The sequence below is a fragment of the Cottoperca gobio genome, chromosome 1 (genome assembly GCF_900634415.1).
Source record: "Cottoperca gobio chromosome 1, fCotGob3.1, whole genome shotgun sequence".
Taxonomy (NCBI): Eukaryota; Metazoa; Chordata; class Actinopteri; order Perciformes; family Bovichtidae; genus Cottoperca; species Cottoperca gobio.
The window spans coordinates 15,953,120-16,097,298 of NC_041355.1; the positions used below are offsets into that span (position 1 = coordinate 15,953,120).

At 40.0% G+C, this 144,179-nt stretch overlaps 6 protein-coding genes across 9 annotated transcripts in view; all 6 read right to left on the bottom strand.

Annotated features, from left to right (window-relative positions):
• Positions 1-9,814: 9,814 nt before the first annotated feature.
• On the bottom strand, positions 9,815-13,336 carry adra2a (adrenoceptor alpha 2A). The gene is made up of 2 exons (XM_029428597.1): positions 13,068-13,336; positions 9,815-12,905 (listed from the first exon to the last, which is right to left on the bottom strand). The coding sequence occupies exon 2, from the start codon at positions 12,698-12,700 to the stop codon at positions 11,405-11,407; it is 1,296 nt and encodes a 431-aa protein (XP_029284457.1). The 5' UTR covers positions 12,701-12,905; positions 13,068-13,336; the 3' UTR covers positions 9,815-11,404.
• A 4,962-nt stretch (positions 13,337-18,298) lies between these two features.
• shoc2 (SHOC2 leucine rich repeat scaffold protein) lies at positions 18,299-34,075 on the bottom strand. 3 transcript variants are annotated; one of them, XR_003832305.1, is made up of 10 exons: positions 33,984-34,075; positions 28,691-29,747; positions 27,975-28,112; positions 27,752-27,882; positions 27,277-27,465; positions 26,070-26,192; positions 24,936-25,073; positions 24,270-24,387; positions 20,416-23,121; positions 18,299-20,098 (listed from the first exon to the last, which is right to left on the bottom strand). XR_003832305.1 is itself a non-coding variant. In XM_029432207.1 (9 exons), the coding sequence occupies exons 2-9, from the start codon at positions 29,388-29,390 to the stop codon at positions 22,913-22,915; spliced, it is 1,746 nt and encodes a 581-aa protein (XP_029288067.1). In that variant the 5' UTR covers positions 29,391-29,747; positions 33,851-33,969; the 3' UTR covers positions 20,849-22,912. The 3 variants fall into 3 exon arrangements, 2 of the variants coding, with proteins under 2 accessions (XP_029288067.1, XP_029288074.1); XM_029432207.1 differs by lacking the exons at positions 18,299-20,098; positions 33,984-34,075 and adding an exon at positions 33,851-33,969 and having other exon boundaries at positions 20,849-23,121; XM_029432214.1 differs by lacking the exons at positions 18,299-20,098; positions 33,984-34,075 and adding an exon at positions 33,508-33,677 and having other exon boundaries at positions 20,849-23,121.
• A 3,420-nt stretch (positions 34,076-37,495) lies between these two features.
• pdcd4b (programmed cell death 4b) lies at positions 37,496-46,469 on the bottom strand. Its single transcript, XM_029437571.1, has 12 exons — positions 46,379-46,469; positions 45,803-45,908; positions 45,115-45,429; positions 42,782-42,876; positions 42,326-42,439; positions 41,962-42,183; positions 40,334-40,431; positions 39,710-39,824; positions 39,057-39,164; positions 38,622-38,732; positions 38,360-38,499; positions 37,496-38,251 (listed from the first exon to the last, which is right to left on the bottom strand). Exons 2-12 carry the CDS (start codon positions 45,843-45,845, stop codon positions 38,191-38,193), a joined length of 1,422 nt encoding a protein of 473 aa, XP_029293431.1. The 5' UTR covers positions 45,846-45,908; positions 46,379-46,469; the 3' UTR covers positions 37,496-38,190.
• Positions 46,470-47,899: 1,430 nt separating this feature from the next.
• rbm20 (RNA binding motif protein 20) lies at positions 47,900-95,406 on the bottom strand. 2 transcript variants are annotated; one of them, XM_029432825.1, is made up of 14 exons: positions 95,285-95,406; positions 63,057-64,095; positions 62,437-62,501; positions 61,927-62,036; positions 60,762-60,865; positions 54,831-54,959; positions 53,636-53,767; positions 53,476-53,555; positions 52,596-53,298; positions 52,415-52,501; positions 51,750-52,320; positions 51,180-51,245; positions 50,086-50,207; positions 47,900-48,962 (listed from the first exon to the last, which is right to left on the bottom strand). In XM_029432825.1, the coding sequence occupies exons 1-14, from the start codon at positions 95,404-95,406 to the stop codon at positions 48,894-48,896; spliced, it is 3,399 nt and encodes a 1,132-aa protein (XP_029288685.1). In that variant the 3' UTR covers positions 47,900-48,893. The 2 variants fall into 2 exon arrangements, with proteins under 2 accessions (XP_029288685.1, XP_029288727.1); XM_029432867.1 differs by lacking the exon at positions 95,285-95,406 and adding an exon at positions 92,379-92,471.
• A 17,125-nt stretch (positions 95,407-112,531) lies between these two features.
• Positions 112,532-137,727, bottom strand: smc3 (structural maintenance of chromosomes 3). Its single transcript, XM_029433035.1, has 29 exons — positions 137,713-137,727; positions 136,962-137,037; positions 136,712-136,750; positions 136,541-136,608; positions 136,178-136,249; positions 135,265-135,344; positions 135,095-135,173; positions 134,693-134,810; positions 134,166-134,341; positions 133,770-133,850; positions 133,099-133,263; positions 130,973-131,094; positions 130,321-130,534; positions 129,068-129,171; positions 127,794-127,893; positions 126,724-126,884; positions 126,390-126,531; positions 125,942-126,092; positions 125,093-125,245; positions 123,120-123,271; positions 122,804-122,962; positions 121,409-121,516; positions 121,029-121,137; positions 120,026-120,273; positions 117,157-117,369; positions 116,149-116,340; positions 115,463-115,640; positions 114,271-114,377; positions 112,532-113,786 (listed from the first exon to the last, which is right to left on the bottom strand). Exons 1-29 carry the CDS (start codon positions 137,725-137,727, stop codon positions 113,715-113,717), a joined length of 3,654 nt encoding a protein of 1,217 aa, XP_029288895.1. The 3' UTR covers positions 112,532-113,714.
• A 2,082-nt stretch (positions 137,728-139,809) lies between these two features.
• dusp5 (dual specificity phosphatase 5) overlaps positions 139,810-144,179 on the bottom strand; it is a 5,259-nt gene continuing 889 nt past the window's right edge. The window contains exons 2-4 of the mRNA XM_029441708.1: positions 143,568-143,707; positions 142,648-142,867; positions 139,810-140,582 (exon numbers count right to left, since the gene is read on the bottom strand). Coding sequence (XP_029297568.1) covers positions 140,176-140,582; positions 142,648-142,867; positions 143,568-143,707 — 767 coding nt within the window. The 3' untranslated portion in view covers positions 139,810-140,175. The remainder of the gene's footprint in view (positions 140,583-142,647; positions 142,868-143,567; positions 143,708-144,179) is intronic.

Consider the following 144,179-nt stretch of genomic DNA (forward strand, 5'->3'; position numbering starts at 1 on the left):
AAAGGGATGCTATGAATTCATTGGCATAGTTTAAAAGCATTTCTGCTGAACACGACCTGAGCAGAGGCTTCATAGAGGAACAACTCTCAGATATGTGAACGGTTTTGCGTGAGCTTTGTTGTGTAATAATCGGCCCACGCTTTTTAAACCAGCACTACATGTGGATATTACGAGTGCCTTATGTTCTCTTTCACAAATATTAGCCTATTATTTACACAGCATAATGCAGTCTAATGTGCTGCAAAAAGCCTGCGTTATCGCTTTTTTTGAAGGAACAATGCCGACATGGTAGCAAAGTCCAGCCGTAGCCGCCACTTTTCCCTTGATCCAACAAAGGAACATTTGGCTCCCACCTGATTTATCTTGAACAATTATTTTTCAGCTCTAATATTTACAAACGAACACTCTCAGGGGAGCATTACACTCAATTTGTGGGTAAGCGCTCTCTGGGATGAAAATAGTTTTTGTGTAAAAATTTTACAAAACACAACATGGGGGGCACTCTGAATTTGTGTTGAGGGGAAATTAAGTCAGTCAAAGTGAGAATGCGCAGATTTGCTTGCGCTCTGTTTTGACACAATACGATATGCAGCTGTGTTTGTAATTACTTTTTCAATTGTGCCCAATGTTCCAGGGTTTTCAAACCCATATTCGGCCAGCCGTGCCACTGTTTAATGTACACATGATGATTTGCTGGTAGCGTTCTAGAGAGAATACCGGTGTTCTTTCTTCCATTTGTGTTTGTCAGCCACATAACCCAATTCACCCATAAATATGGGCTATCATGTCCATTTTCCATGCCTGGGCCTCAGACTAATTTACCAGTGGCATTGATATGAAAGATGAGCCTTTTGTCTCAGGGAAATAGGATTATTCTCATTGACGGGAAGAGGCAGAATCACATCAGCTTTGACAAAAAGGGGACTGCTGCATGAGAAGATGACAGGCAGAAAGCAGGTTTAGAAGGGTGCGATATATACAGGAATTAGCAGAGCTGAGCTTGTAAAGGTTTCAACATCTTGTCATGCAAATAGATCGGAGGGCTTTAGCATATAGATGAGATGGACTTTGTGTTCCCGCCAAAGTGGCTTGTGTTCTCACTTCACTCTCTCTGAATTTCTCTCTCTGTCTCTTTCAGCCACTCTTCTTCAGACACACAAGACACACCTGCTGCTTGTGAATGTTGGCTCTAGTCTCAATTAGCTGTTTGTTTTCACAATATCAAATCTACTTGGAAGTTTTTATGCTTGTCTCTCTCTCCCTGCTTCTGTCTTTCTTCCTCCTTTTCCATTGTCTCATTATTAAATTTCCACTCACATTTTCATCCATCCGTCTCCAATTAAACAAATGGATTCTCTGTCATGATACCACCCACATCATATTCTACACCATTTGGATTCACGCTCACTGACACCCTTAAAATGTTCCATGATACTGATAATTACCTATAATGCATTTCTTTTCTGTTATTTGCAGACACCCAGTCCCACTTTTACAGTAGTTCCTCTGAAAGGTTTAAACTGCACATAAAATAGCATCCTTATGAATTATTCATATGTACCAGGCACTGACGGGCACATACTATTATGTAAAATGAGAGACATGTTAAACTGTTACACCAGACGGGTGTAATGTGCATAATTGCATTCTTATATTTAGCCGTCTTACAGGGAGATGAGTGTCACTCACATGAATATTACAGCTCAGATCTAGCTGCAGACGAGAAAGCAGAGTTACCTGAGTTTAGAGAGACTTGATGATAACACTTTTTTTAATAATCTTTTGCACTGAGCCAGAAGAGGCAACTTTAATTATCTAATGTTGTAATTCTGCTTCTTTACATTCTAATTCTACTACTGCTTTTGATGAGTTTTAAGGGTCTAAGGGTAAAAGGTGTCATATTTTGTAAGAACTATGAAACGCAAATTTGCGATTTGACCTGACCACAATATCCTATTGCTGAGAGCCCACAGTAAAAATGCTAGGTAGAAATTGGGCCTTGAATTCTCTAAATTTACAACCTGAGTTCAGACAATGAACAGGAGACCCACAATGACCAGGAGACCACAATGTACAGGAGACCCACAATGACCAGGAGGCCATAATGTACAGGAGACCCACAATGACCAGGAGGCCACAATGACCAGGAGGCCACAATGAACAGGAGACCCACAATGACCAGGAGACAACAATGAACAAGAGAGTCACAATGAACAGGATACCACAATGGCCAGGAGACTCACAAAGAAAAGGAGACTCACAATCAACAAGAGACCACAATGAACAGGAGACTACAATGACCAGGAGACTCACAATGAACAGGAGACCACAATGAACAGGAGACCACAATGAACAGGAGACCACAATGAACAGGAGACCACAATGAACAGGAGACCACAATGAACAGGAGACTACAATGACCAGGAGACTCACAATGAACAGGAGACCACGGTGAACATGAGACCCACAATGAACAGGAAACCACAATGAACAGGGGACCCACAATGATCAGGAGACCACAATGAACAGGAGACCCACAATGACCAGGAGACCACAATGACCAGGAGACTCACAATGACCATGAGACCCACAATGAACAGGAGACCACAATGAACAGGATACCACAATGACCAGGAGACTCACAATGACCAGGAGACCACAATGAACAGGACACCACAATGAACAGGAGACCACAATGAACAGGAGACCCCAATGAACAGGAGACTCACAATGACCATGAGACCCACAATGAACAGGAGACCACGGTGAACATGAGACCCACAATGAACAGGAAACCACAATGAACAGGAGACCCACAATGAACAGGGGACCCACAATGACCAGGAGACCACAATGACCAGGAGACTCACAATGACCATGAGACCCACAATGAACAGGAGACCACAATGACCAGGAGAGTGACAATGAACAGGATACCACAATGACCAGGAGACTCACAATGACCAGGAGACCACAATGAACAGGACACCACAATGAACAGGAGACCACAATGAACAGGAGACCCCAATGAACAGGAGACCACAATGAACAGGAGACCACAATGAACAGGAGACTACAATGAACAAGAGACCATAATGACCAGGAGACTACAATGAACAAGAGACCATAATGACCAGGAGACTCACAATGAACAGGAGACCACAATGACCATGAGACCCACAATGAACAGGAGACCACGGTGAACATGAGACCCACAATGAACAGGAAACCACAATGAACAGGAGACCCACAATGAACAGGGGACCCACAATGACCAGGAGACCACAATGACCAGGAGACTCACAATGACCATGAGACCCACAATGAACAGGAGACCACAATGACCAGGAGAGTGACAATGAACAGGATACCACAATGACCAGGAGACTCACAATGACCAGGAGACCACAATGAACAGGACACCACAATGAACAGGAGACCACAATGAACAGGAGACCCCAATGAACAGGAGACCACAATGAACAGGAGACTACAATGAACAGGAGACTACAATGAACAAGAGACCATAATGACCAGGAGACTACAATGAACAGGAGACTACAATGAACAAGAGACCATAATGACCAGGAGACTACAATGAACAAGAGACCATAATGACCAGGAGAGTCACAATGTACAGGAGACTCACAATGAACAGGAGACCACAATGAACAGGAGACTACAATGAACAGGAGACCACAATGAACAGGAGACTACAATGAACAGGAGCAATGACCAGGAGAGTCACAATGAACAGGAGACTCACAATGAACAGGAGACCACAATGAACAGGAGACCACAATGAACAGGAGACCACAATGACCAGGAGAGTCACAATGTACAGGAGACTCACAATGAACAGGAGACCACAATGAACAGGAGACCACAATGAACAGGAGACCACAATGACCAGGAGAGTCACAATGAACAGGAGACCACAATGAACAGGAGACTACAATGAACAGGAGACCACAATGACCAGGAGACCACAATGAACAGGAGACCACAATGGCCAGGAGAGTCACAATGAACAGGAGACTACAATGACCAAGAGAGTCACAATGAACAGGAGACTACAATGACCAAGAGAGTCACAATGAACAGGAGACTACAATGACCAGGAGACTCACAATGAACAGGATACCACAATGACCAGGAGACTCACAATTAACAGGAGACCACAATGACCAGGAGACTCACAATGTACAGGAGACCCACAATGACCAGGAGACTCACAATGAACAAGAGACTCACAATGAACAGGAGACCACAATGAAGAGGGAAAGTAATTCAACAAAACTCATTCTATATTTGCTATGGCAACTTTTTTTGCTCAACTAGTTCTGTTTTTATACTTCCTTACAGCTGGTATGTTATGTCTTTAAATCTTTAATCTTAAAGGCCCTGAAAACTTCTTCTCAATGACTTTCTTACTATAAATTATTCTACATAAACACACAATTTCCTGCCAACGTTAGAGCAGTGATGGTTATTTTACATGAGACCTTTCTGTGGTTGTGGTCTTTCTCAGTGGAAAGACTGTGATGTCATGACTACATGCCCCAATCAGAGTTCAGCAGCATTTGAATCAGTATTTGATGACCGCTGTGTTTCCAGGCCACTGTTGACAAAATGAACCACACACACACATCTCAAAAGAAGCAGATGAGCTTTTTAAATACATTTTTAAATAAATAATACTTCTCTCTATGTTCAACTTTAATTTCTTATTAATCATGAATATTTAACAAACATTACTCCAACCCATACAACAACACAGGTCATTTGTTCCTTCCCTCTAATACGACCTACAGGAGTGTTTCCATAAATAGAGTCCCTACAGGAGATCAACTCGTCCTCATATTTAAATGTCACGGTTGCAGTTTGGCTTCGATTTATTGTTATTGTTGTGAAATGGTTGCAGTTTCTTTAGGTTTGGGCAACCAAACTACTTCCAAGGAATTCATGGTTTGAGTTAAAACAAGTAGGCTATGTTTGTTAGGTAACTTAAGTTAACTTAAGGAAGTTAACTTCTATGTTATAGAAAAGACTGACTAAACAGACGTTTTTATCTAGAACACGTCCCCTTCAGATAGGCCTATTCAAAGATGATGTGACCCGTAGCTCACAATTACTGTATGTACTATTACTGTGGGGTGTATGGAGGACAGAATTATTGGACTCTCTCTGGAAAAAGGGAACATAACTTCGGCAGCAATAAACACTAGCCTATAAAATGTGACCAGGATTGATAGACAGTGACTGTACATCTAATTTACTGACTCAAAAAAGTGGGTTTTTGCACTAAGTTACCCTTTCAGTTTTGAAACCAAGCTTTACTGAGCTTTAAAAGTTTGGCTGTAACAAAACAGAACAATCCATCAGGACTATCTGAAGCCCATACATTTGCACATACACCACAGTCCACTCAGGTTTTATAGTGTGTGCAGTTCAACACCTCACAGGATTTCAGGGGAACTGACGTTCACATTTTTTGGTTGCCTGCCCTTTAGATCCATTGTTGTATGACGTCGCCTTGCTTTAAAGGTCTATTTAAAGACTGTTTAAGTAAACGATTAACTTAGAAAATGACCAGCATTTTAGTTGCAAAGAGGAATACAAATCTTTAGAATTGCATATTCTTATCTATTGTGGTCTGATGTAGTATTGCTGGACAGGAAATTATTCATTTTTGTTAATGAATGTGCACAGTTGATAAAGGACAATGTTACCATTCCACATGAGATTCTGTATTCAAAGTAACCTGCCAGCACCAGAGAGCATGAAACACGCTTTAAACGTGAACAAACTGCAGTTGTGTCCAGGGTGCTACTAGAACTATTGTTCTCACATAATGCTTTGAATCCCAGTTCTGCGCTCACAAGGTGATTTATTTATTATAGTTTTTCACTGAGCCCACACCAGGAGATGCTGCTATCTACTTAGAAACGTTGATGTTAAGTGCACTAAAACTATATTTATTCTTCATTCATAAGTTGTTGTTTGTTTTTTTTACAAAGTTTAGTTTTGTGATTACCTGTGGACATTTATTTAGTTGACACATTTCTTTATTTAAAATAAGTGCAATAACAGTGTTAAAAAAAATTTCATTTAAATTCGGCAATTATGTGTCTCATTTGTTATTATCATTGAATTGTTGTATATATCAGATGCAAAAACATTCAAACAAAAAAACAATATATCAGTCTTATACATAAGCCATCGGACGCCCTGCTCTCTAAATACCGGCATCGCCCATTGAAAAGTCCATGTCGGTCGACCACTAATTATGAACGCTTGTTGCAGTCATGCAGCAAACACCAATACACAAGCATTTTGTACAGTTGTAAACATATTTTACGTTGAGGCTACACAAACTGAAACAGTCCAATTGGCACTGGAGAAGCAAACTACAGAGCTGCAGTATGAAATGTTCAAAGATAAACATCAAAACTAATTCATGACAAACACAACAAGCTACTATTCACCAAGCAGCCAAATCCCTATCATTAAGAGCTGCGGCGCAGTGCTCAGGTATAATCTCCTTCAAACGCCCACCGGCCAGTCCATCAGCACACACTAGACAGTCATTACAGACACTACAGCAGCCCACTTCCACTGCCCTCTCTGCCTCACACTCTCTCTGTTGCTCCTGTGTCACCGAACAGATATTCTTCTCTGCTGTCCGTCACTTGTGGAGAGACAAGAGAGTTCCAGCACAAAGAGCCTGAATAATATAGAGCTCAACTCTTTGTGGCTTTTATCTGCGATAATTACAGCACTGCACAGTGTGCCGGGAGATGGAAATGTTGTTTATTTAATCTTTCACCTCTGTTAAACACTCTCTTGTAATAATCTTTTAACCATAGTTGTGCCAAAACACCACTCGGACGTATCAGCAGGTTGACTCGTGATTGACGTTTGACAGCCTTGTGCGTTGTGTGTCCATCATGGTGATTGGCTTTTTAACAGGAAGTTCTCCTGGGACACACATTGAGATAGTGCTGAGTAATAATAAGTCAATAGACAGAGAGTGACTGTTTTGACAATGTAGCTGTTTATTCTGTTGATTGGCTGTTAAGATATGTATAAGATAGAAGTTAGATATGTTGTACTGTGTGTGTGTGTGTGTGTGTGTGTGTGTGTGTGTGTGTGTGTGTGTGTGTGTGTGTGTGTGCGTGTGTGTGTGTGTGTGTGTGTATATGCAGAGCGTATATGCATAACTATATTTAAATGCATTGTCTAGCCTACACCTCTACATTTATACATAATTTATTGCGATAACTTGATAAATTCAATAACTCAATAATCGTTTATCGAGCATAAATGCTAGACTGTTATTATGTGACTGAAATTTCTCACTTCTCTGACTTAATTCAGGTATTGAGCTACTGCTGCTTCATGCATGTTTTTATTTGTTTATGTAACGTCAACGTCTCCTCTCTTCAGCCACAGCAAATTACCTCGCAGGTCTGATAATCATGTCGCAGAATGCTGTGCGGTCTCTGGGAACGATGGGAGCTGATTGCTCTCGGTCATTATGAGCTCATGGAAAACAGATTTCTCTCGACAAATTATTTCCCAGGGAAATATCCACTGCCCAGCGTTGTTTTGTGTCTCCAATCAGACCCAGAGGCCTGACAGCTAATCAGCCCGACTTTAATGAGACTGAGTTACTTTTAAGAATAAGGAGCTGACAGCCAACTATGAGCCGATTGTTAGAAAATATGATCCCACTTGAATAATATGTTCTTGAATGGTGTAAAGTGTCATTTAGATGACAAATACAGACGTCCTGTGGAATTGCCGCATTGAAGACAAGCAAATAAAAGTAGGGGAAAACAACAGTGAGTCATCAGTAACACTGTGAATAATCATGTACGCTGCAGCCACCTCGAATAGGCGAATGTCACGGTAAAAAAAAAAGAAATATGTACAGGTGGGAGCATGTGGGTGCCTCGGTCAACACTCGTCGTCATCATGAGCTCTTCAACCCGGACACCTACAGTACACGTGCACAAGGCAGGCTATCCTCCCACACACACACACACACACACACACACACACACATACACACACACACACACACACACACACACACACACACACACACACACACAGAAACACACAGAAACAAACGCAGACTGTCATCCCTACACAACACCCACATCCTCCAACTGGAAATAATTGTTTGTCATGTATGATTTTTGCACGACTGCTGACATTTTGTCTCTTTGGAGCACTTACCTCATGATATGTGCCCCAATTCCCAGAGGCTAAGAGAGTGTGTGTGATGACAGTCTGCGTTTGTTTCTGCGTTTGTTTGTGTGTGTGTGTGTGTGTGTGTGTGTGTGTGTGTGTGTGTGTGTGTGTGTGTGTGTGTGTGTGTGTGTGTGTGTGTGTATGTATGTGTGTGTGTGTGTGTGTGTGTGTGTGTGTGTGTGTGGAGAGGGGTCTGCTGACTTGAACAGTTGGCTACTTCCAATAAGCTGTCAGCAAGCACATCTGCCTAATGGTATCACTGTTGCTTGTTGACGTGGGTTGTACTGAGAGGCAAATAGAGAGGAAAAGGAGGGCAAGACAAGACAAACACACATATTTATCACTACAAATCTACTGACAAACCCCCTGTGTTGCAAACCTATCTTAAATCAATACTCAAGTACCCAAATGTACATGGAAAGAGTTGTTAGTCGGTGTAAATGCTGCTCCTACAAAATCCACAGTCCTTGTTCTGTGCAAAGACTGCATTTATAAGTCATTCAAAATGAGGCTTTAACAGTCTGAGTCAGTCAAATTGGGTGACAAGCTTCCAAAGATAGTCGTTAAATTCAACAAGTAAACATTGTCTGTGGAATATAGATAACCATATAATCTGAATAACTCACACAGCAAGAAGCCTGAAATGAGCATTATCTATTAAAGCACGCCTATTGTGAGTTTGATGGACAAGGGTCACTGTGGCCACAAGTGTTCATGACTTTATCTTGGTAAATGCAAAGTAACCAGTAGCACAAGTATTCATAAGTCATAAAATCAGCCAACTGAACCACAGTATTCAGTTTGCTAACATTAGCTACAATGTTACCAAGTCAGGCTGTATTAAATTGAGTAAGGGTGCATTTTATTTCTTATGTATAAACATTTTGTTTTGTAAGAGGAAGAATGTGGTTTTTTCAAAAGTTATATAGTCTTACTTCTCTTACGTTGGCGTTGCACTCAGAAGAGATTTGTACAAAGGAAACATGATTATACAATAACTCTGCAAATGCACTGTTAATAAGGGCATGTGAGTCTTGTATTATGACATAGTACAACAAATGTTAACCTATCCTTAAATGTCAGCTTTGTCTGTGAATGAATTTGCTTTTTATTGAACAATCTTTCTCTCATTTCCAGCTTGTTCCTTATGTTTGGAATAAGTAATCTAGGACTTTCTTTTGCCAACATCCCACAAAAGCTGAACATGGAACATGTCTGTCCAGTGGGAGCTCACCCCGTGTGTTTATATGCTCTGCAGACACACACGCACATTCTCACACAGGCTCCGTCTTTCTCACAGACTCAAACACTTTTGTAATCGTGCTGGGAAACACTCCACCAGCTGAATGCGAGCACACTCCAGGCTCTGTTGGACGAGGTGCTGGATATACTGTCAGAGAAACTCTCAGGAGGACTATTTAGCTTTCTGAGGATGGCGCTGTTCACCTGCCTTCATGACGCATTTACTCAAACGATGTGAGAGAAGTTCTTCTAAAATATTGAGAGTTTGCTAGCTCTCTTAAGAATTACAGACTCGTGTGATGAATCAAATCTCTTTACTTCATGCAGCATGGAGAGAAGACCCAAATGGTTGTTCTCTGAAGGACTTTCAGAGTGTCTTGCCTTATATGCCATCAGTTAAACAATGCTGACCTCATGACAAGGGTGGGCATTTACCTTAGCCCTTCCTCAGAACAATGGCTTTTTAATGTTTCCTCTCAGTTGACTCTCATCTGACCTCTTTACAATTTAAACACAGTGATACACATAAGCATCAACAACATTAATACATTGATTATTACATCTAAAATGTTCATTTCCCACAACACCCTCCACTTCTCTGTATTCACTGCATGGATGATAGTCACACTGTTTATTACACACATTCTCCCAGAGAGAGAGAGAGAGAGAGAGAGAGAGAGAGAGAGAGAGAGAGAGAGAGAGAGAGAGAGAGAGAGAAGAGAGAGAGAGAGAGAGAGAAGCAGTCAATCAGGTTGTGGTTTAACAGGCTCCATGTCTTCACTTAATGACGCATACCGTGGTAACACAAAGCAGCAAACAAACCATTATTTCTCCACTTTCCCTGTCTCGCATTGCAACTGTATTCACCAATCATCCACAATAGATTCATAAACTACCTCTGAACGCCTGAGCAAATACACACTGGGAAGGTAAAAAATATATTTTTTAGAAGATTATTTATTTTTGGGAATCTGACATAAAGAGCTACACGATAAATCTGAGGACCAGAGAACATTTGGACATTGAGCTCCTTGTTAATCTCTTGCAAAGGTCAGACTCAACAGACTGCATTTGCACTTTTCTGTCAGAGAGGAACTGGAGGTCCTGCAATCCTACAATTTACTGAACAAGAAGACGTGTGGGTTTGCCCTCCTGGTATCAAGGCTTTCACACCTTCACATGTGTGCGTGTGTGTGTGTGTGTGTGTGTGCGTGTGTGTGTGTGTGTGTGTGTGTGTGTGTGTGTGTGTGTGTGTGTGTGTGTGTGTGTGTGTGCGCGTGCGTGTGTGTGTGTGTGTGTGTGTGTGTGTGTGTGCGTGTGTGTGCGTGTGTAAGTGTGTGTCAACACAGTGTAACAGACTGGGATAACGTCACCAAGCTGATGCTTTAATTGGCTGTGGAGCCTTGAGACCAGTTCAGGAAATGGGTTTTATTCTTTAAAGAGCCCGCATTTATCCTACCCTTTGTCATCATCATCATCATCATCATCATCATCATCATCATCATCATCTGAACCATTGTCGCTGTCGTTATCATCATATCATACAAAATGGCACAATACTGTATCCATAACAAGGAAAATAAAGACAAATATCCAGACAGGTCGTAAAGTACAACACATATCATGACTTCACTATGTTGGTTTCATTTATAAAAATAAAAATAACATTTACGATAAAAACATGGTTTCACTGTAGTGATCTGTTCTGTCTTGACCTCTCTGTGTGATCAGTGTTGAAGCTGTGGGCGGTGGATGTTTTGAAAAGATGCTGGAAAGACTTTCCAAGCAGTTACACCTAGAGCGTACAAGCCTGTGACCCATGCACAATGGTCTATGCATTTTATGAGTTATGTACAATATAGTAATACAAAAAAAAGTATGTACATAAAGATGGAGTCCATCATACATATCTTCTAGTGTCCCTTCTGCACAGTATCTTTTTGAACGACCTCCTAAAGTCGTTGTTGAAGATCGTATAAATGATGGGGTTCAGCGCACTGTTGCAATAGCCAAACCAGAAGAAGAACTTGAACAGCGTGTGGGGCACCGTGCAGGAGTCGCACAGCGTCTTCAGCATGTATGTAAAGAAAAAGGGAAACCAGCAGATGACAAACCCTCCGATGACCACGGCCAGGACGAAGGTGAAGCGTTTCTCCCGGTTCTGTCGGCCCTTCCAGCGGCTGCCCTTGGTGCTCGCCGCCCGCTTTTGGACGCCATCGTCCCCCGGTTTGATTTGGCTCAGTTTGGTTTTCCCCTTGGATGCTTTCTTCTTGATCGAGCAGGGATTTTTCATTTTGTGGTCAGACGAGGACGACTCCTCAAGGTCCACCCCGTTGACCTCGCCCTTCTCCTCATCTGCTCCTCCTTCTCCTCCTTCTCCTCCTTCTCCTCCTTCTCCTCCCACTCCCTCCTTCAGCTCGATTTCCCGCTCGCCGTTCAGCTTCTCGTGGCAGAGGCGCTCCTCGGTGTCACCTGCCCCAACACCGTTCGCCTTCTGGTTGGCGGCAGCGACGGTGGCCGTCTTTGAGATCTCCTTCATTTTCCGGTCTCCTGGTGGCGCCCGCGTCCTCTTTTTGGCGATCTGGTAGATCCGCACGTAGACCAGGACCATGATGACGCAGGGGAGGAAGAAGGAGCCGATGCAGGAGGAGATGACGTACCACTTATCGTCATTGATCTTACACACAGGGTACTCCTCACTGTTTTCTTTCTCCATGGTGATGAGAGGAGGGAAGGAGATAACCGCCGCGATGACCCACACGATGAAGATGATGCACTTGATGCGTCGCGGCGTCCTCTTCAAGTTATACTCGATGGCCTGTGTGATGGACCAGTAGCGGTCTAAGCTGATGGCACAGAGGTGGGCGATGGAGGCGGTGCAGAAAAGCACATCAAGCGCCAGATATATCTCACACCACACCTCGCCAAAGTACCAGTATCCCATGAGCTCATTGGCCAAGGAGAAAGGCATCACGAGGGTAGCCACCAAAATGTCCGCCGACGCCAGAGACACCAAGAATAAGTTCTGTGGCGCCCTCAGGGCCCGGCTTGTAAACACAGCTATGACCACCAGCACGTTGCCAAACACTGTAAGCAGGATCATGATCCCCACCAACACCGTGAGTGGCAGCGAGATCCGCAGGCTGTACGGGGCGACGGCTGGGAGAGTCTGGTTGGTGTCGTTGTCAAACCCCATCGGAGCAGATTGGCCCACTTCCTGTGTGAGTTCACCTGAGGTTAGCAAATATCATCACCAGGAAGGACGGAGCTAGTAGCTCGCAGCAGGGCTGAGAAAGGAAGGAACTGAATCACTCCTCTGAGGCTTTCCTGGATGTGTCTCTTTCATCATGTACACGCTCCTCAAGGAGAAGCGCTTAGTATTCATGAGGCTGTCAGTTCATCTGAAGATATGAGGCAACAAGAGGGAAAATCAGACACACTTTTCAATCAATTATGACATGTCTTTTACATTATTACTATAATAATTAGCTCAAGCATTATGTCAGATCCTTCCGTGAATAACATAGAGGGGGAAAAGCCATATAAAGCGTTAATAATCTTACCTGAGGCAGAAAGCAGTGACACAAGCTCTCCAGTGCCAGAGACGCACGGGCATTAAAAAAGCTGACAGCGGGTAACTTCTTTAAGCAGATCAATAGTAAGCAAAGGAGATCCATGAGTGTTGGTGAAGTCTTCTTCCCTCCGTGTCTCCTCTCTCTCTCCCCACACAATGATCCCTGTGCTGCATCTAGTGGTGCTCAGCGGCGGACCTAATAGAGAGCTAATCATGTTATCCCGGCCGGGCGCTGCCGTGCTGCTGTCTGTGTGTGGAGTCTCTCTCCTCAGTGTTACCAGAGCGCCACTCCCTCTCTTTATAGCCCGCACGCTGCAAAAAGTGTCCCGCGCTCACTGTGGGGGTCACCGTGCGTTACAGAGTGACAACAGACATGTGGGTCTGACAACTCAAATGATAACACCAGGAACCTTATAGTGGTGAAGGATTTACAGGAGGAAGATGCCATAAGAAAAGGAATTATCGCAAGCAAGAAAAAAATACATTTATTATTTGCTTACATGTAGACATACATACTATGTACATAAAATAAATGTATCTTAATTAGTTTTTAACTATACTTAACATATACACATATTACATTAACACGTATAACACTGACATGCCACATAATCATGACTATAAAAACAGTTTGTTGAATAAATTCTTCATAATAATAATAATGATTTATACCTCTGTTGACTCCGCCAGTGTTCAGGAAAGTGCACATTTATGAGGTAATGTTTGTTATAATGGTTTGCATTACAGTGTTTCTGTTTTTGTCGCTGTTCTTCTGCCATTATGGCTATAGACTAAGTGAATAAATAATAAAAGGAGAGCTATAGAGATATCAAGGAACATTTCCAAAAAGAACAGGCGCAAATCAAAGTGATTTGTCTACTTAATTGGTTTTGTAAGACTAGTTCTGAAACTGAACTGTAAGCCATAAACACACATCCACAGACATATAAAATAGAGAGGATTTAAAGCACCTGTAGGGACATTTTTTGCAGTGCAGCTGCTAGACTCGTTGCTAAGCAGCAGCCAGAGCCACACCACGTGGATGTCCACAGCGTTTTATTACTTTGTCCAAACTTAATTTATTTAGCCACCTTATACACTTCCTGTACAACAGAGGGAGTCCCCAAACGGTGTCAGGAGCAGACCTATATTTAATGAGGGATTTGCCCAAAGGAAACATCTGACCAGGTGTTTACAGATGTGACTTAAGATTACTTTTTACCTTTATTTGACGAAGATAGACAGGTAAGGGGGAGAGAGAGGGGTCCGCGGGTCGGACTCGAAACCCGGGCCGCTGCGGGTAGGACTCAGACTGAGTTCATCTTGTGTTCATTTAGCTTTTAAACCACATGATATTTGGCTGTCCATGAAAAACAAACTCCATGTTATTTACTTTCCACACATGCATAAGGTCTGGTGGGTGTTGGCAGACATGCACCAGTTCAAACTAAAACAAGTTTGTACAGTAACAGTCTTTTTCAATGGTTGGTTTCATTGGATCACACCTATATTAAATAAATATGAAATAGACCAGCAGCACGTGAGACATTGTGTTTTTATTAAACAGAGAACGTAAAACGTACACTAATTGTGTAACTCTTTTGTGGATGGAGTACATTAACGGTTATTGCTGCGTCATTTCAACAAATCAACAAAAAGGAAACCACATGGCTTCAGATTTCATCCATCAGAGGATTCATTATTTTCTAAATTCCCAGAGTCTTTCTGGAACTGGAGACCTTTCTTACCACAAAAGCTCATGTTCCACTTTTCTGGTACATTTAGAATCACTCTGGGAGGACAACTTGGACGTGGACACCGCTCGTCATCAGAATGTGCTGGACGTGGTGTCCACGACTCAGTGTTGTGTTCCCTGCTTCAAAGTGCACTGTAGTTTTGTAATGACATTGAATCAATTTGTTGCAGTCTGTATCCTGCTACTCCAACACACTTTTTGGTCCTATTATGGTCGAACACAATGTGTTTCCAATATTTCAAAAGGGGATTTGAATGTCTTTACTGCAGGTGTGACTGCTGCTCGCTCCATTTGTGGATCAAGAATTTTTAGCAATTCTCAATCTGCGGTCCAGTCCAGTCTGTTCTAGAGGGATGCACTTACCTTTCTTTTGTTCTCTTTAAAGATTTTTAAAAGCCTGTTGTGCACTTTGAATAGTTACATTGTATAATCTGTACATTTATATAATCTGTACATAACCACGTTTATTTGTGTATATCTGTATGTGTCTTTGATGTTACATTTACTCAGATGCTTTTATTAATTCTCTGTTCAGTGTTCAATGTTGTGTCATGCTGTGTCATGCTATAAGTATAAAGTTGCTTTTAAATTGATTGAATTGAAGAAAAGAGTATTTTGAAAATCACCTTTTCAAGTGTTGTTGAGTGCAATTTCTACTTCCAATTCACTGACGTGTTTTTAACAGGTCCTTACGTTCTAAACAATGTCAAAGATGTTTCCTGGTAAGAACTACCGGTATGTAATATGGCACTAATTATAAGAACAATAAGGATGTGTTCAATTCATACTTTTCCAATTATAAAAAAAAGACTAGTCTTCTTGGTCAGTTAAACATGAGAACAGTGTAAGATAGTACAGTATAAACATGAAATATAACAAGCTATGCTGAAAATATAAACAAGTATTGGAATTTTCCAATATGAGTGTTTTTTATTGTTAATATTACGTACAGAAAAGTTTAAAAGCAATATGATTTTAATATACAGCTTCATCTCTACATCAGTTATATTCTGTATAAACTGTGTACTGGTGATAAAGACCAGAGGTAAGGAGGAATGTTTCAAACAACACTAATGCATTTAAGGGTTAAATGGAGCTTTTCTTTCAAAGAAATGCATACTTGTCCTATAATTTGTATTTCCAGGAAACTTCCTGGCACATTATTAGGAAATGAAAACCAGAAAAATAAAGCATTACATAAACCTACAATGTGTTTTCCTGTCAGTGTGAGTGTGGCTTTCCATGTGAGCATGACATGCTTTTTATCTTTCTATATATATTTTTATTCTATTCTTCTATTTAAAAAAACATTCAAATACACAAACATTGCAAACATGTACTCAACATAATGGTACAGAGAAACAAGAGTACACATTTAAATAAAAAAATAGAATTGTGGTAAATAAACTTCAATATTATACAATTAGAATAAGAAAAAACACATGTTATTCAGTTTTATTACCTTTTCTTAGTGTTTATAAGTTAATAAGTCTTAATATATTCTTTAAATTTACATAAAAATCTAGTTATATTGAAATTTACCATATATAATCAATACTTTTACAATGAATTCAATGTCATATTATATTTTTACTGTATTTTGATACTCTTATTTTTGCACACTATATCTAATCTTTCATTTGAGTCCAACAGAATGTAGAAAATGGTAAATAAATAATAATAAAAGCGTTAAAGATGCTGGTTCATTATTGCAAAAACAATTAGCAGAATATAGATTTGTTGGATATATATTGTGTATATGTGTTGATGTGTGTGTGAGCGTGACTGGGCTGAGTGAAACGTGAAGTGTGTCAACTGATCCCGGTCTCCCATGCAGATATATGAAGAAAATAATAGCCTAAAAGATCATTTGATGACAACATATGTGAGAAATGTGTGAGAGGCTTTCAACTGCGAGTGAGTGAATATGCAAAGCGCCCAGCTGTGACACAGTTCTCATAATCAGCCTGACAATCCCGTCTTTCCAGGCTGGTGGAAGAACAGCAGCCGTGCAGACTCTGCAATCACTGTTGTTGGGTAAACAGCAGTTTGTCGAGGCGCTTGATGGTGCATGAGGGTGCAGACGAAGCGCAAGGATACAGTGACACCTGTCGTCTCCTGCAAGAGCCTCCCGGTATCAGGAGGGGAACAAAGGATGTTTAGATATGTATGACAATTTAGAGGACGAGGAATTTGGAGTTAGTATGCTCAGGGCTTTCTATTTTAACTTACCCACTTTTGTTTACAGCTGATTTCGCTAAGAGCTCTTTTGGCGATAAGTGCGAGGACAAACATTCTGGGAGATTAATCTGCAGCTGCACACAGTTCAGTGAAACCAGAGAAGGTGACGGACTTCATTTGAAGTGTTTTTCAGGTGGTAGTGTTATAATAGTCTTCATTCAGACTCCTGTGGCGGGCAAAGCTCTCAGTGTTAGAGAACTGCACGCTGCTCCAATAATGCTAAGACTTTAATTCACCAGCAGGGGGCGCTGTTGCACAGGAACAGAGACACAGCTCAGTCAGGCCACTGAAATGAAACCACCGGACCGTGGCCCATTGCTCTTAATACCATCCATCGAACAAAATGTTGTGGGAGACCATGCACCACAATGCACATTCCTACACCTTCGTAGTTTTAGTTTTATTACATTAGAATTATCCATCTAAATAATGAAAAAGGTTTTATATGTGAACATTTAATATTTGCTTGTGAATTCTCTAAATTATATTATTAATAATAATAATAATAATAATAATAATAATAATAATAATAATAAATCACAACAATATTTCCAAAGAAGAAGTTGTACAGGAGAGCAGGTTCAGCTCTGAAGCGGGTCAGTGTGGTAACACCTAACACAGATGCTGTAAATATGCTATATATGTAACTATTTTCAGTTACATTAAACTCACATTTTTTGGTGGTTTTAAACAAAAAAAACATATTTTTGAGTTATTTAAATGATAATAAAAGGTTCTTTCATTTATTTTATTTTTTTTGGGGGGGGGGGGGGGGGGGGGGGGGGGGTGCCAGACAGTGTAAACAGTGACCTGATCAACACAGATACCTTTACATTTCAGCATTACAGGGGACTCCTTTGACATTTTGGCAATAATGGTGATTTGATACAAATTTTAAGTAAAATCATTTTCCTCACTACTTAAATACCTAGAAGTATTTTCTTTACTGATGGAAATGCGAGTAAAGCAAGCGAAGAACTTCACTGTGACGTTGAATCTGTCCTGGAAGAATTCTGATCATTTTTTCATCCTGTCAGCAAATGTCAAAATGCTTTCTCAAAAGGAAAAATACAAATATAAAATCATTAAACACTTTATGTAACTGTGTGTTGGTTTAAATAACAACATATATCTTTCTTTTTAAATTAAGAAAACATGCATTAACTGTTTTTTTCAATCTCATCTGGTGCTGTTTAGTGCAACTGAAATACAGACACGTCATAAACTTGTAAATATTTATCGGTTTATTACAGTTAAAAAGATGTATGTACATACAGAACATCACCAAACATGGTCATTTTCACTCATTTGCAAAGTAGCACTTTGCAACTAGTTGGTTTCAGGATAACTGTCTTACAATGGGGCGGCATTGATTAAATTTGTCATTTACAACCAAGCACACAAATTTGTCCTCTTCATTTGCCAAATAATACTTAGTAAAGGCATAAAACCAAAAATAAACAGAAGGATGCTTAGTAAAACAAATTGTGGTTGAATTGCTCGTCCAAATCCAAAGTTCCTGCTGGCAACACGCGGCCTTGTATGTACACAGGTAGAAACACCTCAGACTGGATCTTGGTCACTGTGGTTAGCAATGAAGACTCGCATAGAGGTAGTCATGTCTGCATCTGCTCGTCCAGTCAAGACTGACCCAAAAACTTTCAACATCTGTTCAATCCGTGGACCCAGATCCCTTTACTGACATTAAAGAAAGAAAAGCATAAGAGTGATTATCTGTCTTTGTTGATTAAATCAAAACGGTCATAAAGGTTTTGCTTGGTGCGCATAAGGCAGACAAGTAAATGTGTGGAGATACTATAGCGGGGGTGGGGGGGGGGGGGTTAAGAGAAAGAGCTGGCGGCTTTACATTAAAAGGGACTTTCCACCAAAAGTGACTGTTTAATTACAAAAGCGTTGATTTATGTAGTTATGTGCTCTCAAGATGAAGAACGTGTTCGCACCACATCGACCTGAACCATTTCAAATGTTTTTTAAATCAAGATGTGGTTAAAAAAAGAAAAAGTATATCTATTAAAGTTTTATTAACAATCTCAGACTATGATGTCTTATCTTATTACTCAAACCTGATATGACTTGTGAGAAAAACATTAAAAAAAAAAACACATCTTTGTAATTTCTGTTGAAAAAGATCTTTTGCTGAATAACAATGCAACTCAGTTTTGGTGGAATTCCCCTTTAATGCCAAAGACAAGTGAGACGTAAGCTAATGCACATCCACTCGGTAGCATAATGGCATTATCTTCGATTGCACTGTCTTTTTGTAAAACTCTCATCACATTACAGATTTTGTAATACTGAGTCTACTGTAACGTCAGATTACTGTACAGCGTAAAAAGGAAAAATTAGACAGAAAGAAACTAGACCCAAATTTACATTGTAACGACCAGTTGCTTGTCATCAAGTACAGTCAGTGGCCATAGACACAAGGAATAGCCAAACAAACACATAAAAAAAGACCATTAAGGCTGCTTGTCAATGTAGATTAAGTAGGATAAGCATTGCCACACAATGCTTCGATACCCTTTGCACTATACAAAAAGGGAGCATTTGCAGATACACCAAATAGCCACTAAATCCAAGTCCTCTATGCAAAGAAACGCCCAATTCTGACCCAGACAAATCATGTCAAATGTGTGTTCAACATGCTTGTTTCCTGTACAAAATAACCAGGCAAGAAAGACATGTATGATCCAGAATAAAAAGCAAAAGGAGCAAAATGACTTTGATTCTGCGACGCTCTCCACGGCCTTAAATCACAGACGATAGAAAAATAAACACCAATTATACTCCAATTATTTTGGATGCACCATACGTTGTCATCTTTTTGATCCAACAAGTCACACCTTCAACTGAGCGTGCCAGTCGGTGAGCTCGGTTTCCTCCCCAGCACATCAAAACTACATTCCAGGATCAGATAAATGCTCTCCGGTCGATTAGCCAAGTTCAGTTTGTGCCCCCACCTCCCAACATCCTCTGCGTCTTCATACACTGGCATCCTCAACCTTGCAAAATGGCACATGAAAAAAAAAAAAGTAAAAACAAGAGAGACTGAATGTAAAAATGGGTCACAGCACTCTCGCTGCATACCTAATGCACGTCTCACTTTTGAGTACTCGTTGAAGGCATTTTTCACACAATTGTTTACAGCTAAAAGTAAATACACAAAAAAAGAAAACTTCCAAAGCTTTTATAGAAAACTCAGGAATGCAATGCCTCCGGTGTGTTGTTGAGCGTGAACACAGAAAGCCCTTTTTACAATTTATTTTTTGTCTTTTTCCGACAGTCTTGTACTGTAACTGCGTTAAGCTCAAATATGCACCTTGTTGTGTCGTCTCATCGTTGTGTCCAAACGATTTGATCTGTGAGAAAAACCACCGGGCCTGACGGCAAATCGAAAAGGTCAGTGGATTTGTCCCTGGTCAGGTTTACGAGTGAAGTCTGTATCAGTGTTGGGAGTGGACCGCTTCCCGCCCCCCCGCCCTCCCCGTCTTGTACAGCATATGTTTCAGTCCACGAAAAGCAGCAACAGGTTCTGCTGGTAAATCAGAAGCAGCGGTACATCGTTCCCCACCCCGAGGTGAGCTGTGGCGCTCTCATCACTCCCCTGGAGGAGACCGAACCACAGCCCACTAAAACACACCAAGCTGCTGCAAGAAAAGTAGACCCACACGTTTCAATACAAAACAGAATCATGATTGAATATAGAGCTGGGAAGCAACGGTTTCAAAATGGAAAAAATATTTTTGGTTTGATTACCTTTTGTTGGGATTTTTAATGTACAGTCACTTGAAATAATACTAAATGAATACACATTTCATCATTTAAAAAAAACATTCAATGCAAATTGATTTCAAATAAACGATCTGAACTGCAATAAGCCATTTCACTTGCCATGGAGAAAGCAGGATATGGGAATCTTAAAACATGTCATAGCCACACAGACCTTTGACAAGAGAGCAAGATCATTTTAAGATTGACAGGATAAAACTTCCCCAAAGAAAGTTACTAGTATATTCTGAGCCCGCTAAACTCAACATTTATATTTAAAATCGATACAAATTTACATGATAAACCGTTTGGTAAACAGATAAAATACTTTATGAAACAAAATGCCCCCATTCAAAATAACCAATGAGAGGCTACTGTGTGTTTAATATAGAGGATGCCAACGTCTTTTTAAAAAAGTGCATAAGAGCAGCAGCATTGCTGGGACAGTGTGGGACAAAAGAAGATATTAAAAAAAATTAAATAAAATTGCAAATCTAAATCAAGGTAACATTTTCCATCATGTAATTAAGATTCTTATGACACCCCGTCAAAAAAAAACCTGAAAAATTAACAATATTAAACAAAACAAAAAGGGAAGTGGTTACCTGTCAATGTTTTATTATCAAACCTTTTTGAAGCTCTGATACACTCACCACTCGCTCAGGAGACCCAGATAACGTCTTTTTAAAATGCTTGATATGTTGGTCAATGATCAATTGAATGACAACTATGCAGCCCAACACTGAAGATAATATCAAACCAGTAAACATAACTAAAAATTGCACTCAAGGCAACAACCAGGATTTGTATACATATATAAAAACATCTCCTCATCATTTATCCCATCACACCCAGGTTTGACTTTTTTCCAATATCTTTTGTCACACAAAAGCAATATTGACAGGGGTCACAGGACCACCCGTTTGAGACAAGTCCATCTTGCTTTTTTTCTTCAAGCATTTATGATTGGCATTTCTCATATGTATACATAACTAGCTTAATGTTTAACAACTACTGCTGCTATTTGTTAAAAAGATCTCCAATCGCCCTATTTTACAACTGATATCGCTTGCTTTAACAGATTAATTTCAACAGCAAAAGTAAAACTAAAGAAAAGGAAAAAATTAAAGTAAAAACAGCAGTAATAAAAAATGAATTATTGAAATAATTTATATCTTTGTATTCTCATGGACAATTGTGTTTAGAAATGAACCACTGGATCATTCTAAACATAGGCACAGTTTTTGAAAATAAACAGAAGAGGTAAAAGAAAAAATTAAAAGGAAAAAAAAAGAAAAAATACAAAAAATAAATGATAAACACGCCATCATTAGACCTTTGTTCTCTCTGGTCAAGAAGCAGTTAACATAAGTTATCTTGAGCGAAGGTGATGTAAAAGGAAAAAAGTGAATATCAAAAGAAAATATAACAAGATGACAAAGTTAAAATTACGGCAGCAGCAGTAAATGTGAAGTTCCAAAGACTTTTTTTGTTTGTTTTTGCATACAATTGTATCCTTGCTCACATAATAGATGCTTGTAATTACTGTAAATACATTGGCAATGGGAGCACGGTTTATATGGTTAAAAGACTTGCCACTTAGCTCACAGTTACTCAATATATATAACTTTATATATCTTCAGTTTTGGCAAAGAGATGGAAATATTTTCCTCTTGTATGATTCGGAATGAAACATGAGCGGGGGTGGCTGGGGTCCTAAAATGACCGTGATAAACTCTGGAGTAACACAGAAGTCAAGTCTCCGACGATTCGCCTCGTTTCTGCCCAAGGATGGTGAAAGAAACATTTTCTTCTTCTTCCTCTTCCTCTTCCTCCTCCTCCTCCTCCTCCTCCTCTTCTTCTTCTTCCTCCTCTTCCTCCTCTTCCTCTTCCTCTTCCTCCTCCTCGTATTTGCCCCCGACACTGATTGTGGCGAGTCTGTTTTCTTTACAGTGTATGATACACGTAATGGGGGCGGGCAGGCGAGAGGGTGCAGAGCAAGTGGAGGGTTTGGAGTTAAGTAGGACTGCGATTGAGCTGCTCTTGGCTCAGACCATGGCACGGTACGGTCCCTGCATCTTGAGGAACTGGATGATGAAGGAGGGGCCTCCCGCGACAATCTGGGGAGGCAGGTGGCTGAGGGGACAGTTCTCGATGCTCATGATGGACAGCTTGCTGCAGAGGGCCAGCTCGAACGGGAGGCTGCGCAGGTTGGGGTTGTCGTTGAGGTACAGTTCCTCCAAGTTCTCCAGTGTACCTGAGGACAGACGTTACCGTTAGTCCAGGCATGTACGGAAACTGATGCAGTCATCAAGGGAACAGCGTCGGACATCATAACAGCCTCCCAACAATACAAGTGAATAAAATATGATTTTCCTGAATAAAAAAAGTGCCCAACGCCACTCGGGATGCAATAGGTCCTTTGTTTTACTAAATTGTGCTTAAGTGAACGTAAACATAAGCTTAGTACATAGTGACAGTACAGATGAAATAGTAATACAACTATTCAAGTATGTATTTTATGAGCATTATGTCCTAACTGGAATATTTGTTCACAGCCCTAATGCATCACAACAGAAATGACTGATTCGTGATACTCAGGGCGGCAAGTAACAATTTAAAATAACAAAAAAGGAGAAACCCCTTCATCACAACTTCTAAGACCGAAGGTGATTTCTCCAAATTCCTTGTTTTATCCGACTAATAACCAAAAGCAATCAATTTACCACCATATGACAAGGATATCATTTTCCGTCCATCAGCTCTGAGTATTCTGAATTTTATACTGTCATACTAAAAATGTAATCAGATGAAGTTGTTTCTAATGGCAACCTAAATACCTCCAAGTCTTAATTCTGGGTCCAGTCTGAAAACTCTAAAAATACACCCACCTTCAGCTACTTCCTCCACCTATTTGAATCTCTGGCTAAACTCTTAACCTCAGCAGTCACCAGCCTAGCCATGCTGGGGGAATCACTCAGAAGGAGGGTCAGAGGTGGGACATACTGTTAAGCTCTTAAATCTGTTTGGTTAAGTTTAGCTTTGATCAAGGAAACAATGTTACACATTAAAAAAAAAAAAAGAAGAAGCTACAACTAATTTATAAAAACAACATTTTCAAAACAATGGCAACAAAAACATGAAATTATTATTACACATTATTATGTGTACATGAACAAACTACGTGCAAGTCATACTTCAGTTTTACATTGTCAGAAGACAGAGTGGTTTGTTTTTATTATCGTTTTAGTTTAATTTAACATATTTTGAATAATCAGTTTTGACAGACTGTCCCAACTCAAAATTGTGGTTTTAGTCAATCCGCCAAGTAGTAAGATCCACTCTGATCTCCACCGTCACTGTGTCACTGATCTAAGTAGTGAAGGATTTGAGGGAAGTACTTACCGATCTCCTCTGGGAGATGTTGCAGCAGGTTCTCCCCCAAACCAAGATGAGTCAGGTTGGTGAGGTGACCGATGCCTCTGGGCAACGTGGACAGCTGATTATTTGTCAACACCAATTTCTATCAAGAGAGTAAGAGCAGTTTATAATGTGCTCTAAAAAGGTTTGTTGAAATGAGAATTGCATTTACCAATCGCACAGTGAAACTACAATCCAATCATTTATCACCCAGTTATATTGTCCTCACAGACACCTGTGGATGGTCATGGGCCGACAGCATGTCCCGTAACCCGTTCCTTAAAACGGCAATGATTTATATATAGCCAGGGATTAGGCTCGCAATCTTTTAGTTTGCTGTAATGACGTTACATCAGTTTAAGTATCTTTCAACCCACTAACCTAGGGTTTGGTATCGTTTAAAATGTGTTGATATCAATTGTGATTTGTGCTTACTTAAGGTTCTCATTAGTTCCTGGTTCTACAGCAGCATTATAGGCACGGCCATCTGCTGCTGTGTACGACACTACCACAGGCCTCCTCGGCCAGGAGCTGAAAATGAGCCTTACCAACTGTTTCCCATAGCAACAGATACAGATGCTACAACATTCTGTAAAAAACATTAAAAAGCATCAAGTATAATAAAGAGAAATGCATTTCTAGAAAGCTTACCTGTAAATCTTTAAGATAAGCAATTTCATTAGGTAAACATTCCAACTTGTTTTCCTCCAAGTCGAGCTCCCGTAGCTTTCTCAAATTCCCAATACCGTGTGGTAACTTCTTGAGAAGATTATTGGACAATATTAACACCTGTGAAAACAATGACACAGTTTTACACAAGAACAGTAGTGATTTATGTATTGCTGCATGATGCAGACTGTCACGTTAGACCTGACACAGAATGATCAAATGATGTCAAATATTCCATGAAGAATAGGAACATTTTGAAACAAGAACATTTATTTAAAAAACACTACTAAACTAACATTACTGAACTAGTAATATGCATGTTAGGGATGCACATTTTAAGCAACTTCTTTAACCGATAGTAGCCTTAACATTTGATTATCGGTTAATCATTAATAATTCATGAAATACGTTCCATTAGAAAACCTTTTAAACCACAGACATGACATAAAATCAGAGTAAGCTACATGAGAAGTTAAAAAACAGATCAAGTAAATACCAAGTTCCTTAAATGAGAAACGAAATAACACAAAGGGGCGGTCCCTAAACACCTGTACCTCAATCTCATTAAAAAAGTGGCACAACAACAACATACAGAAAATCTACACAACATTTTATGACACACTCCCCTTGTCTTATGCATTATTGGTTCACGTATTTTTTTTAAATATTTTTATTTATTTTTTTATAAATCAGCTCAATTATTAAACACTTAACCGCTGATCCATTAATCATCGAAATCCCTAATTCATGTTCAACAATAATTGAAGCAGCTTGAGAAACATGAGAAGTGTTTTATACTTTCTCAGCTATATTTGCGAAGCCCTATTTTAAACCAGAACTAATGTCATTACAGTTTTGAGGAAATATGTCTGTGCAATAGTTTCTAACCAAACCCAAAAAGTAATACCCGAGTAAGAGTTGCCATCTATGTTTGTTAAATAAGCCATTGGCCTCAACGATTCACTCCCAGGAGGATGGTAATGTCTGGACATAATGGCACCAACATTTATATTCCCAATAACTGGTTGCACAAAACATACTTTTTACTTCTTGGATGAAGTCACTGTTACTGCACTGGCAAGCTAAATTCCTACTATGTGTGAATGCAAGACTCACCTCCAGAGAGACTAAACCACAGACGTCCTCTGGGATCTTTGTCAGCTGATTGGTGGCCAGGTTAAGCTCGACCATGCTCGTCCATGTGCCAAAGTCCAATGGCAGAGATGTTAACTGGTTGTCCTGGAAAACACAATGGTATAACTTTATTAGCAAAAAAAAATAAAAAATTCAGGGTGTCAACACATGGACAGTGCTGTTCAAGAGGCCGAGTAGACCAGTGCACTATGCCAGCTGTGTTACCTGGCGCCAGGAAAAATATTTCCAGTGGAGATCCAAAATACATTCAGTGTGGACATACACCAAGTAACACCTTAAAGGTTTTTGATGCCAGCGCATGCCTGGATTAAGGCCAATACAAACTTCGACAGAGGTGTTGTTCAGACAGCCTTAGTTCTGAACAACACTTGAGATAAATATGAGTAAATAGGCATATCTTTCACACAGTTCCACTCTAGGGTGTTAAATTAAAATGGCAAAACTGGGATTTAACACACACCATGAGATGCAACTACCTTTGTTCTACATGTAAATGCTGTATTTTCCTCAGGATTTCCTGCACTACTTCTTCTCACTATGACAGTTTCTCAGCCCACTTTCTAGAATAGACGCTGTAAAAGAAAGTATGCAAAATTTTACTTCTTTAAAATAATGAAAGATGCTTCCTTGGACCTTGTTCAGTTATAAGTGTACAATTATATCCACCTTTACAGTCAGCTAAATTGTATTATAAATTCAAGAGTACACAATACTGAAGACCTTAAGATTCAAAAATGTTACATTACTCATGTGAGTGCATCATTTTTGTTCCTGACAGTGTAGTTTAGGTATGACAAGAAGGTCCAATTTAATCTCACACATTCCCACAGGACTTTATTTTACTGAAAATATTCTGACAATTCACAGCAAGAAATTCACAGGTGTAAATAAAAAAACATAACAGCTCAATTTCGCTGCTTCAGCTTCAGGGTCCTGGCATTGTGCATGCTAGCACTGTATTGTCTTGATGGGATACTTAAATAGAACATAGCCATCTTTAATGTTATTAGGATCATGTGTGTTTTATATTCCATTAACTCCCTCTTGGGATGCCGTGATCACTCCTGACTTTGGCAAAAAAACGTTTCTACATTGTTTAAAAATAAAAGATTACATTTTTTTCAAAACAGCCGATTTAAGAATTTCACAGACAAACATGCATATATACCTTCATGTTAAGCTTGCTTAACACTTTGGCCCTGGAGAAGATGCCAAAGGGGATCTTGTTGATGCGGTTGTGCTCCATGTTGAGGGAGTAGATGGTGGAGAACTGGGATGGTCCACCCACAGGGTATGACTGGAAGCAGTTCCTCGCCAGTGTTAGACTGGTCAGGTTGACCAAACTTGACAGTAGGCCCTGTTCACCGACATGACAGATACCATAAGGACAGGATTCTATCACTATAGGCTGTAACTGTATAGGCTTTAATCTGGATGCAATGGTTGACTTAGGTCATACACAAGAATTGAGGTGGATAATCTCTATGCAATGCATACATTTTAGATCACATGTGGGCTCTTTTTTGCAGAAAATTGTTGATGTTAGTATAATGGAAATTAAGCTTGCACGTGGTGATTATCATCATGTGTTATTATTTAACATTTATATTTAAAAATTACATTCTATATTTGGTGCCACTTACCTCCGGCAACACCGAAATGTTGTTGTTTTCAAGGTTTAGCTCCTCCAGTTCTCGACATTGGGCTAATGATCTGGGGATGGCTGACAATCTATTGTATCGCAGACCTAAGCGATTTATGCTTGCCAGGTTGCCTACAACGACAAAAGAAACATTACAACATTTAACAAATCTAGTTGGAACCACAGATAACGTTGCTTTTGATTCCTAAATATACTTAAATTACCTATAGTCTCTGGGAGGTCCAAGAGCTCATTGTGCTGCAAGTCGAGGTTGGTTATCTGTGTGCAATTCCCGATCTCCTTCGGTAGGTGCTCCAACTGGTTATGGGCAACATCCAGAGTTATGAGGTTGCATAGCTCCCCTGCGGAAAGATGCACAGAAAATTCAGATATTTAGCCAATTCAAGATGAAAGCATTTCCAGTAACCCAACCTCTGCTGCACTGAATGTTAGCTAAATCCGAATTCATTCATCTCATTTCCTCTTTACAAAGTCAGAATGGCATTGGTGCATAGCTAACGAGAACTTAACTAAGTTTTATAGCCAGAACTCCTAACAGTACAATTAGACAGTGCAAAAGATACAAAGGGCAGCGGGATTCATCGCTTCAACATTTGGTCATTTGTATGCAATTTTGAACAGTAAGATATGGATTACTGCTGGAGCTGAAGAACACTGTGTACTCAATTACAATTAGTGCCCAACATAGTATAAGAGTGTTGTACTGAACAAAATAAGACGTGCAAAATACATTATGAGCACAAGATGACCTACAATCTGGGTGGAAATTAACACAAGCTAAATGCTATAAAAAACAATTGTAGCTGACTACCTCCTGCAATTATTCGATTTCTAATGGCCTCTAGGCAAACATGTTGGCTTCTTGCCTTGTCTAAATTTGAGGAATTTTTCCAGTCTTTACATATAGGTTTTTTCTCACCTATCTCTGCAGGCAGCTGTTTAATCTTGTTCTCACGAATGCTGAGCATAGTGAGCTTGGATAGGTTTCGAATGTCCTTCTCCACGGTTGTGATGCGGTTGAAGCGCAGGTACAGCGTGGTCAGAGATGTCAGCCGGTAGACAACAGCTGGGATCTCTCTCAGCTTGTTGTGCCGGAGGTCGAGCATTCGAAGCTTCTTAAGGGAGTCCAGGGAGTCAGGCAAACTGGTCAGGGAGTTCTCACTCAGAGCCAAAGTGACCAGGCCTGATAGGCAACCCACCTCAGCCGGCAGGCTCTGCAGCTTGTTGCTGTATAAGTAGAGTTCAGCCAGCTGCGTCAATTCCTTGATGGAGGTGGGCAGCATGTGAATGGACCGTTTAGATAGGTCCAGTCTCATCGAGTTCTCCTCCCGGCACTTGTTGAGCTCTTTGATCACCTCGGCATTGCTGGACTTCTTGCGCGTACCTGGTGCCGGGTTTGGCCGCTTTATCGTGTTGTCAACAGAGAAGGCAACACCTGGTGTTGAGCTGCTGGTGTCCTTCTTTCCTTCTTTGGCATTCCCTTTGGTCTTCGTTTCTTTGCCACCATCTTTGACTAAGCCAGCTAGAGCCTTGGCCTCCTTTTCCCTTTCTTTCCCCGCTGGACCACCTTTGGGGTCCTTTTCTTTCGAATCTTTTTCTTTGCCTAAAGTACTACTCATGTCGACGTTATCGGGCCTCCTGCAGAGTTGCTCATGGGAGTCTCTTGTTAGGTTACTTATTCGGGGAAAAAGGGACACATACAGCCAAGTAGGCTTTTAAAGAAAACATCCCCGTACAGGTCCACACATTTATGATTATCCTTGAAATAAATGCCTTGTGATCCAAAGGTTTTTTTGGATACTTTGTTCCTTTGTTAAAATGGCATGGGAGAAAAAATCCTTTGAAGTAGCAGGACTGTGGCACCCATGGGCCACATGCTTTAGTGTTTGAACTGCATACTATCCCAGGACCTTCGGATATAAGTTATTTCGGGCTGCAAAGGTCATCAAGGTTTTTTTTAATCCTTCGAAGATTTGCTGTGGGAAAAAAAAGAAATTAGACCTAATTTATGATTTAATTTTCACAAAGCAGAATATGCAAAGAAAATGTGAATAAACCATCTTCAAAAACTTTTTGAAAGCACCAACTTTAATAGTGTGATTTTATTTAAAAGTGATTATGAACTTTTTTGGACTATGACAGTTTTAAGCCTGATGCACAGATTTGCTGATATGCAAATGTTTCATTGCTTTGCTAGATGTAATGCATATTGTCTCAAATATATACACATGTTTATCTGTTAATAAAGCTGCATCTATACATAGATTTGACACTGCTGAAAATGTTTGGTGAATAAAGTCAATTTTTGCATATGCCATTAAGCGTGAACCTCCACCGTCATATTAAACACATTTTGATGAAATAGTATTGGCTACTTTAAGCCCATACACAGTATAAAACATGGACGTAGTCTCCGTGACGTCACCCATAGGTTACAGAGGAGCCGTTGTAGAGCTCAAATTGGCCGGAGTCGACCAATTTGAGCTCCACAACTGCATAACTTTAAGCTTAATATAATTTAAATGGGTGAACTATATAAAGATTCAGTTGTCATGATCTGGGAAAAAACAGGGATATTTATTTTTCTCAATGTGTTGCTTGCAGCAATCGTAAATTCCCACTTCGCTCTATTTAAAAAATTGGTACTGCACAGCAATGCCAATGAATGCGTGAAATCATACAACAATAAGCAGTTTAAAACACTAAAGACTGACAAAGCAAGTGATGCGTGCAGGGACACACCAATGGCAATATCCTCGTTTGAGCCTAGTTCTGCAAAATGTTGCAGATGAACCACACCTCCAAAAGAAATGCTGTTAGTTGAAAATGTTTTCATGCTGGGAAGAAAGTCTGAAAGAGAGCATGTCCACACCTTCCTGCCATAAAAAATCCCCACTGACACTCCTCTCTCAACAAATATTATGCAAAATAGGATACTAAACAAAATATTACAACTTGAATAAACTATAATTTTAACTAAATTAAGTCTGTTTGTCTGGTCTATTATTAATTAGGTCTGTTATAAACCAAGGGTGCAATGCAAGCTGCATTATGTAGAAAGAAACCAACTAATACAATAAAAAAGGAGCCCTGATACTCCCTACAATATACTTCCTTATTCATGAGAAAAAAACATTTCGACAGGTTTGGTTTGTTGTCAGTACCATGATGTGCCAGTCCAAGCAAATATGTTGAATGTACTGAGCATAACCTCACACCAACTTACTCCTACTAAACAAACATGGCCGAGCGAGTGTTGACATTAGTGTAAGCCTACAGCCCCACCTAAACATGCATTCAGCTTTTTAGCCATCCCATATAAAGCCTGAAACGTAACAATTACATTGTGTGCATGTCTTTGAGACATAAATATTCAAAGTTCACAACTCTTTGGATCCTTGCATGACAAACTGAGCCAGAATGTCTCTGGCGGCATGTCTCTGTTTAGTCTCTGTTGCCGTTGTTTCTGTGTGACTGTGTAAAGCTTTCCTGCACTAGTAAAAGCTAAGCCGTGGCAAAAAAGAAAGGCAGGTTTGGCTCGACATCAGAGCTAAGTGAAAAGGTTAGGACTGCCAGAGTAATCTTTAGAAGTGGCCTTCAAAGCATGAAGTCCCCACTACAACAGGTCATATGACCTTTTGGGTAAAGAAATATTGGGTCAATAGCAGCACCCCTAACATGACAGAATGCATGACAGAATGCTTGACAGTATGTGGGGGGGTCACATACTAACCTGTGTACAAAATAAGTATGACCATAAAATGAGAATAACCAGGACAGCCGAACTGCTAGGGATATCTAAGCCAAACTGTGCAAGCAACTTCCTTTTAAGGTTGTACTCCGTGTGTCTCTGCCATGGTACATCATACAGTTTATAGCAAGCCACATTCAAACATTATCTGTGATTTTGTATATATGCATCTCTGTATTTAAAGAGTTGATGTTTTCTGCTAGAACCTAAAAAAAAAGACAAAACGAGACCAGAAGAAACATTAAACATTCAATTGAGCAAATTCATTTCCTAGTTAATTCTTTAGAAAATACATCTAGCTTAGTATCCCATGCAGGAAATCTTGAGAACAAAATATTTACCAAACAAATGCAGGAATATGCTTAGTTGCATCTTTCAAATGCATGCAGAGATTTCTGCTAAACAGCCCAGTGGTTCAATATTAATAGCTGTGTTAGAAAAACACAAACACAGGGGTGATGTTTAGTTACATTTCCATCACTGACAAGTTTATGGCAATGTCCACTTGTTGTTCATGAATGTAATGACTGGAGAACCTAAAGAGATTGAGCATAGATTAATGCAATAGATATGCAGCGATGTAAAAAACCTATAAACTGTGGACGGAAATGCGGAATTACTTGTAGCAAATACAATTAAATGTTTTGATTTTTTTTAAAACTGCACCATTAATTTGAATTGATTTACAGCCTTTATAATCGGCCATCACAACTCTTTAGCATCCAGATATATGGGGATGATTTAAATTTGTCCTTGTGGCGTACTTTGGCTAAAACCCTTGGATAAAACCCTTGGATAATGTCAATTCAACAAGGCAAGTGCTCTAGGACAAAACCTGTAAGTCCCATTTAGTTAATACATAGACATAATATAAATATGAGGTTCAACTCAAGAAATGCTAATGCATGTCCATCAGCACTAACAACACCACCATAAAGTGCCACAACACACTTGCAAACCACATAGACTAATGAAGTTTCCATTAGGGATATCTTGGGCCCATCTGACAATGCTAGTGCATTCAGGCCTAAGCAGAACTGTCCAAATTAATGCCTTTTTTATTTAAAAAAAATAAATGCACCAATATTAGCCAATCAGAGAATACAATAAAAACACATTTTACAAACTGCTACGATATGACAAAATACACTATAGATTCAGGAAATAACCAAATCCCCGCTCCTGTGTTATTGCTACTACCGAAGCACAAGAACCATGAATACCCTGGTATGTCAATGAATATTGTTATCTGTGCAATATTAGGGGAAAATAGCAAACTAGAGGTGAGGTGGCAGCTATAGGCTACTGCTACTACACAGGACTCCACAGGACGCAGCTAGCTTGATGGCTAATTTACGTGTGCCAATGACAAATCCTTGGAAACAGATTACCGACAAAACGGTACCAGGTCGGGAAGTCAAATCGCCATTCAAGATTAATTCGTTTACATAATATGGACAAAACTCACTATGGTTGGTGTCACCGTTTGATCATTGGTCTGACAATACAAGCTGGACGTAAACAGTAATCATGCTAAACGTTACGTTGTGCATGTTAACCCAACATTAACTAACGTTCGCTAACTAACGTTTATTGTGTTAGCCAATTCGCGTAGGATGAAAATGTTTAATGTTAGCTAAATGACAGGGAGAAAATATCTACAATACGTATATCTAGCAAACAATATTGAAAAACAAGAAAACATACCAGCTAAGCCTACTAAAATGACTGACAACAGGGCAGGAAATAAACGCAGCTAAGCTAAACGTCAACAGCAAAGGCAAACGTCAGTTATGCCCAACTGCTAACTTGCTAACGTCAGCTAGCGAGCAAGTTAGCCCATCAGCTAGCAGTATTTTAGCGAGCGATATTCTGAGTCAAACAAGGAAGGGTAACAGCCAATGTGAAATAATATAAGAAACGCCTATTGCTACGCGTATTAGACGGTACACAGGGTGCCGAGGCTTCCCTTGATATTTACTCACATCTAGCGGTTAGTTTAATCCAAGCAGTGCTAACTGTGTGTAGGCCCGAGCAGAGCGGCTGTCGGACACAGACCGACCCGTCCGCCGTGAGTTCGACCGAGAGGGGAAATCTCTGCTGCGGCCAGCTGAGCGCAAACGGGCAGCAGACACCCAAAGAGAACAGCCGGTGGAGGCAGTTGATATCCCATCAGAGCGGCCACTTAAGGCACACAAGGTGCTAATTAACTGTAACACTGTATATTAAACCCGTTCCCGTATTGAATATTAACCGAGGAAAAAAAGAAAACACTCTGAAAAACAGCGGCCATTCCGAAGCTGAACAAAAGAGTGCGTTCGTACTCACCACCGCAAAATGACACTTTAACGTTACACACGCCGTAGCAAGAGACAGATGAGTGTATTATTCCTGGGGTGATGCAAAACCGTGCTGTGGGGGGAAAACGACCACTGTTAATGTGATAATATAACTGTTTTACCTTCAGAGGTGTGACTCCGCCATCCTTGCTGCTTCCTCCTCTTTTCCTACACTGCTGCTCGGCTCCCCTCCCTCCCCTGCCACCAAACTGCGTCATTCGCACGCCTAACCAATGTTATCACGAGACTTTGAAATACAATCAAATATTCCTGGATAAACATTGGCTTCATTTACATAAATATGCTACACAAGTAAAGGACTGGTTTTGTTTCAGTTTTTTATGATATAATAAGAATAAGAATAATCCTTCATTACAATTAAACATATTATTTAAAGACCCCCAAGAGGCAGTGGTGGAAAGTAACTAAGTACAGTAGTATTTCTACTACTTTCTACTTCTATTCCACTACATCTCAGAGGCAAATATTTTAATTTATACTCCACTACAAAGATTTATAAATTAATTAATTGCGATATTATTATATCAATAAAGCTTTATTGGTCCCAATGGCAAAATTAATAAACTATGCAGCAGTATGTAAAGTAATACATACCATATATATAAATAAATTAAAACGTTCTCTACATTTACAAGCTAGAACATTAAAACAATGAAACATCAATAATTAAAATCCAATAATATAAATATATTATTCTGAAATGGATTATTATGCTAAATGAGTACTTTTACTTTTGGCACTTTATTTTGATGCTAATACTCTTGTACTTAAGTAACAATTTTTAATTTAGTAAAAGATCTGAGTCCACCATTGCATATGACAGACAAGAGGTATAAAGAATTATCTACTTGGAATAATATTTTGTGTTTGTCATGATTTTCCCCCAAGAAATTTCAAATATTCTCTTGATTAAAATTCTTACATCTACCCGTCCCTCATTCAACAACTAAGAATATATGAACATGCAAAAAAATTCATTTGAAAAGTGTAACTGCTGGACACAAAATGTCTCCTACATATATCACTGAAAAGTCCATCCTGAGTGTATGTGTTCTGAGGGTTTCAAGTTTCCTCATCACTTGGGTAAATTGAATATTAAGCTGACAGAGAAGTGTCGAAAGCATGCAAAAATCCTAACATAAATGCAAAAGCCATACCGCAAATGCAAAAGTCTCAACGCAAATGCAAAAGCCACAACACAAATTGAAAAGACGGACATAAGCAACAACAACTATATAAAAAGTTGGCCAGTCAACATTTGTTGATGCTCACATCTGTTTTTGCATTTGTTCAACACTTCAAGACTACTGTAAACTTGCAAATGGAGCTGGATATAGATGGATATAGGAATAAACATTTTCCTCTGAAATGCAGTGAAATATAATAATAAAAAAGCATGTAAAAGGACATACATTGTATACATCTAAATACATTGATGTCATAGAAAATATTACTACAAAAATTATGCAAAACTTTAAATAAAACAAATGAACAGTTGGAAAACCAAACATCATGGCTGTGAGTTGTGTAGTGCTGCCTGTAGGTGTCAGTGAAGCACTGAGAAACATAGCAAAGAAGAAGGTCACTTGATTCTTGCGGAAGCGTTGGCTTGACAACCGCTGTAATCTCTTCCTGTTGCTAAAGGTGGGATTATCAACAATTCAATTTGTTTTATATTTAACGTGTTCACACACGACAACGAAAACATAAATAATGTCGGCAGTTATATTTGACCAGTAGTTTGCTAAAAAAAAGCTACTGTTACTTTAGCTGGTCCTATGTTGTGTTGTTACGTGCTAGTGATAGCTAGCTAGCTAACGTTAGCTGTTATGCTATAAAATAAGGGATCCGATTTTACTCCTATTCTTTGCTTTAAAGTCAATAGTAATATACTCGGACATTAACTGACTAAGTTAAATCAAAATCATTTTGTGAAAATTGCGGTCGAATAGAAAGGCGCACATTCAACTTGTCGCAATAGCTAAATTGAGCAAAGAGGCTACATCACAGAACAGCACTGATGCTTAATAATTTCTTTCTTTAGGATGGTCTAGTGTTATCTCTGTCTAAGTCCTACTGGTGTTACTGGTATTTATATGTACTAACTGATGTCACCTGTCTGCAAACATTAATTCAGTATTACTGAACCTCTAATATTATGACTAGCTGTACATATAAATATGATAACCTTCTAGATAAACTTGTACCCCAATCTTGCCTAAATGCAATCTCTCAATTTGCTAGCTTCTTGTAACGTAGTCATAAATCAGATCCCCATTCATCATCAACTAAAAGATAGCAATATTAGCAGCTATCTTGATGATCCCCAGGGTCACATTTTTTAATTGTTGGCTTCTCTTCAGCAGAGTTGCTTGCATTCACATATGTTAAGTACACTGCCCGTAATACCTTGGTTTCATGAATCTGTCAGTTAAAACATGTTAAATGTAAGTAACTAATATGTTTACCTTTCAGCAAGCACTCAGAAGACACAATGCCAGAAGTCAAGTCAATATTCAGAGAAGTTCTGCCTAAACAAGGTTTGTACCACAGCAGTTAGCTATTTGGACAGCAGTAGTTCCAAACAAAAGGCTGTTTGTGGAGCTCAATACAACATGTGAACTGTTTAGAAATGTGCAAAAGCTTGCAAAATGAGTCTGTGGGTGCTCTGTGCCCGCTCTTTAGTCTCTTACAGCTCAACACCATTGACATTGTTGCTGAACAAACAGTTATATAATTTGGGTCAGTACCATAGCTAGATATAAATGTAGTTCTGGTGTTAAAAGTGCAATGATTTCTAATCTAATCTCACCGCTAATGTGTGAGGCTTCTGTGGAAAAATAGCAACAATCCAGCCAAGTCTCATTATCTTTGCATTTAAGCCAAAATTTGTTGATGAGAATTGAGAGAATAGATTTGAATGTTTTTTTTCTATTTTGGCAACATCCACAGGGCAACTTTCCATGGAAGATGTCCCTACCATGGTTTTGTGTAAACCAAAGCTGCTCCCACTCAAATCAGTTACCCTAGAGAAACTGGAGAAGATGCAGATGGAGGCGCAAAAGGCAGTCAAGCAGCAGGAACTGGCACTGAAGGAACAGTTGCAGTAGATGCCTAATGGAGGATTCAAATGGTCAAATATGCAGGAAGTTCCTTCAAATGGATGGCACAAACAGAGTTTTCACGCACTGGTAGAATAAGTAGTTGCTTTATGTATAAGTATTTACTTATAAGGACAGTCAAAGTGCAATGTCAGGAAGTTGCTGATGTTTTGCTTCATAGAGCAGATATGTTTAGGAGGGAATAGTCACCTGAGTTTAACCACTCCTTTACTCTTTTGGAAGTCTAAATGTTCACTAGTCGTTGTCCAAGGATATACTGCATGTCATTAGTGAGGATTACATCCATCACTTGCAAGTGTGGTTGGCTACTAAGACCTGTGTGCTTCTTCAGATTTTCCATTCATATTACTGCATCTGTAATTTGGCATTTATGCATACAAGAAAATGTTAGTTAACGGCTTCCTTGTTGAGTGAATGTAGGGCAGAGCAATTCATGTGTCAGATCAAAAAGTAAAGTTGTGATTAGTATTGTGTCAATCACAAAAACAGTCTTGGATTATTTAATAGTGATTTAATGAACAAACAAGAAGCAACACGTGGTACATTTCACACACATACACACACACACACACACACACACACACACACACACATACGTATTCCTCAGATATAAAAATAAACACTCTAAACACCATTTTGAGAAGTTATCCAACTGGTATTTGTTTTTGCACTGTACTCGTCTTGCTACCCTCAATAAAAGACATCTTTGTGTAATCAAAAGGGTAAGAAGAAAAATAAAAGCCAACACAGCATAGAAACAGCAGCTAGTTAGGGAGCCAGTATTGCATTCAACCAACATGCTCCCCGATCTTTATTTTTTTTTTTCAATACCCCTTTTATAAAGCTTTTGACACAAACCAGTCATCTTCGTACAAACCCTGCTTTCTACAAAACACAAAAGGAGTGGCAGTGAAATCGAGAAAAATACTATACAAAACAACATGGAATGCACTTTAAGGGTTAGCTTATGTAAATGTTTGTATTGAAACGCCTTGAAGAAAGGGATCTACTTCAGGTTCAATCAAAAGTGCAGTTGTTTTTTTTAATACCCCTCCTCAGTTTCAGAAATGTACATTCTTTTGACCGTGTGAAGGGGAAAAAAATCGCACCCAACTATTTTGAAAAATTTGCACGTAAAAAAAAGTAGCTTTATCCTCTGGACATCTGGCACATAAAAAAAGTCTCCTCAGTAACTTTCAAGTTTGACAACACCACCGTCTCCCTCGCTGACAAATCTCTTCCGGCCTCTGACGAGAGACAGAATTTATTAACATACAGTAATAATTCAAAATAAAAAAACATGAAAAAAAGGTGGAAAAGGTATGTGGCTGAGAAAACCAACAGGGTGCACTTACCGACAGGGACAAAGATCTCTTAACTTCACATCAATGATTCCCATACTGAAGCTCTTATCAACAAATTGCTCCAGGATGTAGTATGCACGAGGGACATCAATGTTGATTTCAGCAATGTCCATATAAACTCTTTCATAGCCCTATGAAAGAAAGAAAAAAGACACTTTATATAAAACAGCATCTTCTAAAGATCGCAAATGAGCTGGTGCTTGGTGAAATAATGAATTGCAGTGCATCATTTAAACACCAGGTGGCGCCTCACCCTTCTCATTTGGTCCACAGTGATGACGGAAGACGCAGAGAGCGACTTGAGAAGCTGCAGAAGCATTTTCAATGTTTTCTCTCCCTTGGACTCCAACACCAACACTATTGCCTGAGGGGAATAGAAATATTCACAGCCTTGTAATAGTGTTAAAGCCTTTACTAGCATCTACTACAAGCACCAACTGCAGTACAAAACATTGAGTTATTTGATCTATTTTAGTTGAGAACCAGATAAAAAAACAAAAAAACATCAAAGCAAGATAAAATGTGTCAAATGAGGACGTAGTGTTCGGCTGATACACATACAATACTGTCCATGTAAAGAATAAACATGGTCCGTCTCAGTTTAAGCGTCTTACACACCCGATATGTGATGCTTTAAGGAAAGATCGAGTTTGGGTTGTTCTGCTTTAAACTAATACAAAGTGTTTACCTCATAGACAAACTCATGGTGGAAATGGGGAACTTCCAGATCTCTCAGGCACCTCTCAGCCTCCTTACTGTCTCCAGACAGGATGTACTCCTTCAGCAGCAGGTTCACCTGACAGGAAAGAGACGAGAAAATGACAATTATTAACTTAATCAGCTACAAAAAGTTGTAAAACAGAGCCCAGATTGAATTCTTGGACTTGAACATGTGTTAAGGCTCTCTAAAGAGAATAGATGTTTATGAATCATGGTATCACACCCAATACGCCAGACAGGTACATCGATACCATTAAAGCATTTTAATGTACTACTGTGTTCCTGATAAATGTTTCCCTCTCTGCATTGATAGAAGTTAGGGCAGTGTTTGCACAGAAAGAAATCAGTTAAGAGTTTCTTTGAAATAAATGTTGCAGTCGTTTTCACCTGCACCCTACTGTTTATTTTCCCAGCCATCAACACTACATTCTTATCCATGTTGCCTTCTTCATGGTGGTACTGAACCAGATAACGTTTTATAAAACACACAATGTTAACATTTCACACTCAAAAATACATTAAACATTAAATAATAAAAAGCTTAAAGCAATAAACAGAAGATACAAGACTGTTGCTCCTAAAGAACAGGTCTACCACATGTGTCCTCTGCTTTATAATGACCTCTTTGATGAGCTGCATGACAGGTCTCTGGCCCCCGCCTGCCCCCCACTGGTTGTCTATGCGTAGGCCACCCTTACTCATCTTCAGCAGCACCGTCGCCCGGTCTAGTGACGCTCTGGAAGAAATAAAACAGGCAAAGTTTGTGGGTGAAAAGTTGTCACACTGCAGCACTGTCTTTCTTTCATTCTTTACTGTCCCACGTCTCCCACCAGCTAGTGACCACACTGCTCCTCCTGTAATGTACAGAAAGGCCAGTGTTTTGCACGTTTGTTAAACCCATTATGTGGGTACTGTGGCTTTTATACAGATCCTCTTGTACTTACTGAAAAACACTTTGGGTTAGGACTTGATTTCTATATGTGCTCTATAACTCACAAGATTTAACACATTTCTACATTTGTGCATTAACACACATCTGAGGTTCAGATTGTCCTGCACTTTCTTACTGAGAAGAACACTCTTTATTCTATATTTAATGATAAAACCATTATATGTACACACACTATCTATATCACATTATCGACTGAATACCCTCTTATCTTTAGTGATTTACTATAATCTCTCTTACAAACCCTGACATCATTTGCAGAAGGCACCAGCAGAGCACGTCCAACAATCACTTACCTTGTGTATTGACAGTCAACTCTGCCTTTGTAGCCCTCGACGTATGTCTTGGACAATATTTGGTCGCTCACAGCGCGTGCAATGAATTGGCCCACCAACTGGAAAAATCACCAGAACAGAGGGAAGAAATGTAAACAAACCGAATGAGATTGTATAGCATTATGTTGAAAATAGCAGTTTAATAGAAACACGATTCTTCGACCTGTCTACTCCTCGTAAGGCAGGTCCCCTTGTTTAATGCAAGTAAGTTAAAAAAAGGTGACAGATGTAGACTGTAGCCAAAAGTCAAAGACCTCATGTTCCCGACAGTAGTGTCATTAACACTCTTTACACCTCGCTTTTTTGTGCAGGGACATTTCAAGAAGGCAGCGAGGAATTAACATTTTGTTCAGAAAGAAATGTGGCTCACTATTTATTTAAAAGATAATTGAAGTTGTATTTAAAACATTACTTTGAGGAACAATGTCGTCTTTCCGCTGTTAATAGAATACAGTTTTATTTCACGAGAACACATAACATTTTATTCAATGAATCCTTTTCAAGTGAAACCAACACTACTGTTATACATTGTTAGTTCACTATCAGTATGAAGAACTGGAGGCCCCACAAAAACACTGACATGCCAATTGACTGGCAGTGGCCTCAGATGCACGCCTATATGTATGTTTGTTTACAGTAGTATGAGCACATGATATAGGGAAACGAAAGAGCTGGCTTTGCTCTTCTGGCCTCCACAAAGCCAGCGCTCATCACTGATCATTGTTCCCGTTCAGACAAGAGGCAGCTCCGTTTCCTTTGACCCGTGGCTGTGGCTAGACTGGCAGGCACATGAGGAGAAAGAGGAGTGTGCAGTGTGTGAGAGACACTGAGAAAGAAAGACTGAAAGGCGTAAAGACAAGGAGGTGTGTGGGGGGGGGGGCAGGACAGAGTCATAACGCCCCTTAAAACCCACAGAGAACTGTGAGAGTGGGACAGAAATGACAAGTGAGCCCCAATGAGCCAGTGACAGGAGGGGGGAGAGGGGAGGACCACCAATAACCCTTTGAGCGTCCTATGCTGAGCTTGCATTTGGAGCGCAGGCAGACAATGGACAGAGATCTCATGTCTATGCAGGCTGAAAAGGAAAGAGCTCAAATACGCACACACACCACACACTAGCTCTCTCATACACACAAAAACACATCAACCCACTGTGTTGTTCCCCTCTGTTCTACCACAGACTGTAAATACTCCAACATGCCACCTCAAACAGAAGACGAGTCTTGTGCGTTTACTGTAAAGGGACCGACGTATCTGAGCCACTTCTGCACAGCAGCTTGTTCAAATATTCTGGAAACATGGTACCAAAAAGTTAAAATATCCTAAAACACAAATGAGGAAAAAATATGTGATGTGGATTTACTGTAGCTCCATGCGTTTGATTTATAGTTTGTATTAAATATGGAAATGTGTCAACCAGAGCAACAAATCCTGTATCCTCTAACAGTTCCGTCAGTATTAGTTTGGAGTTACTAAGTTAATACCCATCCTGAATTCACAACACTTTAAGGCAAACGCACACACACACACACACACACACTGAGCTACAGGTGTACACGCACTTGTCTCCAGACCCTCAGCAGACTCACCTGCGGGGCTCCGGGTGTATCCAGGACCAGATCGGGCAGCTCTAGGAGCAGTTTGTCAAAGGAGTTTTCCATGTCGCTGCGGGACAGCACCGGCCCACACAGGTCAGCCAGCAGCATGGAGGTGAGCTCCCGGTGGCTGGCTTTGGCCTCCAGGGCCAGCGACACAGCCAGCGAGGGCACCTCGCTCTGCATGGGCCCCAGGTTCAGTCCTGCAAGCAGCTCCTGGATGTGGAGACAGACGTTAACTTGGCATGGGCTTTAAGGTTAAGTTCATGTCTTTCAATTCTTGTTCTGCTTTTGTTACTTTCTGCTTCAGTCACGCCTAAGCACGTGTTAACTGACAAGCTGTTTCCTGCACACTTACCGCTACTTCATTTGTGTCTCCATGTTGAAAGTACTCTTGCACTATGGGGGTGACTGTCTTCTCAAAGTCCCTCTCCTCCAGCGGGGGAACCACAGTCTCATACACACAGTTTTCCTGTCAAAACACAATCACATTACAAGTCTAGCGTTTAAATTCTAATGGATTAAATAAGGATGCGCTGCGACAGATTAATACGATATTTGTTATTTTATCCACCATACTGACAAATAGGAAAAGCATACAATATGATGCAAGTTAGCGCAACAACAACACAAACCACTTCTTCAAAAACTACCTGCTAACAACAATAAAGTCTCAACAAAAAAGTACACATTATAGGCTCCACACATTGTGCCGGGCTGTGCATTGGGTTGCATTAGATGTTAAAAGTGAGAATGCTATTCCAAACTCTACATGTACAGTGAAGATGTACAATATCAACACTGCAGTCGGTACCTGAGCTTCGTCATAGTTGGGGTCTTTTTGATCAACCGTCTGCAGTTCATAAACTTCACCAGATCGGCCCCACACACCTTTTCCTCCAGCCCCACCTGCGAACAAAGGTCAATGTTAGATACGATATCTGACAGCATCACGATCGCTCATTTTAAGAGAATATGGTAAAAACAAAAGCAAGGCTGTGTGCATTAACACTTTCAAAACATTTAGTGGCACACATATCTGGGTTACCTGAAACATGAAAAAACAGCTTTTACTTTTATAGAATAGTTCCCAACTCATGGTTATTATTGAAAGAAGGTTAAGTTGCAGTATGTGGGAGCATCAGGGTCAATAAACCTGATGTCCCTGAAATATACATTTTGAAAAACTCCTTCAGAGCCTTTACAAAGCAGACACAGACACAAAGAAGGTGGGGTTGTGAGGGTGGCACAGCATGATGTCATGTCAGGAGTGACACGTGGTGATGCTGATCTATATCAGAGACACATCTTTTTTTTTATTTTACCAATTGGAGGGTCAAGCACCCACAGTATGGTGCTACTTCCAGACAAATCAGAATCCGCTCAGTAAAGGATTACTTTGCCAACTGGCTTTGTATCATTGTAAAGTAACCCTTTAAGAGCCTGACCAGCCCCATGCTGTGAGAGGGTTGATACCCCCACTGGTCATTTTGTTGTCTTTACCTCCAAACCATCATCGGAGACATCCAGATTGTTTTTAAAAAAGGTGTGTGATAGTTTCATTATAGGCCTTTAGACAAGCGGATTACCAGTGGGCCTTGAACTTCACACGTGTGAATACAGTTGCTCAGTGTTTAAGTCAGAACCACGCAATACATTTTACCTAATGATTCTCAATTTATTGTACAATATCTGTACCTTCTTGCTACAATACATTTTAATATATGTTATATTTAATATATTTCCTATTGTGTGTGTGCTCATGTGTGATAATACTGTTATATGGATCATTATCTGTATGTATAATCTGTATTAATACCCATGAGACATTTTTAACCGAAGGACCAACCAAGCTGTGATAAACTGTAATCCGTCTATCTGGGGAGGTGACACTTTTATGGGTTACACAAACAAACATCAGCTGGGTCTGAGGTCAGCACTAACAGATTGAAGACAGTTTAAGAAGCCCAATGACAAGCAGCTTGTGTGATCATGCTTTAAAACCTCCATTAGTTCAGTATGTAGCATATGACATGCCACTATATTTAGCGCAGCCCACATTGGTTATGCAAAACCGTTCCACTTCAGCATTAAAACATGAGTAGTTTGGTCTCACCAGAGATTCTGCACATGGACTGCATTTGCCTTTCAAAAGTGTAATAAATGAACTTTTAATGCAGGAGAGCTCAGAGCTCAATTAACAGGGCTCCATTGGCGTGACAGTTCTGTTATGCAACCAGAAAAACAGACAGACATCATGCCAAGAGAAACTACACTTTCTCAAGTTCCACTGCCCATGGAAAGAGCAAAGTGACTGAACTGTACTGCAGTTACTTTGACATGCAAGTGGGCATCACAGAATGAGGATCCGCAGTGAGTGACAGCTGGACTATCACAAGATGTTGGCACTTGCTAAATTCTGATCTACTTACACACTTGTAATGTGTCATGCTACTTTTAAATACAGTCAGGGACCGAGGAAAAAGAGGAACTTTCTTTGGTTGGATGATTGGCGAGTCATTATGCAACATCAGGTTGCATGCTATTATCAGCAAGGTCACCCACAATAAGAACATAGATCTATAGCTATCACTGTGCCCTTCAGTGTCAAAACAACAGATAACAAATCTCAAACACAGGGCAAACAAATGCTCCATAAACTTTATCAAAGTAACTTTATAATTAAGTCTTCAAATAACAGCCAACTGTCTCGGTAGGCAATCGTGGCAGTCCAAAAGGTTTAATATTCACGTCCCATCCGATGCATTGATATATTATCACTAACAAAAGCAACTTCTGGTACACTACACAAAAGATTATTATTTAACCTCTAATGGAAATATACAGCTTGGCTGAGCAGATGGTAAGAAAAGGGTGCTTTAAATATGTGAGACCTGCTCAATATCACCGAGCCATTTGTGTACATGCTAATTGGTTTATGGCTTGTAAATGGACCAGGTGACGAAGGCCTTCCCTTTATAGCCCTGAAACACCAGAGGCTCTTTGATTATCTTTTAAATGTAACTTTTAAACATTTGCTCTCCTTAGTATCACCATGTTACAACATAGCTTAACAGTATCATACTGTCATATTAAAAAAAGATGTGGTCTAACGTCTTCATTTATTAAAATGTTAAATCTTCTTACCTTTCTTTGGCAGACCTCTGCCCTTGCCCAGTCGGGACTTCCTGTCCAACAGCTTGCTCTTGGGGCTGGTGGGTGCCACCGAGGTTCCCCTGACCACATCCCCGTTGTCGCTGAGAGAGTCCCCCCTGCCCGAGTCCCTGGAGGAGTTCTTTCTCAGCCTCCGCTTGGCCTTCGCCTTAAGACGTGCTTCGTGGATGCTGTTGCTAGATGAGGACAGCCAGTTGCCATTGATCTCATTTTTTATGTTTTTGTTGACAACCGATCCTGCATTGTCTTCCTCTCCTGATACAAAGGAGTCACTCAGGTCCTCTGCCTCTGTTGGATTTCAAGGAACAAATGGGGGAGAGTTTTTGTTGAAACACTATGAGTAAGTAGCTTTTATGCGCAGAGAAGATCAGGGAGACTAGAGCTGATACATACACTTGTCTTCGTTGTACTTATTTTAGCAGGAGTCATGTACAAATAGAATAAACTCAGAAAAATATACTTTAAGTCAGACTTAATTATACTGTAGTCAACCATATGCAGTCACCCACAAAATGTAGGAAGAGCAGCAGAAGGCACGCAATGCTAAAAACCTGCATGCAGTGCAAGAAAAATAAGCATTAAAACCACTTCCGCATGAAAAAGTCCCAGTGCCCCACATCACACACAGCGGATGAGGCATTTAAATCGTCGTCACACTCACCAACGGGGTTCGCGTTCAGCCAGGCCTCGCAGTCAGTTGCCATATTTTACAATAGAAAAGAGATTTTGCAGCAGAATAACGTGCAAAAAAAAGAGTCAAATAATACCTACAACGTAGAAGAAGAAACAGAAATTAGAATTGCAGACAAGAGTTAATAACATGCCCAGACATGCTGCAACGCAACAACTTCCCCTCCCCCGATTCATTCAAAGTCGCACTGTTGACAAACAATGGCTAGCGTTGCGTTAGCTTGAATGTTCACTGTCAAAATAAAGAGCTGCGTCAAAAAAAAAAAATCCAGAGTATCTAACTGCACAAACAAAACGATTACTACTCATACACAATATCTTAATCTGCAGTTTATTAACCGTTCTTAAATATCGCTGACTCGCCATGTATCTGTTGTGAAGCGTCAATAACAGATCATATCGAACTACCGTTAACAGTCTGCTAGCTCAGTGTACATATTTTAGCTTCAGCGATAAATACATATAAACTCTATATCCTGAACGACACTGACATATACAAATGCATTTATATTTCCCTTGCTTTATCTAAATAAATAAATTCACTGACCGTTTGTTGCGTCCAAGCTTCAAACTCTGACACGAATCCTTCCTGTTGTTTTTGTTTTATCTACCCAGCAACGCAGGCACGTAGATCTGTGTTTCCCTCCTCTGATTGGCTGGGCGTGTGTGGGTTTTTAAACAAAGAACCAATGAGAATGCAACACGGGATTTTCTTCTCGCATGTTCCGTGTGGTTTATAAAGCGCTGCCCCCAATCTGTGAAGAACCTCTTTCTATTTCGGGATGTTATATCACTTTAACTGTAACATTCAGGTTAATTAATAATTCAACTATTATTATAGTAAAACTATTAAACTATTTAACACAAAAAAGTGATACAACTGTCCATTTGTATGATGAAATCTTTGAGAACAACAATATATACTTTTTTTCTCTTATAATCAGGGCACTGAAAATGTGAGGAAACCTATTGTTATTGTAGAGATTATTATTTTTGCTGCTTTTTCAAAGCGTTTTTGAGGGGTTTAGGATGCTCGAAAATTCAGGAAACTTGGCATAGACATCAGGACTGGCGAAAATTGCAGCTCTTTTACAACGCTCAAGATTTGATGTCCTAAAATCCTCCCTGGATTGCGGTCCACAGCGCACGGTCAGACGTGTTTTAATTATCGTTACTATCTATATTGATTTATTTAAATGAATTATGTTAAAAAAAAAAAAGGGAAGCATATAGTTTTGCAAACTACCAATAACTTCACACTGGAAGAAGTTGAAAGTTACTCCAGGGAGAAATGTAGCTTGGTTAACTAAAGCTGCTTATAAATAATAGTAGAAAAAACAAGTCCTGCATTAAAATGTTTACTTAAGTAAAAGTACTAGCATCAATATATACTTGAAGTACCAAAAGTAAAATGATTCATAAATGCAGAATGGCCCATTTGAAAATAATGTATTATATAACTGGAATATAATTATTAATGCATTAATGTGTTTATTACATTATTACTAGTTGCAGCTGGTAACGGAGGAGCTCATTTGAATCCTTTATATACAGCTGTGTCACGTAATCTATAAACATATATGATACTTTATTAGGTAATTTAAAATGAATTAATCTAATCGTTAAAGTGAGTAATAAATCCGTAATATAAATGTAGTGGAGTAAAAAGTAAACTAGTTACTCTGAGATTTAGTAAAGTAGAATTATAAAGTAGCATAAAAGGGAAATACTTGAGGAAAGTATAAGTACTGCAAAATTGTACAGTGCTTAAGTGTATGTACCTAGTTACTTTCCACCACTGCAACAACAACAAAAACGTTAATGTTCTAACATTTAAAATGAACAATCATTTAGGAAATTATTAATGTTAAATGTCCAAACAAGCAAGAGTATCTGAACTTAGTTTTACACATACATTTAGACCTAAACATTCAGTTTTGGCACACAGATGTGTTTTTCTGCCTCAACACTTGGGGGAGCTCAAGTCCTAACATAATCTAACGAGCTGTCTGTGTCGTGACTGTATTACCGTTATACCACATAGTATACACAATATGTTAGAGTCCACACAATTTATTCACGTTTTTTTGCATCAAAAATCATATGAAAAGTTTGTCAAAGAAAAACAACACTATCATTGATGTCACAGGATCAGTATTCACAGTATACAAAAACAAAGTCTGGCTTGATGAACAAATCACTGTCACATGAAACATTGTATGTTTAACTCTGATTAATTAAACACATGGTCCAGTTTAAGGTCTTCAATATTTAAGGCATTACATATGTCAGCGAATATGACTGGGATTGTCTGATTAAGTCAGTCCAACATAAAACTTGAAGAAAATAAATATATTTTGCATCGTTGCATCATTATCAATCCAAATGATTTACATTTTTAACAGACAGACAGTTATTGTTGTGCACGAACTGGCACAAGATGAAAGAAAAACAGCAAGAGCCTTTAAAGCCTTACATATAAATACAAATGTAATGTTGTGTACTAAGCTAAACATTGAAATCTATTAAACATATACAACAAACCTGAGAATCTGCCTCAGTTTTTTAACTGAGTAAAAACGTTCCTTGGCACATATTTCAAGTCATTTTACAGATGTAAATGTATCATTGTTGCTAATTTAAACTCATAAAATTGCCTGAACACACACCCATACTGTAAAAATGTGTCTTCTTAGTAATGAGACATCATTTGCAAAAAGAATTTCCATTCCAAAAAAATAACAAAAACATTTTATCACACACAATCCAATAAAATAAAGTGTAAGAAAATTGATAAACCAATAAAATGGCAATTAAATATTGTAGCCTCACTATACATTACACCTCAGGTATGTACAACATAGAGAGCATCTATGGCTGGGATTGCCAGTGCCATCGAAGACTTTCAAACATTCCTTCTCCCAAAATATCAAAACCAGTGCAATTGTCCACATACTCTAGCTTCCATGTGTCACATTATCCACAATCCTGCACCATCAGCACACATACACGAATCCTTCTTCTGCTGTTCGCTTTACAAGACGTGAGAGCTCGAGCTGATGTCACTGTGCAGCTGAGGGTTCAGCAAGTACCCCCGACAGGCTCTCCTCAGCCAGCTGGGACAGGTATTTCTGTGGCGAGTGGAAGAAAAGAAAAAGGAAAACATTTTAATATCCAAAATACAAATATACATATAAGGTCTTTTCTGCTAACAAGTGGTTTATGTCTTCTCCAAATTACAACCAAAACCAAGACGATAAACGATAAAGATGATTTGTTGCCCTTTTACAAAGGTGAGGATAAGAAAGCAGCATCTTGATAAATGTCAGTATTGTAGTCAAACAACCAGCTGGACAATCTTTTCCACCACCAGCATGTTGGATTTTACAAAACAAAGAGCTGCGTTTATAAAAATGGTTTTTAGTTAAGTGATCATAAGTGAACCACAGTCACCAATAGTCCAAATGCTCTTTTGAGGATTTTTTCACAAATAGAATTATGATAAAAAATCACATATAATCTGTAAAATGAAGACATTAAGTATATAAATATAAAATCAGCAGTTAGCAGCTTTAGTCCAAAAAATATCAGTCCCAATAAGCCATGTTGGTAAAACCGCATCCTCTTAGCTTGACTCAAATATCTGAGAATGGGAGCCTCACACAATCGGAGGCCGGCTTTTTCTTCTTCTTCTTTCTTTTTTTTTTTATTGTACTGCAGTTAAAGACTTTGGTGAAAAGCTGTAGCTGAATTAAAATGAATAAACAATAATTGACAAATATCTGTAAATTATTTTGTGCTGTACTTCTGTGTGGAAGTTTATCTATGTAGATGAGTGAGTCAAGTGAGTGAGTAAAACAGAAATCTACTGAAAAATAAATTAAAAAAGGACAAAAATCAGTCTAAAACTATTAAACACCAGAACACACGGAGAGCTTTGACCGACAGCACAACTGTTTAAAACATTTTTTTTTCCTCTTGGAATGTAATCCATCAAACGTTGGAATCGCTGCTCCTCCGGCCAGCCTCAGCTGTGCTGCCGGGGACGAGAGAAATACAAGATGGCTCGATGCTGAGTAATCAGAAACCTAATACAGTTGCAAGTTTACGTGCAACGTGTATGTTCGTTCACGCGTGTGTGCTAGTTGGTGTGCCCATCTGCCTGAGTTTGTGCATTTTCTTTTTGATTAATCTGTTGATTCTGTTTTGGTTTATTTCTTCTCATCATCATCGCCATCAGCGTGCAGTGTGTACCTGTAGGTTCCTGTAGTGTACGGTGCTGCGGCAGTGAGTGGTCTTCGCAGTCTCCTCACTGTTATAGAACAGTCCGCAGAGTTTACAGTAGAAGCCGGTCCTCGGCACAATAAACTCCACTCCTATTAGAAAGCAAACACAACTATTAGAATTCAATCCCGGAACATCAGCAGCAATTTACAGCGATTGTACTTGAAGCAATATTGCATTACAGTTGCTGCACTCTGTCTTAGATTTTATTTTATTACTGTAATGATAATTTTCCAAATTTTGAAAGCTAAAACATATACAATATAATACCTCTTTTTGCTCATTCATTCACTTTTCTTTTGTCATTCCCATGTATTCAAATCTACACGGAGAAGCTAGAGCATGCCAATGACAGGCTGAATAATTCACTTACAACCCCACGAGCTGCCACATTTCAACAACACATATCTGGCTATGACAGTAAAAAAATTAAATAAAATGGCAACACCAACGAGATGACTCATCATTGTTAAATGTGCAGCTCACTTAATGGACAGTTTGCTCTGGACACACACACAAACTCTCATACAGTACAACAGAAACAGCCGCTGCTCATGAGTTTGTACTGCAGACTATTGATGTTACACAGCACCAGGGCTTATGCAAGTCTCTCTGCAGGAGGCCCAACGCCGGCCGTGTCATTCTAGCCCTAATGATAATATAAATACTCATCTCTCAGGGGTGCATTTCACAAACTGCTCACAGAAATAGGTCAGCAAGTGGCCAAGCAATTCCAGTCAATTAGAGTGCTAATGCAACAGGTTGTCAGTGCACTTATTAGTGGTGTACATGATAAGACTTTATCTTTAGGACTAAAACCACAAGCTCAAGACTCAATTAGCTTGTCTCTGTGAGAATGATTTAATATAGACCGCCGTTTAATTCAGCCAGAGAAATCTGATACATTATTTCTACCGTTCAGTCTCTTTTTCCATAACCTGATATTTGCCGAGAGAATACATAAAATCGAGGATATCAAATATAGTGCGTTTAGTTCTCATTTTTAGTGTATTTTAAAACATACAAGTTAGAATAAGAGTGATAATAAAAGTAGCTGTGCTTACCCAAAGGGATGTTGTGTTCACCGACAGCTTTGTCTTGCTCTCGAGATGGCGAGGAGGCCCCGATCTCTGTAAAAAGCATATCCATTATGAGAAAGGCAGGATGCACAAAACATTACACACTATGCTTTTCTGGGGCATGATAGGGGCAAGATCACAGTATACAGCACACTTTTGAACTACTAAGTCAAGAAGACGCATTGACCTTTACTCAACAATAGTTTAGGACACATATTTAGACTGTATTTAGTGCTATATTTCTATTTCCTTGGGGAAGAAACAACAACACATAGCTGTTTGCAACAATAACTCCTGCAGGGCATGTATATAATCTATAGTTGTAATATAAAGCACAGCATAATGTGTGAACTACAGACCAACAAAACATAAATACTTAAATGGTAAATAGTTTAGCAGAATAGTTCCCTTGAATTAAAAAATATGTGACTATCAAATAACCAAATATCCTCTTGAGACTTGAAAACATCTAAACCTGTCCTATAGGAAGCTTATTGTAACTGAACGTCTCACGTGATTCTGCTGTACACATTTGACTTCTCTTTTGAAGGGTACCTTTTTTAAGAATGCCATCCTTGTGTTGAACCCCATTATTGATGACCTGTCCTACGTCTGGGGTTTTGCTGTCCTCTGATAATGCGTAAATGTGATTTTCCATCGGCTCCTCTGTTGGCCCACTTTTGGTTACTTTATCCTCTAAACATGTCTCCTCCAGAGCAGCCTTGAACTCCTCACTGGGGAAGTCACTGAGGTTAGTGACTGGTAGCTCACGAGTCACTGGACTGAGTGTCTGCTCTTCAGGACTGCTTGCAGTTAAAACATTCCCTGGTTTCTCATTTACAGATGTTTCTGCCAGGCCTCCAGCATCCTCACAGAACTTTTCCTGGTTAGACTTTTTGCTAGATGTCTCCAAGGAGGACGAGGTAGGTGGTAATATACCTTCCTCCGCTGCTTCTTCCTCTGCAGACCGTTGGGGGCAGGATACAAACTCTTCCAGCTCAGGAAGGTCGGGCTCAATTATGGAATCATCTTCTCCTCCCACTTCATCTACAGTGACCAGTTCCTCCATGTTCTTAGGATACCAACACTCTTCATCAGTGTCTTCTCCACTTTTCCACTCCTTCACCTTGGAAAAAGGACAGAGAAAAGAGCTGTTAATACTCTTACAGTTAACATGTGGGGTCAAATAAGGGCCTGAAGGAGTCTGAACGCTTACTTACAGTGTCCCTTTCTGTACTACGTTCAGTAGACTCTTTTGGCATATTGCTTATCTGAGGTGAAACAGATTTTTCTTTTGACTGGCGATCCTGGAAAAAGAAAAGTATCACCTGCTAGAAGGATGTGCCACGTAAAGCAAGTATACAACAAAAAAACTATATATAAATGACAAAAGTTACTCACAGTATTTTCTGTAGCATTTTCTTTCTCATGTTTGTCCGCAGCGGTGTGCCTCCTGCTTGTCTTTTTGCTCCTGCCCCTGTCTGGTGAACCCTGCCTCTTGTCCTCTAGTGTTCTGCGAAGTGGCTCCTCAGTTATCTCAAACTCAGAATGCCTCGACCTACTCTGGTAGTCGCCACCATCCCTCCTCTTTGGCTTTGTATCGTGCCTTTGGTACGGAGGTCTGGGCGGCTTGTCTGACTTGTACATTTGTTCCTTCGTGTAGAAGTCGTCCTCCATGTTCCTGAAAGAGTTGAAAGACATGCCTTGCGGGCTGCCTCGTGTGTGCCAGTCTCTGTTGCCCCTCATCCCTTCCCCTCCACCTCCACCCCGTTCATCTGCAGACCTTGAGCTGATATGATCCAAGGGTTTCTGGTAAGCCTTCCGACGTTCGGCTGCGCGTCCATTAGGCCGATCGTCATCCACGCTGCCCCCATTCCTCCATGGGTCGTCCCTTTCCCTTTCGTCTTCACCCCTTCTTAAGTGTGATGACCGATCCCAAGAGCCCCGGCGGGGGCCCAGGCCATTGCTGCCTCTCTCAGGACCCCTGCATGGTCCCCCCTGCGGGCTGTGGGCTGAGCTGCATGATGTAAAGCTGGGGCTGTGAGAGTGAGGACTCAGAGAGCGGCTGATGGGGCTGCGGGAGCGCGCTCTCTCTGGCAGGTAGCTGAAGGAAGATGACGGGAAGATGTGTTGTAACATCACACTGACTCAATTTAAATAATCATTGTGACATTTTCACCTCAATGAATTTCCATTTTGCTTTCCTCGATTAGTGACTCAAAGAACGTGGCTACACAGAAAAAGCATTTGAGACTGAAAGAGGAATGAAAAGTTGCCTTACTGTTCAAGTTCTTGCATCTCACCCCTTTCCCGATGAGAGGTGATGTCGTGGATGATCAACTGAACATCTTTACCTGGTTTCTGATCAGAAAAGAAATTCACGTTTAGTAATTGGCTCACGCAGCCTATAACCTGCTGTTTACTTTGTTCTTCAGTCTTACCTTGAGTTGCAGCTCCTTGTATCTCTTAGACATTCGTATGAGAAGTTTCTGATTGCTAATCATAGCTGGAGTAAGTTGGTAGTATTGAACCATGGCCTGAGCAGCTTCCACATACGCCATCTCCACAAATGCCTTATGGGAGAACAGATTGCTGTAAACAATAATCCCGTAATCCCGACAGTTATATGGTTTCTCTTGCACAAACATGTTTTTTACATCTCGGGTGTCAGACTGGATTCAAGATAATCTTTGAAAATCATCATCACAAGTTATCACATTTCACTACCATAATAAATCACCAGAACAGTTGCTTTAGTCCCTGTAACCCATACCAGGATGGTATTAGTATGAATGCTTGAAATATAATAGGGGTGATATTCATGCAGCAGTTCATTTCTGATAACTGACACCTTGGAATCTGAGTGAACTGTCATGTACTGGTAATTAAACAGCTAGTAAGTTATGACAAACTATATTATATCACATAACAGCTGCAGTATATAATCTGTTGATAATCATAACGCACATTGATACATTTGTGTTTTTCATTTTGACTACCGGTATTTCTTTCCAAGCGAAAATATCCACAAGATCAAAAATGTTTTTGGATCTCATCAGGACATCAAACTATGAGGGGCAAGTGAGAAAATAAATATGGAGATGCATCTTCTAAATCTGATCTAAATAGTTTTCTCTCCTGTGTTTATGACTTAAGAACAGGGTAATGGCAGGATAATCTTTCTAAGTTCTTAGTTATTTTTCCATCTCTGAAAGTTTTGCCAGGTGAAAAAAACCCATTATGAAACATTACTGTCTTTCTTTTGGTTAATAATGCATTTAGAAAGACATGACATAATGTATTAACCTTTTGTGGCCAAAATAAGTATTACAACAACAAACACAGAAAAATGATCCTCTTGAAAAACTCATTCATCTGCCAAAACTATTTTTTCACCTTTTTTCATAGATGAAGAGAAAAACAAATGAAGGAACATGGAGAGATTATCCTGATAAAACCTTTGTTTCACCTGTTCTGAGTCATACATGCAGAGAGGAATCAATTTAGATCAGACTTAAAACATAGAAGACCAGAGCCACTGGCCTCTCAGGGCTTCTGTAGAATATATGCAAACACGCAAATATTTATTGATTTATATGAATAAAAAAGAATCGATAAATAATAATGTTCTTGTACCTGATGGGTAGAGCGCATGAGGATGTAGTTGGTGACTTTGCCAAAGGGTATTCCCAGGTTGATGACATCATTCTCTGTGCAGCTGCCTTCAGGGAGGTTGCAGATGTGGACGACTCGCCCTATTGTGGCCTTTATGGGGGGAAATGCCAGTAAATAATCACACAGATCATTGGCAAAAATGTATTGAACATCTAAAAATACCTTCATACCAGGCTGTATATCAATATTTAAACATTCAAACTTGAACCAAATTAGGGTGAATTTTTATATAACTCACTCATTTAAATGATATTAAGGCATAAAGTTATGCATAATTAAAATGACAGCTTTGAGTGACAGGTGGTTGCTATGCTAATAGTACCTGGCCTCGCCGGGCCTCGCTCTTCCTCAGCTCCACCCTCTCATCCAAATATGGTCATTTCTGGCTCGAAACAAAACCAAGAACCAAGAACTCAAAGCTTCGAACAATGGTCCACAAACCGATGGGTGACATCACAGTGACTATGTCTACTGTGAGCTTGACAGCAATAAAACATACTTCCAAAAGTGTCTGTGCGATCTTTTAACAATCTGTGTAGCACAGCAGAGTCAACCATAATGTAAGAAACAAGTCTGCCTCGCATCAATGTAACACGATCACACTGGATATCATGTCATTTTCTCTCCTTGATACAACCCACCTCATGCCATCTATTAATAGTTCCTTGGCAGTAGTGAAGCAGCGATAATGGAAGTTTACTTGTTTGGATTTAGAGACTTGTCAGCTGATGGGCCACAGACATTTCACACATTTGACACAAATCCCTCCGGGCTGCCAACTATAGCGACATGCATTACTCTTTTCTTTTTTACTTAAAGCAGAGTAATTAAATGAGCAGTAAATGATATGTTTCTTCATTGGGACACACAGTGGGATAAAGAGAGAGTCAGTACAGAGATGGTGAAACTAATTTAAACTCTTTGGGTATTAGATATTGTATTATCACTATTTCATCTATTGCTCTTCTTTCAGATTTCTTATTATTCATCCATCCTTTTTCCCAGCTCAAATATTTTGCACATCTCTGTTTTACCTTACTTTCACTGTTTTGACTCAACATCAACACATTTTTCAACCTCTATGTCAAAATTTTAGAACAGACATGCTGAGTGGGTAACGCAGATAATCTAAAGATTGCTCCACCATAGCAGGGACTCAGGATGTGGTGGTTCAGAGGCATGTGGAGAAGACTCGCGTCTATCAAGCATCGTGGTAGTTTCACCTTTCCCAGTAGTTCCACACTGAACAATTTACTTACTTCATTTATAACTTTAAAAAACACATAGGCCAGTCCCACTGACTGATGTAATTTGTCTATCTTTATTCGTCATCAAACTAGCCGGTAGACATACCACTTGACACCTCGTGTTCCTCTAACATCATAGCGGAAAGCGGTTGTAAATACAGCTCATCATATCTTGGAGTCTTATTTCTGCAACCATTGTGCTGCAACTGCAAGTTTTCCCAGTGCCCCTCCTCCTCTTCTTCCTGCTTCTCTGGCTGACAGACCTGACAGACAGTTCCATGTGTGGGACAGACTGCGCTCCTAATTCCACCTCGGACCGGCGGCCAGGGTATGTTTTTACAGGGAATTTGTTCAGTAAAAACCCAACACTAATATAAACTTCACACTAGCTGTAAAGTGCAGAATGTATAAATGGGAGTAGGAAACTTTTACAATCTCAAAGTCACTTTAATATGCATGTCGAAACATAATCAGAGGCAAGTGTGTCCGTATTCAAAACATACACGAAGCACTGATCACAAATAGTCCATAAATAACATGTGATTGCATCTCACAGAAACCTGATAACTGATGACTCATACTTTCTTTAAAACAATTACTTTTGGCTAACGACACAACTCTTTTGGAGAAAGTTATTTATTTACACACATGGTGGAAAAGCCATATTGCTATTCATACAACTACGATCATAATATGATCTGGAATATTACTGAATTTCTATGCCACAAATTAATGGTTTCTGGCCAGCAAGCTGACATCAACCGCTTCAGATGTTAAAAGTGATAATTCTATTAGCAGCTCTGTGCCAGACCACACAAAGGTCAGAGCAGGTTTGGCTCAATAAACAGATCCAGGAATAGGCTGTTTATGTCTTTTGAATATTAGAGAGAATAATAGTCCTGCTCACTGCACTCACTTATGTCTGACCTGCAAAACGTCTGTGTCTGAAAGCTCAGACAGTTTGACCGCAGCACTGATATCACTGTCAAGGTTGGCTCAGGCTTTGAACGGTAGCCGTTTCTGTTAACCACAAAACAGAGGCGCAGAGTTCTGCCATGTCACACAGACTGCCGACGTCTCCTTAAATGGTCTATTTTGCATTTTCAATATATGTAACAAAAGTAAAGCTTTTAGAAAAATAAATTGCCACCAATGCCACAGCTTTAGGCTTTAAATCACCCACACAAAACAGGTTATGCACCAACAGCTAAAGGAAGAAATAAACGAGCGGAAATACTGTTTTGCACATTGTAATGGCTGTAGAATAATGACACCATCAGCATTTTGATTGGTTTCCTATAAACTTCGCTTTCACTTTGCAATTCTGTCTGCCCCCGGGTCTCGAAGGGTTGACTCTATACTTATGAAGGTAATACAATGAACAATACTGAGGGTCTGTAGTCTGAACCAAGAGAGAAACCTTTTATTGCATCCACATCATAAAAGGCAGAGCATTACAGCTACTTCATCCGTTAATACCTTTCACAATAAAAGCCCCAGAAATTCACTAAAGTAGCTTACAGTAGCTATCTATAGGTAGCGGAACAACTGGAGTAATGTTAACTGTGAAAAATCTACCCGGCAAAAAAGCTCCATTGACGGAGGTGGCAAGGAAGGCAAAGAGGGAGTGATAAAACATTTTCTTTCTACTAAGCTAGATCAGTAAGTAACCAAACATTCCTACTTATTGATACTCTGCCTCGATCATAGCACTGAGATCGGGCTTTCTAATTCTTTGGGATTCTTACGGTTGTTTCTTGCTTTGGATAGTAGCAGGTTTTTTTATTACCCACACCCACCCTACCGGTAATGAGAGCCAATCAAACCCCCCGACCCGACCTGCAAAACACCAGCTTTATGCATTATAGCCAAACAATTGCGGAGGGATACTGACATGTTAAAAGTAACTACAATTCTACCCGTGATATACGCTCATTATACCACGGCTAAGAACCAATCAGATTGCTTGATTTGACCGTTTTATAAATAAAAATATACCTTGTTCAATTAAAGTTTCTCCATAATGTTGGCTTCAACACACATTAAAGTTTTGCTTTTCAGTTAATATGTTCCCTTTAATGGTATTGTTTGAATACATCTACTGATTAGAGAAGTTGCACTTTGCACTACCGACACCAGTGGTAATGGCTTTACCTGCCACACTATATTCTGCCATATGTTCTGTTGCTGTAACCCTCTCAACACTATGACCTATTGACTTGGGGCCAAATGGTGTAAAGACTAACAACCATTTCACACTGCGGTGCTTTCTGTTTACACTGACAGCGTGCTGACTGACATTAGCTGGAATCTCTCCTGAAGACGTGTCTGTTTATTTGTACAAAGCAGGATCCATGTTGGAGGATCCAGGGAGATAGTCAGTCTGGTTTCACAGTTTCTCCCCACGTTCCTACGCAGGGTGCTCGCACGCCAATCCCTCAGATCCCTTTACCAGTCTCTCACCAGTCTGAAATGTTACACCGCTGCCTGGGGGTGTGACCCGGGGGTCTTAAGGTCTGTGCTCCTCACAGGAGTTAGCTGTAATCCTGTGTTTATCTCTGTTTGAGTCCTCTTATCACGTGAAGCTACTGTGTTACTTAAAAGGTGGGCTGCTGAAAACTGCAGTCCAAACTAAGGACTGCTCGGCATGTGGTATGCTTGTATGTATGTGCTAATGCACACGTGTGAGCTTCTCCGTACAGCTTGTAATTGTTGTAGTATCTTTATTTTGCTCACAAAATCAATTTCATAGAAATGTATGTGTTTTCCTTACACAAACACACAAATAAAACATAATACAATGGAAATAAGTTCACAAATAATCCTTGCATGTGGTTGTGTGAGTGCTCTCTGTTCAACACAGCGCTTTAAAACCAGTAAAACCCCACCTGTTCTGCTTCGACAGGTGTGTGTTAATAGCAACCAACATTAGCTCATGTAGCACAGCCTTTACATATTTTCCCACCGATACACAATAAAAACCCTAATAACCAACCTATGACTGTCACATCACTTCAGGCTCATGTTCAATGGGCTGCTCTGGCATTGAAGAAAAGAACAAATGGCTGATACCAAACAGCAAAGTCACGCAAGTTTGTTGGAACAGAAGAAGTCGTTTAACAGTCTAAGGGATGTAATTCAAACAACATGGCCTCAGAGTCTGGAACGGCCCCCGTCGACCACGCAATTCTTTATTTTCAGATCTTAAACTCAATTCTTTACGAGGCCCAAAATGTCCTGTGTAATTTAATACAACACTATTATTTTACTATATATACTAGTAGCTCTTATTTTTCACTTTCTTATTTAATTTGTAAAATGCATGTAATATATATATTTATATTCTCTATTCACAATCCTTTTGTGCCTTTTACATTTCTGCCCCAAATACACCAAATACATCGGTCTAAAATACATTTAAAAAAGTGTTTATAAATTAATTCACAAAACCTGTATTTTCTTTAATTATTATATTAAAGTAAAATCATTATTGAATATTATTCATGCAACATTAAAATTGGCATCCTACGCTGATGTATTTTCTGTGCATACCTTGTCTGTAAGGGTTGGCAGTATATGTTTCAAGTTAAAAAAATACATAACGTTCAGTATGTATCTGTGTGCAGGCATGTGATGCTGAATTGTGAGCGTGTTAATGCCCGCTGACTGCTGAAAGCTGTGTGCTGGGCACCAGAGATGGCCTTCCACAAGTGTGCTGGGGCTAATTTTCACCTCGCTCATCATCTACACTGTGCTTTTCAAGAGACCTGCCTTCATGATGGATGCCTATCAACAGCTGCTGTTTTTCAACCCCAGTCAAGAGCCAACACTTTTGGACAGGCAAACTGACTGTTGGGCAGCCAGTAGTGGCAAATAAACTCTTATGAATATTCTTATTTGATTGGAGCCAAAGACAAAGTGAGGCGATACAACATCTTCCTCAATACAGGAGCTATTTTGACATATATCCCCATTTTACAGATTAAATTGTATCCAGGGGCTGGATCATCATTAAGTGGTAAAATAAGGATATTTGAAAAATTTCAACACGTGCTTTTCTAGCCACCATTTCAAAAGACAACGTTTACCAGGCTATCCCATGGAGTGGGAAAGAGCTGTCAAGCCCATACAAAGGCTACTGTTGGGCCCCAGCAGCTGTCAACAAGAGGATCTGGGTCCATTCATGAAGCAAATACCTTCTGGGTCCATTCATCACACACCGTATACACCTTCTCCTTCTGAACTTCCCTCGGGATTAATAAAGTATCTCTCTATCTGCTGCTGAGCTACACATTCTTTAAAGATATAATGAAGTGCAGTATGTAGGAGAAGGGCAGTATTTAACGTAGAGATTAAAATAATGTATAATAACATATCATCTTACTCTGCACCAAATAACATGAATGGAAACTGGCCAGTGCCTCCCCGGGTCTGTTATTGCAGCAGTCATTGAACTGAGTCAAATATTAATCCTTAATCACTTTGAACATTTCCATGAAACGCGATATAATCAGGGTAAAGCCAGATTCATGTTCAAGGATGACAGCTGTTCCTTATCACTAGCATTCTTTATAGCACAAAATGTGAGTTATATATCAAGGGCACTCTAATAATGCCGAAAGAAACTAACATACATTTGTCTGACCTTTGACTCTGGCTGATGTGAGGAAAATCCTGTGTCTGAGGAGGTGGGATAAGTCTTCATGGCTGCAGCTGGCAAGTATGATGCATTGGCTCCTGCGGACACATCTGTGGAAACCATTTGAAATTAGGATTTGAAATCCCCATACAGTCGATCAAGTGTGGGATAATGTTACATTTGTTGACTTCAGGGCTCAATGTTATAAATATGACCCACAAAGTGTATCATTCATTCATGGAATTTGAAAGCACTAGGTTAAAATAATATGACTCAAAACAAGCATCAGGGCTAAGAACTGAGAAGTATATGATGATATACTGCTGTAATGTGGATATACTCGCAGGTTCTCAAGTATACCTTGTGTTTCTTCCCCAGCAGTGGGTAGGTGTTTGAAAACTACTTTTAATTAAATAGAAGTTTGGGGGTACCTGTAAATGATAAATGCAATTATTAAATCAAGAATATAAAGATATAGATATATTAAAGACATGATTTTGTTTAAACTTAAATTATTTGAATGTGCTGTAATTATAATGAAATGTCTTGATTTCTCAACAATGGCCCATGGTGCTGGATTTTGTGTCCCGGGTAGCTTAAAAGAAGACGCAAATGTTCCTTATTATGTACAGCTATTATTCAAAAACCTTTCCAAACACTGAATACTACTGAAAGAAGAAACGACAAAAGGTTACAGATGTACCAGTAACCATGGCTCTCTGAGTGAAGAGACGATCTCTCCAACTAAAGGCTAAAAGGCTCTTTCAAGCCGTCTGTAGCCAGCCACAAGTGGTTTGTCCTAAAGTGATTATACATAAGGGTTATAGATAAAGGATGGACAGTTACTATCAGTATGGTAGAGAACAGGTGTCATCAGCTTTGTGGGTTTCCTGTTATATGTGCACCAAAACTCAGAAACCTCCAAGTGCATATTAGGATTTGGCGTAGTGTTGTGGTGCACCATATTTTGGATACTCCAACAGCATACATCAATGTATCAAAATACACCGTGTCAAGTTATAAAAACATGCCGCCTCATGCCCTCACGTAACTCTAAATATACTCCATGACCTCCATCTATCACTCTTTCACATATTCCAGCAATCAGAAAAACATCACTCTTAACATTGCTTGCAAAAAGAGGCACATGGTGACAAAAAGGTTACCCTACCTTGACTTGCAGCGGAGTAGACCATGGAGTTTGTCCCTCCGGAGATCAGACCTCCATCAGAAGGCCTACCGACAGCGTAGTGAACAGCTCCAGCTGATACCACTGCGGAGCTGCAACAATCAGAGAAGTCTGATTTTAGCTGCCGCTCCCCTGCCTTGCGCACTCATATCTTGTGACAGAGCTCGTATTCATAGAAACATTAAGACAGCTACATATAGAGCAAGGAAAATCTAAATAAAATGCTTCCAACACTCAAGAGAAATATTGGATCTGAACTGATTAAATATCGTGCTAAAGCTAAAACAAACACACACTTAAACACTTGACTGAAAGTGGCGAAATGACAAACCATGGTAAAGGAGAATAATAAAAGCTAACATTTCTACTTAGAATTGTTTGAAAATCAACAAAAAAACGGAATAAATTGTGAAAAACCACTTGATTCGTGAACATATTAAGTTTTCACTCAGTAGTAAAACGACAATTTTGCAATCGCAACCAATAACGCACCATTCGTTTGTGTACAAGGTTCGGTTCTGCAGGTGTAGTTTTCCCTTCACGTGCTGGTCCCAGTCCTAAAACACACACACACACACACACACACACACACACACACACACACACACACACACACACACACACACACACACACACACACACACAAACATCATCAAAACATAGTCTCAGAGAGCTAGGAAACACTGGAAGCTCACCGCTTGCCCTCCCATGGTAGGTCTTACATACCCCTTGTATAAGCTCCTGGTTGAGTAATTAAAGAGACAACACCTTTAGATTAGTTTTTTAGTTGCTGCCCCTCAAATCAAAACATTTAGCGATAGTATATCAGCTACTTTCATGTTGAAATGCCCATTTCATCCTGAACCAGGACATTGTAGGGGTTGGAAAATCTTATTTGAAGGAAAACTACATGGAAATTGCATTGCCCACTTTTTCAATTCTCCATTGTCTATTTTGAATTAAGGTGTGAGCTGAAATGTTTTAAGACTTGCAGGTTAATTATTCTGTTAAGTTTCAGGTGTTCTCTAGAGCTACAGTTATGTTTACAAAACAAGCAACTCCTCATTCATTTTCATACATGCATTTACATTTAGATTGATCGGTTCACTCACCTTGAGGTTGTAGACCTTCTTGTCACAGATGCTACACTGGTGTGGCAGTTGAGTGGGTGTGACGGCATGGTAATCATTGACTTGGTAAGGCTGAAGTGTCCTGGTACCTGAAGATAGGCATTCCTCACTTCCATGCTGGTGCTGGTAGCCCACAAACCCCTGTGTGCCACTTGTAGTAAAAGAAGAAACCCCACTAATGGGATTGTACTTGGCTTCAGGAGTTGGCTCCTCTGGGTTATACAGTTCCGTTCTGGACTGAATTGGCTGCCCAGCTGCTGTCCACATATTGGCAGCATTAGATACCATATCCACCTTTCCAGTGTGACTCAAGTTAGCGGGGCCTTTCCATTGCTCCTTCTGCCCAGTGGAGTTATAAACATTCATGTTCTGCTCATTGACACTAAACCCAGCTTGTTGCCCCAGCATATCATGCCCATAGAAATCTCTCTGAAAACCAACATTGTTCATGTTTTTTGCCTGAGTGTTAATCACTGAGTACTGTCCATCACCAGCAGTGGCTGAGGCTGCAGATGTCCCCCCAACAAAGTTGTACTGAACACGCCTGTCAGTATCAGAAGGGTAAGTAGACCCTGACGTTTTAGCGTACTCCGCACCCTGTTGGCTTACTGTGCCCCCACCACCAGTATGGTTCAGTCTTACATTCCCTGAGTGTTGGTTGAATCCCCCGCCACCCAATGCCCCCATCGCTGAATTGGAAGAGGAAAAACCTAGCACCCCTGTGGGGAAGGCACCCTGAGGGTTCCCAACCATAGTTGAAGACCGTAGCTGATTGAACAGTGGTTGGGACATGGCGACATTGGAAAGAACCTGATTGAGAACAGAGGCGGCAGTGGCTGTATTGCCCCCCTGAACCAGTTTTAGGCGATGGAGCGTAAGCTGGGCCTGGAGTTGAGCGAGCTGGAGGCTGGCTGGGGTCAAGAAGAGCTGCTGGTTCTGCTGCTGAGGCTCTGCATGCACTCCGCCTGCCCCTATCTGGAGGTTCTTCTTATCAGTGCTGACCACAGGCACCGCATTGATGCTATGAGAAAAAGAAAAAAGAACATCACATACCTCAGGAATTTCAAAAAAAACAATTCACTCGTCTAGTTAGATGTCACAAAATAGCGGAGAAAGTAACTGCGAATGTTTGTGTCTCTCATCACAAGCATGCTCCTGAAGTGTCAATCAGATTCTGTGGCTCTCCTTCCCTTATTATAAATGGCGTAATGCGAATTGAGTCTTCAACACAAGTTTGATATACCACATCCAGCTGCATGAAGCCAGCCAATGTAACCTGGAGAAAACATGGATGCAGAGACAATGCCAGCAGGAACGAAGAAGGGGACTGAGGTATTTGCGGCCAAAAATTAAATGAAATTCATTTTATAACGTTGTATGCGACGTAGCAAGAAGGGGGACAAGGTGGCCATTTCCTATCATGTGAAGGCATCTTAATATCACAAAAAGAAAATAAGATTGTTCTACTTTCAGTTAAGTTCACACTGTTTTGAATCATTGCACCATTTCAATACCAATATTGACTCCTAATGTCACAACTGTGGCTCCGCATACATTTCAGCTTGTTACACAGATGTGTTGACTGGAGCAATGTTTATGCTTTATTCAGATTTTGTATACTATTACAAAACTACCAAACAACGATCACTTGTGTACAGTTGAAGCATTCATACGAGGCTCTGCTAATCATCAGCCTCTATGTTACATCAGCTACTTTCATTAATCATCGAACTACAGAAGAGAGACATTTACTCAATACACTGCTTTTCTAATCTGGTTGACATTAGCGTTTACAAAGTTTCAGATGCCCTTATTCACACAATTGTGTTCCTCTCAGATAACATCTGCTAACAAGGCAAATCTTACAAGAGATCAACCAGCAGATGGACCGGCAGTCAGACACAGCTATCAGCTGGCTGTCAGTGCTGCAGGGTTTAGGATCAACCAAAGGAAATAATCAGTTCCAAGAGGTATTACACAGCTGGTTGCTGTTCTATAACCTTACAATGAGTTTGTTTATGGTAAGCAAATGTATTTTCCTTTGGTTGTGTGTCTGACGAAAGTAGCTAGGAAAGATGGTTATGTCAGCTGGTAAGCAGAGCAAATGTTCATTAATACAAGTCGCAATGTGCCCATAATATCTTATAGATTTTATAATTTCATAGTTTCTCTTTTGTACACGTTTGGTAAATCACCATCAACCACTGCCCGTGAGCTACAGTATGTTAGCTTGTATTGTGTGTATTTTAGATAACAGTGAGAAGGCTATCCATGGAAACTTGGTTATGTATGCAAGCAGTAGAACATGGGACAATGGTTTAGGTTTACTAAACTGGGAATGAGGTGAATGTGGAGGGCATGATGTAGCAAAAGTTGTGAATCCTAGGCTTCCCCACCCCTGTCTGCCTCAAATATGATTGTGTATTTTGTATTGTATTTTATGTATGTGATTGACGTATGCACGGCGTATAACTTTGCTGCCAGATCACCATTGTACCTCAATTGGTTTACATGGTTAAATAACTCTTGCTACTGTTAGTGTGCAATTTCTTCACTACAACAAAGATTAACAAAAAGGCTAACAGGAAGGTCAAACTAATGACAAGATCAGTTATAGCAGCTCTGCCATCTTTTGTAGTTCAAACATAATTAAAATTAATTCTATAAATTAAATATCAAGAGGTTAGCTGCACAAGCTCCTACTGCTGTACTGTTCTGTACGTGAGCTTCCCGCAACACAAACTGCTAATAGAACCACTCAGAACCGCCTCCCCCACTTTTCTGATAAATTCCCTGTCTAAACTTAGTCTGCTCAACTATTCATCACATTATCTATGTTAAGCACCTGACACTGCTCTATCTAGAATCTGCTCCTACCAACCCTGCTAAAAGATGACAGACCAATCAGATTTGACACGGTAAACTCCCGATTTGTTCTAGAACAAGATACCGATGCACTGGATTCTGGTTTGTGATCATGTTTACACAGATACTTCCTAAAAGGTTGTGCTGCACATGTGGAGAGATGGATTATAAAACAGGTTTTGATTGTCCTTTTAAATATAAAAAAGATCAAGGAACATTTTGAAATATGAAATTATGCAACTGAATCTTGCGGAGGATTATCACCTCCACGTCTTTCTTCCTCCTGACTTTTGCAGTTTCGATGTGGTTTTGGGATTACATTACATTACACATCATAAACTCATCAAATAACAACCATGACTTATACTCTAAGCTATACTGAGCTATCAACTATCCTGCTGTAGACATATGGTCCTCAAATCATACCTCTGAGATCAAAAGGACAACAAGGAAACAATGTAAGTTTTAATAAATGAACAAACCTAAATGCTGTAACTGACCTAAAACATAACATTAAAAACATTGTCTTTGTTCATAGGTTTAAAGGTTGTGCGATTTCAGTTGATTTATATCACTCAACTTCCCAATGTGATAACGGCAAATCAAAGCAATCCTAAAACCCTGATAGAACCAAATAATCCAAAATCAACCAATCGCCGTTTTACATCACAATGGCTGAGTTACATCAATATAACTTTGCTCTCGGCATACATCCATTTACTAGTCATAGTCATAGTTATGGCTTACTACCACAATATGTATTCAATACACTCTGGAGGAGACTGGCACTGCTCTCCAGTCTGAGAGCGTTAAATAACAAAAGCATTTTCAATTGTGCTGGACTTCATAATAAAAATATTATTTTAGGGCAGCAGTGGAAGTTTAATTCAGTGATGCTGCTGTATTTTTATAAAGTGATACCCTCTAATTCTTTATTTCTCTGTATCACTTTCATTTACTGTTGCCCCACTTATTTCACAGGTGGTAGATAACATTGTTTTTAACATTGCATACAGGGAAACGTCAGTCACTAAAAGCGTTGCATGATGTTACACGATATAAAAGCTGAATGCTGAAAACACATTGAAATGCCATTTCAAATACTGATGTTGGTGTTTTTGAAGAAACAACTAAGAGAGGTTTTAGACTAAAAATCAGTTTACTATCTATAATCTATAACTATGTTCAGAAACGCAGTATATAAAAAGGTTATTTATTATTTATTATTAGAAAGCTAAAATCAAAATTGCCGTCAAAAGGATGTGCATTAAGTTAAAAGATCACATATGTGGTTATATATACAAAACAAAGACATAAAATCACATACTACATTCTAAAGGAGTTACACATGTACTTGTGATAATTGACTCTGATAATTGGACAATTGACAGCTCCAAGTTTCACTGCCGATAGTACACACTCTTAAGTGAGCACCCATGCTGATGGACAGATACACTTACTCCATTCCAGCGTATGACTCAGAGCTATAAATACTGGAGTTGTCCTCTGCCCATCCTGACACACAGTGTCCTTAATAGACTAATATGGACTCTTGGGCTACTGGCACAGTGTGCTGAACACTTCAGATCAACCTTGTGATGAAGATAGAGACTAAAGGTGTCAAGGTGGATGGCAAGAGAGAAAAGCTTGTTAATGAAATCAGGGAGAAAACGAGTCACTCTGTGTCTCACTGTGATTTAATCTTATTGTGCAACAGTGCACATCCCTCCTACAACTGCAGGGGAATTGACCTCTTTGAAAGAACATGTTAACCTTTTGTTATTTACGTAACAATATATTCACTACATTCAGTTATAATGATAATAATTGAAAAGAAATGCAAGTTGAAAAGGATTGTTAGAATATAGAGAGAGTAGCTAAATATGTGCAGAAACTCAAAAACTCAAACACAAAAAATAATGAGTTGCTCTTTGTGGTGATAAACTCAATTGATTCTGGAATAAAAACGGACTAAATCTGCTAAATCAAGAGTATTGTGAGCATTTGGGCAGAGAGCAGAGTAGCTACATGAAAGTGAAATCTGTCAGTAGTGACCCTAACCCTAACCCTAACCCTAACCCCAAGTCAGTTTCAGAGGAAGAAAACTCATTTCATAAACATAAATTTCATAGACATAAAATACATCCTAACGGGGCACACAAAAACATAAATGTATTTTCAAAACCCTTCAACAAACCTCTAAGTTGAACCAGAGAGCTTGGATCGTGGTCTATTTAAGTGTGCCCGTTTCCATTATTTTTAATTGTGTTACACACTTGTATTGTTGCATCACAAAGAGAAAACTGTTGAAAGTAACATTATGTATGAGATCAGAAGATAATATCATATACACAGATCTTTCTTTTGGCTGTGATACTCTTCGGGACTGAACCTTTGACAGCCTCTCAAAGCCATGTGATAGCAGAGTTTATCAGCTCAGTCTTAACAATAGCTTTATGGTGTTATTTAAAGACTGCTGCATGTTAAAAATAATAATAAGTGGTACATGTACACACCTCAAGGTATTTCTGTTTTGTTTCACAATTTAAAAGTAATAAAGAACAAAAGGATGAAGAATAGGTTCAATAAAAATGTAATGTAGGACGTCCACGGTAAAGGAGTAGAAATTGTGTCATTTGTAGTTTTCAGAGTAGCTTTCAGCTTTCACAGATAACAATGCTTTAACCGGCAGCTCATGAGGTTTAGTAAGGAAGTTACTTTAGCTCAAGTCAAGTCATCTTTCTGATTTCATCTTATTTTAACCCGTCTGGCTCAGCAATGCAACTTCTGTTGTTGCCAACTTTGCCTGTCCAGACTTTTTCTTTGAGCAAGTATCTACTACAAGAACATGGGAAAGTGTACGTTTTTACATTGCTTTGAAGTGGCCTGTGTCCTGTGTAGGTCTATTGATCAATGTATTTAATTTTTTTTTATTAAATTAAATTTTCAATTCAAGCAAATAATCAAATATCATGGAGAAATGAATGGATATTTAAATGACTTTTAACTCCTGTCTGCTCCCGAGACGCAGCTTTCTCACCCAGTGCCAGGCCCCAGGTGCAAAGTCTGACAAGAAAATAACCCTAGCGTGCCTGTAACACATGCCTTCTTAATTAATGTTCTAATTAAAACAACACAATACTTGTCAAATACAACGTATTGATGTTATGCATCAATAAAAGAAAGGGTAAGAAGTAAAGTAGGTTTACATTAAGAAATCAACTCTTTAGTATTAACATTTTCACAAGACTCCACCAAACTAAAGGTAACATTTAAATGTAAACATTTACTCGCAACAATTGGTAATTATGACAGATGTGCCATACTGCTGCATCATTTAGGAAATGAATTGGGGATTTAATACAGTCCAAATGCAAATGATAAACAGCCGTCAGCAACATCAACAGATACTGATGGATAATGTTTTTCTATCACGTATTAAAAGCTTTTAGGATGCATCCACAACTTTAAACTTTAAAATTAAACGTATATATATATATATATATATATATATATATATATATATATATGTATAAATATTGCAAAATACTTCTAAACTAACCTGAAAGGTCGACATCTCTCTGTGCACATCTCAACAAATGTTTGCCCAGCGGCCTAACAACACAACATAAGTTATGATGAGCAAACTGCATCAAATATGTATATTTTTAAGCACAGCTTTGAAAAACAAGTTTAATTCTAAGCCGCATTGTCCTCGCAAAGTAACACAAAAACCCCACACACGCACACACACTTTTAGAAAGCTCAAAGGCAGCTCCGTAGTCATAACAAAATGCCACATGGGCCCAATCAGTCCACAGAGCCGCATTGAAGGAAGTAACAAATTAGAGAAAGGATTCGAGTCCAGTCCAGCTACAGATAATCCCTCCAATGAAACATCCAACAAACATATTCCACAATGTCAAAACACACAGCAGCTCCAGAGACGGCTATAAATCCTGCTGTTATGCGGATCCCTTAACACAGTACAGCTGACAAGACTCACCACCACACACCACACTACAACAGACTGTAAAGCACATCTGGAGGTATTGCAGAAACACACCAACCTTGAAAAGACAAGCAGCGGAGGTCCAAGTTACACCTCTGACTCTAAACTCTGCACTGCTTCTCTTGAGCCTGACTTCTGCCCAGCAGCTGAGACTGACGTATGTCTCGACCCTCTAACATGACGACTAATGCCAGCACATGTACATGAGCATAACATCACTGCTACTGGTTTGTACCCTATGTCCGTAACGCTGCTCCCGTGTTTTACTGACCACTGGACAGGCGACGCATGTGATAAAAAGTCACAAGTGGTCAGCATGTGTGTGTGAGGACGGGGGTACTCCAACACAGGGAGGTATTTACAGAGGAGGCCTTCGGGTAATGCTGTGCAATCCTGAAGCCGTTTGGTCCACATGAAGCTTCATGTAGAGTCGGCGGTCAGGTTCAAGGTAGCAAAAAACTGGCCGACCTACTACCACCTCCATCTTTTATAGTAACTTATGTAATGTATGAAATCAAATATCCCATGACTCCTCTCAAAGCTGTATAAATTGCATATTAAAGAACACCAAACAATATTCATGGCAGAATAGTTTTGATGGAGTCTGGTGCCTGGTGATCTTCAGACACACTCATCTCGGTCACAGAGAGACAGATAAGGATAAAGCTTCGAGCGTTACTGGCATTACTCTTCATAGGTTTAAAAAACTACAATAAAAAGCTGAAATGTATTAACTTGCAAAACATTAAGTGATTGAATCTATTTTACTGTATGAGGTTTTATGTGAGTGATAATATCATAAAAATACTTCATATTACTTCATAATTATGTCAGAGCACATTATAATTACCACACTTGTTGTACATGTACAAGCTGGCTTTAAGAAACGTATGTTTTGTGTGTCGTTCTCGCATAGATTTAATTATATTTAATCAACTTATAATCACATTATAAAGCATAAATAACAGACTATAAGCGTTACATTTTTTATAATGTATTACAACTAAGGTAATTATAATCCATATATACACATTATAAAGTATTATGATACTTGATTTTATAAATCATTATAAAATGCTTTTTAATGTGTTAAGATTATTATTATTATAAAGCATTATGAATGAGTGCTTATAACTATAATTATACAGTGCTATAAGCAGATTATATTTCTAAGTATGTTTATATATTATAGACATAGAAAGTGTTAGCAAAGTTTCTAATTAACTTTTAAAGTATAAAGAAGTCGACGTCCATTTAACTGTGTGTAGAAGTCATTTTTGTTTTGAACATTTAACAAATTCAAAAAAAGAAAATGGATTATTTGATTTACCAGAAATTATGCAAATACGAAAAGTGTATTTGGACATTCAAATATTTTTGGACAACCACATGAAAAGAGAGTATGCAGAGTTATTTTTTGGCTTGACTGAAATAATTGTGAATTAAACAGCCGTAATTTCAGCTTTCCCTTGAAACACACTGCAACCAGAGTGGCTGCTTTTATAAACTTTATTTTATGTCCCTTAGTGCCCGCATCGTGTAAATTAATTCAACAATAAATTAAATGGTATTATTTGCATTGAAACGATTGAGGCCAATTATTTCCGAAATAGTATAATACAATAACACAAATATGATAATGTAAAATATTTGCATATATTTGTACTTTATTTACCTTTCTGTTTTTAATATACTTTTATAATGCTGCGGTTTGGATTTGACTTTTAAGTTCTGTCACTCCTCAATTAATTATGGCAATAAAATAAAGATGTAAAACACATTTTTATTTTTCTCAATCTTTTTACTTATTGCTTGTATTACCATTGGCAAAACTACCTTATTCAGAATTACACAAGACAGTTTGTTACAGTGTGAGGCAGACAAAAACAAAAACAAGTACACGCCGTAAAAGAGACAAAAAAGATGTTAATGGCAAAATGCACCAAAGCTTAAAATGTTATCTTCTGTATAAATTATCTTTATTTTCTGCCTGCTTCTATAGAGCTCCATCTGTAGATTTGTAGCAGCTCTAAATGAGCGCTTTACCTAATCACATAAATACATAATACATAAACTCCAAGGGAGGTATCACCCCGACAGATTTACAGTCACTCCATCTGTTTGCATCACACCCAGTCGGCAAAGAGAGAACACGCAGCTTCTTATCCCCTGCCAATACCATACGTGCTATACCATAATCAAAAGGAATATCACCAAAACAAATGTAAAGATGGTGAAAGAGGCCACTGATTTTTATGTGGGCTCACAGGTACTACCACATGATCTGTCCAGTCTAATAATGATGTTAAAACAACTCAAATGTATGATTATATGAACACATAATTATGCTTGTGAAAATAAGACCAGTGAGATATCTCACTAGAGCTGCGATCCAACAGACAAATGCAACAAATAATAATGTTACTGCACGATGCAAAAACAATGCTAATCACACAGTTTTGTCATTTGTATTTTAGTTTGTGTTGCGCTTTTTTTAGTGTAACTTAGAATACTTTTTTTTTTTTAAAGCTTTCGGAGCCGAAATGTCTTGTCATTATAAAACCGTCCACCTTGATGAGCAGCTGTAAGTGTAAGTAAGGGTTGTTGGGCGAGTGTAGGAGGTTGGATTAGCTGGAAACAGAGATTTGAAGGGAAGTGACTGGTGTTTACCTTCAACTCTTTGTTGATTTCACTCTCTCAGGCATTAGAAATGGCACCTTTTTTCCATTTAATCTTTTGTTTATTTGTATTGGTTGTTGAGCAAGTCTACCGTTTCCTGCCACTGTGTGGTAGGATAGGACAGAGTTTATGATCATGGTCATGATCACACACCCACACTGCATAGGTGTCTCACAAAACACTTTCTCTGTAGCCCACTAGGTGGGGCCACATATTGCCATAACTGGGCCCGGGAGGTCTGACAGAAATGTACAAGCCTGCTATATGAGGGCACTGTACTTATTTTGATCAGCAGTTCCTAACCAGCCTTCCAGAACGGGAGTCACAGAAATAGTAGAATATAATTTGGAATAGTCTGAAAGTGCTCAAGAGATAATTTTTGCTCATTCCATATACAAAGTTGGCTAAACCTTATATATAGACAGTGCTCATTGCAGACAACAAATGCACAGGCAACAGGGATAGATGAGAGGGATAGATATGCATACAATTACACATGAACTTCAGAATATGTGACGCAAGACACAAATCAAGAGGACACCATGCAACCCTAACTCTTCCCAAAATGGCAAAACAGTGACTGACATTCCAGATCCCTAATTTAACTTTTCAACAAATCAGACACGTAGCCGCGCCCTGCATAGTCAACACATAGCCACCATCATGCCATGGGAGATGGTTTCATGGGCCGAGGTATGGGTGAGGAAGCAGGGTCAGCTTGCCTCGCTCCACATTTGGCACAGTTGCAAACGGGGGTGGTTCCTGATTTATGGCGCTCTGGCAATGGGTGAGGTATCTTAGAGACATACTGTAGGGTCTGGCCCCTCATGACCAACATAAGGCTGGCGCATCTACAGTAAGGCATCACTTTGATTCCAACAATCTTTCTCTGATGATGCTTGTAAAATAGTCAGATGCTAAGGATCAGTCACAGAGTTTTACGAAGTGATATTAAAAAGATGAACTAAAGTTTGTGAGGTAACTAGAATCGGATGTACCTGGTCTTGGCCTATCACTGTCAAATAAAGCTATAAGTTTACATGCCTGACATTAAGTCATTGACTGAGTCACACGCCAACACAGATTAGACCCAGAGACATAAAACGAAACCCTAAGAGGCTATACTGAAAGTGGTTCTCCCTTTCTCTCTCACATACATGTTGTAGCTGTAGGTGATCTTGTTTCAACCAGGACAGCGTAGCACAGGATATTGGGGTCACAGAGAAACATACAGGTCAAAAGAAACCTTCTGATTTAACAGCTGCCGCCCAACTGTGAAACTTTAAAAGCTTTCTAAAAAATATGTCCCTGAGCAGGAAATCTGCAATTAGTGTTTAAAGCTCTGCTGACATAGTGCCCACGTGAGGACTTCAGTGGGACACCTGTTTGGGGCTTTTGCTAAGAAGTAAAATATCACTGGAAACATTTTGACAAACCTTAAAAAATTTAAAGAAACAAGTCTGATGAACAAGATTACAAGACAGCGTACAACACACGTAGTTTTCTTGCCGGGATAAAAAATGTGCTCACCATGCACTTTTCTAAAGTAAACTCTCATAGCCTTCAAATATAAACCATAAATTCCAACACCCCTGTTTTTCTGACAGATTATCAACACTTGCCCCTCTTTTCTAGCCTACCAGGTGTTCTGTAGTCAGTTTCTAATATGAGAGCGCTGACAAGAGCTAAGAAAAGCCTTCAAGTTACCTGGGATCTGCTGACATTGAGTGTCACACTGGGTGCTGAGAGCCAGGGGCCAGGTGACTAAGTCGCCGAACATTTTTCTTGGACCTTGAACTGAGTGACATCAGAGATCCATCTGGCTTGTCAAAGTTGCTACCGGCAAAAAGAAGGATGACCGCACAGGCCGAAGGGAAAATCTTAATATAAAACAGCATTAGCTCGTCACAGTAGCCACACGTTTGAAAAAATAACAGTCCCTTTATCCTCCAGTCAGTCAAAGAGCTGAGGGAGAGGTAATTAGACAACAGGGACATTTGCAGGGAAATGGTGATCAGCAAAAAATAAATAAGGGTGTATTTCTTTAGGAAGTTGATGTTGTTTAAGTTGGATAAGAGAAATATTTACCAGGTAGGGATTTAAGCACAGGAAGCATCACAAGACTCAGAGGTGAAGTAATATGAGGAGTGGGGGAGGGATTGTGTTGGCTTTGACAACTAAGCCCGACCAGCCATTTTTCTTCCTGCTCTGAAATAGTTATTTATAGCTGCTGCCTGGGTGTAGACAGTATTTTTATTTTTCACTAGCGGCTGCTGTGCTGTCCAGTGACACAATAAATTTAGCAATTTTCTTTATGAAATCCTGTAGTTCCAAATATAAACATTAAATCTTCAACATGATACTAATTTGTTTAATTCGTGATCAGCTGCAGGGTGCAGTATGAACACCTAACTGGAGTCTTCCCTGGCAGTGGTCAGCAACATCAGAGCTATATTGGTGTACATGGTGACGTAGAAATGATTCCCACAACCCCTCCTACAGTTCTTCTTTCCTTCCTTCCTTTCATAACCCCCTCTCTCTCCGTTCTTACCTCACTCTCCTCCATCTCTGTCTAAAGCAAGCATCGCATTTTACCATCTGTCACTGCTGTCGTGCCTACAAGTACCAATTAAACCCAGTTGCCTCGTTCCCCTCACTGACTTTCGAACCAATAGCAGTACAACTCCCTTCTTACCTCCCATCATTTACATTTTATTATCAATTCAGTAATTAGGCTAGCCTTAGGGTTTAGGGTTTCCTATAAGATTGTGTATTTATGGGGAATAAGTAAAACTGTAGATTTCAAAGCAAGCAAAGCATTACAGTATTGAGTTAACAAGCTGCACTGCGACAGGTGGTTGAACACGATTGCCAAGGGAAGCCCTGTGGTTCAAGACTGTTCAGGAAACCAATAAGCAATACACCCAATAAGAGGGCTTTCTTAAGGCCGAAAATATAACATACAGTAAAAAAAAAAATGTTTAAATGAACCCCGACTTCCACATACTTCTGTCATCCTTATATACATTATATTATAATTGTATATATTATTATGAGTCATAGTGTAAAACCTGTGGTATGAGTTCCAGGGTGGCGTCACTCATCTCTAGCAGTCCAGTTTTTATGTGAGTGAAAATTATAGCGAACCAAGGCACTACATGAAGGTGCCTGGACAAACAGAGAAAAAAGCAGACTATATATATATATCATTTAAAAAATCATCAGATATATATATATATATATGTATATATATATATATATAGATATATATATATATATATGTATATATATATATATATATATATATATATATATATATATATATATATATATATATATATATATGATGAATCTGAAAAAAGTCATGCATAGTAATAGACATGTTTTCATTTTTGTTAAGCAAAAGATTTTACACATCTCTGTGTGAAGCTTTCTCTACAATGAGACTTTAGATCAAGCCTGTGTTAAAAAACATTTGCACAGGATCAACACAAAAGAAAACAGTAAGTAAAGTAAACAACCACGGGGTAACATTTCAGTTCTAGACAAACAAATAGTTTACCTATTTATATATCTTATACATATATTGTGTTCAACTCACATGGGATTATTAAACAAAATAGTGATTGGCACTGAACTTCTTCTTTAAAAATGACAGACATAACTATTTCTACTATTTTACGTTTACGTTCCATGTCCCATGCAAACAGGTCTGAATGAAGACAAAGAAAAACATGAATTGCTTTTTATTGAGTCGCATAAATAAGTTCAACATCTGACACATTGAAGTGACTCAATGTTCAAACCTGAAGGAGTAGAGGATATGAGCATTTTAGAGTAAATAATAGGTTGCCAATGCTTATGTTTGAGAATCAGTTTTTTGTATGCACATCCGATTCTGTGTTAAATACTTTTCAGTGATCTTAAATTAAAAAGGTTTAATATGGTTGCCTGAAGTGTCTTGAAATGCCGGAATAAAGTTTCATGCTATCACAATAGCATAGTGAAGACAGCAGTTGGGTGAAACATTTTGGGGGAAACAGCCAATAACACACAAGTTGGACACAATACAGGTTTGACAGTGACAGGGAGGGCACTGCGGCCATATGGCTCAACATGTCTCAACCCAGGAAGCTGCTGGCATCACAGGCTGCTCAAATAGCCATTAGTGCAAATTACCCAAACAATGAAAGCGAGTGAGCTCAGCAACATTTCCAACAGCTGCTGTGCAGAACCCCCAAACTGACGGATAAACAAAAGGGGGAAAAAGGGAAAAAGGGAAAGTTGTCCAGCAAAACTCTGGTGCAAGTGAGAAATCCCCCTCAAAGCTGGTGGACAGAACGGGATGGCTATGCCCTGGAGTAACGACCAACAAGGGATTTCTCTCTGGATCCTGGTCATTGAAATAATACTCACTCGTGCAATAGAAAGAATAAAATAAGACTATTAATGATGTGTTTGATAATGTTATGACTACAATATACAGTATCAGAATATAGCTTTAGTTTCAGGCACAGATCGTTCGAAACTAAACTAAAAATGAATCAACATTTGTTTACACAGCATCTGAGAACCAGAGCTGCCAGGGTGTAGAGCAAAGTGTCAGATCTGAAGAAGAAGAAAAAAGGTAGGATTGTATTTATTTGTTCAGAAAGTGCTCGTGCATTATATGGAAGGCATTTGCACTGCCAGTGCAAGAAAACACACTGAGCCAAACTGAGATAGAGAAGTTTTATCTGGGGGGAACTGTAAAGGCAATCTTGTTTAATTCATGTGCAGTGTTCCCTCCGCCTCTGTCAGTTCTATCTAAAACAGCTTGTGTTACTCAGAGAAAGGTGGAAGGGAGAGAACAGATTAATATCAGCAGTACAATTATAGGCAATTACTTAATAACGGCTATCTCAAAAGGGAAGTCAGAAGCCACCACCTGTGCCCTCCCACCTCCCTGAGGTGCAATTGATCACCTGGGAGATTAATCGGTCTTCGGAGTGGGTTTTGACCTTGTGCTGACAAACGAAGACCTTTGAGGCCATGTCCCTCGTCACACAGGGTATTTTAGGGGGCCCATTAGCATGCCTGATTTCTAATCTCTTCCTCAAACTGCCAGCCATGACAGCATTGCTCTATCATTTTCTCTTTCTGTCTGTGTATGCATCATGGTTTCTACCTTGGAGATATAGAGGAGTAATCTCATTAATGTCATTAGCCACAAACGTGCACAAACGATGTCCATGTTAACACTCAGCATTTCTTTGGACTACATCCCCCACCAAAATCTCAAGCCAACTCAAGCAACTGTCGTGGCTGGTAACAAGTGCAAATATGCAATTATAGTCTATGAACTTTTCCTACATGGGTTTGACCAAAGACTAGGTGTGATCACACCTCTATGCTGTCGTTTTACTGAGTGTGGGTGAGTATAAGTACAAAAATGTGCATGAATGTGGGAAGGGAAAATGAGAACATGTGACAAACTGAAAGAGACAGAGAGTTACAAAACAGAGATGAGTCAAGTGTAATGATAAAAATAGGATTAGTTTTGCTTTGACTCACTCATTTTCCATTAACCTACATGACCAATGAACAGTAAGAACAATTGAAACATTGCTATTAAAGCTAATGAACTCAACCAATTTCAACATCAGTCGCAATGCTCAATCAGGCCTGGGGCATGAAGCGGCGGGGCCAATGGGCCCTTTCCCACTTCCTACGTCCAGAACCCTTGCTCGGACCACATCCATCTTCGAACTCTGCCTTTATTTTGATCTCAGCTACACAACTGGAATGTTTTGTGTATCCTGTACAGTTGTGATGCTATCGCGGTGACACAATCTGTCCACAGACAGACAGAGATATAAACACCTGGCAGAGAACTCAAAACGGCTGCTGTGGTAGCTCGCGCTACAGTAGGGGTCTCCAGGAGCACATTTTGCCCTGATGACAAAGACAGATTCACAATGTTAAAGAAATACCAGCGTCGCTGTCATGGCTGGTAATAATAATCTCAACCCCCAGAAATCTGATTTACTTTGAACTACAAACTTGTTGTTACATCAACACAATGATGATGCACGACCTGTCCTAGTTTCCAAAGTAAATGTTTTAGCGTTATGTAAGGTCTGTGCTGACAGACAGCGCAGTGACTCATTCCACAGCAAGTATTTTAAACTCCAACTGCACCAGAGAAGCTGGTCAGATAGAGCTGTGATTTTGCCTTTCCTCGCCGAGTAGTCGGTGTGCTCGGACCAAAAAGAGAGAACATTTGAGTTGTAGAGTCATATATCGCAACATTATTTTTAATGCAGTTTAAATACTCTAAATTGAAACTATGGTAGATTTAAAAAGGACATTTCTGATGACTGACTGACTGACAATACTTTTATATTTTTGGGGGGGTTCCAGTATAGCCAGCTAGGTCCAAAGGCTATTTCACTACCCAGTGTCCGGTGGCAGAAAATTAGATGGATGAAATAACACATCTTTACAGAGACTGGCTCCATCGTGGCATCCTGGATCGAGCTCTTGCTCTTGACAGGACGGGACACTGGACACGACAGCAGGACAGAGCGCAAGACTCCCGTGTGACGTGAGGAGGCAGACTCTGTGTTTACATGATACAAACATGACACTTGGTGCTCAAATGTCAAAGTCGATGGACAGTTTTTCCCCGATGTTGAATTGTTTATCTTAAAATGCCGGCCGTATTATCTTCCTGGAGAATTGTTTTTGTTTCTGCTGTTTATATTCCTCCTTACACAAATTAAAAAAATACATTACAGGAATGCAAAACTTTACGTCAGACGATAGCCGATGCGTTCCCTTTTTTATTCTCCTCGCAGACGGTTGTCCAGCATTCAATTTAAAGCCTGTTTGTGATTGGTCAATACTACTCGGACTTCAAACAGAAACCAGATTGGTTGCCTACATAATCTGCATCCGTATGCAGAGATCTGTTTCTAGAGGTTACTGATCGAGGGATGCATTGTGAAATTACCTCCATTTATTTGTTTGGAGAACATTCATTAACTATTATGGCAAAGAGAGTTTGTCATGGTGCTATGGTTTTTGATTACAGGAAAATAATATAAAGTGGGCTTGGTGACAGATTGAGTGGTTTTCTCACTGGTAGCAATGTGGTCTCACGAGAGTCTCTTCCTATTGCCATCCTGCTCAGCTCATTTAAATCTAATCCCTGGATGTAAATCTGTTCCAACGTTCTGTGGGATCCCACTGGTGTAAAATCTGCGGCTAAAGTGTGAAATAGTTTAAGGGAAGAGTGATTAGGTAAATATGTAACTGTAGCTGCAGTGTTCCTTCATTGCAACGGTTGCACTCTGTGCAGGACCTGGGAGACACAACTTGCTACATCGAACTCTCCTCTCAATACAACAACGGACAGAAAGTGTAGAAAACATTTTCAAATGTAATTCAAATGTACACTTGCAGCTGCAATCACTCATGTTCGCATCATCAGGTGGCACGTAAAACAATGGCACAACTGCGTGAGACACACCTGCAGACAGCCGAACGTTAAGTAATAAAATACCCACATTTCTATATACATGTGTACTTTTGTCTATTTTCAAAGACCTTGATTTCTTCCCCCTCAAATCCACAAACTTTAAAGGATTTCAAGAACCCGTGGGAACCATGTCTAACCCCTTTTTATATATAGTCTCCCAATTTTAAGGAAAAGACAGTAAGTCAGTAAGCTAACCTAACTACACTTTCAAGTCATCATATTTAATATGTTGTTACAAATCCTTTACAGTGAATGACTGCAAGTGTTTGGCCCGACTTGGTTATTATCTGTGGCGATTCTCTGTCAGGCTTGTACGGCACACATCCTCACTTTTGCTCGTTTCTGGGGCTTTTTTGTCCCAAATTACTAAAGTGTCCTTATCTGTATGTTTCTCGTCATTGTCCTGCTGGATTGTCCTAAAATTGGGGGCTAAAATCAGGATATTAGTCACGTATAAAGTCAGCACTTTAACATCAAACATCATATATCATTTAATTTCAAATGTAATGGGCTGGAGTAGTGTCAAAAAATGTAAGATAATACTATAATAATATGAATATGATACTTTATGACTGGACTGAATATAAATAACTATATTTATCTATTAAAATAAATCAAACTGACATCTCTTATTTATCTACCATGCCACAGAGTAGCAACAACCTTTATTCATCTGTACACGGGACACTGTGTCCACCATGTAGAGTTAGCTGTCATTCACTCAACATAATGTCCTGTTCACTGCTTCCTCTGTTGGCCGAGGCCAATACTCCACAGTGGATGTCAGCCATTTATATCCGTTAACAAAGGCGTAGATTGTATACAATTGCTGAGTTGTACAGTTATAACTCAACCCCTAACTCTGAACCCTTCCAGTATTCCAAATACATCTGCTGATAAATGAAAGTGGGAAGGGCTGGGTGTGTTTGGGACATGGCATGTCCGATAATTTATACACTCGCAACCTGGTGCCCCCGAGACAGTATATTTCTGAATGTGCCAGACAGAGAGCAGTCTCATCTCCTCCCATCTACTGCCTCATCCCAGCTTTCAATTTCGCCTCAGAAGGGGGAAAACAAATGGGAACAGGTCAAAAAGCAACATGAGCCAACCTTATTACATGTCGAACTGTATCTTAATACCACCACAAGTCACCAGGCTTCTTCAAGCTGCTGCTCATTGCCACATATATTCAAAAGCATAAAGAAGAGTGAACAGTGCTGATAAGCCATCATCTGCTTTATGAGAGGCTCATACATAGAGTGTAATCATTTGGTGAAATCACAGATACAGTTTATTCAATCGAGTAAGACTTGTGGTGGTAATAACGACCCTTTGATGGAAAAGAACATCCATGTCCTTGTGGGACTGCTGACCCCAGACCCATAAATCTGCATCTGTAAGACAAGCGAGACGAAACACATAAAAGCTCTTTTTAGAACCTGCAGCATGTTGCTGTACTACCCAAACAACTAACAAGTCAGTTCGGTAATGCTTTAAGTGTTTCTCACACACAAGATAGAAATGTAAAGAACATGAACGTGAATAATTACACATGGTCTAGCCCCGCTATGCGTGTTACACTATTTAATTGAGCCTACAAAACTACTTCTAGAAATGCCAGATTCTACTGCATCCTATGCTGCATTCTTTACATTACATTAGCTGAAAAGGGTAGACTACCAGGAAAATATGGCAAATGTATCGCAAACTGCACAAAACCAATGTGTGTGCTGACGGTAAATGTGCCTCCAACAGCTGTCAACCAGAGTCAAGTGATGCAACTGAACTAACGGTACTTCTAAAGTGAACTGGCCCTGAACTCCTCCAGGACATAGACTGTTATATTTACAAGTCCATATAACGTTGTTAAAATACCAAATTTGGATGGTTGACATTGACCTGGGTGGAATGGGCTTAGATAACATCTCAAAACCTTTTAAATACTTCAGTTGTTCAATTACAGTGATTTGTTAGTGGATCAACTTGTGTATAGCATTGCTCTGATGAAAATATGGCTTGGTGACCTTCCTGAAACAACTTTTTAAGAAATAGCTGGAGATAAAACTGTTGACCTTGTGGCCAGATTATACTACCCGGGTCAAATACCAATGTTTTATCACCTTCACCCTTGGGCCACATATTCCACTGATTTAAATGCCAGACTACCACAAACAGATGACCTGCTTACCCCAAGGCAAAGAAACAGCAGCCCTTGTGGTACGTCTAGGCGTGTATCAATGCATCTACAGTATCAATACCTACCTGTTATTTCAGGATGGATCAATCATATTTTACTAAGTGATCACTTATCTGGTGATTATGAATAACTGTGAGAGGTTATTATCACCCTCCGCCTTGCTTCTGCATGCCTGGTATTTCCTCCCTTTCAGGGCCGAGAGGCTGAGCCTGGCATCTCTGCTATTAGGGACCTATACATAGCCAGCCCTGATGATGGGATGAGTGCCACCTGACAGAATTCAAGCTCTAATTCGATATATCACTAACAGCTTATCTCATTTGATTTATGTAACTAACTCATTTGAAATCCTAAACATATTGTTGAAGTAAATCTTTAATTTACGACCGACTGTATATATTCCTGAAGTCACGTGTCTTCTGTCTGTTCTTCAGTACGCCTGCCTCAGTCCTGCCTTTTCCAAGATAAGCAGCGATTGTATTTACAGAGATTATCACCACACAGTTATACAAATGTATTGTTAGTAGCAGTTTGTGCCAGATTAATTTAGTGTGTTGTCTCTATAACCACAAACTCCCACAGACATACAGTAGTATCAATTTGTCCCGTGCTCCTAAATAAAGTAACATCAGTCTTTTACCTTTAAGACCCACAGTTGTAAAATACTAGATATTCACGAGCTGAGTGTTTGAGCAGCCAACAGACACATGCCTCACTGCCGCGCCCTGCCCTCCATTTCCCCTCTGTATTTCATCACAGTTAGTTTTGGGTTTAGACCCGCTCTTACAGAGGCAGGTCATGGTTTGTTTCTGATCCACCAAACCATGGACTTCCACTACCACTCCCTCCAGCTGCTCATAAAGCAAACCAATGCTTTTGCACACAGTGACTAAATTAATGAATGAAAAGGTGGTTACAGTGAGTATAAGACAAAATATGGCAATTACAATACATATATGAAGAAAACAATACACTTTTTTTTTTATTAATAATAATAATAATAATAATAATAATAATAATAATAATAATAATAATAATAATAATAATAGGTGAATAATAGAATGTGTCGGAGTCTTGGAGAGACAACACCACATACTCATACCACATGGGAGCCTTGAAAGTAAGTCAGAAGAGGGCTAAATGTCTTATCTGATCCACATAAGTGGAGTGGATTTTCTGAAGCTTCAGGCAAGATATTATGTTCTCAAGCCATTGAGCATGATGTGTGTGTGTGGGGCTGCTTCCTTCTATCCCAGCAGTACTGCATGTTTATCTAGAAGAGTGACCAAAGCCAGAGCAATACGTTAAGTTGTGTTCAGATTTGCATTCTCGTAAAAGAGTCTGAGAGAGGTCGGGCTCAGTCAGTACATGTTGATCAGTGACGCATCGGCTGTGCTTAGACTCAGTGGGGAATTCACCAAAGAATTGCCCGGCTTCAGCGGTCGCTAAACCTTCCCAAATAAGACAAAAAGAATAATTCCAAGCAGCCACAAGCAGCCCTAACTGCTCCTGTGCTATTTGCAGGTATGCTTACATTTGGCGCAAAACTTTCCCCTTTCAATGCAAATGAGCTTCATTGTACAAACAGTCCAATTCACAAAGATCAGCGCTAAGAGCCACTCGCAGTTACAGTGAAATGATCAGTCTTCCTAGAGTTGGTGGTAACTGAAGCACGTTTATAATAGACTAGACTTTCCTGAGGTTTTTGCAGCACTGCTTCAAACCATGCCATCTTCTTTTACAATCTGACAGTGTGTGTTTGAAAACACAGCTGTTTTAATGTGTTGATGTTATTTTGTGTGCTGTACAATGTAGATGTCTAATTGTAGTAAATAAATATTTTTTTCTCTTTGCATCTTTCAAAGTGATGTTTGAATGGCAACATTTATACTTTACCACATGGATAATTGAAATAAGACGCAAAAAAAGATGCAAAATGGACTCATCTGCAAAACTTTATGGCTGTGTTTGCGCTGTAATATCATTAGCGCATTATCTTTTGTTAATCGAACCTTGAAGTGAGGCAGATAGCAGTTGGAAGTGATGCACAATTCATGGTGCTATCAGCGGCCGCAATTTTCTTATTAGTTTGTAAAGTTTACAGCCTGCCATGCTGTTGACCCTGTACTGTTCTGTGCACAATGAAATATATATATATATATATATATATATATATATATTTATATACTATATATATATATATGAATTGTGACTTTCTGTCCCCTCTGAGCCATGGAAGGGTTTAAATTGTGTGTGTGTGTGTGTGTGTGTGTGTGGTGTGTGTGTGTGTGTGTGTGTGTGTGTGTGTGTGTGTGTGTGTGTGTGTGTGTGTGTTTTGCACCTGTGTGTGTTGGAGGTATTGTAAATTTGATTTCCTGTCATCTAGCCCTGTCACCGTGTGGACGAAAGCAAAATGCCTTTGGGGTGAGCACACGTGCTACAATCTCCCCTGGCCTCAGCTGTTGGTGCCGGCCTAACAGAGCAGAGTGGCTGCGTGAGACTTAAAACAGGGGGTGGGTTTATGTGTCACTTAGATACCCCTACTCTCCTGCTGTTAACCCTGGAAGGCAACATACTTTCTATACATTCTCTGAAGGCTTTTACCATAGCGTTATATACTGCTGCACAATAGGAGAGCTGAGAATAAGCACATCATCAAAAATCCTAAATTCTAGTTTATTTGGCCACTCTGCATAGCTAAGGAGCACCATACAGCAAATGATTTTGATTTGTAAATGACTTGTTCATTAAAGCCTCAATTCTAATTTCCGCATCCATGTAGGTACGAGGGTTTGTGAGGGGCCAAGTGATGCACACGCCCATGCGAACCCCCCATGTGGGGAAATTTTGTGACCATGCTGACTGAACCTACAAGCCCACCAACTGTGGAACATAACCCTGCAACATGCTCGGCACAGCAAGCTACATGCCAGGCCAACACCGTCCCCTCAGCTTGGCAATCCCCGGAGTGTCTGTGTCTCATGTGGCAGGTTGCCTCTGATAAAGTTTACGTCAGGATCATGAATCGTGGCTGCGCCTGCTGCCCTGGTCCTGCTGGACACCAGGAAGCCTTTTTGACATTTCCTGGATTCATCCAAACTTTCTCTTTTCCAACACAACATCATTTCTGTCAAATGTTGTATTTGTACTATGTTGTTTATCCTGTACATACGACATCTATTCCACGTCTGTCCGTCCTGGGAGAGGGATCCCTCCTCAGTTGCTCTCCCTGAGGTTTCTTCCAATGTTCCCCCTTTAATTGTGGGGTTTCTTTTAGGAAGTGTTTCCTTGTGCGATGTGAGCGGTCTAAGGACAGAGGGTGTCGTAACCTGTACAGTCTGTAAAGCACACTGAGACAAATGTATAATTTGTGATATTGGGCTATATAAATACATTTGATTTGATGTGTTTGGTATATAACATAGAAAATGTGTGCACTCAACTTAGGCAATAATGTAGCAGACCAAAATGCCTGCATATCACCTAAAGCTGTGAAATGTAAAGCAGCTCCTTGATGACAGTTGGTTTTGGAAAGTGACAAAAATGTCAGCAATGGCTTTTGCACAGTGTCTGAAGTGTCAAAAAAGCAACCCTGAATGTAGCGTGCAGAGTCGCAGCAGCATTTGATCCTCCCTCTGCCCTCCCTTTACTATCTCTTGAACAAATACCAAAAGCACCTGGTTGACAACAAGGAGCAGAGGCCTCTTAAAACAGTGTCTGACTCACTTATGACTCATGGAACCAAATGTGGGAATTAATAATGCAGAATAAAAGTGCCCACGTACCCAAGTGTACCTACAGTACCTGATCATCAGAAGGGTTTAGAGATAGCATGTTTTTTCTTCTTCTACTGCCAAAACGCCCTTCACTTTATTTAAATTTGTGTACAATCATTTTTCAAGTCTGATTAACAAGTCTGCCCTTTCCAGTTTAGGGGTAATGGGGCAGGATGTAAGTATACAAAAATAAAATCCTCCTTACAAAAGAAAGCAAGAGCAGAAGGTTCCTGAAGAAGAATGCTCGAGACCAGTGGTTTCCAACTGGGGGTCGAGAGGCCTTCTTGATTTTAAGGGGTGTTTGACAACATTGACAGAGTGGAGACCTGAACAGAAGCTGCTAATATTCACAGAGCCTTCATGCTAAACAGCCTCGTGCTGCATTAGAAAAATCAGCAGTTAAAACAACCAAAGAGCTAAAAGTCAGGGAGCGGAAAACACAGAATTTGTCAAAAAAAGAAGAAGCCTATTTAGTATGTTTGATTGTTAGAAAATAAACAAAAAGCAAACATAATACAGACAGAGATATTTAAAGTATATTAAAAGTTCCTAAAAAACTGATCTCTGATGCAATATTCACAAAAACTGTCTGCAGTTAATGCGTTCAGTTTATCAGTTGTTATCAGTTGTTCTGGTTAGTCAGGGGTTTACCTTAAGGCCCTGTCACACAGTTCCGTATGGCAGAAACGTATGCTGGCGTATATGAGTCCAACCCAGGGGTTCCCAAACTTTTTCTTTCAAGGCACACCAAAGACCGAGCCAAAATGTCAAGGCACACCTGAGTTCATATCGTGGCAAAATCCCCTCGATAACACAAAGTATCACTGCTATCGCTCTGTGAACATTTATTTATCTAGTCCTTGTAAGAAGCTATTCTCCTTCACACCAGCAGAGAGCCTTTGATGATTTTAATGATTGTTTTATTTATATTTAGGCCAAAGCATATAAGACCTATTGTTTCCATATTGTGAGATAAGTGTGTAGGACAAAGTACCGATACAGTACAGTGCTTCCCTGCGCTACACCCCCCCACCCCCAACGGAACCCTGCGCTCCCCCCCCTGAAATTCAAGACGCTTTTTATTTTTTTATACATATTCACAACTCACTTTTCACATTGAACAGGTGCTCTTTTATTAAATAAACTAAACGCTTGTTATTTATCTCATTTATGTGCACGTTTCAGTTGCTTAGCGTATTTACATTCTCTCCTCCGCTTCCGAACCCACACACACACACACACGTGCGCGCACACACTTACAGTCAGAGACAGAGCAGAGGAAAGGTAAGGAGAGAACTTAAAAAATCTGCACCACGCACGGACCTCATCCAGCCCAGGCAGCACCCTGCAGAGCAGTATACCTAGGGGAAACACTGAAGTAAATTAAAAATCCTTCATAACCTTGTGTACAGTTAAATGCAATAGGCCTAATTGTTTCAAAATCCCACCGTTTGGGAACCACTGGTCTAACCTATTGATAGAGTATCACTTACTTATACAAAACGTATCAGACGAATGCCCAACGAATGCATAACGTATACAAAAATATGGCGTATACAAAATATCGGCAATACACTGGTTTACATTGCTATAAGGCAGGGGTGGGGAACCTTTTTCCTATCAAGGGCCATTTTTTTTTTACAACATCCTTCGAGGGCCATACTAATTATTGAACTCATAACCTCTGCAAACATTTTTAAGACGCAGCCCATTCATTTCACTTTTCTTTCATGCTTGTGCAAAATAGCAACTTTTTAATCCATGTATCTTTCTGTTTTATCAGAAAACAATCCTGTATTAGTCCCACAACGGGGACATTTATCTCGTCACAGCAAAAGAACATATGAAGTAAAAAGGCAGTACACAATAATGAAATAGAATAAAAATAATATAAGTACCAAGTGGTTGATAGAAAATAAAGTGAGTATTGTAAATGGCAGCGATAATTGCACAGCAGTGGTGGAACAGTCTGTTCTTGGTGTGGTGGTCGACCTCTCTATCTGTCCATGTGTTTATGTTACGCTCTGCAGAGAGCTGCTTGTTGGGCCAAACTCCGCCGAAGAGCGTTAACTTTATCCAAACGCACTCGTCCTTTCAGCTCGTGCAGTTTGGCATGTCTCGTGCTGTAATGACGCTCGAGATTATTTTTCATCACCGCAAGCGCGCCCGCACAAACTAGGCACACTGGTCTTTTACTTCCACAAAGAAATCATCGTTCGTCCATTTCTCCTGGAAAGTGCTACATTCTGCATCCACCTTTCTCTGTTTTACACTCGCCACGCTGTGTTCACTGATGATAATGACAGTCTAGTTTTTTTGACATGAAGTGACCACGTGATGACACGTTCCACTCGTGTTGTGTTCAAGGACCCTGACCTTGAGGAAAAACAGTCAATCGCCCGTCTATGGCTGTCTAGATTTATTTATTTATTTTTTTTGCGTGTGTTTATGAATTACCTCGAGGGCCGGATCAAATGGTCTCGCGGGCCGTATATGTCCCGGAGGTTCCCCACCCCTGGTATATAGGGTCCCTGGGAGTAGCTCATCATCACTTCTTCACAGCACGTCTTGATGAATACATCAACCCATCATAAGAGAGGATGGAGGATGCTGAGAGGCTGCGACAAGAGTACATTCTGTTCTCCAGCATCAGCATGATGTGAACCAGATGGCACTTTTCCCACTCTGTTGGCCAGACGCTCTGATATGTTTTGTCAAGTGTTAAGTGATACGCTATCAATGTTTGACATACGTATAATAATTTGTTATGTATTCGTTATGTATACGTCAGCTACAACACCGCTGTGGAAAAGTTGGACTGACAAATTTTTAGCTACTTTTCATATACGCCGGCAGACGTTTCTGCCATACGGAACTGTGTGACAGGGCCGTATGTCTGGCGTGTTCGGCGTGTCGTCTGCGTCCTTCGAACGATCACAACTTACCCTTAATTTATATCAACGTACACCAGCGTTTTGCCGATATTTCGTATACGCTTTAAGGAAAAAGGTTATGAACCACTTCTCTAGACTATATCAACAGGAGAACTTTGGACTCAGTTTTCATTTCCAGTACATAACCAAAAATAATTTCTGTTAATCCAACAATGTATGAAGTTGTGGATTCGGTGTGATTAATACCTAAAGGGTTCCAATGTGTGCAAAATAGTTGTCTGCCATTTCTAAGGTCTTGTCTTATTCTTCTGACCTTAGTCACACAATAACAGTCACTATGCACACACAGAGACAAACATACTGTTGCTATGAACATGAATTTAAGACCTAATAATCAAATGCTTTTTTAGCACTTGTATATTTTTCTCATTTTATTACGAGTCTTGCAGCCTGCTCCTAATATTTACAGAGGGGCAGTGCACTTTATTAGTTTCATATAAACAACCCTTTAAATTTAGATTGCGCTTACACCGAGACCTTTAAACTCTGCCAGCTCATATAAAGCATTAAGTTCTGGGAAGGTAGTGATGAAGCGCTGATCCCTAAAGATGTGATTGATTGTCTACTGTAGTTTGAGCTGAGGTCAACTCCTGCGTGATCTTCTAGAGAGTTGAAATGTCACACAGTAAACTCTTTGTCATAGCTGTAACTATACATTTTCAGTCTAAAAGTAGATAGTATATTCACCACCTCAAAATGTGACACCTGACAAATGATTTCAGTGCAATAGAGTAAAATCCACTAAGGAAAGAAGCTATCGGCCATTTGGAGCCCTGTACTGACAAAACTGTAAACTTCTTAAGTGTCTCTTGAAATGCCTGCTAATTGTCACTGGTTTCATGATCGACATTGCAAACATTACAACGCTTCTTATTTCATTAATATTGTACGAGCTGACATTTTTGCTGCATCACATTGTAAGACCATTACGCCACTTGAGTCACATTACAGCTTAATTTATGCTGGCCCCAGAACAAATCCCTAAAACTATGATGATTTCGGATTAACTGGTGTATCCCACTCAAGCCTGTCCAAATTATGTGCAAATCTCATTGGTAAATATGTACAGATGGAAATATTTGACAACACTCTTTCCTCATTGATATCTTTTAATGTTGTACAGTGTATAAAGACATTTAAGCCTCTTTAACTCTGTCCACTCCCTTTGTTCCAGATAGTTAAGTCTGCTAAGTCTACCAACTCAACGCCTGTAAACCCTTTTCCACCAGGACATAATTATACTGTATGCTGCAGGATGAGAACCACGGACATCTACAGTACTGGTGGATATTTGGTGAAGTTTATGGATGAAATCATCACAAGGTTAAACCATTTCTGGTATGACAGTAAAATCAAATAGAAAACTTACTTCAAATCAGAAGAGTTACAACTCCTTTAAAGCTGCAGCAGCCAAGATATCTATTTAAAAATAAACCTTTTCTTGTATGTTCTCTCACCATTTGAGGGGTTTCTCCACAATTCCTGTGTATAATGGTGTTTTTATAAGCATATTTTACAGACTCTATGGTGTAAGAATATACACGTAATAGTTTTGGTACACGAGCTAGATGCAGCGTTGCCAACTTTGCGACTTTATCACTAGATTTAGCAACTTTTCAGACCTTTTTAGCGTCTTTTTTACTAAACGAACGATCAGCGACTAATTTTGAGATTTATTCTGACGATCGGAAAAAAAGTGAGAAATATATTGAAATGCGTTGTAATTCATTTCTGTTGACATTCAAATGTTTTGTTGAGGATTTTTTTTTATGACTTTAGATGATCTCTGCATCTCTGCTTTTTTACATAACAATATTATGCTGATTTACTGATGTAATTACAGGATGCACATAGACTTGACTTACGTAACCACGAAAGGACACAACAACATGGCCATGGTAACTATGAGGCCTCAGAGGCACCTGCCTTGTGCCATGCAACTGTCAGCCATTTAACATCAAGATTAGCCACAGTTGCTGCCACGTGTCAACACAGCAATGAACACATGCTTAAGGTGGTGGTGGGGGAGGAGACAGTAGTAAGAATACAGGACACAATAAATATACTATTCCTGTGAGCAACAGGAGAGAAAACTCTTCTCAGTTACAAGTAAAGCCAGGGCATAGCTAATCTACTGCGCCTGTAGTTAACTGTACTGATAGGAAGTGTTGCTGAAGAAGAGATAACTTCTAGTCTCTGAGGATTTTACAACATCTTCTTAATGGTGTTTCAAATATAAGTTATTTAGGAGGCAATAGACACATGCACCACGGTTTACACACTGTTTTTCCTTTTCGTACAACCACCTAGCCTGCATGGGTAAACTTTGAAAGACTAATGAGTTGCAGTACTTAAAAAAACATTTGTGTCCACCTCTGAAACAACAAAATACCCACTGGATTTATTTTTCTCAGCCCTTGTTCAAACTAATTCCAAGGATTTCAAAGGAGACCCGTAAAGCTGTAAAGCCGGCTCCCTAATGAATCGCCACATCTAAGTCCAGAAAAGCTTTCGGGCAGAGCCATATGAGGTGCGGGATAGCCCACTGGATTAGCTCTCGTTTAAGAGCTCTGGCGGGATAGGACTGAAACTCTCCCTTCAACAGTCACATTAAGTTACATATGGAGATTTGTTTTAATATTTTGAGATATTTAACCGCATACCCAGGGAGACAGACGGACATAGGTAGGCAGACATAGAAGAGCAGATAAATAGACAGATCGCATGTCAGTTACTGAACAAACTAAATTAAACACGTAAAATCACACCAGGCAGGGAAATCCCTTTTCATGATAACAAACATAAAAGGTGCAAGATTACAATATTAATGAAGAATATAGAATATAACTGCATGAAATCAGTGACAATGACACCACAGTTTTTGTTTTCAGTCAGTCTTGGTTAAATATATTAAATGAGTAAAAATCTTAAAAATAAAAGCGTTCTTTTATAATAAGGCCATTACTCGATCATCTGTTATAATGCCGATGAAATTTCAATAAGGCACAAGAGTGAAGTGAAATTACTATTTTTTACAACTATCCAAACGCAGAAAAGGCGACATAACATCTAAAGGATTTATTTTATAGTGCTTTACAGCAAAAGGCTCACTTTACAATCTGGCGTGTCAGAAAGGCAATCTGACAGCATTTGGTGCCTTCAGGTTATGTCATGAAATGTAGCTGTGGCTCTGCCGTCTCCACAGTTCGAGAAAAAAACTCAACCCCATAAACACAAAGTGCGATCCCCAATAAAGCAGAATAAATGACAGAAAATCACAACTCTATGCGATTTACCTTTCCTGTGGCATTTTCACACGTCAGTGTTCTGATGAAGAACTGCACGGAGAGCCGTACAAGGTAAAGTTTGCTTAGACAACTGCCTTCTGGGACATGCTGCCAGAGTGATATAGAGCCAGCAGGTGGGAAAGAGCGGTAAGATGAGGAAAGTGAAATACGAAAAAGAGGGAAGGGACAAGTGCTAATGTGAAAATGACGAGACAATAATGTGAACCACGCTTAACTTATCTCTTTGACTGCAAATCTGTTGGACTACAATCCATCTATATGAGGAGTTGTGCCTAAAGTACCATGTATTTTACCCTGGCCTTATATCGTCTGTATTTTAACTTAGGTATTTTAAAAAAAGCGTTAAAAGTTAATTTATTTATCTGTCTGAGTGCGTAGGAGACGTTTGATAATGTGGAAGTAGTCCTGACGCAACAATTTATTCTTAGCTAACATTTCAGATTTATATTCTGCTTTGTACTATTGATTTATACCCATTATTATTTTAATTATATACAAATTATATACATAATAATGTTATGTTATGAGTAATGTTATGATCCCGTAACAGTATCACTGAAAAGACCGACAGGTGCTGAGACGGCATCTATGATTACATCAAAACTCTGGCTTTACACACACACACAACACAACAAGGTGTTCGATACAATTAGAGAGGATTCAATAACACTTCAACAGATGTAAAATGTATGTGATTTGACTCATTATATTGGTTTAGTTATATCTAAATTTGACTTACTACGATACCGTTTGTCTTCTATTATGCGTTACAACTTTCTGTTCATATTGCACCCTCAATTGTCCAGGGTGGGGATCGCTCTTTGAGTAGCCTAAACCACTGTATCTCAAGTTAAAAAAATTAATTAGGATTTTCTTTGGGCTTGAAAACCTTGTGCTGGACCAGGAACCATTGTTAATGTAGGCTTAATAATATTGGCCTTTATAAAAAAACAACTTGACTGAATTAGAAAGTGAGAAGAAAAGTATAATCTAATAAGCAGTATGATAATTCAATGTTGAGCTCTCTTTCATGAAGCCTAGCTGCATTCGTTATCTATTATTTGGGAATTTGTTCACAATTGTGATTTGTTATATTATATTTTAAATAACATTGACTGCCTCTATTGTCAGTATAAATTAAATTAAGAGTTAATTAATTAAGAGTGTAACTGTATTAATTTTCACTAACAGCAACCAGTGAAGTGGAAACAGACGGCTCTACAATTATAATAGCATAAACATGTAATCTGGGGTACATGGCTTTGAGCAGCTGTGCATTAACAGACCTTTAAACTAAAATATTTCTCAGGCGAAATCTGATTGGCTAAAACAAAATCTTAGAAAACCCTGCTCTGATATCAGGTGTGGCCGCACATCCTTAATTAGTTGATGATCTAAATTAAGCAGCGGACTGAAAATCCATGTATGGGCTGCTGCTCCCTTTTACTTTGTCACTTAGAAAGAAATATAATTAAACACACATTCACACAAAACACACACTTACAATTTGCTCTTATTCAAATGATATCACTCCTGGGTCCATGACAAATCTTTGATCAGTAAAGCGAGTAGCACCGACGAGCATCCGATGTACATTATATAAAACAGTATGGCTGCAAGGGACTACACTGTCTTAAATGGTGACAATGTGACTATTACATCTTTAAGACAAAGAGCATGTTTGCCCCATCACCGTTTGCTAAACTGGGCAACAACACTAATTCATAAAGAAAAGGAAGAACCATTTATTTATTTAATACATAATGCTGCAAAGCACATTGTTGTTGCATTGCTGTTTAGCTGTGAGATATGTAAACTGTCCTATATCCTCACCCAGTGCTGAGATACAGCTATGTAGCAACGCTGAGCGACTGAATGCACGGCCTTGACCTGTTTTCACAGCACGAGGCCTGACTTGGCCATGACTTCACCAGATGCGTTTTTGTTTTAGAGGCATGACTGCGTAATTTCCTAATTCCGAATTAACACATTGTTTTAAATGTCAGCGAAATCTAAAAGTCTTCCAGACAAGATATGTTATATTCAACATGGATTTGGTGATTCTATGTAGGCTATGCAGTACACAGTAAAACTACTTATTGTGCACAATCATTTTAATTTTAACATTCACTTAAAAAGTTGCCTAATTTTAATTAAGCTCCACAGATTTAATTCTGTACATTGTTTTTATTCCCCTGTGGGTAAAGATGCTGATTTTAAGATGGATAACATCATAGCGAGTAGTTCAGCTCGTTATATTAAATATACAAACATCCAAAAAAATGTAATCATTATGTAATTATATCATAATAATTTTGATTCAGTGGCAGATATAGTTAATAACCTGAGAACAGAATTTAAAGCCAATTAACATTTTCTGTGTTTATATAAAACCGGAGCACAATTTCAGGTGCTTAAAACAAGGAACAAACAATTAATTGTGCAGCGTTTGTTAGTTGCAAGGATGTATAGGTATTTTAATGTATAATACAAATTATCGCAATAATTCTCTTTATAGAGGAGTACTCAGACCAGTCTTCACTTAAACACCTACATCTGTATGTTATGTACAACTCCACGTTTATTCCATTTTAAATTAAATTAAATACTACTTCTAAGTACTGCAGATAACAGTTTTATTAACATATAATTCAGACCACACACACTGCTGGAGATTTCATGCGGGTGGACATTACAGCACATAAATAATTCATCTTCCAGAAATACTTCCCACCACCACGGACACTATTGGAAGTTACAGTGTATTCATGAATGTCATCACCCAAGTCCCTGTGGAACGAATACATTTTTCATACAGCCATGTGAGCACCGGACATGTGCTTTTATTGTATACACACCTTCTGACTCTGTGGTGGATATCACTTTTCTCTTACCTCTGCAAGAGTTCACTCCTTGTCTCGGGGGGGTATCCGCCACTTTGTCCTTTTCCCAGCATTTTTGTATGGTCTCTCCTGACCCTGTTAGTGCTACTTGTCCGATCCCAAGCTTGCTGCATGGCCAAACAAACTCCCTAGCACCACCTGCAGCCTTAACACCCCTAAACTCCCCAAACAGCCCCCCCCCCCCCCACAAATAACTACTACAGTACAGACAGCAAATCCTGATGAGTCAAGCCTCTCCAGCCTGTTCTGTTATTCTCTCCCCTTACTGCATGTACAGATGACAGAAAGACCAGCAGGAAGGACACGAGCGGCTGCTGAGCTTGAGCTTGGGCTCTTCCACTCAGCTACTCCTGATCGACAGCAGCAAAGGCAGCAGCCTCTTCTTTCTAACTCTATTTGCCTTTAATCTATGCAACCTACAATACCTTCACTTCCCCTCTTCTCTCAAGTGTCAAAAGATGGGGAAATCAGATCAAAGCCTCTTCAAATGGAAACAGGAGGTTGACTGAGTGAAGTTTAAGAGGGAAAAACAGAAGAGGTGGGCTCATGGGACGGCAGAAGGGGGGTGAGGAGAAAGGGACCAAATGGGAGTCCCTGTCCGGGACAGCTCCACGCGGCACAATAACAGGGACAAGAAAGTCCCTGCTGCCACGACTGATTATCACCTCTACAGTCCTACACAAACACACACCACAGACACACGCACCCTCACATATTCTGGCCAACGAAGGGATGCACTGGGGTTCTGGGAATGCAATCAGTCACTCAGTAAGTGTCGTGATCAATTTAGCTGTTGAATCATCGGAGGGCTCTGGTCTACTACCCCTGTAACACCGCGTCAGAATATTCACATTTTGTAATGGTCTGGCAGTCTGAGGTTTCACATCTGTCAGGCAAAGGCAAGGACGTGTTTGGTAATACATCCCAATTAAGGGAAGAACAGAACTGAGTGAGAGCATATCAGCAATGCTTGAAGGATATACTAAGAAGGAGACAGGGTCTACCTTGGTGTTGCCAAGTTGGATTTTTAATTATTATTTATTTTGGCTGGACATTTTCATTTGGCCACGGGATTGATATTGGGATCGTGAACATAGACTGTTTCCAAAGGATCAGTCTGAGAATTTGAGATGTCATGTCTATTTCCAGAAACTAAAATGCTGTGTCCACGGAGAAACAAAATAATAAACATTAATAATAAAACTAGATATTTGCCTAAAAATAAATGTTTGATTTAGGATTTACGACAAATTGAGACCAGATAAGATGATAAATGAAAATGATAAATAATAGCACGGATAGATTATATATATCCAGTTGTTCACAAAGACAGTTTGCTACTTTGCTTTAACCTAAAAACAAGGAGTGTAAAATCAATGAATGTTTTTTACAAAATGTTCAAAAGTTCACAAAACTTAAGCATTCAAATGAACATTTGGACTTATCCTAGGACTTTATGAATGTACTTCGTTAATGTACAGTGCTAAGAGGGAAAAAAGAGAGACTCAAGGGAAATAAAAAGAACTGGAGTTCCTGGTGAGCTCTGCGATCCGTCTGAGCTGTCACACAAACAAAAACACGTTGGTGCACATGTTGTTAGCTACCTTACAGCTAGTGGCCGTTATGAGCAACAACAAAAACACAGACTGCACAAACAGTCCAGCAGTCAAATTCAAGCAAACAAGTCAAGACAAACATGTTGTTAGCCTTCTGTCTGAACACAAGTGTATGGTCTTTCTCTTGTGTAAGTGTGTTGTATATTTCAGAGTTACTGTCTTCTATAGAGAGGCATTGTTGATCAACTCAAATCTCACATAGCACGCTGCCTCTCTCCCAGCCTAAGAACCTGAATAATAAATCATGATAAAACAGAGGGCACTTTATCTTATCACCCAAGAGAGGAGGCAATATCTCCATCTAATGTTCTCTGCTTGATGACTGGCAAAAGTCAAAACATATCTCACAGATTCCTTGCTGAGAACCACCAGGAAAGTAGCGCGACGCATTGCGTGTTTGCTAGCGCATGCATTTATTCATGTGACAACTCTACAAAACAATCCCCCAATTTATTTTTGGCCCTGTGAGAAAGCAGATACCACTGTAGCATGAAGTGGTTGCTATAATGGTGCAGGTCTGAATGACTCAGTGTTGAGCATGGCAGTCACAGAAGTGAATAACAATTAAACAGTTTGTCTAGTGAATCACCTGCAATCTTTCAAAACCATCAAACTCCACATCCACAATACAATAGTTACCTCCACAAATGTTCTGAAAGACGGTTTAACACTTCCCGTCACAATCCTCATGAGCCACTACGCTGTTGCCGCAGCAATTCTGGGAATGGGAAACGTTTTTGAAAACCAACACCTACATGAACACATGAGACATAACGTCCACTAATCCAACCTTTAAACATTATCACAGTGATACCCATGTGAAAGAATATCACAATCATGCGTCTGAGAGAGTCCGACTGTGTGCAGTCCATGAAAAACTGCCGTGTAGTTCTGATCATTATGGTATTTGTAGTCCTTCAGAATATCGGTACAGCCTTCTCAGTCTGTAAAAGTGTGCCATCAAACCACATTACCCATAATTCAGCAATGCTGGCTCACCAGCCAACATTAGCGCAGTCGTGTGAGCTGAGAACATGCTGAGAAGTGATCCGTCATATACAGTGAAGCCAGCTGTGCTTGAAAAGCCCAGTGATGAAATGTTATTTTTGATGATTGAGAGTGGCAGCAAGAGAACTAACCACTGACAAAGTGTGGAAGTACCGAGTAACAACTTATCACCACTCAGAGAATCCAGATCTTACAGATACAGCTCTCAGTTGCTAAATGATTGAAGTATTGATTTATGATTGAAGCTAGGGGAGCAAACAAGCAAGTGGTTGTCCTTAAAATACTAAATACAAATAAGTCAACAATATTTGTCTGTAAATGTGTTTTGAGTTGTTTCAGTTTTTCACTTATTAGTCCATATGTTGAGGGAAAAGGGTTTAAGCCTTTTACTTTTGATGCATTGCGTTTTTACTATTGAAATGAAGCACTCTAAATGTTATGGGAAAATTGTTTTAGTGCTACAGAATATTTGTGTACGCCACAAAACATCCTCTCTATCACTGCTGATACTTACTAAAAATGATCTCATACAGTCCTGCTAGCTAGATCTGTAGGCTTCACATGATGGGAGAAGTTGGCTCTGTCGTCTGAACATATATGATTAAATTGAACTGCCTGAAATATTGTAAATGACGTATGAAAGAAACATTTTAACATATTTTGGCTAATAATTTACTTTAAACTTTAAAGATATAAGGCCAGAATTGTGTGTGTGTGTGTGTGTGTGTGTGTGTGTGTGTGTGTGTGTGTGTGTGTGTGCGCTTAAGCTTACAATGTGTCCCAAAGTTGATATGTGTGGATTTGAAAGCAGTGCAGTACATCTTACCATGCATGCAGTCAATTAAGAGGTATTTAGAGTGTCTCTAGTTTTACGGGGATAAAGGGAACAGGGAAATGGTTTGTCCCTTGTGTTAATCTTGTTGAATGAAACTTGTAATGGCACCACAACCTCTCCTGTATCAGTATCACCATTATATTTTGTGACACAATAACTCAGTGAAACAAAGACAACCATAACAACCCATATCGTTTGCCAAATGCCGAAGTAAGACTGTGCTAAGTAAGAACTCCCTTTCCAGGCGATCAGTTTTCCAGAAAATGCTCCGCGTGCAGCTGGGAATGCCACTCTGGAGCGGAGCATTCCCATGAAGACGGGAATGTTTATTTTGCAGTGGGTCTAAGCTGACATGTGTGAAGCCATTAAGCAGGCTTAGTCTGTTAATTAAAGCTATTCTATTATTCTACCTTTAGCCTCATTAGAGTGAGACCTTTGTGTTGAGAACTGAGCAGGCTATAGTATGTGACAAACCAAAGCTCACAAACACATGTGACACACTTACATACACACACATACACACACATACACGCTGAAGGTCAAATGTGGTTATGGTCATTGCATGAGAAGAAGGTATCTATTTCAGCAGGCCTCTTTTATTGTGTGCACAATTTAACAGGCACACCAGCTAGCACCAATGACATACACAAACATACAATAGTGTTGATCAGGTGTTGGGTTAAAGCTCTTTAAAGATAATTGTATCATTTTCCATTATAAATTCAAACTTTATCCCAGAAGTGTATACTTTTCAGGTTGGAAAAGCCTCTGACAGAACATTTACACAAACACAGAATTCACCATTAATGGCTTAATTAATGGCAAGAAAAGTCTTAGGTTCCTTGCCATCTTATTAGAGGGCATGCCGATTTCATTGCAGGTTGTTATGTTGTGAAGCGGCTTTATTTAAAACATAGCTTCACTTCTCTCATATCATGCGAGGGCCAATTTATCAATTTAAAGATGAGTCAAACCCAAGCATGTGCATACACCTACAGACAGGAAGACATGATATACACAAACCCACAGTCAAAGCTGTCTATCTAAATAAAAATAAAAAGTTGTCATTTGCAGCATGGACATTGGTGCCCTTGTGGCTAACCCAGACTACAGGGCAGTGATAAGCAGCTACCAGCATTTGGCCAAGGATCCAGAGAACATATGACCTCATAAAACCAGCTTAAAAAAGGAATGAGGCACCAGCAATCACTGACAACAACAGCCTGTAAATTCCTTTGACAGCAGTTGCATTTTTTTATTGTTGAACTAAAATTACACAGTGACACACAGCCATGCCACAGCATGCAGAATCTGTATTGTCCAACCATGCCACTGGTTTTACGGAGCACAGACATAAAACAAGCCAGTTTTAAACAGCCAGAAATAGAAGCAAGTTTATGAACAGTTCACGTTTTATAGACCTGAACGACACTTAACACCAGCAGTGGAACCTGTTTAAGATCCTGTTTAAAAGGATTTAGTCCCAAACCAGAGAAGCTTTAAACAGCTGAGATTAGAAAAGAGTTTGTTAACACGTTCACATTTTATAGACTTGCACAGACCCTACACTAACTCGCAAATAACTAAGTGGCAAGTCTTGTAAAAAGATTGAACAGATCTTGTAATTAAATTGGTAGTCTAACTTAGATAATTAATAAATAGAAATTAAACCGTGAATTTACAACTTCACACTTACCTTAAAATTGCCATAATAATCCTTTGATGGGCAAAAGTAAAGACAGTTTACTCAGTTGAAGTTGAAGTTCCTGTCAGGGATGAAAAGAATATCATAACATTATTCGAAATATCGGCAATAGGTTGATATAAATTAAGGGTATGTTGTGATCGTTTGAAGGACGCAGACGATACGCCGAACACGCCAGACATACACAGTTCCGTTGCGGTGTTGTAGCTGACGTATACATAACGAATACATAACAAATTATTATACGTATGTCAAACATTGATAGCGTATCATTACTTATTTAAAACGTATCAGAGCCTCTGGACAACGCAGCTGGAAAAGTGCCATCTGGTTCACGTCATGCTGATGCTGGAGAACGGCTAACATGCTGAACGCTAGCTGTAATGTAGAAACACGTTAATAAGTTACTCCGTCGTCAGGCATAATCTTAACATAGGGTAGGAATAGGTTATCCACTCGTTATCAATACATTGGCTGTAGGATTCACCGTCAGCCGACGTAGCCTATATCTAACGTACCTCTAACGTGGTCACGTAAGTATTCACGTACGTATTCTGTATTCACGTATGTCTAACGTAACGTAACGTCTGCATATCTTATGAAGCACACGTCGGGTACGTCCAGTAATTTTGAACATGCTCAAAACATCAGCGTTCAACAACGCACCCCAGCGTAACACAGCGTGCTCTTAACGAATACTACTTATACCTTACCTTATATCAACGTACACCAGCGCGTTGCCAATATTTTGTATACGCCGTATTTTTGTATATCTTATGCATTCGTTGGGTATTCGTCTGATACATTTTGTATTAGGAAGTGATGCGCTATCAATAGGTTAGACATGCGTATCTGTATATGTTCACTTTTCCGATCCGATGAAATGTTGGACGTATTTGGACTCCGACAAATTGCGCCGGCATACGTTTCTGTCATACAGATATGTAACAGGACCTTTAGTAAGTAGTTCTGGCTCAGCCTGCTTTCAGTTACTTAGTTGTGATTTATATGAAATCATCAAAGCGGAATCCTGCCTGTAAGATTTTCTATATACGTCCTGTAAATCAGTGGTCCCCAACCACCGGTCCGCGGACCAGGTAACAATTAAGCCCACAAGCAACAATGAGAGGAAAACAAACGTCTTTAAAGAGCTTTTTTGGAAAAGGGAAAAAACCAAATGAGGAGACATTTAAAAGACAACATCAGGAGTCCACCTGCAGCGATAAACACCTCAATACGTGTTTATCGCAACATGCGCCGCTCTGCATAATATACAGGCTCGCAAATGAGGCAACGAAGCCTTCATAACGCCGGCACCCGACATTAAGAGACAAGCCCTTGGAGTTGTTTTAAAGAAAAAAACATGAACAAGAAGGACATAAACAATTACTGATGGTCACCACATCAACACATGCGAGTGCACTGAGAGCGTCATACTTAGTGACTAACCGTGTCGCTAAGAGAAGAAACCTTTTACTATTGGTGAAGAATTGATCCCCCTATATTGGACCGGCTCGTTGCAGAGACACAAGCTCAGGGCTCACACTAATTCAGCGTAATGGTGAGTTTTTTATGCACTTATTTGTTTTAATGCCAGTCGTATTATTTTATTTTGTCATATTTATTCATTTTCAGTTCAATTCAGGTTATATTACAGAAGATTGAAAAGTCTGAGCCAGGGTCTCCTGAAGGGCTCCAGCAGCTCAGCAGCAGACCGACAGAGGTCAATGTCTGTCTGCCTGTCAGGCAGCGTGGTGTCAGCTAAATAAACATTACTCTAGAAGAACCCAGGAGTCAAAACTAATATTAATCCTTCATTTATATCCTACTCTGTATTTTTATCCATATGAAAAACAGGTAGGCTATATTGGTATATAATTGAATATAAGTTCCAAGCATATATTGACAGCTTGACGAGAAACCAAATTAATCTTGGCAGGTCATAAGACTAGCTCAATACTCAGCTAGACAATTAAAGGCTAGTCAGGCTAACTAGCTAACTTACTAGCTAGCATACAATTGGACAATATTAGGTTAGCTAGCACTTACCCAGACAGTTATAGGCTAGTGTGGCTAGTGCGGCTAACTAGCAAACATAGTAAGCATAATCTTGGAAGGTTTTTGGCTAGCTAAATAGTCTACCAAGACATTTATAGGCAGGGCTGGAATTCAAACTAGAATTACCTCCTCGTGGTTGTATGCATCCACCAACCGTCGCAGTTTACATCCATGTCTGTCCAAAATGTCATCACGCCATCAGTTTATCCTATCAGACAAGTGTGTGAATTTGTCATAATTAGCGTATGAATCCTATGGCCAAAAAAGTATTCTTTTTAGTCTGACGTTTATCTCAAATTTGAAGAAATTCCCTCCGTTCCCTCCATATCCGTTCATGGGATATCGCTTTAACCAGAATGGGACAGAGGGAGGGACAACAGAAAACATAATGCCTTCGGCTACGACAGTATATGTATGCCAACCGTGCCCCTCCCAAAAACACAAAAGTCGTTGAATGAGTAAGAGGGAATCAAGGAAGATTAAGAGGCGTTGCAAAATAGTTTAGTCCACTGTGATGAATTTACTGCGATGAATTCTAAAACAAACGATGGCATCCTGTGTGTGTGACCGCTTGTTTCCCCCTCACAATTTCAGTCTCCCCTTCCTTTCCTGCAGATCCATCTTCCACCGTTCTTGTCTTGTATTTATCCACATGCCTGTCCTGGAGGCTCTTTTGTGTGGCCCTCACCATTTGATGGGAAGAGATGATGTCCATAACTTTTGTGTGGAAGGTACTTGTACAACAGAGTGGTTTGGTCAAGCTGTTAACACCGTTTCACATCTCAGGAGTCCCTTTTTAAAGCCTCGTGCTTTGGCACATACAGTTGACTTCTCTTTTGTCCGCTGTTGTATGGAAGTCAGTGTGAGCACTGCGTCGATGTAGAGGTCGTCCACCGGTTTACCAAAATGTCAAACACTTTTTCGAGAGCATCGATAGACATCACTGGAGATACGGTCTTGAATTAGATGCCCAACGATATTTATTACTGAGTTCACAGCAGTTTTGGAGAGTAAGGTGATGAAAGACCTTCTACCTCTTGTTCCAAGGATTGATGTAATGTATTGCTCTTCTCTATACAATCGCCAAGATGCTCTATTAAGACTTCCTACTTTCCTAATAAAAGGATAAGCTCCAAAATGTTCCCATGGTCTATGGTGTTGTCATACAGAATAAATGCTGCTGCCTCCTTCTCCACCTGCCTGTAGCTCAGCGCCCTTTTCCAAAGCACTTTAACCACATCCACTACGTGCTTCAAAGCCTGGCCTGGCGCCTCTTTGTAACTTGTTCCCTATGAGCAGACATCCGACTGCCAGCATTCATGTTGTTGATATCTGCTTTTACGCTCCTTAGGAAATAAGCTTTGGCACAGGTTTGGTGTGCAATGCTCTTTTTCTGGTCCTCTATATGCTGGTGTACATGCCTCCAATCTGACATTCCAGTCATGAATATGCTGAAGTCCTCTTCCCAAATGCCAGACATACAAAACATAACAATGTATGACATCCATCGCATTATTTGACTCAGAAGCTTGTTCGGTGAGCGAGTTAGGATAATGTGTTCTACTGAATGACTCAGAAGGTCTTTTGTTCCAGCAGCAGTCAGATCTTTTAATGAACACTTTTAGATGGTCTTTAGATGCAACATATTTCAGCTCTGTGTCTCAAATCGCTTTCATGGTGTTATTTATTTATTTATTGTACTGTGTATTTGTATTTTGAGTTGATTTGATGGCAAATGAGTTTCACCATAGAGAAACATACAGCTTTCTAATCTTATATCGCTGATTCTTGAGAATTTGGATAAAACATGTCCCACTAAGGAAAGTGCTAATTCTGTTGAAAAGCAATCACATTTTCTCATTTAAAATAATCAGGGTTGATCATCTGAGGGTCTTTTGCACAAATGTAACATTTATTCATATGTTTGTCTTTAATTTGATAAATTATATGATTATATGATAGCCCAACACCCAGAAAATCAGTTGTCCCCAGACAAGAGATTGTCATTTCAATTTGATAAAGAAATTTAAAATGTATAATATATATACCAAATGAAAGAGTAGAGTCCAATATTTCTTTAAAACTAAAAGCAATGAATGTTCAAATATATTCACTTTATTTTATGGTTGCTCAAAATGTGTCCAAGGTTTTTGTCAACTATCAAATATTTATAAAAAAAGCAATAAAATCAGGCGACCACATGATGAACTGTTCTCCTGAGGACTCGCTGTCCACCCTCCACATCTGCTAAATGCTACAAGAGCGTTCAGCCTCCTGTAACTTTGCTATTTCTTCAAGAATTCTTACATATTTATTGAAGTTGCTACTGTCACAACCATGATGTGTCAACACTGTCTCTTTTGTATAGAAATAATAATTTTATATTATGACATATATGTATACATATATACATGTATGCATTTTAAGTAAAGGCTAGAGGCAGCTAGCAACAGAGAGAAAACAAGATGGCTGCTGTATACAACTCATGCATGACATGTCAAAAAGTGAGTTTTTGTCACCACCGTCAGGTTTTCTGTCTTATTTATGCATAAAACATTGCAGTTGTACTGTAGGTTTTATCTTGCCGTTCGCCATTGTTAATATTTACAGAACCGTCAGATGGAACTTTCTTTGTTTTAAATGAAGATGTCTACAATATGTTCCTCCAATGCAGTTGATGTATTGAAGTGAATGTCTATTTGAAATCAAAAATGTGATTTTTTTTAATGTCCACAATTATTATTTTGTATATTTAATGCTAATGATAAAAGTTGCACAATACTGAGCAACGACAGGAAAACACATAATTTATGAAAAAATGACAAAATCAGGAGGTTGCCCAGAAATATTGCTCGATTGCTGAGACCTTGTTCTATAAACACATACGTTTAGATTTCTTAACAATAAATAAATAAATACAATTTAAAACCTGTTTTATCCAAATTCTCAAGAATCAGTGATATGCGAGTTCTGCTGGTGCCATATTTAAAAAGGAATACCTTCTGCACTACTGGATTCCTAGTATTCTGTTGAGGGTGGTGATCTAAAAATATCTGTAACATAGAAGGCTCAGGGCGGGCAAGTAATCTATGTCCTCCTGCTACTTGCGCTTCTCTCTCCCTGACACTCTTCTCCTCTGGGGATGCTAGCTCAACCTGGCTCAACGAGACATGGCGAGAGATACAATTGGAGGAGGTTTTAACATAATGATACAATCAGTTCCAGAATTATTAGATTCCCTGATAAAAAGGGGCAAAAAAGCTGCATTGACCTCACACTTGACTACTGTTAATGGACAAATTGTTGTACAATAAATTAATAAAAACACACGGATGCCTCAATTTCATTTCTCTATATTGTCCATCAACAACCATACAAAAGCTAGCTCCCAAACAGGTTTATTTCCGGTCCCAATGAATACAAAACAACTTACGGTACCAAGATAATGACAAATAATGACCCACATCAAAAGATATTTTTAGCTCACCAGAGAAAACATACGAGAGCTAGCTTACTAGCCACTAGCAAGTGTTTACTAATTGTCTTGGCCAGTGTGCATCACAAACACATGTACAGTGTTTCCCCTAGCTTTACTGCTTTGGGGGGGTGCTGACCGTGCTACGGGGGTGGGGGGGGATTCTATTTAGTTCTCTCCTCTCCTCCGCTCTGACTATAGGTGTGTGCGCACGTGTGTGCGTCAGCTGCAAAGCCCCGCCCTTCGCAAAACTGAGCGAAGGAGAGAATGTGAATGCGCTAAGTAGACAGTACAAACTGAAACGTGCACATGAATAACATAAGCGTTTAGTTTATTTAATAAAAGAGCACCTGTCAATGTGAAGAGTGAGTTGTGAATATTAAAAAATAAATTAAAAAAAAATATCTAGAAAAAATAAATAAACACCTTGAATTTCAATGGTAGGGAAAACACTGATGTACATACAGCATCTTTGGCATTTCTTTTGTTAGAACATCCAAAAGCAGCACAAAAGTCTGCCATTTCCTACTATTTGAATGGGTCAGTCTCCCGCCACCAGATGGCTACAGCTGAGACGCAGCTTACAAGCCTGAATGCGAGTGTGCACAATGTGTTAGCTAGCCACTGTGACCTCCCTACACCATAATATTGACGTCATAACTAGCTAGCTAGCTAGCAAACTAACTACACCTGCCTTCATAAAAGTAGTAAGCTAGACAAATGGAAATAGAGTAAAGCGTGAAGAATTTGTTTTTATGTTATCAACATAACTTTGCATACACTAGCTAGCATACAACCTTTTTTGCTCAATTGTATCAAGTGGATCGTAATGGGTTCCTGCCTGGACTCCAGAGTAGCATAGCCAAATGCTAATCTCTCATTGCATATTGTTGAGCCAGGCAGACAGCCCATTGTTAGTTTCTGCTTACCGCGAGTTCTAATCCCCCTCTCGTCATCGTCCTCACTGGTCCCGTCACCACCGTCGTCAGCCACGGACCGTGCTGAAGAAGGTCCTGCAGCAAACATATCAGTAAGTTTAGCACATTTGCCAGCATATGCCTTAAGGGACTGTCTTCCTTTGTCTGTCTTATCTGTTTTAGCACCTTTTTTTTTGCAAGAAAAAAAAACAAGAGAGCTGTGTCAACCCACAGAGAAAGTGCCCGGTCTGCCAGATATTCGGTTCAGCCCTGCTTATAGGCTAGCGTGGCTAGACTGGCTAATAGCTAACTCACTACACAAACCTGATTATACTAAATATGTTAGATAACAAACCATAAAGACAAATGGACATGTTAAATACAAACAAGTTCTATGGACTCCACAGTGAGCACTAGCTTGGTGTGTGAAGCACTTACTGCCACCAAAGCCACCTGCGTTTGGTTTAACACAACATACCTGAAATACAGGTCAACAATTTGTTTATTACAATAAACACATTCAGCATTTTAGCTTCCCTACTTCCTCCGAACAAACACTCAAGCTTTTTCAAAGGTTTAACTGTTTTGCTTTTTACTCATGTTAGCTAGCTAGTTGCAACAGTAAAAAGGCCATTTTTATTGAAGACATTTTGGCTTGTAAATAAGCACAGGTGTAAGTTAAATAATAATATTAACTATGGTTAAATTTAATTTTGCTGGTCCGCTACGTTGGAGTTTATCCCGGTGGACGAGAGGGTCGCCTCCCTACGCCTTCGGGTTATGGGGGGGAAAACTCTGACTGTTGTTTGTGCCTATGCCCCAAACCGCAGTTCTGAGTATTCGGCCTTCTTGGAGACCCTGAATGGAGCCCTGCAGGGGGCTCCAGTAGGGGACTCCGTAGTCTTGCTGGGAGACTTCAACGCACACGTGGGAAACGATGGAGACACCTGGAGAGGCGTGATTGGGAGGAAGGGCCTCCCTGATCTAAACCCGAACGGTCGTTTGTTGTTGGACTTCTGTGCTAGCCATGGAATGGCCATAACAAACACCATGTTCGAACATAAGGATGCTCATAAGTGCACGTGGTACCAGAGCACCCTAGGCCAAAGGTCAATGATCGATTTCGTAATCGTATCATCTGATCTGAGGCCGCATGTTTTGGACACTCGGGTGAAGAGAGGTGCGGAGCTGTCGACTGATCACCATCTGGTGGTGAGTTGGATCAAGGGGTGGGGGAAGACTCTGGACAGACCTGGTAAACCCAAACGGGTAGTGCGGGTGAACTGGGAACGTGTCTCTCTGTCTCTCTCTGTCTCTCTCTCTCTCTCTCTCTCACGTTAATGTTGGTTTTTTTGGAGGCACCGGGAAGATTTTTTGACATCCTCCTGGAGCCATCTTTTTCATATTTGATCACATCATGTTGTAATTTTACTATGTTGTTTATTCTCAAAACATGACATCTATTGCACATCTGTCCATCCTGGGAGAGGGATCTCTCCTCCGTTGCTCTCCCTGAGGTTTCTTCCATTTCCCCCCTTTAATTGTGGGGTTTCTTTTAGGGAGGTTTTCCACGGTGCGAGGGTCTAAGGACAGAGGGTGTAGTATGCTGTCCAGCCTACTGAGACAAATGTGTAATGTGTGATATTGGGCTATATACATACATTTTATCTTATTTAATGCATGTAGGTTCTCTGCCACTCTGTCATGGATAACTGGGACACTTGAATAGAACAGAGACATGTTCATGTTATTGGTAACACCTGTGCGTTTCCTACTATGACTGATTAAATGCTGTGAATATGGAGACTGATTACCTCACTCCTGAGGACCGACAGTAGGTTGTTAGTTGTAAATCAGTATCATGTTTTTGTTAGTGATAACGAAATATGCAGCACACACAAACTGACTTCTAAATGTCTTCAACTTGAATTCTTCTCGTTTCCATGGCATGACTAGCTGTTACCTTTCATGAAACACTTCATTTGATTATCTGAGGCAATAACAGCAATATTATTTTGTTGTTAGCAACTGCAGAGATGTTAACAAGAGATGCATCGTTAACTCACCATTACAATGATTCATTTAGCTTTGCTTATTAGCTAACTAGTCTGACCAACAGTGTGACACGTGTTGGAGCTTAACATTAGCGATATTAAGTTATCCTCACTGCACTTACGACCGGAGATCACAACAAAGTTGGGGTAATAGACACATTCCCACTTAAGTGATTTAAATATAATAACTGGAGAGTGCATTGTTACCTTGAGTAGAAAAGCAATAACAAACCTTTCTGAGCAGTTAGCGCAACAGTAGTGTGATGCTGCGTTCACAGGAACACGGACATTTCAATAACTTACACGACAGATACTGTCAGCTGTTGTCATGATTTGTTTTCTCCTATCTATAAACGTATTTAAAGTTATATTTAATAAGCCAATTCACCACCAATAACTGAAAAATATATTATTATATCCTACCATAGTCTAAATGTGTGAGAACAAGATAATTAAGTCACAGCCAGGGGTTGATAATGCATGGAAACAAACCAACATAATGAGGCCAAACAACTAAATAAAAACGTATTTTGAAAAACCAGCATTTTGCAATGGGATCACACCAGCACGGACGCCAAATCGGTTAGGTTTAGGTTAGGTTTAGGCACTAGGCCCGTACTTCCGCCGCCCTTACTCGGACCACACGTGTCTTCGAACTCGGCCTTCAATTTGATCTGTTCTCCCTGGACTTCTAGAGAGTATGACCCCTTGCTTGTGAGGTAACTTAGTCATTCATTAAATTAATGTTAACTTCATGAATGATGGGATTTAATATAATGAATGAGATTATTATTCTCTTTTCTGTGGTTTTATGTCCATAAAACCACAATTCTCATCCTTTTGCTTTGCCGCCTGCAACTCATCTGTCTTCACCTTTCAGGCTCCAGCTCAGGCTTTGGGACAGTATGTTTATATAGGAACTTTAACACAGGCCAGAATCACATGTCTGTGAGGAAAGCAGACAGATGACAGACAGATTTATCGTCTGACACACAGATATAAACAGAAGGATATGGAGATGACTTTGGAGCAGCAGAGAGATAGTCAGTCAGCCCGTCAGGCCTGCATGGCAGATGGACCACCATGAAGTGCAAGGACAGAGCCAGTCTGTTCATGAGGCACCCTGCTCCGCCCACTCACCACCGCAGTTAATACACACCTGTTAGACAACAAATTAACTTGTTGACTGTAAAAACCAGGACAGTTTTATGCCTTTTTTTTATGATAAGGAGCTTGATCATGGGAGCTAGTATTAAAAAAGATGTTGTTTATTGTCTGAGAATGCAGGGAAGATGAAATGTCAAGCAGGACGGGTGGATTAGGAAGTGAAGGACATACTCGATGAGCGAGAAGGTATACTCGTTAAAAAAAAACCATACAAGCCAATTTACAATAACTGATTTCAAGCAATGATTGATGAATGACATATGTAGGATATTATTTGGTATATTTTACAAATTGCAATCAAATGATTACAAATCACACTACAGGCTGTGTAGTCCTGAATGCTCCCCTAATTAATGCCCAAATAAAACTTCCTAGATGTAGTTTTTGCCTAATTGGTGCTGCATTAACTGACCATCTGATTGGTAACAGTTATCAACTAAGATTTCAGCATATGCAGTAGCTGTAACAATTGTCTTTATTTGAAGTTACTTATAGTTTATATTTGACAAGACGCATGTGTCTCTAAATAAGCTTCAACAGGACAGAAGACATTTTGGAATGAATGGCTATTAAGAGATCTAAAGAAGAGCTTTTACTTCTGTGTGCACATTTTACATGGAAGGAAAAGGAAACCTGTAGGAGATGAGTTTTGAGCATATGAGGCCCATATGTCAGCTGACTTGGTGACAGATAGCGTGCAGGGTTGTTAATATTTTGCAGCCAGAGCAACAGATCTGCTCTCTGCTGGCAGGCCCGGGCACAGAGGGAAGATGAGGTGTGCCGTCAATATCACACCAGGCTCACTGACAGGCAGCCATCTTTTGTTTTCTTTTATTAAATCAACTGGCTTTGAGGTCTACATGCGTGTTAACTTTACATGCAAGGTACAAGAACACAACAACAGAGTAAAAAGACAAGGGAAGTCATACAACATATAGCTACATAATGTTTATCATTATCTCCCTTATTGAATTCTTGTTTTTCTTTCACTTTTTGCTGTAGGGCGCAATAACATAAAAATGTGGAACTATACATGAGTTACTTCTGACACACGTTTGGTAACACAACCACTTCATTTAGTAAAATAATGTTATTTTAATGTTATTATGTTTATTTTGCATAAACTGGTGAGATAGTAGCACACATCGATTTTTTTATATTTATATTTTAAAGATCATTTAGTCAAAATGACTAAATTTGGGCATCCTGGTGCCAACAACGATATACTAGAGTTGTTCTGTTAATAGTTAAAGAAAACTGTGCATTATTGCATTGCAGGAAACTGAAGCCTTATTAAGAATAACTTCAATCATTTCTATTGCAATAGGAAAACAGGAGCGGAACGGTGCCAAATAAACATGTAAATTAGTGTTCCTCCTACCCTGAAGTGTAGAAATATAAATAAATGTTCCTTGTATATCAGAATAATTTGTACGGTAGAGAACATTTCAGAGGACTAAGCTAAGGAGGGAGATGTTATTTCTATTTTTCACTTTAGACGTGTGAATTAGTTGTGCAGGAAGCTTTAGGAGAGCAGTACAGCAGAGTGTGATGTGAAACGGTTGTTACCAAGATACAGTATCTCTAGGGAGGATTTAGAAAAGGAAAAAAGTCATCTCCCTCCAACAGCAGGGGGGAATGTATTTCTGCTTTATGTAACAATATAAGTGGAGTACAAAAATCCAGTTGTGGGTACTTTCAAAAGTTAAAAACCTCTGACGTCAGGTAGCATGAGAGTCCTCGTGAACGCACCGGGCCGATGACAACGAATCCATCTCAGGAGGTAAGGTGATGTCACATTAGATTAATCACAGCCTCACATGTGTGACACACGGGATCCCCCTTGGCACTGTGATTCAACAGGATCATTGATATCAAGAACAAAATATAACGGAGGTGTAAGAACGGCCTGATGAGTGCCAGATTCTGACCTTGTGTCCACTGTGCCTCGACACTTAACCTAAAACTGCATGGAGTTTCTTTTCATAGATATTTCAGGGAAAAAAAAAAGGTATAGACAACATCCAATATATAAAAAACAGGTAACAGATTAGAAATTATTAAAAAAAAACAATCATGAAATGAGAACATATGTTGGTATTTCAAAGTTTTTGGTAAATATGTGAATTACTAACATTTGTGGATTCACTCAAACATTTTTAAGTGGTTTTCTAAAGATAATTGTAAATACAAGAACAAATAGGATCAATTCAGAGCAATTGCTGTGTATGTTTAAAAATATATTTTTCAAATAATTATGCTGTAAAATCCTCTTGAATAATGCATCATATATATTTTTATAGAAGTTTAAACTTACTGTATAAATACTTCTTCGAGCCTGTCAGGTATCAGTAGCACAGCACCCCCTAGTGGTCTTATTAAGTGGGACGTAACACAGTGTCATACAGTATATTTTTAAATCTTTTATTATTTTTGTAAGTTTTCTAGTTACATACAAATGAACCAAAACATTTAAAAAAGTAGATTTGAAACTAGGTGCAACATATGAGGAATTTAATCCCAAACAATATATCCAGTAAGGAAATAAAGTAATGATAAATTACAACTTGGCATTCCAGAAAAGCGCAACAACTGCTGAAGACATTTCAGGAATCGATCCATCACTGAATCACTTCTGCTTTTGAAATCTTGACGGGATATTTATGGGAGCCGTGTTGATTTCCACAATGGATATCTGATGTTTTGGAATTAAACCTTTCATACATTTAAATGACCTAAAAACAGGAAATTACACAATACAGTAACAAACATAAAAGGGAACCACAACCTTTAAACATTTGAAGCCATGTGGCTGGTTATGACCGATACAAGTTAGCATTGTTTCACGAGTATAAAGAGTATACATTACAGGATCCTCAGAGTGAAAACTCTTTTTCCAAGGGTGGCAACAAAAACAAAAATCCAGATCAGCCTGAGACCCTCCCATCTCCACTGAGCTTTAACAATCTTTATCCAAGTCGTATCAAAACAGTCTCAACTGTACACTAGGTGATTTGCTGTCTGAAAAGGTCCTGAAGGTTTGTTACCTTTCAGAGCGTCTCTGGTTCTTTGCATTTCAAATGTCAGATGACCAAAACTCAGCTCAAAACTACTACTATAAATCTTAACATAGTAACACAAAAGGTTGTTCTCTCTTCAGGACCTCTTTAGACTAAATGATTTGTTTCAGTGTAAAACAACTACACTTCTGTTCGTTGCCAGATCCCGTGTGGTTGATACACACAGAGGCACAGCAATGCAGGGAAATGTGACAAAACAAATGTCCCCTGCATGCAGATTTTCAACAAACCATATTTATTTGCAAATTTGTAGTTTTATCAGCCTGGAATGATGTCAACAGTCAACTGGGGTTTTCCGAGGGTCATCAAAACAGCATATCCAATTATATGTCAGCCTCTGGAGATGGTCTGAGAAGCGTTGTTGCATTGTTTATCTTTAACAGAGACAAAAAAAGGCTGGTGGATAGAGCGAGATATTTCTGTCCATGGGCCATGTTGTGGAAGGCTTCAAGCTACGCAGTGCACTGTAGAGGAGGAGGAGGAGGAGGATGAAGAGTTGAGGACTTTTAACCATGGGTGGTGTCATCCTCCACAAAGTCCTTGGCCTGCTCTGCTGTGATCACATCGATGTGACTCACCTAAACACACACACACGCACACACACACACAAAAGAGGAAATATGTTCTTTTCACTAAGGCAGCTCCGCAGTTAACCCACCTGACCTACAGGGGGCATTTGTGAATCAACACAAAACAGAAGACTGAAAGAAGAATCAGTATAAAGGAAACAGAAAGATTGTGGGTGTCGATCTGTTCACTGGCAACCTTTAATTTACAGGAAATATACTTTATTTGGTTTTCTTTTCTTTTGTAACGCACTTTGTATCATTATTAAGTAAATTGGTATTTAAATAAAGGTTATTATTATTATTATTATTATTATTATGCTGGTTTCTGTGATAACTAATCAGAACAGTTGAATATTATTTTACTTTTTTCCCCGTTGATAGATCGACTGAATTTATTTGATGATTAACTGCAGTCATTATATACGTTACGACCTCAGATAAGATTACAACTTGAATGACCATAGTGGACCATTTTGTTTATCCGCAGACTCACCTTGTTTCTGAACTTGACACCGTAGAACTTGTCAGCGGACTCGAGCAGCTCAGGCCTGAAGGTGGTGGTGATGAACTGGGCGTGGCCCGCCAGCTCCACGATCATGTCTGAAATGTCACGAAGAGAAGAGATGAAGACTTTCTTACATTCTTCTCACAAAGAAAAGGAATCCATGATTTTCTGTTACGATCATAACTGAAAACATTCATCCAAAACATCCACCACAATTATTTTGAACACACAGTAGTGCACGTGTCAAAGACACACAACCCTCGTGCTGACTGAGGAAGCATTTTGGGAAACTATTTATTATAATAATAATAATAATAATAATAATGATAATAATAATAATAATAATGATGGACATTTCGAACACTTCTATATTACACTGAACACGTTCCAAAAGTCGACAGATCACAATAGGCTTTGTGACATCTCTTATGCTATGAAATTAAAAATACTAAATAGCATAATAAAAATAAAACTTGTGCATTAGAAGGAGTTTTGATTGACACATCTTGGCGATGCCGTCTCGCATGTTTGATGCGTTTCCATTCCCATCACCCACAACAGTGAACTGTAATGTAACAGTGGGACAACACAGACACACAACTCTCTCTGTGTTGCCGCTGTAGTTGAGCGGGAACCCAAATTGTTCTCAAACAATGGATTTAAAGAGACGGCAGGCGGGTCCTTAAGCTCTCGCGTTCCATTCGTGCTCGCCACAGTGTGACTGACTCGCACGCCAATCAGCATGTTGAGCCAACGTCAGCCAATGTTGTTAACGGCTTACGGCTAAATGCTCGCAGGCAAATGTCGCCCTCGTGAACTTTGATTCTGCATCACGTGCATTAGGGCGATAATTCAATATAATTTGGTCTTTCAATGGAATCATATCGTGAATAAATCACATCGAGATATCCTGATACACAATTATGTATTATTATATATGTTCTAAATTGAGTCATAAAACTGAATTTCTCAGAAAAACCTGATGTGAAATATCTTGAATCATTTTAAGATTGTGGTTTTGTATTTACATCACCGCTCAGTTCAATGTGATAAGCAAATAGAGAAATATTTATTTATTTTCTCTGTATAATTCCAAAGCCTTACAGCCTCAGTAGAGATGAATGTATGAGATTGACTTAATTCCCTCTCTACATATACAGTATGTATAATAGCACTTTACCTGAGACAGCCTTCCTGTGCTGGGCGTCGAGGGCCTGGTCGATCTCATCAAACAGGTAGAAAGGAGCGGGGTCACACTTTTGGATGGCAAAAATCAGGGCCAGAGCCACCAGAGACTTCTGACCTCCAGACAGCTGCTGCATCTCTCTCATCTCACCCTGCTTCCCTGTGAACGACACCTACACAGGATGGGGCGGTTGGGTATTAGACGCGAGGCACAAACGCGCAGAGAGACTTGATATTTTCACTTAATGGTTTCAAACAATCATGGAGATGCAACTCCGAACAGCAAGAATCTTGTGAGTAATGAGCCATTACTCATCACCTGAGCAGCTTCACCTTGCTGCTGCTTTGTGCGGATGCATCAGGTGCATCGACGATACACATTCACATGTTTTTCATACAAAAACTCAAGGAAACGCTCCTACACTAGAGGTACACATGATATCTTTGTGATGCTCACTGTAGCTCAGTGGGAATTATATACACAGTGAATAATTTACGAAATGCTCCAGACATACATTACCACCGCCGTACAGTAAAAACAAAAACACACATTTACATATCGGAGATTTTAAAATCAGAATCAAAGATATTTGTCATTTTGACACCTTTGACATGTATCCACTGTTGAACAGGGGAAAGCATTCAACATGGATAAAGTGAGAACGAGAAAAAGACTCTCACCCTGATGCCGACTCCAGTGAACTGGTCCACTGAAGGAACGCTGCTCTGTGAGCCGGAGCCCCTCTCACCGTCTCCTCCGCCCTCACCCTCATCCTGAGACTGGCTGCCTTCAGCGTCACCCTTCTTCATCACCAACGTAGCTTTGCCACCCGGCACCAGCTTCTGGAAAACCTCGCTGAAGTTCTTCGACACCTGAGGGAAAGAAAACACGGCAAGAGGCGGAACAATGTGAATATTAGTCCCACTGAAGCAAAATATTATTAATTTCTAAAAGTGCAACAAGGAGATTAATTATTAAGTGAAACAATTGATCAGATTGTCCAAAGATATTAATATCTTTTTACAACAACAATACAATAATGCATATTTGCAGCATTGTATTAAAACTGCTATATGTTGTATTTCTATGCTGGTCGAGTGCCTTTGTGACAATTGAGCTTTTTTTTGTTTTTTTGATCTGCAAGCTATCAGCCTTTTCTTTAGAACACAAACGTAGCCGTTTCCGTCTGTAGAGTTTCTCTCTTGTACTAATGACTGAGGCTTTGTTCAAATGCCGACGTCTACAAATCCCTGTTCAAGTAGTGCCTGTATTACTGTTAACCAGTGCAGCACTTCAGAGTGTCTGCAGTCCCTGAAGGAGACCAAAGATCTGAAATGTTTTCTGCTGCAGTCGGATGACTATATGATGCCGACTGGCAAAACTGATTCTCTTTCACACTGGTATGATATTGCCCAATTTAACTCTAGGAGCCATATTTCATAAATGGATTAAGGATGGCATTGACTCTGTATGCCGAGAAGTCACTGTCGGACACAGCCAAGGGGATTAAAAAAACATGCATGTCGAAGAAATATTTAATAAAAAGTCCTTGACGGGCTGCATCCGTGGTCCTGCAAAACCAGGTTTGTCTTGTCTCGTTAAGCAACGAGCACCAAATACCTCCCATCTCTAGACAGACCTTTGCACGAGCTGCGTGATGTCAGTGGACTGAAGAGGGTCTGACGTACCTGTTTGAAGGTGAGCTGGATGGCCTCATATTTGCGCAGCTCCAGGACGTTCATGAGCTCCATGATGGATTTGTGGCCGCGGTCCAACTCGTCCTGACGCTTGATGAGCTTTTCCTTCTGCTCAGAGAAGTTGACAAACTGGTCCAGAGCTTTCTTGTTGACATGACTGTACTTCTTCAGCTCCGTGTTGCACTGCTCCAGTTTTCGGAACAACTGTTGGGAGAGGACAAAAGGAAAGATTGAATCATCAATGACTTCTGGGTAAATCAGCCTCGTCTGTAATGTGGCTTTAAAATATAATAATAAGAACAGTATTTAAAAAGTTGCTCTGCATAGTTTATTCTTTTTCCTGGTAAAACAGTTTTTAAAATAAAACATGAAAACCAAAGATCATCATTGTTATCATGTTTTAATATAGGAAACATGAGAGTTTGAAGATTAAAGATTCACATTTTAAGTTCTGAAATCAGGATTCCTTTTGGCCGTTACAACTGCACTGCCGGAAGAAATATAGATTTTTACCCAAACCAAATATGAAAGCAGAATAATGCCAACAAACTTGTGCATCATCATTTCGACAGACACAAGTTTTTCAAAGTTACAAAGTGAGCTGCATCATGCTCGTGTTGCTTTGCATTGAAACCGCTTGTTGACTTAAACGGTGACATGAATTCAGATGGGTCATTCATTGCTGCATTTAAAAGTACGTTGCCAGATTGTATTCATATCTGAAGATGACATGACCTGATTAAGAGCCAGCTTAGCCTGGATCAAAAGGGACATGCACTCTACAAACTCTCAAACTATAAACGTATCCATCTGAATCACTAATGACTGAAGGAGCACGAGCAAGTGCCATTATAACTTGGCCCCCTCGTCCACTTCTGCAATCAATGGCACCATCTTGCCCACAAGGAGAGTCTTGTGAAGAGCGATTAACTATGTGGAGTGTTTGTGAGAAAGTGTGAGGCTATTTTCAGCATTGTCAAGGAGGAGAGATGAGATCACACACACACACACACACACACACACACACACACACACACACACACACACACACACACACACACACACACACACACACACACACACACACACACACACACACACACACACACACACACACACACACACACACACACACACACACACACACACACACACCTGGCTGAAAGCAAATTCAGACTGCACCAACTAGTGTGAGTCACTGGAGAGTGGGTGGGATGTGACGGCCTCAGCTCTTATTCCTGAGGAGCGCTGCGTTCATGTGTGTGTGTGTGTGTATTGTGCACTTGATCCAGGTAGTAAGATTGGATGCACAGAAAAAGTGACCTTCAGTAAGATCTTCATAGTCAAGTCTTCAGTGTTGATGTCAAACACTTTCTAAACGTCTGGCAATCATTTTCTTTCATAGCGCCATAAAAGGGGTCAAAGCTGCACTTTAAAAAAACTATGTAACAAAACCTCACAGCGTCCGTGCGTTACCGTCGCTTCACTGTAGCTCAACAGGGAAAGACTGTTCAGGTAAACACCAAGTGGGAAATCTGTTTTAAAAAGACTAAGGTGCAATATTTACACTAAGGTGCAATATTTACACTTACCGTAATTTTCGGACTATAAGCCGCACCTGACTATAAGCCGCAGACGCTAAATTGACTAATTTGTACATATATAAGCCGCACTGGGCTATAAGCCGCAGACGCTAAATTGACTGATGTGTATGTAGCCGGTCTGTAGCTGACACCACGATCGACTGCGTTGTGTTGTGTAGAACCAGGAAATAACGATGGAGAACTTCTGCCTGTTCAATCAGCATTTATTGTCTCTGACCGTTGGTGTTTTCCTTAATTTGTCCATAAATTACCGTTGAAACAGAAGAAACACAATGAAAGTCATCATCATACGGTAACTCCACAGTCGGGGTTTTTGGACATGCACCCCTCTCTTCAGCGTATCCTTCTTTCCGTCTCCCGAAAAAGTGGCGCGAACCCCCAGAAAGTGCCGGTTTCAGGAGTATCAACATAAAAGCATATTTAACAAAATAAGACTCCTCGAAAAAAAATTTCCACAATGAGGGTGTCTCACACACTGCCTCGCTCTCGTAATGTCCGTCTGTCTCTCGTACCACTCGCTACTTTTGCGCGCTCTTTCCCTGCATCCGGTGGACTGTAACCTGTAAAATCCATAGATTTAGGAATTCCCCTAGTGGCCGTTAGCTGTAAAAATCCATAGATAAGCCGCACCGTTATATAAGCCGCAGGGTCGCAAAATGGGGAAAAAGTCGCGGCTTATAGTCCGGAAATTACGGTACTTTGTTGCATTTAAATTGTGAAATGTTTTTCTATTTTATTGTTGATCCAGTTTTAATTTCATGCGGTTTTACAACTTTAAATGTTATTATGTCTTTTCTGTCGTTTTCACGATCTACACTCGTTAGGTCTTATTTTCTGCTCGTCAGTCATCGGTGCAGAACCTTGATTTGCTCGAACCTGCATGAAAGGTGCTAAACAAAGTTTCATTCATTGGAACTCAAGATATCCACTGAGACATCTGAGGCTGAAGCCTCATTAACTTCAGATAGACTTCTGTACAAGCATTTATTTTTGTACAGAAGTAGGACTGAATTTCATTGCTTACATTGAAAGTGCATTAGGAAGGGTTCTGTTAATGGAGAGTATAAACAGAAGGAAACTAATTCTGTTGCGATGTATATATGGAAACCTGTTATTGTATTAAGACAGACTGCACTCTTTTAATGTCAATTAAAAGACAATAGCCACTGGAATATTAAGACATTAAACTATAACAAGCATGTATCATCATCAAGCACTCAGAGTGTGTGTGTGTGTGTGTGTGTGTGTGTGTATACCTGTTTGAGGGTGAGGGTCTGGTACTTCTCAAAGGCCTCCTGAGGCAGCGAGCCGAGCTCTCTGATCTTCTTCATGCAGTCCTCTTTCTTCTTCAGCAGCATGCCCTGCCTGTTGGTCATCTTCTCCAGCTCCTTGGTGTCGTGATTGATGGCATCATTCTGCTCCTTCTCGATGTTCTTCCAGCGCTCCATGCTCTTTATGTGGTCCTTGATCTCCCCCTCCGTCTTGTCAACCAGAGTATCCAGATCTGGGAATGTCATTGGAGGAGGCGGTGAGGGCGGTGCAATAGAAGTGATGGGTTATATTACAAATGAGACATTAGTTCAGAAGCATAGATGTTAAGTCCCCGGCTCAGATAGTGATAAATACTCGTTTTCAAAGTTACTGAAATGTTACTTTTTAAAAGCAGACTGCAAAAAAAAGAAGAAAAGAATACGGTCATGCTGTGACTATGTCTTTAATTAGTTAGCGATAATGATTTAATATGAATCCATGCAAATTAATTCTATTTCAGGACAAATCCTTTCCATCAGCTCATCTGAGTCACCGCACCACTAGAACACTCAGCCAGGCCGTCTCTGGAACAACATATACACATTATGAGTCTGTCACATCACACCTGCTGGCGGTACCAACCCATTGAAGAGAGTTTCTGAATTTAAATTCCCCTATGACAGAAAAAGTTGGGCTCAATAGAGAATAAATCAATGGCAATAAGCACCTTTGTTTTGTTGCTCGCTTGAAAAGACTCCCAACGATAAGGCTCTCAAACAGTGATGAGTACCAGACAATAAGGCTGCTGAAATATATTATAAACAATCCAAAAACCCTGATACCTCTCGCTCTCTCAGTGCATTTTAACATTTCTTTCTGGCCTTTATTAAAGTATTACATGTGTGTGTATGTGAATGAGTAGAAATTGTGTTTCATTTAAGGGTCCTGAGGGGAAAGTGTGTGTGTTTTAGCGGTTCACCCTCTCGCTACAACTGGCTGTCTGCATACCTTCTGACCGCGACAAAGTCTCTTTGACACGTTTGTTGATGCCCTCCAGCTCAGAGGTTGTGGCTGTGAGCACGGTGCCTCCCTCAGTTTCTCGCAGCTCATTCAGCTCCTGTGTCAATGCAAATTTGGCCACATCAAGAACAGAGTCAGCCAAATTCAAACACCTCTCTTCTGACTCGTATGAATGAAAGCGTTAAATCCACGACTCTTCATTTGCAACACCTACAATTACATTAATTGAATCAGCTAATCGTTGCAAACCAAAACCTTTAGCTTGTTGGTTATGCACACAGGTATGTATACATTACTTTAAGAACACCACAAAACTGAAGTTATACATGAATCTTTCATTACGGAGGGAGTTTAAAGAGACAGTGTACCTGCTCCACTTGGTCAAGGCGCTTCCGTAAGTTCTCGTTGAGATACGTCTCCACTCTGGTCATTATGCCCTCCAGCTTAATCCTCTCATTCAACAACTGTCTGTTGTCCTGTGGGTGGACAGAGGATAGACACACAAAACACAAGCGGTTACTCTTTGCCGGGAGCAGACAAACACGACGTCAGTGCATTCTCAGCAACTCGATAACTAAATGCTCTTTAGGTTTTCCTTTGCTCTGTGTATCAGATGGAAGAAATCTTCCGCATCATTATATGCAGAAGATTTCTTCCATCAGAGTGCTGGAGATGTGAGTAATGTGAGCAATAACATATCTAAAAGATCATGTTGAATATCATCCTTTGGCGTCATATCCACATAAAACTGTTGCTAAAAGTTATGTGCAAACAAGAACTACAGATAATAACCAGAGAGGTTAATATGTGCAACATCTGTAGTTCGCTGTGACCAACACAATACGTTCATGCAGTTAGTACACAAACACATCTGCATTCACTTAAGTTTAGGCAAATGCGATATTAACAATAACTCTTAAAGCGTTATTTTGCAAGCAACATAATTTGACGACCACCAACACTGCAGAATCAAACATGAAAGGCTCCATGTTGCGGGGGCGGAGTTGTTGCGCAACAAAAGCAGGAATGGCTGCGAGTTCATTGAGGTGAGAGCTGAGAGCAGCTGGCGGTGGAAGAGAAAGAGGGGGTAACGCTGGATCACAGGAACAACCCACACACAGATGCTGCCTGCTTCTCTCACCTCACTCAGGTCATTTGAATACACTGGCAGGAGGCGGAGGGAAGGGAAACTGATAAACAACTGAATGTAGGTAACGGGCGTATTCTCTGTACGAGCGCTACATCTCATCTTAATAGAGCTGCTCTGAAAGGTTTCTGAGCCAAATGATCCTTCAAGTCCGTGTCCCACATTATGGCTGAATTTAAATAAAACATTGTAGTTTATTGTCGCTCACTGTATTTGAGATGTCGTATAATTCTAACATCAAAATACCAAAATCTGAACATAGTTGGAAATGAACAAAACGTAAATGTGTTGCTAAATCCGTCAATAACATTGACGACATGTGGACTTTGTACAATTTGAAAACAAACAGACGAGTAGCACTACTCCTTAAAACGAAGGTGTCAAAAATGTAAATCAGACGATAAGTATTATTACTATTATAATAATGATTCACACGAGGAGTCTTTCTTTAAAAAATAAATAATAACCAGACCACTTCGCAACAAAAACATTTTCTTTTTGTTTCTCAATCCAAGACAAAACCAGGGACAGAAATCCCTGCGACTGTCAATCATTTCAAAGATCCCGTGTACAACAGACACGTCGTCATAGGTGTTTGTATGATCTTCCTGCTGACCTGCTGGAGTTGACGGATCTCATCGTTAAGGTCATCGACGCGCCTCTGGTCCTCCAGGCTGAGCTGAGAGAGCAGATCTGTACCGAGCTCGGCCTTCAGCGACTCCCTGGTGGACTCCATGGCGTGGAGGCTGGCCTCCAGACTTTGCAGACTGCGTTGCTGAAGAGGAAGAAAGAGTCAGAATTCAGTGGAAAGCACAGATAGACGTGTGCTGTGAACATGATGCAAAACCGTGACGATTTATTATTTCCGTCAGGTCTTAACGAGCTTGTATGCAAGTTTAAATGATATTAGGATAACTTCAGTATATGATCACCTTGGGCATGAACGTCTTCTCTGACTGCTGCCTCTTCTCCTTCAGCATCTTCATCTCCGACAGAATACTGTCTCTGGACGCCTTGAACTTCCTCTGTTGTGTCTCGATCTGCTGCATTTGGTTCATCAGTTGGTCGATCTCATTGTTGATGCGTGGAGGCAGCGATTAAGGAAGTATAACCCAATGTTCACTTCGCTAAAAAATTCAAAGTTGAGCCGACTAGTCAGACTATCGTTTCATGATTCTCGTAGTTTTCCCAACTTGATGTGACCCAATGTCTTCAAGCTACAGCTGCCCACACCACCTCTGTTGCACTGCTAAGTAGCGCAAGTCAAGTAAATTGTATTTATATATCCCAAGATCACAAATCAGCCTCATGGGACTTTACAATCTGCACAACATACCACACCCTCCATCTATTAGACCCTCGGGTCAGATAAGGAAATCTTCTTCCTTTAACCTTTAACCTTTAACGGGGAAAGAAAATGGAAGAAACCTCAGACATACAATAGATGTTGTGTGTACAGTATGTAGTGTGTGTGTAGTGCAACTCAGAGTGCTTCAGTAACTCGATTTGCCTTCCAAGGGAAGACCGTGTGATCGTTGATGTCAAGGCAGAGGATAAAGGAGGGCTGCGCATCACATCATTAATCTAATTTAACAGACAGTTCATTGATCGTCCAGGACTAGAACATGGGCCTGTCAGGGTTTAACAGGACTCAATAAACACTGAAGCCAATCGATCTTCTGATTTAAAAAGAGCTACTGAAAGTCAGAGGACGCTGGTGCCCAGAGCAGATGAAAGAAATAGATGGTTGAAGGCCATCTGATATTATTCTTGAATAGGAACAGCTGACGCAAGGTCACTAACCACCCTAATTGATCCTTTCTCTGACTCACCGCTGCAGGAGGCCAGCGCCTCAGTCATCCTTTACTCTGCCTACTCACACACGTACGTAATCACCAGGTGCACACAAGAACATGCATACGCAGTACTGTCTGCGAGTGAGAAGCTACATGTAATCACACAGGTGTGCAAACACACACATAATCGCACCTGGGCGGAGGTTACCATATCCATAAACATAGTGTACATGCAGACCTAAATCCTCTCTGATCCGCCTGTTTTGCTTTTTATCGGCTGCCCAGAAGTGAGTAATGGCTTTGGCCGATATGACCTAACCTACACTAATCCCTCGTGACCTGCTTAGACCGTCTCATTGCACCAGCCTCCTGCTCGCTGAAGTAGCTACATAACCCAGATGGATTTAATCCACATTTAAACTACCGGCTCACACTGTAACTCAGTGAAGGTTGAACTCACCGGTGTTAGAACTTCTTTCAAAAGAGCTCATAGACCGGGGGGGGGGGGGGGGGGGAGAGGCTCTTTATCACCAGTGGATGACGTCAGCTTTTTAAAAGACAGATATTTTTATATATATATATCGATTTGACTTGGTAAATTGACTGCTCAAGATATGATGTTTCCTCAAAGGACAAGTGCAGAATCCCAACATCACAAGTGCCTACGGTTTATCACACTTGCTGTTTTATTTCAGTGTATGACACCAGAACGCTAAAGCTGGCCTCGTACTGCATACAATTAAATGCAAATACACCCTTTTATGTAAATGTTAAAAATGACTCGTTTAACATTCTCACACAGAAAAACCCTTTCCTGGAACAGTAATATTTCTGAATCACTTTTTAAATAACATAACAAGATTTCAAATCAGTTTAGTTCAATTAAAGCTGAATAATTCCTTCCCTCTTAAGTCGTGTTCTCTACTACTTCATAGGACTCAATCATAATCAATTCATCTCAATGGGGTGGGGGCCCTCTTAAGCCAAAGAAGACAAATCTAACATGTGTTCCGACTTCCCAACTGGAGAGGAGAGCACGTGGAAGCCAAATGTTCCTGTGGGCATCAATGATGTAACGTTATCTTGATGAGATATAATTGAAAGGATATGTTCAATGTTCCTGCGCAGGTTCTCGTTGAGCTTGGCCTCCAGCTCACCCAGCTCCTCCTCAGCCTTCCTCATGTCTTTCTGCAGCTCCAGGCGAGACTTTCTGGTATCGTAGTAGCCTCCTGTCAGAGCTCCACGGTGGCTCACCTGGTCACCTACAGCGTCACAACGTGCATGTCAGAGATAAAAGGCTTCTACAGTACTGGAACTACAACGACATATAGCCACTAAACTTAAACACAACGCACAAGGTTCAGTGTTACAAACGAGAGTCAAAGATCCTGATTTAGTGTACCGTCAGAAGTAGGGGTGTAAGAAAATATTCATACACTTCGGTATCGATTCTAAAAACAAATACTATCCAATTGTTATTAATAGTTCACGTGCAAAGATTTGACTGAGGTTCGTTTAGTTTGTATTTAAACCCCGACCGCTAGACAGCAGTGTTAGGGTAAACTCTCTTCAGCCATGTGACTTCCACTGCAACAAAACAACTAAAGATGAGGCAGAAGTGACGTAAAGGCGTTGTGTTCTTTACAACATGACCGTTTCCTTGAAAATTAGATTTAGAAATATTGCAATATATTGAATCGTAACCCCTGTGCATGACGCATATCATAGCGCCAGATGTTTGCCCATACACAGCCCTTGTCAGAAACAGAGCCAAACCTCTTAACACAGTTGAACTGGAAATACGATTCAGGGAGGATAGTTCAAATAATGCCACAACTCACACTCGTTCCACATCCTGCATTTCTGTTTCTGTTTGTTAAACAGTTCATTGCAGACTTTTGGGATGAAACTATGTTCCTTTATGTTCTGATGGTGCTGTGCATCGCAGGTCAACTTACCCTCCAGAGTTATACAGTCCATAGTGAACGCTCTGGCCAGCTGGGTGGAAACTTCCATGCTGCGACAGATCAGGGTCTTCCCAAACACGTGCTTGAAGGCCTTGTCAAAGGGGTTGCTGTAGCGCAGCTTGCTGATCATGGGAATAGCGTCCTTATGGGGCAGAAACACGTTGGTAAGAACACAGTGACAAATACGGCACACCTCACCAGCAACAAAGAACCGTCTGTCACCGAATGGGAAGTTGAAATTTGTGAAATCGAGGGAGCTCATTGTGGCTTCATGTGCCAAACGGGGATGTAGAGTAAGTGCATGGTTGTTACGCCTCAAGGTAGCAACGTTTACCACACATGAATATAGTTTATTTTAATGGTTTAGTTATACCCATTTACTGTCAGGGTCCAGATTTACCGCCTACTGTAGCAAGTGTAACTTATATATGTTCCTTACGTTGGTCTCTGGGTAGGCGGTGTCCCTGACGTCCAGCTTGGTAAGAGGCAGGAATGTGACTTCTCCGGGCAGGTTCATCTTGTTGAACTCCACTAGTATTTTGGTGCTGACCTCGTCAGTCTCCACAATGTGATAGAACAGTCTGGAAAACATGAGAGCAGGTAGGCAGGAAAAATGCAATTACAAGTCAAGGCTGCGTCATCGTAAACAACCAGCAGATATCTGTGACAGCATTCAGTGTACAAAATCTATACGTCTCTTCTTATAATGAGTAGACCTTGTTTGGTAGTGACGTTTGCATTGAAAGCAACACAAGGAGAGAGCCGACCCTCACCTGGTACCAGCAGTCACCTCCACACAGGTGTAAAAGGCGGGCTCACACTCAAAGTTATTCATGACGATGCCATGGTAACCATTGATGACATGCTGGTTGATGCCCTTTCGACGGAAATGCTCAAGGACTTTATTGATGCTGTCAATGCCGTTCAGAATAGCCTGGAAGACAACAAGAGAAAGAAAAGGAGTAATGACTCCGAAATTGATCTGAAAAATCAATCATTCTAACATATACACTTAAATCACAGACGCAGCCATGATCTCTTCTCTAAAGTAGAACGTTGTTACCGAGGGACTTCTTAACAGATGAAACACTGAACAATGTGTCAAACTTAAGTTGCATGCTGGAGAAAATCACAATGAAAATTGTGTTTCAAATATACTGTAACTCAAAAACCCGAAAGAGAACTGACTTTTAAATAAATAGAAAAAGGTGAGAAAGGACAGATAGAGTCCGTTCTGTTCTGGACACGGGATGAGTCAGCAGGGACGGATGAAAGGAAAATAAACGCAGGACATTTGTCCATGAAGCTACTAACAGCCTGCTTTCATCTCAGCAGACATTATTCAGAAGTGATATTTGATTGATGTGCCTGCCCAGAAGAAACGACTGGCAGTTACTAGATGAGGCAGCGAGGAGTGAGTCATATGTAAATGTATCCAGCTATGACAAGGTGCCAGTAGCGAGGCAGATGACAAAGTGAGTGTTTTGCCGTATTCAGGTGGGCTCATGTGGGGAGAGAGAGAGAGAGAGAGAGAGAGAGAGAGAGAGAGAGAGAGAGAGAGAGAGAGAGAGAGAGAGAGAGAGAGAGAGAGACTTTTTCACTTGGAGTTTGATTTAGATGTACTTGTCCATTTGTTATCTCACAGTATTCCAGCAAGTAAGTGCATGTGTGAAGGTTTAAAAGATGTGCGGCGTGGCAGGTCAAACTCTGGCGTACAAGTGGGGTGTGTGTGTGTGTGTGTGTTATATTATGCTGTGTCTCTCTCACACACAGAATCATTAGGTATCCTGTAGTTACGTTAAGCAAGTCCATGATTACGCAGACGTGTACGGTAACACTGTACCTTGCCGGTGGCCGCTCGAAGGAGCTGCTGTTTCTTCTCCAGGTCCTCTCGTTTGGCTGCCAGGGCCTGCTGCTCCGCGTTCTCCTCACGCCACAGGTAGCTGGACAGACACAGACAGACACACACTGTTACACTTATGTCACCAGAAAGACCAAAACCTGAATGCAGCGATGATACCCAGAGAAGAACAAAGGCAGTCAGGGATAAAAACACCCCAAACACGAGGACACTGTAATAAAATAAAGAAATCTTTTTCATGTAAATACCTCGTACAAGAAATAAAAGCTCAGGTTGACGTTATATTTGAGAGGATTTCCTACTCTTAATGAGGAAAACAGTAACTTTAACAACACGACTCCTTGTCCATATCTGTATTGTGATTCATTTTATGCATGATTGCAATATTAGGTGAATTTAAAGTGAAACATAAAGTGCCTAATTCTTGTTAAATAATCGAATTTAAATAATTTAAACAATACAACTGCCAAAACAGTCTCCCTCTTGTTTCCATTAGGATAATTGTATTTTCTTTGTCATTTGTTCATGTTTTTGATCTTACACTATAATAGCTTGCAGCTGTGGAGTCTGCATGTTATCAAAGCTGTCATTACGCTGCCTTCTCGCCTGCTACACCTAAACAATAGAGCGCAGTGAGTTGGTGGATTCAATATCAGGCAAACGCAAATATATTCATGTAATCTGCTTCATTTAGTGCTGAGAACCTATTATTTAATATACTGGAATTTAAATTAAACACAGCCTCTTTTAAAAAAACACACATTTCCTTGAGCGTGTCGTCTCAATTAGTAGTAGTATTTGAATGGAAATGCAGTTTGTCGTGTTTTAAGAAGCAGGGAAGCAGCTGTCTGGACTAGTTTCTCACTCCTAACCCACAACACAATTCATCTACCCTGGAGGACCTTTTAAAAGCAAAAAGGTGTCTGGCAGCAGAGGCCCGAGGCATCATCCTCTCTGCTATATAAATACACCTCATTGTTTATCTGCACAGTGAAGGCCCGGTGACATTCACAGCAGACAATACTCTGCTATGTAACTAAAGGTTGGCAAGCAGAAGCGGCATATTGGTTTAAAGGAAGGGTGAATAATTCAAACTCTCAGCTTAATGCAAGATGCAGGCATGACTCATGAAAAGATTAATTTAAAATCAAGTGATGCAAAACAAAAGAATCAAGAGCGCCAGACATGGCTGAACTACTTTAAATTAAGTGGTGAGGTCAAAGAGAAGGCTAGAGGGGGAAAAACAAGGTTCTTACTTTCTTTCGCTCTGCAGCTCATCTTTCCTGTTCTTAACTTCATAATACTTTTTGTCCAGTTCCTCAACGCGGGTCTTGACCTCATTTAGATCTTGATCGAGTTTCTAAAAAGAGACATGTTGAAAAGGTTGGTGAGACATACACAGCTGTCAGGGGGTTAGATTAAAACTGCAGACATTACAGGACAAATACATCATACAGTAGCATTTCAAAGTTCCTGTATAATAAACTACGTGTTTACAGTTCCAGGGGAAGAAATGTGAATAACAGCAGCATGATGTCATTTCAAACTACAATTACCGCCTCACGGTTGTAAGCCTCCGCAAGTCAGTCAACTTCACTTCAGGACAATTAGACATTTCTGTGAAATTGTCATAATTAGCTAATTAATTCTTGCATTATGGCCAAAAACTTGTTTCGTGAGGTCACAGTGACCTTTGACCACCAATGGGAGGTGTAGAAGCCGTTTTGCGTTATTGTTGGCATTTATTGTTATTTGGTTTAAGCCCTGCAATATTATTTTGGACACTTGGTGGCTGTGATTAAATGCACTGGGCTGTCAGTATATAAGTGTGCACAGGTGACAGGACAGGGGTGATTGGACACAGGTAGAGGGAGCATACAGTTCTCACCAGTGACAGTGATCAACCAACAACCGAACCAGCTACTCAACCGGAACAGTGACAGACTACAACAGTGACAGTGATAGACCCAAACAACCATCCATAACTACAACCGGAAGCTCCATCTGCGTAAGACCCCATACACCTACCTGTGTAGATGGCATAATAATTGGAACATTGGAAATTTGCCATTACAGGAGGGTTGTGGTTTGAACCCGGCCCATCGACATGTCGAAGCCACTGAACTATTGTATTATCACTCCTGATGAGCATGTGGCTCCTTGTATGGTAGCCTCTGCTGCTGTATGAGTGTGTGAATGGATGCTGACTTGTTTTGTAAAAGCGCTTTGGAGTGGTCGCCAAGACTAGAAAAGCGCTTAATAAAAAGCAGTCCATTTACCGTCTTCAGTCCAACTGAACGTTTGTGCCAAATTTGAACGATTTCCCTCCAAGCGTTCTTAAGATATTGGACGAAAGTGTCAGCTAAATGAACTGTAATGTAATATTGCGGGCGGGCGGACAGACAGGCAATCTGAAAACATAATGACTTCATCCACAGCTGTCGTGGAGGCATAACAAGAACTGAATAGGTTATCACTATGTAATTATCTTCAAACAAAGAGTACATACATTGTACTGCTCCAGGTTCTTCTCCTTGTTGGTCTCTGTGTCCTCCAGGTCTTTGTGGATGGCTGCGATCTGCCTCTTCTTATCATTGATGGCCTGGTCCAGAGACTTCAACTCCTTCTTGATCCACTTGTCCCTCTCCTCCTTGGAGGTGAACTGGCTGCCACGGCCCTGCTTGGCATACAGGTCTGTTCTCTCCTGTGTAGCCTGGGCCAGTCTGGAGGAAGACGTGAACACAGAGGGAGTTCATTTTATTTATTTATTTTTTACTAAATCACAAGTTCACATGGGAGCCATTTTCTTTCTACAACAGACAGTTATACATTTACAATTACTCATTGCTCTACCCATGTTCCACTTTGTTCTGATCATTTACAGCCATGTAATAAAGTGTCTGCTGAATATAATTGACACGTTAGCAGCAGAGTTTTGAAAGAATGTACAGGTGCGACTGATTTGGGTCCTTCAAAGAAATATTAGGAAAAAACTGTTTTGTCAGGATTCCAAATGTTTGTAGCATACCTGCATCAAACTACAGAGGAGGAGAATCCACAGAAATCTCATGTGCATCCACCTCTTGCTATTTAAATCTATTCAAAAATGTGATGACTGACATATCGAGTTATACCTGGCCATGAGACTGAGTCAGCCCTACCTGGAAATGCCTCGCTCCTCTTTTTCCTTCACCATGTTGAATTTGGGTTCAGTCTCCTGCAGCTCTTTTTGCTTCTCCTCGATTTTCTCCAGCAGCTTCTGACGCTCCTTCAGTAGGCGTTTCTGGAAGAGCAAGAACGGGCGATTTTACAACAAATCTTTAAAAAGTAGAACTTAGAGGTGAGGAGGGTAAAAACAGAGATATGTGTGGGAAACTGGATTATCTGTTGTGAAAGAAAGATTATGAAAGGATGATTTTAAAAGTACCCATATTAATTTTCATATTGCATCTATGGTTCTGTAGAGCAGTGGTTTTCAACCTTTCTGTGGCCAAGGCACAGCAAAGACCAAGTCAAAATCTCAAGGCACACCTGTGTTCATATCTGGGAAAAATACCCAGTGTTTCTCAAACAGGTTTTGTGTGACGGAGGGGTGGGGGGGAACGCTCTGTAGGTGTGTGCAGGAGGAGAGAATGTGACTGCTCAAGGCAGGAAGAAAACAAAAAACTTGAATTTCAGGGCGTGCGGAGTACCGTTGAGCTCCGGTGCGAGTGCTGTCAGAGAAAATTGATAAAAACAAAAAAAGTTGGATATGTTCCCACGGCACACCTGACGATCTCTCACAGCACACTAGTGTTGAAGTGGTTGAAAATCACTGCTGTAGAGTACATTTGCTCCTGCCAACGTATCCAACAACAACATGTACAAATGTGAGTTTATGCAGTTTGTGTGCTTCACATAATGCTAAAACAAAATGAACGGAAACGGTTCAACAAATATCTTATGTTGCTCAGATACAATATTCATATCGGGTTAGTACGGCTTCAGAGTCCAGGGCAAACTGGGGAAATGTGTGTACCCAATAAGTACATTTTATTTTTATTTTGTATAATTAATTTACTTTATAATTAAAATAATATATATCTATATCTCCATCTATATAAATAAAATAATGAATGACCATTAAACTACAACCTACTTTGGACACATGCAACATTCAGGTTGTGAATTCAGGAAATATGCGGCAAATGCAGAGAAAGGGGACGCAATAACAACATTAGAAATCGTTACGTAGAGGAAACGCATTCTGGAATATCACCAAGTTTTAAAAATCCTTCTTCAAATCTTTCTCCTCCACCTTCATTAGGAATCTTGGCTTTCACGTGGATCTCAGCAGACCTGCAGTGACTCATGCTTTTGACAGTGTGGGTGGTAATGGTGGGTTGTCATCCCCCATGTATGAAAACCTCTACTTTCCCCCCTTGTGTCATCGCCAGCTGAAATCAGAACCATCAGCAGCTAGTGACGCAGTCCTGCTTCCCTTGCTTTTCATTTTGCTCCAGTAACTTTTGGCTGATGCGCTGCCAGTCGTAGCCAGGTGGGCTTAATCCAGCCAACAGCCAGCATGCTGCCAAGGACCCATCATGGGTCACACAGACTGAGCCAATAAAGCCGTTATGTATGATTATCGTCTTCATACTCGCACGTGCACACAAACACTGAACACATGGCCATATGGACAGTGATTCATGCCAGCTCTATACACACAACCTCATGTCAGGAATGATGTATAGTGGAGCTGATGGCAAAGAGTCTGACGCACAGGCTGGTGCTTCCTCTGTTTTGGTTCAAAATGTTTCCCACTACAACGATCTTTTGAAAGATTCATCCCTAAAACTGTCACGTCTATACATTAGGCCAAACTTCTTTTTGATTAGTTGATGAAATTAAATAAATTACCAGTAAATTCATCAATGACAATTTTGTAAATAAATAATTAATAAAAAAGGAAACTTAAACATCTGCTGATTAACAGTCACGGAGGACTTTCTTGCCAGTCTCAGAATTTTCTTTGTTACTATTCATCAGAGTAAATGCAATAAAAAATAATAATTTGGGATCTGGTTATCCCACATCTCTTTTTTATTTTTTATTTTAAAGACATAATTGATCAACCTACAGAATGAGGACAGTGCGCCTCTTTCCATCTAGTAACAAGGGTTTGCAGAATGGTAGAAAAGAGAAAGAGACCGCCATCCTCTACATACGATGATGGTAGAGAGGGTGGGGGAGTGTTGCTGGTGCAGCATCACGTGTGCAGAGTGACGCAGATGGGAGGCTTCCATACCCTCTGTTCGCTGTTGCCTGCCAGCTCGTCCTGCAGGTCTTTGGTCTTAAGCTCAAGCTTGGTCCTCTGCTTGATCTGTTCCTGGCGTTCAGCCGATAGCTGCTCTCTCTCCTCCTTCATGGCAGAGATCTTGGACTTCAGGTCTCGCACAACACGCTCCGTCTCCTACAGAAAAAATAAAAAAAGGCTGTGAGGTTCAATTCAAAGGAGTGTAAACACAACTTATTTCCTCTTCAGTGATTAATCGACGATCCAGTTATAAGGCCACAAACGGTCAGGAGAGTTGGGATACATTAGTCCTATAGAAATGTTACGTTCAATTAATTATATATGCATTTGTTTGGTGGCAGGTCGTCTTGCCTACAATAGGACATACAAACATAGACCATGACAGGTCATTTAAATCTTGCTGAAATCTGTCACAGTGGGAGATAGTCAAAGCAATCTCGTTTTTTCTCACAATTCTGGATTTAAAATAAATAAAATCACTATTCAACTATTTGATTCAAACACTGGACGTCTGAAATTTGACCATGTGATTTTGAATAACTCACTACATACTGCGACTACTTTTTTAGAGATAATGCTGTGATGATATTTACAATGGTTTTGTTTCCACCCATCCTTAATCCCAGATATCAACGCTTCTTCTGCCAAGTGGAATTCTTTACCTCTACTTTGTCTCGGGCATCTTGCTGAGCATCACGCAGCTGTCTGGATTTGTCTCCACAGGTCTCTCTCTTGCTGGACAGCTGGAAAGAAAATGACCACACAAAAAGTCTTGGCACTGAAGCTGCACACAACAGAGGAGGAAACTCATATTTTGGTGCACAGGTCACAGCGACTGCTCGACTCTTGCATTGATTTGTATTTAAACAAGGATCAGTCATTTCTCTAACCGGTAACCTTCAAATAGCTCTCTACCTGCCGTCAAAAAGGCTGATAGATAAACAAGTCATAGCCAAACTATGAGTAATATTCTGTATTACTTTGTTTAAATGCAATATCCTGAATGATGGGCAGTGATAATTTCCCCCCATGGCACCAAACAGACTTCAGATTGTCACCTCATCCAGTTTGGCGCGGGTTTCATTCAGCTCCTGGTTGTAGATGGTGTACTCCAGAGCTCTTCTCATCTTGTCCCACTTCTGGTACTGAGCCAGCTCCTCCTTCTCATCCTCCAGAGTGTGCAGACGCTCCTCAATGTACTTCAACAGCTCATTGATCTTCTCTCGCTTCCCCTCTAAAATACACATCAGGTTGTTTCATTAAACATGTAAACCACTACTAACGGCGCACTTAAGTTTTCTGGGACTGGAGTTTTTCCGATAGTTTTAAATCATCGATAGTCATGAAGAATGATGTGGCGCCGGTTGGGATGTCACAAGAACGGATACTCCGGTGCCAAGTCGATGGCAAAATTCGGTTTATGGTATTCAGTGTGGTATAATCGTGGAATTTCACTGGTATTGGTATTATATACCGAGTAGCAGGAATTGTAAAAGCATAATAATAATAATAATAATAATAATAATAATAATAATAATAATAATCAATGGCAGTCTATGAGACAATGATGTTAAGAAGATTTTACCTGTCTCCTTCATGAGAGAGATACTCTCCTCTTTGCGCTCATCATACACCCGTGTCCCTGCCACCTCTCTCAGCAGCTTCAGACGTTGGGAGTCGGGGGCTGTGGCCATTTGGTTGATCTGCATGAAACATTGAATTAACATGTGGGATGGAACACCCTGCTGTTTACTGTGAAACAGAAAAGTTATACACTTTATATACATCTTTAGCAGATTTCTATTTTTAACACTAACCCTTGAATCAGCTGATATCGTACATGCTTTGATTTTAACATGACAGGCAAAGAGATGCAGTCAAGTACAGTTGGCACAGCCCTGCTTAAATACGGCAATGCATTACACAACACTGAAAAATAAACTTTTGTCTTAAACAAGTGCGAGGTTGGCAGCCACTCCTTTCTCACCTTTCCCTGCTTGACGATGTAATAGGGGTTACTGCGGGAGAAGCCGGCACTCTCCAGAAGATTCATGACGTCATTCTTACTGCAATCACATTCAAACAAGTGATGATATGGATTCATAGAGTTGTTATTTCCTGTGATTAAACAGACAGTCCATCCCCTGCAATACTTACGTCACCATCTTCTTGTCTAAGAAGTACTGGTCCTTCTTTGCGCCAATGACACGGCGAAGGGAGACTTCCTCTTTGTCGATCTGGAGCGAGAGAAAATGATCAGAGGTCAAAAGGAGAAACACACAGCAGATAGGCTGGTGATGTCACAGTATTACCAGGCTGCAATCTTTGGATTTATAGAGTACTGCAAACATGCGGCTTTCATCATCAGAATAATAAGCACTGTGTGCATTGGAGGCAGCGTGACCACAACCACTGGTCATAGCAGTCGTCAGCAATTTAGGGACACAGTTCAACATAAACTGAACATCATAACACATAATACAGTGATAATGTACCACTTCCACTGGGAGCCTGGACGAAGGGATGTTGAGGAAAGTTATTTCAAAAAGGTGTGACGCCAATATCTGGTACTTTTGCCACATATTTTGATGGTTATTTTATATTTTATTTTATAATACATTTTATATTTAGTCTTCGTACAAACATAGGTGTAAAATGGGTTGAGTTCTTAAAAGCATTTTTATTTTGTGGCTAATTTGGTAGTTAAGTGTCACATTTTTGTTATGGTTAACTTGGCTGCAAAAGAAATGCCAATTCAACTATCAGTGTTTCATTTATTTTTACTTACATATAAGTTTGGTAAAAGCAAAGTTTGTTTGTTTGTTTATGTTTATGTTTATATATAAAATAAATAGAAATTGTACATACAATGGTATGCATTCAAGCTCACATTGACCATTATACGGGCTCCAACAATTAAACAACCAAGTATTTATCACATACCAGTAGAAGACGGGGTATTCTTTGAGAGGCTTACTGAAAGGTTTCAAGTGTATCAGGTTGGAAATAATAAATCGGTGTGCCTCAGATCACGGTAATAGGATCAATATAAAATGTTAGCCATTCCTACCGGTAGTCTGTTGTCAGAGTTGTCAAAGATAATCTCCACAAAAGCCGAAATGACACGGGGACCAGTTCCCTCCTATAGTGACAGGGGAGGAAAAACAGAATGATTAAATGTTTATCAATAGCCTTGTGTGTTAAAATATGTTTCCCCATTGTGTTTCAATCTCCGACAAAACTTCAGATTTGAACAGAAATGCAACTAATCCTATTAAAAGTGTTGCAATCCAGCAGTTATTAGGAAGTTACACAAGCTTTTGACAGTGTAAGTATGTCTAACAAGCTATTTCTACACAACTATTGGGTCACACAGCCATTTAAAAAACAGTGGCTGGGATCTGTAGAGTATCTGACATTTGCCTGAACTTACGTGGAGCAGGGCCAGACGCTGCTCAGGTCGCAGGTGGCTGAACTCATCACTGAGCACAAACTGGATGGCTAAGAAAGCAGAGCGAAGCCACAGTTTCAGACATCAAAAATAACTTCACAGAAGGAAACATGTTTGACTGCTGTATGGTAAAAATAAATGAGGCAGACATACCATAGAAGAAGTTACTTTTTCCTGACCCATTTCTTCCCACTGTAACAGACAAAATAAACAAAATAAATGGAGGACATATTGACATGTGTACATTGCCACCCACATGAAAGTCTTTAGCACAACAATTTTGGTCTGGCAAATAATGTAGGTGTCATTCATTCAGAGTACAACTCTTTACACCCACATTCATACTAATGAAAAATACGGTATACTACAATAACATAAACAGTTGAGGCGTGCACATACTCACCGATGACATTGTGTTTTGGACTGAAAGGGTCTACCACAGTCTGGTCCCTGTAACTTCGGAACCCCTGGATGATGACCTGCACGAGAACCCAGAGACCACAGTCAACATAACACCCTCTAGTTTAGGATCACATTAACCACATACTAGACAAAGTTACGTAAAAAGGGACTTGTGTAGCAAACCAGGAACTATATCTCAATGCAGCATTACTATCTCGTACCTCCGATATAAGTTACCCTCAACATGTATAAACTATGTGCTCAGCGGAGCATCCAATGCATCGTAAGCGGGGCACGATTTCCAACAGGGCCTTGACTGTCGGCTACTATACGAGACAGATTTCATTCAGGACGTTAACGGGTTAACAAGCTTGCTAAAGAAATAAACCATGCAGTAAACCACCACAATACTATCAAAGCTCATGTTTATATATGATGAAATCGACTCCAATATGGTATCGTGCAACAACAATAGAAAAGGGACAAATCCGCTAACCCACCGGCTAGCCATGTAGCGTTAGCTTAGCATCCTGGGAAGAGGGGACGGGCAACTCACTCAACTCAAGATTAACCCAGATAGCCATAGCTTGCATTATCAATCTAGCTATCTATTTTATAACAGTGTTTGGTGTAATTTAGCAAAGCTATGCAGTCTAATTAACGTTAAATTAACGAGCAAAAACTCGTTAGCCCAAATAACGTAAGGCCAGTGAAAGTCAGCAACACGCACACGTCTGGTGTCGTTAGCTTACCTGTTTGATGTACATAGCTGCCTAAACAGGGCGTCTCCTTGGCTGAATTTGGAGATAAACTCCCCTTCTCCACTATACTGGAGAAGCTGGGAATTTAATAATCCAAACTGAACAAAATATTAGAAATTGATGCATTCAAAATTGGTGAAACACTGAGGCAGAAGAGAATAACATGGAAAATGGCGGCGGGGGCGGGATAGAATGGACCACGTCATTACGTAAAAACAGGGTTGTAGTAATAAACACATACTAAATGCCGTATGGTAGTGAAATATATTAGACAAAAATTGACAATATAAAAATACCATATTTATTACTACAGTATCTTCAATCGTTGGTGTTATGTGTTCGTATGTAAATAACAGGTTGAACACGTGTGCTGTGTACTTACCTACCAATTTGTACAGCTGGTACAGTCTAGCTGTCTTCTTGGCGCCAAACACAGTAAAGAGTTGACGATAGAGTACAAGCTGCAGTCAAGTTGAAATCAATCTTATCAATCGACAAAAAAATGTATGCTTACTGATAATCCCCAAACTATATGTTTTATTATTTCCTTAGAAAGCATGTCACTCTTTTTTAAATGGGGATTTTGACTGAAATGCTTTACTCATGACTTTTTTAGTTGTGCACAAGTTTGTATGGCTTGAATTGCACTGGGTTACACTGACTTGATAAATAATTTGGACATAATGCAGTCTGACTATGAATGTAAGAAATGTTGCTTATTTCAATCTTCTCATAAAGGCCAACTCCGTCACTGCAGGTGTCACTGTTGCCTCTTCTGCTGTAGTTTATTTAGGCCTGTCCTGTCAGAAATTGTACTCTAAAAGCAATGTCTTCAAATTAGTATTGAGTGTGTTAACATGCACTCCAGTATCCTGGTTATCTCCCAGTTTTGTGTTAAGAATGTAATAATCATCATATTCATATTCATAAACCAAGATAGGCTACTATGGCATGCAGTGGTGGAATGTAACAACATAGCCTAGTGTACATAAGTACACATTTGAGGTACTTTACTTGAGTATTTCCATTTTATGCAAATGAATAGCCACTATATCTCAGATACAAATGTTGTAGCCTACTTTTTACTGCACTACATTTGTCTGACAGCTACTTTAGTTAGGCTACTTTTCATTTTACAATTTTTCATACCCTTCCCGTCCAGTGAAAACCATGTATCTCCAAATATTAGGGATTTTGAATTAGTTTTTTTCTAAGAAACTGAAGAATCAAGTTTTTCTTTATGGGTAAATTAGTCTTAAAATAAATAAATAATTTAAAATTCCTCTTGGATTAAGTGGAAAATCATCCCAAAACTGAAAAACAGGGCTGTTATTCATTACAAGTTGACCTTTTAAACGGTTCTCACTTGACAGTGAAGCTACAAACATATGCTGATTTTATAGAATATGATGCGTTGCTGCAGATTAAACGGTTGTAGTTTAATTTTGATTGATACTTTTAACTACTGTATATATACAGTAGTTAAAAGTAGCACATCCTTAAAAATGTACAGATACACATTAAGCAGAGTAGCAGCATACCCTACTAAGCAGCAATATAAATCCAAAAACATCATATATAATAGTAAAACACTGACAGGTAACATTTTACTTTTGCTTTTTTATGTAGCCTACATTATGCTAATAATGCTTGCATACTTTTACTTAAGTAACTTTTTTGTAATGCAGGACTTTTACTTGTGGTGGAGTGTTTTTACAGTGTGATATTGCTAGTTTAACTCAAGTAAAGGATCTGAATACTTCCACCACTAGTGGCATGTAAACAGTTTGTCCAGTGTATCCAGTTTTCTGAAGTGATTGAGATGGTGAGAAGACACAAAGATGATCAGAAACGTGGATACCGTTAGAATCAGGGATATGAATAAATAGGTTTCTTATGTTCCATGTAAACATTAAACTCAAATCTAAACCGGGATCGTTGATTTTTCCTCTGTCATGTTGTTCGAGGGAATAGGCCTGCAGTAAATGACTTGGAAATAGTTCACATGTAATCCCATTTGCCTTCTCAGTTATTATTCACCTTTCAACTACCACAAAAATAATGCTAGAATGATAACATGACAACAACTTTATTGTCGTGGTGAAAACATTTATTAAACACATATTAACATCGACATTATTGAAAAGAATCAGACAGACAATTCTCAAATAAATTAGGTTTAAATGCCTGACTGTATTTGTGAATAGGCATAAATCACAATATCAACCTAAGGCATGTATATTGCAGTTTATCACTATGCTGTGTTGTTTCATCGTAGCAGTACAGAAGACAGGAAAACAATGTCTGTAGCCCATAGTTAAGTCTCATCAACTGAATACTATTATCTTGAATCTTCTGTTTCTGTCTATCTGCTCTGCCGGCTTCAACACGAGGCACACAGAGAGCATTAATTTTTATTTTTTCAAGTAAGACTACAAGCAGTCACAGTTCATTTTAAGGCAGTGCAGTCATTGGGCTCAGTTTGAACTGGTGGTGGACCGGGGACTGCAGGCAAGAGGTAGGGAGGGTGAACACAGATGGCTCAAAGTTTTTGGTGTTGAAGGTGGTGTTGAAGTCGTTGGCAAAAAAGGAGGCGGACTCCGGGATGCAGGGCGTGGCAGGTTCAGGCGTGGCGGCATGAGCAGGGGCCGTGGAGAGGACCTCTGATTCAAACTGCAGCAGCTGACCCATGAAGCTGAAGTTGGGTGAGATGACTGCCCGGCACTGCTTGATGATGTCGAAGGCCGCATCCAGCCGCAGCTGCTGCGTCCTCATGATGTAGGCCATGCAGATGGTAGGTGAGCGGGAGATGCCTGCTTCACAATGGACAAGAACCTTTCCTCCTGATTGCTTCACGTGATCTGGAAGGAGAAGAAGAAAGGGACAATGCAACGTTAATGATCTGTGGTGACATTGATGCACATCAACTGACTGTTGCACAGAATCCAACCGTGCATTAATTTCATTATATATTCATATATAATAATAACATTTTAAAGTCAAGTTATGTGGTGGAGAGGTTAAAATTAATCAACAGGACATTTTGAACAGTGAATACTAACAAATGAAAAATCACTTTTTATCTGTGTAATAGTTTCTTACTCGTTACTCTCTCTTTAATTAATGCAAAAAATTTTCTTCACTTCCATTTAGCTTTATCTCTCTCTCGTCACACACACGCAAACAGCAGCAGGATATAAGGGGCAAATAGGAACATCAGCCTTGTCAGTAGACTACACCTCATTTGTAGGTACACAGAAATGTACACACATCTTATACCAGTTTCAGATGGGCACGCACACTAGTGAGGCCTGTCTGAGTCACAGAGTGCAGCTGTACATGAGACTCTCCTACACTGCTGTGGGGGTGCTGGGTGCTGCTGCAGAGCTCACTGTGTGCTCTAACTCAGAGTTGTAGCACTCCTACACACTTATCTGTATGCTCTAATGCCCACACAGAAATCGACTGTCTCATAAGTGTCACTCACGACACATTTCAAGATTTTGTTAATTCCTAGAACTGCTGCACACACCTACACGTCTGCTTTTCTGACTGTCTCATCTGTTAGAGCCGCCATAACATAGTTCCACAAAGCCACCGCAGACGCAGACTCATCTCTCTTTCCATTAAAGAGAAACAATGAGGGCCACATCTTTCTGGTTCTTAGAGCCACTGATTTCTGACAGCGCTGATCCTCGATAAACCTACATGAATGAATCATGAACTTCCCATCTGGAGTGGAGGATGGTGGGGTGATAAAAAAAAGGAGTGACAGCAGGAGTGGGTCAATAATATTTATCATCTCCTCCCTGACTGTACATCCGTCACCATGCCTGTCAGAAGGGTTTCTGATTGCCGATTGATTTTCGTTTGGGACCAGGCTGCAGCCCGGTGATTATTTGTGTGCACCGTAATCACTTGGCATGGTTGATGAACTTTGGTGGCCCTCTCTGAATGTAGGCTAAACCTGAGCAATTTCCCTCCTTATGTATTAATAGATGGCTTACACAAAAACACCCTAAATGTAGGCTGCATCCCCAAACAATGCACAATACCAACAATAGCAGCCACCCAATACTGATCAGCCAAGCTGCTCGTGGGTGAGCTTTGTCCTTGGTTATGCCTGCCTATAAATAGCCACCAGCACATTATGTGCATCTTTTGATGCTGCTGCTGCTATTATCCAGCACCTCTCTTCTCTCCCACACACTCTCTTCTTCTGAAACACATCCACTGCCCCACTGCCCTGTGGTCTGTCAATATTTCCCACCTGCGAGCAACTAACAACGACGCTTTCTCAATATGTGTCACTCAGCTGGCGTTTATCCTCCACCCAACCATCATAAACAACTGTGTGTGAGTGCCAGTCAACCCAGAACCTCCTCCACCGGGCCATTACTAAACACGGACAGCTCACCCAGTTGTCACACTGATTGACCACACCCGGCAGAGTAAATCCACAGAGATTAAAGCCTGGGAGGCGATGACAACATGGGAGTGTCTTTTTTAAGTAAAGGCAAGGGAGGGCGTTCAGAGGGGGACGGTGGAAATTAACAAATCCTGAATGAAAGCTGGCTGGATATGTTAGCGAGGGATTGAATGAAGGCGATCAAGTTAAACTGCTTACAGCCGGGTTTCTTATAGCCCTCTATTTGTGAATGGAATAATGTGAGAGTCAGCCACCAAGGCGGATTATTTGAAGACGCATCTCAAAAATAAACGCACCTATGTATAGGAGACTCAGGAGGTGATGTGGCACTTTAAATATACAGAAGTTGATGTCGTTCCAGGAAAAGACTCCATCTTGGTGGTGGTGTATTTATTTCCCGTAGCTAGTTTGAGTGACTGAACTATGATATATATTGTGGATAAAATATTTGGATAAATTGTCAATAAAAACAACGATGTTCATTCCCTTCAACTCACCAATAAACTCTATGGCCTCCTGGAAGTGGGAGCTGATGTCGGCCATGTGGTTGTCCTCCACAGGGATCCACTTGTAGTCATAGTGGCCCTTGGCCGGCTGCAGGTCCCTGCGCGACACATTGAGCAAGGCCGTGATGTGAAGGTCGCTGAGATAGTCCTGTCTGGAGGCATGGTAGGCACTACCGAGGTAGAGGAAAGGCAGGATCTCTACGGGTTTACCCTGAGAGGAAGAAAGGGGGTGGGGGTGAGAAAAAAAAGAGATGTGAGTTCATGTAGATAAGGACTGGAATACACAACATAGTGTGATTTCACGGCCACCTAACAAGACATAACACTGGACCCCAGATCTCAATGCATCTGCTTTAATCCGCCCATAATCCACCCCTGAGAAAAAGGGTCCGAGCCACAACATCCAAACACCTCTCAGTGCGATAATCTGCAGCGCAGGACATTATGTTCATCTGCAGACAATAGGCACATGGATGCATGCAGCTGGACGGATGGATTTCTCCTATTATGTAAACCATTATGTTTAAATAAGCCACAATATGTCAACCCGGCACAGTAGAGTGTTCTTTGAGATGTGAAGCTGCCACATGCTTTCTATTTGGGCAGTGGAGGACAGAAGAAAGGTCAGAGATGAAAGAGTGTTTTTCTCTATGGGGTGTCTTGATGTCTGCTGGGCATCATTGAATGGCCTCTCCCTTTTAGGGCCAAATATGAGATGGCCGGGGAGCAGTGAAGGTCAGAGAATATCATATGTATGTCGAGAAATATTATGCCAAATACAAGTCTCTATGATGTCAGCAGGGCTTGGATGTGTGCGTGTCTTTTTTTTTATGAGGTTAAAATGAAAACGGGCAGTGGATGTGTCTGCATGTGTAGGAGAGTGAGGCGTATTGTAAAGGGTGTTTCCATACCTGATCGTAATCTGGTTTGTGGTGAGAAAGCTTCTCGCTGTGGTTGCTGACTCTTTTCTCGGTTTCAGTTCCGCTCTCGTCGATGGTATTCACCTCAGTGCAAAGTTCAGGGTATTGAGAGAGGAAGTTTTCGTATCCTCCTGTGAGAAAAGGGGGGGGGGGGGAAACCATGAGCACATAATGTAGCCTAATAATAAACAAGCTTAGAATATTTATTCCTGTAACCCCAACACACACACATTCACATCTTGTGAAATGGTTTATGAAACATGTGTCAGCAGCGGATTATAACCTTTATAATCTGATTAAAAGCGCCTAATTAATTACAGGAGCCTGCAGTTGAAAGACCGGTAATCCTTTAAGGGGCAACATCCTGGGGACGCAGAGGTGACAGACGGAAATGGATGTGTTTCAACACATTATCCTAACCCCGATGGTTTTATTTAGCTAAAAGAAAAGGATTTAAATGTCCTTATTTCTTTTATTATCAATGCAAGTCATTGGACCAATAATGTGCCTGCGTTTCTCTCACACTGACTCATCCGCTCCGTTGACCTACGCAGGACATTTATCTCTCCAATAAGACAGACAATAAGGATAATGAGAAAATAT

Excerpts from the sequence above, each read along its gene's own strand:
- rbm20 (XM_029432825.1), bottom strand. The coding sequence starts at position 95,406 with ATGCAGCAAGCTTGGGATCGGACAAGTAGCACTAACAGGGTCAGGAGA. Across the intron at positions 62,037-62,436 it reads ACCTTGTACACAAACGAATG|CTCCGCAGTGGTATCAGCTG; the intron begins GTGCGTTATTGG and ends TGATTGTTGCAG. Across the intron at positions 50,208-51,179 it reads TGAACACAACATCCCTTTGG|GAGTGGAGTTTATTGTGCCG; the intron begins GTAAGCACAGCT and ends GCTTTCTAATAG.
- smc3 (XM_029433035.1), bottom strand. Across the intron at positions 130,535-130,972 it reads GAGGAGCGAGGCATTTCCAG|ACTGGCCCAGGCTACACAGG; the intron begins GTAGGGCTGACT and ends GTCTTCCTCCAG. Across the intron at positions 125,246-125,941 it reads GGACTGTATAACTCTGGAGG|GTGACCAGGTGAGCCACCGT; the intron begins GTAAGTTGACCT and ends GTGACGCTGTAG.
- pdcd4b (XM_029437571.1), bottom strand. The coding sequence starts at position 45,845 with ATGGCAACTGACTGCGAGGCCTGGCTGAACGCGAACCCCGTTG. Across the intron at positions 38,500-38,621 it reads CTGTGGACCAAATGAGAAGG|GGCTATGAAAGAGTTTATAT; the intron begins GTGAGGCGCCAC and ends TTTCTTTCATAG. Across the intron at positions 38,252-38,359 it reads AGAGATCTTTGTCCCTGTCG|AGGCCGGAAGAGATTTGTCA; the intron begins GTAAGTGCACCC and ends GTCTCTCGTCAG.
- shoc2 (XM_029432207.1), bottom strand. The coding sequence starts at position 29,390 with ATGAGTAGTACTTTAGGCAAAGAAAAAGATTCGAAAGAAAAGGACCCC. Across the intron at positions 28,113-28,690 it reads ACAGCTGCCTGCAGAGATAG|GGGAGCTATGCAACCTCATA; the intron begins GTGAGAAAAAAC and ends ATCTTTCCGCAG. Across the intron at positions 23,122-24,269 it reads ACATCTCCCAGAGGAGATCG|GTACACTGGAGAACTTGGAG; the intron begins GTAAGTACTTCC and ends GTCTGTCCTCAG.
- adra2a (XM_029428597.1), bottom strand. The coding sequence starts at position 12,700 with ATGGGGTTTGACAACGACACCAACCAGACTCTCCCAGCCGTCGCCCCG.